This window comes from Diabrotica undecimpunctata, chromosome 2 (assembly GCF_040954645.1).
Source record: "Diabrotica undecimpunctata isolate CICGRU chromosome 2, icDiaUnde3, whole genome shotgun sequence".
NCBI classification, from domain to species: domain Eukaryota; kingdom Metazoa; phylum Arthropoda; class Insecta; order Coleoptera; family Chrysomelidae; genus Diabrotica; species Diabrotica undecimpunctata.
In genome coordinates this window covers 44,499,390-44,643,568 of record NC_092804.1, presented here as the reverse complement: position 1 = coordinate 44,643,568, position 144,179 = coordinate 44,499,390, and the positions used below count along the sequence as shown (strand labels likewise).

The 144,179-nt window shown below is 33.6% G+C and overlaps 1 protein-coding gene across 1 annotated transcript; it reads right to left on the bottom strand.

Moving 5' to 3' along the window:
- Positions 1-51,139: 51,139 nt before the first annotated feature.
- On the bottom strand, positions 51,140-138,059 carry Wnt6 (Wnt oncogene analog 6). The gene is made up of 4 exons (XM_072521321.1): positions 137,690-138,059; positions 67,191-67,411; positions 59,051-59,349; positions 51,140-51,713 (listed from the first exon to the last, which is right to left on the bottom strand). Exons 1-4 carry the CDS (start codon positions 137,761-137,763, stop codon positions 51,252-51,254), a joined length of 1,056 nt encoding a protein of 351 aa, XP_072377422.1. The 5' UTR covers positions 137,764-138,059; the 3' UTR covers positions 51,140-51,251.
- Positions 138,060-144,179: the final 6,120 nt, after the last annotated feature.

The following is a 144,179-nucleotide window of genomic DNA, read 5'->3' as shown; positions in this document are numbered from 1 at the left end:
AAATAACAGGAAAAAGGTCCATAGGAAGAAGACGAAACTCCTGGCTAAAGAATCTACGGGAATGTGGTATAGCTGTAGCAGCAACGAATTGTTTCGGTCAGCAGTTTCGAAAATGAAAAGTTTAGCTTTACAAAATATTGTAATTTCAATAATCTTTAAAAATAATAAATGCATAAACTAATAAAAGATGCATTTGCTTCACGTTACCTCTTGTTAGAGTTTTGGATCCAGAGACGACACAGGCATTCCTGTTCTTTCTGACTGAGACAATTTTGTTGAAAATCCTTAGCATCAGCATCACAGAAGAAGTAAACAAAATTCAATTATATTATTTTTTTATAGTCTTAACCTGATATAATTACTTCAACACCTTATTAAATTATTTTGATTTATTATTTTTTGTTTATTTTTTTAAAGTTCGTGTAAAAATTATAATACTTTATGAAAAAATATGCAAAGATTACTCTTTAAGATGCTAGCTCCTATAGAAGAATTTAATTAAATTAACTTAAGGAACTTATTACAATTATATCTCAATTTATGAAAGTAGGTCAGAAAGTGTTATTAAGGAATAAATAAAACTCATTATTAAGGTAGTTGTTTGTTTTCATTTGATTGAGAGTAGATTCAAAGTATTTTCAGAATTTGTAATACAGAATGTTTTAAAATTTTTATACTCATAATTTTGGTAATTTTGTTTATAAAATTTTGTTTCCTTCTTTGTCTTTTTTTTTCAATTTTTTAGAAGCTTTAAAGAAAAAAAATCGGTGACGCCCTTTTGACATCATTTAATATTTCTGGTTTAGCTTTATTAGCTATTATATTTTATTCTTTTCTTTGCTTTCTCTTTAATTGTACTTTAGTTTGTGCAAGAAATGAAATATCCAAAGAACCACACCCACATCTCTTTCGATTCTGAGCAACGCGGCCTCGTCATTTTGTATGCCTCATACATCTCCAGCGTTTATTTGCTACAAACTAAATCAAATATTTGATTTATCCATTGGATACCAATATCTGCACCTGAATATCCTATGAAACGGAATTAATAGTACAAAGAAGATCGTTAAACAACAAGAGTCTCACAAATGGGGAGGACAAAAGTCGATACATACAGCTGTCATACCATATGCAAAGAGGTTTGAAGACAAGACCATAATAGATCCATCAATATATGCGCAGAGATAAATAAGCACGTCAACTTGTTACAAGCTGTTTCAAACCAAAAACCTATGCAGTATACAATGCTAACAATTCATTGGTAATAGGATATAGACAACATTGATGAAAATGATAGCACAACGTTAAGCTCCTGGTGTAGATGCAATTAAAACATCTTAAGTGTTATAAAGTATGGGGAAGACTAGTTTAAAAGTCGTATGGTACTTACGTCAACTCATACGGACAACACTTATCTGACTTACTGACTGGACTCACTGGACTACTGAGAACTCAGTGCAACTCTCAGTCTTAAACGATGCTAACTTATCTTTATTACGGCAGCATAAAGAAGTACTGGGCACTCTGCTTAGGGAGTATTAAAGTAAAGACAATACGTCTAAAGGCAATGGCCCTAGAATAAAAACCTAGGTGAGCGTTTAATTTTCAAGGTATAGTATAATAAACAAGATAATGCAACCAGAAAAATTCTGAGCTATAGATATTTGGTGTGAAACGAATTGAGATGAAAATATTATTAGAAGATCTACAGGGATGGAGAGTGTTCAGGGAATTAAAGGAATTAAAGGGCGCATTTGTTTTTAATTTTAAACTACGGTCTGAAATCGATTGCGCTTTCAACTGTTTTGTGATCTCGCCAGTCGTCCACGAGGCGATCCGGCTGAAACTGGTTTCCAATCAATCAATCAGTTATAGTCAGATAATATAATTGAATCGCTTATTTGGGAAACCCTATTATGATAATTTTATTAAAATCATCATACATTAGTAACCCATTTACAGCAGGGGTGTGATTTGGCGATGTATTAGAGAAACACCATAAGTTCATGACTAAAGGCGTTTTTCCTTTCAGTCAAGTTCAATCTTGTGTTATGATGTTGTGAATGCACTTGGAGAAATATGTGTAGTGAATAACAGTGATGGGCTAAACTGTAATTCTGCAATCACGGGTATAACTGTGACCGTGATTTTTTATTCATTGTGATTTTTACCTGTGATTGTGATTTAACAGAGCAACGAAATAGTCGTATGTTAAACTCAGAATAGAAAGTGTTGCCATTATGGACCATCATAAAATTCTACACGTGCTATTATTTCGGTATATCCGATATGGTCAGATATTTTACTTGCATGTGTTTTTTTAAATGAGATGTGCTCGTTTTATAAGACAACTTTGCCTTACAAATATTGCGTGACGCATAATTATCATCCACTTGTTACACAAATTCAATAAACTGAAACTCTAAGTCTAAATACCCTTTTTTATTTTCTTTAAATAATATTTGTTTACGTACTCATATTACACTAAACTAGCGATGTTCATATTCCTCCCAAGATAATACGATATTTTCTTTGCTTTTTCATTCCTCGTTAGAAAGAGACTTCACAATACCGTCGACTACCTCTCTCTCGTTTCTTGTTATCCTGTTACACGTCTCTCATTTCACAACTTTGCGACTGAGACGAGAACGTGATATATCACATTTTAGCGATCAAGAACTACAGACATAGAATAAGACCGAAATCACAGTCACAGTATATTTTGTTGTTATTCACAGGTCGTGATTGTTATTTTCTAATCACAGCTGTTAAATCATAGGGTAGTGATAATCTCTAGTGAATACAGTAGTCCTTTTCTAGTGAATACAGTAGTTATAATATTGTGCATTACTTATTTCTATTATATCTTGACAAAAATCTTTTAAAATGAGTGAATGCGACAGTGATCGAAAAAAGATAGGATTAAAAAGACCCTACGAATATAAAAATGAAGTAATACAACGAGCTAAACTCAAAGCAAACGAATACGTCAATTGGAATGGGGAGAACGTTTCTGCAATTCCTTCTTCATCCTCAAAAGATAACAAGTAAGTTGATAATTTGTTACTTTTCTAATAAAAAGTTTTCTTTGAAATACATTTTTTGTTGACTGATCGATGTAAATTTGTTAGTACTTAGTTTTTAACTGCAGGAAAGAGTGCTTTTTATTGATTAGTACCGACGAAAAATTGCAGATTTTCCAACGATTTAGGGACCAGACTTCAAAAAATGAGCACAATCGTTACTTGCAAAGCCTAATTTTCACAACTGAAGTTAAGCAACGACGTAAGAGAAAAGTACTTGATGAGTCTTCAAAATCTAATAAAAGTAGTAGCTATGCATACTCCATATCAACCCCTATTAGAAAAATCACCGATTGTAAATTAGCCGTCTGTTTTCTTCATGGAGTACTTTTAAGTGCAGGAAAATCACCAATCGAGAAAATTACCTTTTAAAAGTAAAACATATTAAGTCGTATCCCACAAAGTTAGCTCACTATACTAGCAAGGAAAATCATTATTTAAATAAGAAATTAAAAATAACCCTTATGTAGAAAATGTTTGAAAAATTTCCGGAATATGCCACTGTTAAGTATTCATACTACAGAAAAGTTTTAAAAGAAGACTTTAAATTATCATTTGGAAGACATGTCATGTTGTGTGTGTGAGGAACTTGCAATGAAAATAAATAGTATGCCTTTGAACAATAATGCGAAGAGAGTTGCAGCCGCCGAGAAAATGATTCATCTACGGCGAGCTAAAAAAATTTGTTCAAGAAATGGCTAAATGTTAAATGAAAATTTGGCCATTTTTAACTCAAATGAAATTTTTTAAAGAAATGGCCGAGTCCAACGAGTAATTTTTATAGATTTTATTCAGAACCTCCAACTGCCACAAATTCCGGTGCAAGAGCTTTTCTATCTTTAAAAGGTAACAGTGAACGGTTTTTGTATTCACAATAATAAAACAGGAAAAGCAACGTTTTTCCTGTATTATGAGGGTAACGGTACGAAGGGACCAAATGAAGTTTACTCATTTCTCATGAAGTATGTTATAGAGAAGATGCCGTTGGAGAAATATCTTCATTTTTTCTCTGGCGGTTGTGGAGCGCTAAATAAAAGCCTCACTGTGTTAAGGTTCCTATTAGGAGTCATTCCTTCCTACCCTGTGATAGGGATTTTGCGGTAATTAAAAGAAAAATTAGAAGAGTAGACCGTATATATACCATCGAAGAATATGAAGAGCAGATAAAAATTTTATGTAAAAATAACCGCTTTAATGCGGTGTTGGTCAACGCTGAAGATGTAACTGATTACAAAAGTTGGTGGCCAGAGTATTACAAAAACCATGTTATTCAAGAAATCCAGTGGCAAAACTGTTCCAACGAATCAGAAGGTTCAACTTAAAATAAGCCAATTCATGCTTTTTCACCACTCCTACGAGAATACTTTTCGTTTTTTTTATTGTAATAATATTTTTTGTACTTTTTAATATTAATTTATTTGAGAAACCCCATTAGTCTATTAAGTTTGGGTTTACAAAGAGCTTATTCTCAATCTTTTTTTTTTGGGAGAGAAAAAGTCAAAAAAACAGTATATAAATGGAATTGGGTCAGTTTCTAACATGTAGAAATCTTCGTGCTTTCCTCATACCGTTTTTTCTTGTTTTACGAAAGTTTGTTTTGTGACTTGTGGAGTTTCTTAAATAAGCGATTTAATTTATGATTATTTAAATGGATTCAGACCAAATAGGGCCATCATTGGCAATATATTCATATTAAAAACGATTAAAAAAAAGCTTAGGAATACGACATAGATACAGACTTTAAACAAGCTTTTAATAGTGTGAAAACTAACACTAGGTATCTAAAAAGTATATCAGCCTCATAAGAATGAGGTGGCAGAAGTTAAAAGCCGCAGTAAGAGTAGATGGAGATTTAACTCCCTTATTTGGTATCAACCTGGAAGCTATACAGGGAAATGCACGTGTAGCTATCATTAGCAGAAGCAAGCAACGATTAATGGAAGTGTTTAGTGAAATTGATCTCGAAGCACGAAAAAAGCAGCTCTAAATTAGGTAAAACAAAATCAAGTACATGACAGTCAAAAGAACACCTAACAATGAAAATAATATTGTAATAGACAAATATCATCTAAAGTGTAAATGCCTTTACATATTTGGGTACCTACAGAAATCCATCAAAGGAATTCCGTAAGCAGCGAAATTAATGCATGTACAATTGCCAGTGGGAATCGTACATACTAAGCTAATAAAAGATTGATGACATTTAAATTATTCGACAAAAGCACCAAAATGACTATTAACCATCTCCAGGGTGTGTTTATGATGTCAATAGAAGAATAAGAGGAAGTCAAAAACGTCATAAGTGGCATTCATGAACAATTTTTAGACGTTTGAATTAAAAAAAAAAACAGGAAGTAAACAAAAAAATTGATATAGAAAATAAATGTAAAATTTTGATACTAATTTGTTTTAAACACGTACGAAGAACAATATTTTAAATATCCTGTTTAATAAAATAGTTGCGACGACCATGAGTAAAACCTGCTTTGATTGCTCCTGCTAACATTATCTCCGGCCAGTTTTGTTAACTCATTTATTACTAATTGAGTGGAACAAAAAGAAAACGCATTTGGATTTAATGCCATTAAAGCTATCAGTGTGTTATCCTTATGTGGCTTTTTTGTTTTGCCTAAATAGCCCTCAGGATCTATCGGAAAGGTTAACGAGGTTTTTATAAATATCGCTTAAGTTTCGTTTCTTACAAACATATATATTTTATTGATATGGACAAGAACTGAAATCGTTAAAGGCGGAAATAGGATGGAACGTAAGTTTTTTGTACCGAGTGTATTATCCTGAATTTTTTATCCTACAGCTTTGTTCCCATTAACGAGGTTAATAACAAATATCGCTTTAGTTTAACACATTCAGCCCCGGTGTTATAATTTTTTTCTTGTTCATTGGCCAGCATTTTTATTGTTAATAAAACCGAAGTCGTGGATGCCTTTCCGCATTTCTGATTCATTAAAAATTTTTGACAATCGAGTTATGGCACAGAATTTTTGAGGCATCACATCGATGTCTCACTGTCCGAGCAGTATAAATTTGTTTGTCTGAACAGCGTGGAATTAACGTGATGTCTCAAACTTGTTGATTCTTGTACAAAACGATCAAAGTATTTGACGTTATATTCTGAGTCATTCACTGTTCGGTGCTTTTTGCGTACGGTTATTGTATGAGTGTACAATAAAATATTAGATTACATGAATTTTTTCGATGGGTTCCTACGAAAAAGTATGGAAAAGACTTATAAGTTTACGCGAAGGGCTATTGTCAGATGAAGACGTAGAAGTGGATCACTTATATGGAAATTCTGATTCATGCCCTATGCCCAGTGACACAGAAACCTCGGATTCTTACGAAGATATTCCTAGGAAACTGAGAAAATTACTTGGCATCAGTGAAGTACGGGACGAACAAAATCTTGCAGAGTCAGGGCTTAGCAAAATACCAAAAATAGCGTTACGAGCCATTAAAGACAAGATAAGTTTTACTAAAGTTTTTATGTTCATTTTGGAAATTCATTCGTTTGATTTACGTTTGATTTATTAGAAATAGCTGGTTAATTAATTGAGGCCGTAAAAATGAAATGAAATGTATATGAGGTTAAATAAGAAAAAATTGAATTGCATAACTCATAAATTATTATCGGCATAAAAAAAACACACTTACCCCTTTTGAATGTTGCAGGTGTCAGGTAAGAAGGGCGGCATCGAAATTTTCCGCGTACGTAACCGTTACAGTAAAAAAGTCTTCGATGTCTTGACGGCGGGAAGAAGTTCTTATCCCGTTGAGAACTGGGATTCCCTTGAATAGGCTGATCGTTTAAAATGTACAAAATCGCGTTCGCGCCCCTTTTGAGAGAAACGATAAATTTGATGTCTCGGGAAGTTAATCTTTAAAAAGCTGTAACTCAAACGTTTTTGTGGTACATTAATGACTTTTCTACGTGTGGGTAATTCGTAGACAATTGGTTCTCAGGTTTGACAAAAACTATTCTAGAGTCTGGATCTGGAAAAAAAGTCCATCTCTCTCAAACTTAGAAGCAACAAAAAGAGGAAAATAAGAACAATTCAATAACTAAAAAATAAAAAGCCCTCAAAACTAACTATGACTAGCAAACATGTAAAACGAATATTTAGAGAAACTAACAAGTAAAAACGTTCAGCTCCGTCTCTTTTTTTAAGGAAAAACAGTGGGCCACTGAGATGTATTTGTGTAAACTAATTAATTTTTAAGGTACACTTTAAAAAGTCATTTATAATAAATATGGGTACAAAAAAAAATTAATTTTGTCACAAAAAAGAACTCACCGCGTGAGTCGCGTTGGTGGCCACAGGGCAGAAAATGTGTCGGTTGAACTTAAAAAAAAAATAATAATTTGATTGAGAAAAGATATAATTATGAACCTAGATAACTAACATAAGTAATTATTTAATGGTAACAACATCAAGAAAACAAATTAATTACCTAATTTTCAATTTCTTCATGAAAACATCTAAAACAATTTTCTAAGCACAATCCCGGTTGTTCAGGGCACTCCGCACAATAAAACAATGAGTCCTTTCTTTCTTTTTTAGTTTGCCAGCAATATTTACATCGTCGTTGTTTTGTAATACCATTAGCTGATTTAGGGGAATGAGATGGCAAACGAAACGTCAAATTTTTCTTGACTTGAGGGATTTTTGGGTTTGGCCCCAAAAGGCTATCAATCACGGACAATCAAAAGTCGTACAATGACATTTTTGTATTAGAATTATTATAGAAATAGTATGCGTTGATTAGCATAATTTGAAAAATATGTATGCCTATTTTTTTGTACCACCTCATAGTTTTGTGTTCGCAACTATAATAATTTAACATCTGGTCACCTAAGTCAATGCCACCTTGGTTTTTGTTATATTCAGCGACCAAACGGGGTTTTTCTTTATCAATTCCTTTCTTAGATATTGTTGGAACCATTTCATGGCCAAATTCGAAAGAGATCATTAAAATATCTCGCTGATCTTTTCATTTACACACACATATCCCTTTATTATTGTAAGCACTTACCAGTCCATTTTGTTTTAATTTTCGAGAAACAACTTCGTGTGGATTTTCCGCTCTTCTTGTTCTCAATGTTTCTGTAAGATAAGTTTTAACCGAAAGTAGTTTTGGACACAATGGAACACTATTATAAAAATTATCCATATATAAGGAGTGACCAACATTTAGTTTCGAATCCATCAAATTTAGCACTACTTTTTCCATATGATTACGTCCTCCAACTACGGGATCGCTAGCTCCACTATAAACTAATATGCGTTGAATCATCCTGGTACATTTTGCCAAAGTATACAGTTTGACACCATATTTGTGTCGTTTGCCCTTCAGAAATTGACGAAAACTAAGTCTTCCTCTCCATAAAATCATAGATTCCTCCAGGGCTAATTTTCTTTCTGGATAATAAAGATTTTCCATTTTATTATTTAAAAAATCTAACAATGGAGATATCTTGGCAAGTCTGGACTGGTTATTGTCACTATTATGGTTGAAATGAATGGCACGCAAAATTAACATAAAGCGATTTTGACTCATATATTGTCCAAACACTGGAATACTGAATAAATGATTTTTCTTCCAATAATAATTCATACGATTAATTTTTATGGTTCCCATGTGAAACAATAACACAAGAAAAATTTTAAATTCTTCTACAGTTATATCCTTCCAAGCTGCAATTCTACTTTTCTCAGATTTACTTAGAGAAAGAATATCAACGGCAGATAAATTGCTATTTTGAATAATCAGGTCATAGAATAATTCACATGCCAATAAATTGAAGTAATCAATAGGATTGCTGCCACCCATATATTAATTTTTAATCCTGGTATTGCTGTAAATGGTAGCATTGTAGGATGTTGAACCTCTGAAGACCATTCAATAATATTTTAAGACTCATCATAACCCCCATCATCTTCAGATTCTTCTTGTACATTGGGATCGTCTGTCCGATCATCTTCATCACAATATAAATCTTCATCACTTGCGTCACTACCGTCATGTGAATCTTCTAATATATGTAATAATTCATCATCTGAGATTGGCTGAGAAGTTTCCCACCTACCTCGTTTAGAAGTCGAAGGTTGGCAATATTCATCACTCATTTTAAAAATAATTTAAAATTGAAGTATTTAGCAAAACACGTGCAATGACTCACAGTAAAACCAAAAAACATCCAACACCGAAGGCGTAGAAAATATTACTGAATGCATAGCAAAATAAACCGATGGGATTGGATTATGATAATACAACAAATTATTGGAAATGCAATATAATCTAAATACGTCTGGTGATTCTTTCAAAGCTTATCGATGCTTTTACTTTTATTACTTTACAACCTTTTATTACAGCTAATTTTGTCGTTTTCGAGCACGTCTAGCTTGAATATTTGAAAAGTAAGCAATGAAATTGATGGTTTCATATTATCATCCAATTTATCAATGGGACAGAAGATATTTGTTATAATACTTTGTGAAAAATTCGCCTAGATAACATTCATACATTGTCATATACTCAGAATAAAGTTTAACATCAAAATTCGAAAACCAAACACAAACTCCAGTATATGCCAGTGTTTTCAAGCGGCCAGCAGATATTTGTTGTAATTCGTCATGCAGGAGAAGGACATGCTATACTTTTTACTTTATTACAAAACTCAACGTACAATAAACCCAGGTCGTGAGTTGTAATTAAAATTACGAAAAGCCGGCTGTAATACTGTACTCACTATTGTTTATTCTACGTAAAAAGTGCTAATAAACATGTTTGTTCAAATTTGTCTCAGCTATATTTCTTATTTGAAGTATGTTTTTCAATGGCTACCGGGCTACCCAGAGAAAGCACAGGGTTAGCAGCGGTAAACTTTTTTGCATTTTTTTTGGGGTCCCAAAATTGACATTCTCGACAAAATTTTGCTTGTTCGTATGATTTTTAAAGGTCAAATCTCTGACGACTGGACTAACGTAATTCAATGCAGATCTATTTTGAGTCACTTCCGCCACGGGTTTGAAGTTTCCCGGAACTGGCCTTCGTGTAGAGACAATAGCAGACAGAAACTTCATATTTTTTTAAATAATTTTAAATGTAGACTAAGATAAAATAAACCATTACAAGAGCCAATAAAAATTAGATTCTCGCAACTTATTAATTGAGTATAAATCTTTTAACTTTTAAACAAACTCATACCATTGCTTTTCTTTAAAAGGCATTATTTCGAGTTTTGACAACATTGTGACAATAGCTTTGTTTAATGGTTCCAAATTTAGATCGGAAGTTGTTACGTATACTCCAGTCGTCAGAGACGAAAATGCCACTGAACCTCTAAAAATCTCACGAACAAGCTGAATTTTGCTGAGAATATCAATTTTAAAATCCCAAAAGAGATGCAAAAAAATTTTTTACTTCAAACAGCCGGACTTCCCCCTAAAACCCTTCTTTTAAAATGGATAAATGAAAAACATCGATTTATCAAGAATCTGTAAAACGTAGAAAAAATGTTTCAAACCAAACATGTAGCTGAGATAATTTTGTATTAATAAACATTGTATAAAATGAATCGTTCTCTCAGAAACAACGCTTGAAGCGACCGGTGATTTTGACTGTTTGAATTTAAAGATGACATTCAAAATCTCCGGTTACTCCAAGCTTTGTTTCTGAAAGAATAGTTTATTCTACACAAAAAGTTGTGTAGAATACAGTTAATAAACATTTTTGTTCAAAATCATCTCAACTACGTTTCTTGTTTGAAACAATTTGTTCTATGGCATACAGATGCTGGGAACATCGATGTTTTCCGCCTCTTCCTGCGAGAGGGGGTTTAGTGGGAATCCCGGAGGTAGGAGTGACAAACTTTTTTGCATCTTTTTTGGGGTCCCAAAATTGATATTCTCATCAAAATTGAGCTTGTTCGTCTAGTTTTTAATCTCTGACGACTGGACTAGTAAAAAATATCCTTTTTTCTATCTCAAGCACGATCTTATCAATATTATTCCCATTCATTGTTATTCATTCCCAATCATTAGATTATTAAGATGACGTAGATGTTTTGTAGAATATAAATTTCACTTTCCCGCTTTCAGCTAAATTATTTGTGATTTTGCTCTTTTTGCTGCTTCAGGTTTCTAATAATGTATTTGTAATTCGGAAAAAGTTTTAAAATCTAGGTAGACGACATTATTAAAATTATGTATAAAATGTATCAGTAGTCTTCTGTTTTGACCTCTGTTATAGTCGATTTAGTTTGTACAACTTGTGTATATACAATATGAGCATTCACCAAGGCACTACCAAACAATAATTCTGTTGCTCATTTCCTGTACCATTTATTCCCTCATCTCAAGAAATGTGAATACGCTTTTTTCTGATCTCAGAGATCAACAAAGATTTTGAATCATTGTAATCAACAATCATTTTGGGCTTTTCAATTTGTTTGCCCTTATGTAGACATTTCAACATTTCATCTCCGTGCTTTATACTTATCATTAAGACATCACATTTTGTCACAAAATTTTAACATTACAATTTTTTGGATTTTTTTAGTTTTGTCTGGACAATCTCGCGTCAGTTTATTTTTCTATTTGGCCGAACGCTGTCAACAAGGTGAGTTGTACGGCTGAGCAGTGTTTGAGCAAGGGTGACGCTCGTATAATATTTGGAATTTATTTTTCAACTTGGAAGTATCAACTTTGCTCCATAATAAATCTGAACTCTCCTCTTCATCTTCTGTGACAAGATCAAATGCAAAAATTACACTTTCTATTGACTGTTGTACGAGGTCATCTTAAAAAGATATTAGGTATGACTTTCCAGAATGAACATTTAATTTAGAACGTTTAGTAAAACTTACCTCATTTCCAACGGTTCGTTACACTATTTTTGGTACTTCACTGATGCCATGCAATTTTTTCAGTTTCCTAGGAATTTCTTCGGAATAATCCAAGGTTTCTGTGTCACTGGATATATATTCATCTGATGATCCAGAATTTGCATATGGGTCGTCCACTCCTACGTCTTCATCTGACATAAGCTCTTTGTATAAACTTACAAATCTTTTCTGTTCTTTTTCGTAGGAACCCTTTGTAAAAATTGATGTAATCTAATATTTTATTGTACACTCATACAATAACCATACGCAAAGAGCACCGAACAATGAATAACTAAGAATATATCGTCCGATAATGCGATCGCTTCATACAATATTCAACAAGTTTGAGGCATTATATAAATGCCACGCTGTTCATACAAACAAATTTATAGTGCTCAGACAGCGAGGCATAGATGTGATTCCTCAAAAATTTTGAGCAATAACTCGACTGTCAAATTTTGCATGTACATTTTGGAAATGCATACAAAAAAAATTCTGGCTGATGGATAAAAAAAAAAATATATAACACCGTGGCTGAACGTGTTAAGAATACAGAATGGAAATAGGTAGAAGCGGATTATGTTTACCGTAAATCAGATTGACGATCAGGTTAGTGCTGATGATTATTAGTATCTAAACGTCAGATATATTCCTATTTCCTATAAATAGATCGACGCACAAATTAAAATTATATCGTTAATTAAAACTAACCATAACACTACCATACTGTATACATATAATTTCCTACTAAATGCAAAATTAAATAGAAATATTCAGATTTTAAACAAATCTAGCTAGAATTTATAGATTGGCACAATTTAAAAATGCCCATTTTTCAAATTATTTAAAAGTGTCTCAAATGATGGTATAAATAAATCACTAAGAGGCGGCAATCAGTTGCAACTATATTATTTTGTTGGCAAAAAGTGTTTTCTCAGGTAGGGAATTTCATCAGTGATGGTGAAGAAGAAAAAGGCCGCGAAGGATGTTCGGCTGAAGGTGTCAGAGATAGAGATGTTGGGTGTTCGGCCGAGCAATTAGAACGCCTTTTGCAATGGCCTAATGATAGGTCACGCTCAGGGCTGCTTGGGGCATCACGCGCACCGGACCACCCAGACCTCATCATCCGGCCCCTGTATATTCGCTCCCAGCCAGCTTGATCTCTTTCAAGGCCGGCACCAGATTTTTTACCGAAGGCTGTGTGAACTTTTAAATTAAAAATTTCTTTATTAATATCCGTGGCGTGTACCAAATACTTGCAGCGATCAATAGCTAGCGTAAGAAACAATATCATAAAACTTGAAGAGAAATGTATCAATTGCGTCATTAAAAAATTGATCGCTTGGTGTTATTATTTTTAGTTTGGTTCATATTTTTTGTTTTTTTTATATTTTTTAAAACTTATACCGATAATAGAAACAAAAAATCTAATAACAAATCATCAATTTGAGTTTTAAAATAAGCATTCGTAGTTCGTAGTTAAGATATCATAAACAAATAAATTTTTAGAGAATAAGTAAGCTTGTTCTAATATGTTTTTAAATGTAGCCTAAGATTTTTGCCACGTCTAAGATGTAGCTAAACTGTTTTTGGAATATAAAAATCATACATTTCGGATAGACATTTTAGAATTAAATAAGAAGAGTTGCAGAAAAAATTTAGCAGAGTTAAAGCTCAAAAGGTGCAAGGCACTAACATTTTAAAGTTAGATTAAAAAATGGCTACTACCTTCGCAGACAACGCAGCTATTCTAGCAGTAGGATATATTTGTGAACAAGCGGCTCAACAGTTAGAGAAGTCATTAAATCCATTTCTGGCGAATTAAACAAACGAAATCTGTTTATATTAAGTTTGCAAATAAAATAAAAAATAAACCAGTTAGAAAAAAATTATTCCAATAGTCCAATAGGTAACATCACAAAGTATTTGAGCATAACTGTAGACAAAAATTGCATTGGAAACTCTACGTAAAAAAAAGAGATTTAAATTGTCCATTTATAATAAATTACCAGTCCAAAACAAATACCATAATGGAGAAGTAAAAATCGACATAGAGAGTATTGCAGAGATATGGAAAAATTACTGCTCAGAATTATACAAAGGCACTTCAAAAGATGCATTAGTCTCAGAACACAAGAAACATGCAATTTGAGAGGCAGAACCAATCATTTTACGAGAGCAGTAGAGAAAACTCTCAAACAACTAAGAAACAAATCTCAAAATCGTTTGGGAAGATCTAAAAATATTGCGAGTGAAACTTTGTCCATAATAAACGATCTTTGAAATAAACCTAAAACAGCTCAAACAGTTTTTCTTCCAAACCCTGAAAATCTAAATGAATACGTTGTTAATGTGAGTAAAAATATAACATCAACTAGTATTTTGCCACAACAAAGTCCTATTTTCTATCTCCCTAATTCAAAAAAGGTCTTTCATTTTTTCATTCATTTTTTATAAGATCCCAATAAAATATAAATCTTCCAAAAATGTCTTGGAAGTCCTGGTCTCATTAATTAATTGTTCCTTTGAAAAGGATATAGTTCCAGAGTGCCTAAATCATTATTATTCCTCTTTATAAGGGTGGTAAAAAATCGAATGTCTGCAACTATAGACCTATTGCCTTACTACCGGTCTTATCCAGAATTATTGAGAGACTTATAAAAGCCCCACTTATGTACTTTCTCATTGAAAACAACATTTTATTACAAAGTCAGTTCGGCTTTCTATCCAATAAATGTAGCAGTGATGTATGTTTTCTGTACTACATGAAAAAAGTAAACCATGAATACCTAAATTACTTTGGCTACATAGCTAAAAGAACGTAGACCATGAAAGAATTGGTAGTAGAAGGAAAGCCAGAAACCGAAGATGAAGAGGAAGATCTCCAACACGATGGGCAGACCAAGTGAAGACTAAAGTAGAAAAATCTCTACATGTAGCCATCCATATGGCACAGTACCCCAACCAGTAGAGGCAGTAAGCTAATAATATTTAGAGTGTCACCAAGCCCTGCGAAGAAGTCAAGGAATGAAAAGGAGGAGGAGAAAACAAATACTAAGACTGGTGTTGATTAATGATAATTAATTCTTAGGTTCATCAAAAGTTTGTAACTTAGATGTCATTAAGAAATTTAAGAATATATTTTTAAATATTATGGTAGATGCTCCTTGGTATATAAACAGTGATCTTAATCAAGATCTGGACATGATGAGTCTGTATAAAATAATTGTAAATTGTAATCTAAAGCAGAGCCTTTAGAACCGTGTGAATATTAAGTTATTCCTGATTAATGAAATCTTGACACAGGAGAATATTGACACTTGACACATAAAAAGAAGATGTACAATTAGAAAACTCTTCGAATTGCTTTAACATCATAAATATAATGGGCTCCTAGTTTTGAGAAATCATTGGTAAATTAAATTAAAGATCAGTGGCTATTGATCATTGGAGATAAATCTGTATTTAAACCAGAGGACACGAGAAGTATCATACGAAGAAAAGAAACACTTTAAAAATGGAATAAAACTCTCATCCCGAATACGAACATTCCAACAGCTTATAAGGAACTGACTATAAGCATAAAGAGTATAAAGGACCACAGGACACGTGTAAATAAGGTATAACCAATTAAAAACCTGCGGACCAAAATCATGATAATTAACATGGTATAGGGGCTGCGGCAAGTCATTATCTGTTGATTTGTTGAAGATTTGTTAACTGCGTATAACACGCACCACATATACACAAACACACACACACACACAATATATACAATCAGCAACTGGACAGATAGATATACCACAACTGACTCATCGTATGGTGAGCTTTGTGTTAACAGCACAAACTAACAGCTAACGAATAAGTGTAACAGCATCATGCCCAGGGAATGCATGGCACAGAGGCCAGAGTGTCACTTATCCGATGCCCCAGAGAGTTGGTGAGAGATTACACCCTTGGTATAGTACCTATTAGGGCATTGTTGTCCCAGACAGCGTTTCGTCAAAAACCATGGGAATAAAATTAACATGAGACAAAAAGAGATCGCACAGAGGTTTCATAAATTATTACTCCTCTTTATTTCCTAATCTCTGTTGGTTCTTTTCCGTTTTCGATAAAACTCCTGTATATAATTCTTTTCTACTTCAAGTAATTCTTGTCTATTGGTTGTTTCTTTTCTGGGTTTTTTTACCTTTTGTCAGTTGTTTTTTTCTCAAGATCTTCAAACCTGCACATAACAAACAGTCATCTATTGTCCTCATGATTTTTCTGTTATTTTAATTATACATATATATATATATATATATATATATATATATACATATTTGTGTGTGTATATGGATATTTTTAACATATCTTTAACTTTTTTATTTGATTCTGCATTACTATTACAATAATTTCCAAGCAATTCCGTAACTACGTCCTTGTTTTTCATCATTACCTTATATTATACAGATATTATTGATGCAGGAACCACCTGGAGATAGACGCTGACTTGCAGATGCTCGATCTTCTCGATCTTGTCATTCGCTTTTTATATAAATCTATGACGAATTCTTCACTGCGGGATGACGTTGTTGATGTTGAACTAAAAACAAAATGGAATTGTAACTACACCCGTTGAATTTCTCGTGATTTTTAACTCATGATTTTCACAGTGGCGTAGTAATGAGGAAATCAAAAGTAGAGACAAAACATGCATTTCGATCGTCAATCAAAGTTATTGGATACACATTTCATAAGCAGTTGCTTTTAGGTTGGCGTCCTCAGGGGACAGAAGCGTTATAGTTGAAAATTCCTAAGTTGATTTGTCGTGATCTTTATAATTTACTCAAATAATTAAATTCGTTGCTTAGGTCTGTCAAATAGTAAAAGATGTAACAAAACTGATGTAATATAAAGATATTAAGTCAAATTTTTACCTATATAAAAAAACTGCAAAGCACCATTTGCTGTTGTTTAAATACACTAGCTGCAGTTCCGAGGCATAATGATTTGATGACTCCAGCAAAACTCTGCATTGAACACTGACACGCCACTGCATTTTCTTCTTAATTATCTCTTGAGCATTATTCTAGAACACTTTTAATAATTAATAAAACCATAAAGATGAAAATGAGCCTTATCGCTAAAGCTCGTTTGATTTGAATAGATAAAGCCTGTACTTAGGAATGGCAAACAAAGCTCGTAATACACTGTACAGAGCTTCTGGAATTGTTCAAATCGTCATCATGGTGCTAAAATAAAGTTCCTCAATCGCATCAATACTCTCACTACCCGGTTCAATGTTATATATCAAACAAATTGTCAAAAGAAGACCAGAATATCTAATGTTCGTTTGACTTTAATCCAGGTTGTTGATTTTTTTGATTATTATCTTTAGAGTTATGAAGTAAACTCACTATTTCGATCATATTTTATAAGAAAAGTGCTATCTCATAATAAAGAAACGTTGCTGTAGTATTCTATTATTAATTCATCCCAATTGTAAAGTATATTTCTGTCACAAATTCTCGTCACAATCTTTCGTGAATTTTGACTGTCATTACTTCCATTTACCCTGTAGCATTTTTATTTTCTTTCGTATGTATTGAAATCACCCTATATGTATTAAAACACCGAAGAATATTTTTAATGTATTTCTATTTCCTATCGTATACGTTAAAACACCGAAAAAGTAATTTCAATCCTTTTGCATCGCTGGAGTTGATAATAAACACATTTTAAAGTTTATTTATATATCACAGATGCGTATTTCTTCGGTATTTTAGCAGCTTTAGGATATTTTACGCGTCAAATAAACAGAAATATTTCGATATATGCTTTGTTTCGAGTCCGGATTTTTTTAAAATTCGAAATGGCTTTCGTAAAGAAAAAAGACGCGGCGTGGGTGTTCTGCAGAAACCGGCAAATTTGTTTGTAAAAAAGTGAATTATACTCGAATGTAATGTGTCAATTTTTGTCAGAGTAATCACTGTTTTGTTTTCGTGCAGTATCGCATCTGAGGGATTTGTAAGACGGCATTCCAAACAAGTTTAAAAGATACCCACATGGTTCCAAGCAAAAGCTTGAGTTTTTAAGAAGCCAAGTTTCGAAGATTGCGTCGAGATAATCCAATGCCCAGCTTCCATCCTCATTTTGTTTTGCCCAAGTCATTTCAGACTATTTTCGCAGTTTGTGAGACGCATTTGTTTGTGTTGCAGTATATTTTGAGTTCAGTTTCAACCCCATATTAGCATTTAGTGAAAATCAGGTACTTTTCTTTGTTAATTTTTTTAAAAAGTAAAAATAGACATTTTCCATCAATAATTGCTTTCAGGACAAGTTAAGAAATTGTAATAAGTAAAATTATAAATATTAGGGAGTGGCTAACTGTCATATTAATTATCCTTATAAAGTTTTAAAATTTAGTATTGACATATGACAGCTAGCATTGTTTTCTTGACATTTGGTACATACCTAACCATAAATTTTAAATTCGTTTTGTTTTATTTTTAAAAAGGTTAACCGCTATGCATAGTTCCATTTAAAAAAATATTTTTTATTTGTAATAGTTTATTTCCGCTACAAACTGTCGCCCATTACTAATTTAAGTTCCTTATAGTGTCCCCAACGTCTAGATTTGTAAACCGATAGCAGCATTGTAACTCGTTTTTGTATTTTATTATTATTATTTATATTTGTAACTGTTTGTGGTGAGACAACAATAAATGTGTAATTTTTTCCCTAAACCAAGTTATTATTTCCCTTTAAAAAGTTTCTAACCCCATTTTGTATTTTTTTAGGAAAGAACAGTTTACCTTTCCACCCAGCAGGAAGATTCTTGTAAGCGGCGCCCATTTTAAATAGCTTAAGAACCTTCTTGTGTTGTTTGTCCAGGAGATCCATGTAAGTACTCCTTTTGATTAACTTTTTGTAGTTACCCAATTCCAGTCCCCTTGTTATTCACTTATCTAAGACCCAGCTTTCCAAACAAACCAAGAGCAGTCGGTCGTTCGAAAACGTTTCGGTTTGTTTTGCTTACTCTATCTCTAGCCCCGTAATTTCTGTCCCCAATTTTTAAACCCCTATAGTAATACCCTATGTGGTAGGCAAAATAGCCGTCACAACCCATAAACTATTTGTTCAGAGATATCTTATAAACTTTTTTTATTCTTATGCTGCAATCTTAAGAATAGGTTGGTAACAATTTCAGCGAAGTAATTTTTATCTTGTGCATCTCGAAACAGTCAATGTAGGTCCAAATCAGTCCAATTTCTCATGGCAAAATAATAATTTGTCAATATTGTCAATAATGTCAATGTCATTATTTATCTTTATTATTTTAAGTCATACTTGTCTTTAATAATTTTAATTTGTTAGTCGATGACTGAAATAATATACCTAAAAAGAATAGCAGTATGGATTCCACGCGAGTTTCTATGTATATATTTTAGAAAAAATGTCACTATAGTGTAAAAAGGTAATGAATGTAAACAGGATGAATTGAAGATTAATAAAACAATAACAACAAAATCTACAACATTTCATACAACATGTTCAACAAGATCCCATACTAAATCATTTATGCCATTACCTTTTACTTCAAGACATCGTACATCAGATTTTTAAATAGCTACCATAAAGTAAAACGACTGGTTTACTTTATCAGAAGAATTGGAGCTAAAGTACAAACTATCTTCTCAAGTTAAAGTAATAACTACGATTGGCTAAAACACGCAATACTATGGGGTCTGAAAAGTCACCTCCTTTACAAAGAAAAACATGTTTTTCCAAAAAATTGTTTTATTTTCTCGATAAAGTCTCCTATTAGCTCAATACAACGATTCCAGCGGTTTTTAACTTCTTTATGTCTTCTGAATAATACCATTCTAGAAGATTTGCAAACTAGGTGTTTGTTTCGTCAACTATCTCTTCGTTCGAGCTAAATTTTTAATTACCAACCATCTCTTCAGATTTAGGAACTTGTAATAATCGATGTGAGCAATAATAGAATAAGCTGGATGAAAAAGATATATAAAGCCCAGCTTATGAATTTTTGCCATCGTTATAACGCTCTTGTGACCCGGTGCATTATCTTGGAGAAACAACACTTTTTTCTTCTGTGTCATAGAGTTCCTACTTTAATTTGTCCAATGATACACAGTATTATTAGCTGTTGATGGTTTTACCTTTCTTAGGATAGTCAATTAACATTATGCCTTTGAAATTTCAAAATACAGTAGCCACAACCTTTCCACCCATTGAGCCACTCTTGGCCACTTCGGAGCACTCTTGGCTACTTCGAAGCGTTCAATTTGTTCTCTGGTGTGTAGTAATGGATATAGGTTTTATCACCGGTTACCTATTAATGCCAAAAGTCCTACGGATTGCTCTTCATAAATTTCAAACACTCTTTGAGAATGTTGTCACATCATATATTGATGGTCAAAAAAAAGGACAAATATTTTTTAAATATTTATTTATGAAAGTATACATTATAATATTTTTATTATTTGATAACATTAAAATTAAATTTTTAACGACATTTTTGTCAAAAAATTAATAATGAATGACTACTCCTTGATTTTTCTACAAACTCAGTTACTCTATGCTGCATTGATCGAATGAAGTGGTCGGAATATTGTCATATTGCGGAATACTTATCCACATTCTTTTTATGTAATACCACAGGTCTCCTATGTTTGCTGGAGAACGTGACAATCGATTTAGGTTTCGACCTACCATATCCCACATATATTCGATGGGTGATAAATCAGCAGATCTTGATGGCCGCTCCAAAGTCTCTGTACCAGATTCTTTTATGAGCTCCATGAATTCACGGGCAATATGAGGTCTTGCGTTATCCTGTTAAAACATTTGCATTTAATAATATATATAATTTAATAAGAACTGGAGGTGATCTGCTTTCCAAACATATAGCACCTTATACCATAATGCTTGATTGTCTTGATGTATAACGTTCAATAGCCAAGTCTATATTTCGTTTCTCACCTCAAAAACATCTTACTCTTACGCGCTCATCAGAGTCACCCAAACACAACCTAGATTCATTACTGAAGCAGACAAAGTTCCATTTCCATTCCAGTATTGCCAAGCTTTGCACCATTCTAAGCGTCGGACCTCATTATGTGCTGTCAAAGGTAACACCAAACGCAGAAGCTCTTAGTTCTACTCCAAGTAATTTTTAATTAACTGTTATTCTTGAGATTCTTCCTCTAGCTGCACCTAAATCATCTCTTACTTGAAGTACATTATCTCTTTTATTTCTGAGAGCAAGAAGTATAAGATGGCGCAAATCAGGGCCTTATTGGACCACCTTCTTTACAACATTGTTGGATTAGCTTAAACTCTTGGTGAAATTTCCTATTAACCAAAACCGGCCTCTTTTATTCCTACAATGCGTCCTTTTTCGAAGTCGCTCAAATGACTAAATTGCTGAAGACCAAGAACTCTTGGCATTTTAAATTTTTTGGGTAAAACAAGAACATTCCGAAATGACTAAAAATTACAAATACACTAAAGGTAAATATATATAAATAAACTTTTTTATCTTTTTTGTTTTTGCGAAAAAAAAAATTCAGTTGAAGAAAAGATAGCAAGATAAAAACTGTATCACATATATTTTAGATAAACGAGGCACCCATTCGCAGAATAATTTTTTTATATTTAAAACTTCGTTCAAAATATGACTACTGCGCTCTTTAATAATTCTGAATAATTCTTGTGACCTCTGCCAATTCACGCACCTTCACTTTACGATCAGCTAAAACCATTTCATCGACTTTCTTCATATTTTCCGGTGTAACTTAATGTGCATACACATAGGACCGTCACAAAATTCACGAACTTAAAATTTGAAAGTGTATTATTCTAAAGGAGCCTTAGTCTCAGAATATTTATCTTGTTTTCCTTTTGCTTGTTTGGCTGTTTTATTTTGTAAATAATAATTTTTAATGAAAGATCGAACATTGTTTTTCTCCATATGCGTCATTTTTCCAAACAAGTAAACTAATTTTTTTTAAGATCGCTAAGTCGGCGACTTATCAGGTTACGTGATGTAAACTAAATTCCAAAAAATTGCGTTCAAAAATTAACCAAGATATGGCAATAGAAACAATCTTTATTCAATAGATTACCAAAAATTGTTTGGGTCGCCGAATTTTAATTCATATTCTATCAAGATCTCAACTTTCTTTTTGTGTTATTTTCTGATGTTTGAGTTTTACTGCATCTGTTATCTGTAATGATATGTATCTTTCTAGCTCATGACATCAAGAACTCGGCAAACCCTACAGCAACAAAAACAAATAAAATAAAGAAATCAATTAAAATACCAGAAAATGCATTAAAACATATAGTCAGCTAGTCAAAGAGGCTGAAAAATAACTCGAGCGATTATCACACGGAACTTGGATCTGATTTTTATTTAAAATGAATTATAGCCAATTAAGGCCAGTTTATGTTCAACTTAATACTAATTTGTTAAACAAGACAAGAGTTAATGCACCTTTAAGAGGTTCACTGACAATCGTTAACATTCAGGGAATTTAAATCGAAATAAGCTGTTTTCAAATTCATTGAATATCATCAATTGAGTCGACCTGACCAAAGATCGATTCTTCTTAAATTGATCACCTACCTTTTTTTAAGAAATTATTTTAAAGAAACTTATGAGATTTTTTCTTTATGAGCCTCTTTCTTTATGTATTAATTCGATGTCACATTGACTGGCGAAATTTTGTAATATAACTTTGTAGGGGTCCCATAAACCACAATATTTGAAAATCAATCATATACCGAGTGGTATAGGTTTGTAAAAAAATACCAAGTTAGGCTGCTATCAGTCCATCGAACAAACTAAAGTTAGATCCGGATACATATTCTGGATACATATACATATCCGGAACTTTTATAATCTCTCTTTTTAGTTGAGTTTTATCATACGATTTTTTGCTTATTTTTCTTTAATTCTGTGCAATTTACGTTATATATCATAATCCCTATAGGATAATACTCAATAAGATATTTTTTTACCATTTGCCGGGCTCGGTCTTTATGTAATTATTTAAATATTAAACTTTCTACATTAGCCATTAAAACTAGTCGTCCAACAGTTTACGCAAGATTAAAACCGTTGATTTCATTTTTCAGTTTATGATTGCCTTTAAAGCTCATATCTATAAACAACAATTATATTATAGAACGCATCCTGTGTACCTTCACGTTTGTGTCTTGTATTATAAAAGGAACAAGTATCTGTTTTCATTAACTTGCCATGACAAATATATTATTATTGCCATTACAATGTGCACGGAACATCGCATATAAGGTATAAGCAAAGTATATACATTAGAAAGTTCGTGTTATTCTGAATTTATAGATTTTATTGATTACATCGGAGACTTTGAGTATAAAATTATGGTATTAAAAGAGAAGTTAACAATAATTTATAATAATATTATTAAGAAGAAGTACAAAGAGCTCAGACTGTTAGTAGGACAATTATTAATCAAAAGAATACAGTCGAATCGACGCCGAAGAACAGGAACATTTTAGCATTACAGTCCTCTCTCTCTATAACGATATGCAAGGGACCGGGAATTTTAATCGTTATAAGGAGAGATCGTTATACAGAGAGAGACAAAATTCGGTACTGTAATATTAATAATACTATACTAAATAACCTATTTTAATTTAAGAAATTTATCAAAACGAATATAAATGAATTAACACTGTATTGTACACAACATAGATTTATTAAAGAATAATATAAGCAATACAGTATAAAAAAAATAACTGTACAATTAAAACATATGTACTGTACAATAACAAAATAATATCATATAATATGCTACTGTAAAATTTATTTAGCCTACATTACCAAAAAAGTCTCAGCATAAATCACTCAAAAGCACTCATATCATCTTCCTGGTGGATGAAGAATCGATGCAGTACTTTCGCCGCATCTAATGCCTGCTGAGGGGTCGGAGCTGGTTTTGGCTCTGCTTTCACTTCCGGATCACTGTTTTTTCTACACGAATTGCTTGTAGGATGTCCTCGTCAAAAAGTCCAGGTGTTGTAGCTAGATTTTCATCAACTTCTTCAAAATCTGTTAGCTCTTCTGGTCCGTTGGTGATAGTAAGTTCAAACTGTCTGGCCCAAACATCTAATGGCAGGTCATCTTCACCATCAGTCAATCCTTGATCTTCCAGCCATCCTGCAAGTTTGACGGAATGTTTTATTGTATTGCTCGTCACCTCGCCCCAAGATTTACTAATCATTAGGATGGCGTCAAGAATGTTAGTTTAAGATCGTTATTGTTGTTAATAAATTCCATCAAAAGTCTTCTCTGTAATGGCTTTTCAAACTCTTGATGACACTTTGGTCCATGGGCTGAAGGACACTCGTTGTGTTTGCTGGCAGAAAACAAAGTTCAATGTTTTGAAGGTCGCACAGTACATAATGAGCAGGACAATTATTGTCTACAAGGAGAAGAATTTTTTTCCCTTTAAACTCGATATCCCACTTTCTTATCGCTTCTTCAAAAATTTCCGAAGTCACCACGCACTCTTGTTTGCTTTATAGGCCACCGGTAGATTTTTTGTTTTTTAAACAACGTGGGTTTTTCCTTAAAGAAAATATAATGCGTTCCTTAGAGAGCTTTCCACCAACGCACTTTTCCGATTTAAATTTTTAAGTTCTGTTTGTTATCATTTTAAAAAACAGTCCAGTCTCATCAGCATTGAAAATGTCGTCGTCTGACGCATATCGTGCCTTCAGTCCAGGCCACACGTTTTCTAGCCAATCATCCGTTACGTTTGTATTAACATCGCGAGCCTCTCCGCTGATTTGCCCGTAGTTGATCTTGTGCCGCAGCTTCCACTTGCTCAGCCAACCCTCAGATGCCTTGAAATACTAAATTCCAAGCTCAGTTGCAAAAAACCCAAGCTTTTGTGCTAACCACATACCCGGAAAGTGGAATATGGTTCATACGCTGCTACTGGAACCACTGAAGCATAGCATGATCTAAATCTTTGTGCTGAGGTTTCCGCAACTTCTTCCTGCTACCGCCCTCCATCCTCGCTTCAAGCCATTTTTTCTGTCCTTCCATATCGTAGCCATAGTTAAGTGAGACAGCCCCGTACAGCGAACGACATCCGATTGCTTTTCACCTTTCTCTATTACTCGAGTTATCGATAACTTTTCCTCCCCGAGAACACTTTACGCTTTTTCAAAAACATGTTGACTGTTAACACACTGGGACACAACTTAAACTGGGAATGAAAAGTCGTCAATAGATGACAACATCTGTGCGATAACAGTTAGGCACGCCACCCGAACAATAAAAGCGAGTCACTTAACCCTCTGATAAGAATGAGTAGAATGGGTGGCCGCATTCCTTAAGCGCAAAACAAAACAACTGCTGGACAATGACCTTGTCACTTGTGACTCAGGTAGTCTGAACTTTAAACACAATAACACATTTGTCATCGACTATTGAACGCTGAAAAGTCATCGCTATAAAGAGAGAATGATATCGGTATAGAGAAAGAATTAATACATTGTCCTTATGACGATCCAACCAACGTTTACTATTTTCATCGTTATAGAGAAATTATCGTTATATGGGAATCGTTATAAAGAGAGACTACTGCTTACAAATTTTATATTATTAAAATAATAATATATATATATATATATATATATATATATATATATATATATATATATATATATATACAGTAGACTCCCTCTATAACGAGAACTGAAATGGCAGACTAATTACCTCGTTATAAGCGGATCTCGTTATATCCAACAACAATAATACTGTGCATAAATATGAATATGTAGTTTTCTAAAACATTAAGTTTCTATAGTGAAGCCATTCGGAGCAATATAAGATGCTAATATGGCGTTTTTGAAAAAAAGTTGTTTACTTTTATTGTCAATGAAATACATTAAAACAAAAAACAGTTGTTTACTTTTATTGTCAATGATATACGTTAAAACAAAAAATCTGTATTCTGTAAATCTGTATAAAGCGTATTTTAAGAATAACATAAACTAGGGCGTCTGCAATTGGAAGAAGTCTGTCATTTTTGACTGCTTTAAATTGTCCAGTATTCTATCTATCATATTTTCTAAAGATGTGAAACAGTTTTATGCTTCTTCATTTGCGTTTTTTCTTTGGATAAAGTTTCTGACAACCTTTAAAACACTTTCCACATCTTGTCTATTAGGACCTATATTATTAGGTGTGAATGGTCAACCCCCTACAATAACACTTGTGAATCATAAATTGTAAATTTCCGACTAAGAATCATAAATTGTAAGAAGTTTATTGCGAACGTCAGTTAAAAAGGGTATTTATTTATAGCTACGGTTGGGCCAAAACGTAAAAAAACACGTTTTTCAATCTTATTCTCTCTCGTTATAAGCAAATTTACCTCGCTATAGAGGGTTATAGTTTAATAGAAATTTCACGTTACATCTAATGTACCTCGTTATAAGCGAAAACTCGTAATAACCGTGTTCGTTATAGAGGGAGTATACTGTGTATATATATATATATATATATATATATATATATATATATATATATATATATATATATATATATATATATATAATGTGGAAACTAGTAAGTCCTTTTGGAACCTTTTTTAAAGGGGGGGGGGGAGTAGGGTTTATTTTCAATATTTTAAACATATTTTTGGGATTTTTTTAAAAATTGTTTATTATAAATTTATTTATAACATTGGTACATTATAGTATAACATTTTAAGAGTATTGTCTAAAATTCGGTACAAAAATATTAAAAATTAAGGAAATGACAGCTAATTTTCTAAGATAAAAAAAGTTACTTTGCGGTGTTCATCGTATCTTATAACTGGATCATCTGTTAACAAAAAACAGATATGGAGATATTATTCATTTTATTGTTTTTTCAAATTTAAGAAATAAAAAAAGACTATTGTTCTTAATTTTCGAAATTTTTTTGTTAAAATTTGAGGAATTTAATGTTGTACAATTAATTATAACAACCAAATGGACAATATCTCGACGTTGCAATCTAGTAATTTATCTATAAAAGAAGTGTGCAAAATATGACAGAGATCGATCAAGTAATTTTTGGGATACAGTGAACACTGACGAAAAAATTTATTCCAAGAAAAACACGTTTAAAAAAAAAGATAATTTTGTTATACTCACACAGTATCGTCTATTCTAGGCCCATATAGCGACGTGCTTCCTGATAAAATATCTAGAGCATCATTTTGCTCCTGCTTTCGACGAAGTCTGCCTTTTTGGTTGCATCGGCAGCCATTTTATCCGCCCTAGTAATTCGATTGTTATCGAAGATTGTGTCGAAGAGTTGTACTATCGGATAAAAAAAATTTGGAAAGCATTTAAAAAGTGCAAAATAAAACCCCACCGCCTTCCGCTTAAGTCTCGGACAAATTAATTGTTGATTTAAAAAGTACATCTTTGAAATTAATATTTGGATGTACAAGATGATTCTCTTATTTTTAGCGTAAGTATTTGTTGTATGTATTGACACAGTTCCTAATTACATAAAACTCGTGAAGGATATGTATGAGGGAGCGTACACTAAACGGCATAACGGAAAATGGAACACTAGATCAAGAAATTGCATACAGGATACATGTTATTTGGTTCAACTGGAAGCAAATTAGCGGGGTATTTTGTGATCGAAAAATCGGGGAAAGGATAAGATGACAGGTATATGAGAGTGTGAGGAGATCTGCGTTAGTGTACGGCGGTGAAGTGCGGCCTGTAAAGAAGATACAGGAAAAAAAGATTGAGGTAACTGAAATAAAAATGTTACGGTGGATGTTGGGTAAGATTAGCAGGGACAGGATTAGAAACATCTTGATTAGGGAAAGAGCTAGGGTAACTTTAGTCTCAAAAATGATGGAAGAATGGATAGAGGAAAACCGAGAAGAAGGTGAAAGGACGGCGTGGCAAAGAACTTGAAAGAGAAAGGGTTAGGTGAAGAAAACCCAATGGACAGAAAAGAGTGGCCACGAAGAGTTAGGAGCAGCGACCCATGAAAAGGGGAAAAGCTGAGAAAGAAGAAGACTGTTTTACTGGCTAAATCGGAAGAACATCCAGATATACTAATGAATGTCTTGACGGAATCGAGTGCCACAATGGGACTAGAGATAAACTTTTTCACGAATAACCCAAAAACTTTTAAGTACCGAAAAACATATTAAGCTGAACCAGGGTAAGTGTAATTCTGAGGCAAGTGTAACCTATGGGCTTATTTGACTATTATAAATGCATTACAGTGGTGACATCTACAAAACAGTAGTGGCACTATATTAGCTGTGTTTCTGTAATTTGAAAGGTTAACTGTAACTATTGGTTTCCAAGATAACCATAATTAGTTATTGTCTTATTGTCTAGTATCTGGACAGTGGGTTCATAGTTCGAGGTGTGAAGTTTTAGTTTAATTAGGTATACTTAGTCATTTATGTTTGTTGGAGTTTAAAAATTTGGTAAGTAGTACAATTTTATTCTTTGTTTTTAATTCTAGCATCAAATTTAAAATTACTTATGTTTTGATGTAGGTTACACTTACCCTTAAAAATAATTTGGTGAAAGTGTAACCGGTTGCATAGGGGAAAGTGTAAACCTGCATGTTATAGGTACCTCAGAGGAAGAAGGTTAATTTTTTGTAATATTGAGTAAGTACTTAATAAACCGTACCTACTGCCTCTAAGGTAAATCATCAGAAACAAATTTTAGGCTGTACAATTTGTTTCTAATGGTTTACTCATTTTCAGGTCACTGTTCTACTTCAAAATGGTTCGCAATTACGTAAAGAAAGGGCGACAGCCATTGTATTCAGCTGATACTTTAAAGGTGGCTGTAGAAGAGGTCAAAATTGGAAGACTTATCTTATATAGAGCAGCAAAAGTATATTCGATACCCAAAGCAACACCTTTTGCTCATGTAAACGGCACCCAAGGAGCGAAAAGTCAAACACAAGAAAGACCCACCGTACTTTCTCTAGTTGTTGAAAAATGAATTGCAGACGGAATTAGAAAAATGGCCCAATGGGGGTTTAGATTATCCAAAAAGGAGAGGCTTGAGTTGATTGGAAAATATGTTAGTTAAAATAACATACGTATACCATTTCGTGACGGCGTTCCTGGAGATGATTTTTTTAATCGGTTCAAAAAAGTTCATAAACTTTCCTTGAAAACAGCGCAAAGTGTTGAAGCTGCAAGAAAAAAAAGTGTCGATCCTTTCTCCATCAACGAGTATTTTAAGTTGCTCAAACGTGTTTTTGATAATCTCAGTCGTAGTCAAATATGGAATCTTGATGAAACAAATTTTTGTCTGGATCCGAGTAAGACCAAAGTGGTAGCACCGACCGGATTTCCTACTCATCGAGCAACAGCAAGGCCCGGGAAAGAAAACATCACTCTTTTAATGGCGTGTAATGCAGATGGACAAAAAGCTCCTCCATTAATCGTTTTTCGTGGAAAACATGTTTGGGATTCGCAGATGGCTTCTAGCGATCATGAATTTACAGGAATAACCTACACTGTAACAAAAAATAGCTGGATGGAGTTAGAGACCATTAGAAATTATTTTAAAAGAAGTTTTTTAAAATTTATTGGAGATTAACGACCTACGTTATTGATTTATGATGGACATAGTTCACATATCGATCTTCAACTTGTTTAAAAAGCAAGTGAACAAAATGTTATTATTCTAAAGCTTCTGCCACATTCAAATCACGTTTTGCAGCCTTTGAATCTTTGCGTATTTAGATCCTTAAAAGAAAGATGGGATCAACAGCTCGTGAAGTGGCAAAGGCAAAATTATGACAAAAAACTTCCAAAACGTGTCTTTTTCGCTATGATATGTAAGATATGGACTGAAACCGAACACACTATCATAATAAATGGCTTTAAAAAATAGTCCCGTTTAATGACCAAATTATCCACAAGGATTTATTTGAGTCTCAAATTTATCAGCGGTGGATAAATCAATGCGGAGAAGTCGAATACAATCAATCAGACATGGTGAACCTTCCTGTTCGAACTGCCAGTACCCCAACTACAATAATTGACGATAAAAAGCGAAGCTTAGCAGAGATACCATAATCATTAAGCCCAAATACGCAAAACCATGTTCATGTGGAGCAAACACATGAAATAATTGAGTCATCAGTATCAGTTAACAGCACACAAAATGATGTTGAACCATAAACCATACAAGAAAATTCATTCGGCTTAAGAAGTTTTAAAGATATATTATTGGAAACTATTAAACAAAAACCTTCAACTAGTATGAAAAGAAAACGTATCTGTTTTGGAGCAGAGGTAATTACTTCAATTGAGGCAATAAATAGATTGAAACAAAATGTAAAGGCCAAGAAAAATAAAAAACAAAACATCAAACCAGTTTATACATCCAAAGGTAGATAAAAGCCAAAGTCATGCAAGCCAATAATTGAAGAATCAGAAGAAGAGCTAGATAAATTCTGAAATCTTGAAAATAAACTTGAGTCACAAGAACAAGAGAATTATTTCATGGAGTCGGTAAATAGAAACATTTCAGCTATAAACGCTGGACACTGGGTGCTTGTTATGATTGCCAGTAAAAAAACTATCATATACTGTGTTGGTCAGGTTGTAGATGGGATTCCGATTGAATATGGGTCATATAGTATAAAATGACCAAGGAAAGCTTCCAAAACTATTTCAACCTTTAGGTGGCCACTAGTAGATGATATTGAGGATTTCGCAGAAAGTGACATCATTTTCATGTTTACCCGAACCTACTTGTGGTAGGAATAATCAGTTAACGTTTGCAGTAGGTTTTGATACCTATGAACTGTTAGAATAATTTCTCGTTAAATTTTTTTCTATCCTCATTTTTTTTTAGTTAAAGTTATGTATCCATATTATGTAATAATTATTTAGTAGTTAGTCGCTTTTGATTCAATAAAATGCTTCGATACACGTATTTTTGAGTTTGATTTATCTAGCGAAATTTTAAGGAGCACTTCAAATAACTTGATTACAGCCAAAGGGTTCACGTTATATTTTTTTTTGTTATTTTTTATTTGTTAAGAAGACACTTGCGATTTATTTTCACTTACCCTGACTATTATATTGCATTCTATAACCTAGAAAACATTAGTAGTTTACATTTGCCCCAGAATACGGGGAAGTGTAAACCAATGGACTTATATTCGATTTTGTTTTATTAAATAATTATTAAAAATAAATGATAGGCCTAAGATTAATACGCTAAAGATATTCTAAGAAATAAAGCCAAACTTCTGGAGAACAAAGCCACGGAAAAATTCTCAATAATTGACGACAATACGCCCATCCAACAAGTACGTTTAAAAGAACTCCGAAGTGAGCTAGAAACTCGCAAAAATAACAGTGAACATGATTTAACTATTAAATACATCAATGGCACTCAAAGAATCGCGAAATTTCGTTTATAATTTTTCTACCGACAAATTTAATGACTGGCTATTTCTATATATTAATTTAGATTCACTTTCCGCTAAGTTTGACGAATTTCGCAAACTTCTTTTATCCAGAACTCCTTACCCCCTAGTTGGAAATTAGCTTCCGTTACCCCTATTTTTAAAAAAGGCAACAAACTCGATCCCAACAATTATCGTCCTATTAGCTTGCTGTCAGTAGTTGCCAAAGTTATGGAAGCCATTATCTCCGAGGAGATGACCAAATTCCTTCTCCAGGAACATGTTATTCCAACACAACAACATGGATTTGTCTCTGGTCGCTCTACTCTAACCAATCTCTTACATTGTGTTAACGACTGGACATCATCCCTTAACAGTTCGCAGCCGGTCGACGTTGTTTATCTAGATTTCTCTAAAGCCTTTGACCGTGTACCTAAGCGCAGACTTCTATATAAGCTAGAACATTTCGGAGTTCGCGGTACTTTACTTCGTTGGATAGATGACTTTCTGACTCGATATTATTCAGATATTATCGAAAGTTAGAGTTAGCAAATCTTTCTCACAGGACAGGTTAGTGGAAAGTGGAGTGCCTCAGGGTTCCGTCCTTGGACCTCTGCTGTTTACGGTTTACACCAGCGATGTTCCTTATTATGTCTCAAGTAAAATATCGTTCTACGCTGATGACACAAAAATGTATGCCAATCCAATCACAAACCAGCTAAACCTCCAAATGGACTTGGACTCTATTTTAACTTGGTGTTCTCAGTGGTTACTACCCTTAAACGCCGAAAAATGTGTAGTGTTTCGAATTGGTAAAAATAACCCACTTGTGCCGTACTTTGTTAACGGGTAACCATTAGATTCAGTATTTTCGTATAACGATCTTGGTGTTATCATAAACAGTAGCCTAACTTGGTCCGACCATATTACCTCTATTTGTAAACGTGCGAACTCCAGACTGTATCTTATTCGGAGGTGTTTTTCGAGAGTTTCAATGCAATCATTCTGTAAACTTTACACTCTGTACGTAAGACCCATACTTGAATACGCTGGACCAACGTGGTATCCTGATCTGGTTCGAGACAAGACTATGTTGGAAAACGTCCAAAGAAAAGCCACCCAAATTTCTTTGGGACCGAAAAGACCTTCTTATGCAGAAAGACTTAGTATGGCTAACCTAACTTCCTTTGAACTTCGCCAACAACGTGGAGACTTAATTACAACTTTTAAAATATTCAAATTCAATTTTGGAAATCTCGATGAAATTTTTATCATTAATCAAGATGAACGCCTCAGAGGTCATCAGTTCAAACTGAAGAAAGAAAATTTTTCTACAAGATCAAGGCAGAACTTTTTACCAAATAGAGTTTTTGAGTGCTGGAATAACCTTAACGATAACATTGTCTCTGCTACCTCTACCAATTCGTTCAAAAACAGACTTGACCGTTTTACATTATAGTTAAAATATTGTTTTTCTTTTAAACCAAAAATTGTAATTTGATTTCTTTTATTTGTAATTTTTGTTTTTTACTAGTAGGTTATTAATGAAATTTCTTTGTTTTTGGGCATAATAGGGACTTAGTTCCTCTGCCCTCGCTTATGTATAATAGTAATAATATTATTTTCGTAGTTTACATATTATGTATTATGATTAAACCACAAATTATGTTTGTAAAAAAAGGAAATCGATTCGTTTAAAATTTTAGTCTACAGCTTTACTGTTACACTATGTAGAGAAATTATATGTCACATTTACCCCGGTTCACCTTATCGATAAAACTGTTAATTGATTGCAAGTTTTATAGTGACCCGGGCTGGATTATATAAATTTTTGTCTTTAAATCATCATCACCATTCTGGCTTTACAATTTAAATCATGTTAACATTTTTTTCGACTGAGCAATAATCACTTATACAGAGTTTACATAACCAAGCGTGTATATCAACGCAAACCTGTATAATGAAATTTTGAACAAGCTTCATCAAGTAATAAAACAGAAACATCCAGGAAAGTTCCAACGTAATTCTTTTTCTGGACGACACTGCTCGGTCTCATGTTTTCAAACTAGTGAACATCTACAACGAAACAAATGGAGGATAGTAGAGCATTCATCCTATAGTCCCAATTTATTGCCTTGCGATTTTTACATCTTTGGGTCGTTTTCAGTCAGAAGAAGAGGTAAAAATTTTCGTAAAAGAATTATTTGAGCAATTCGAATTATTCTAGTTGCCATCTAAAACCCATTCAGAGACGTTGTTTCAGAGCTTCAGTAGCTCATTGGTTTCCAACTTTCAGAGAGTAGTTATATTGATACACATTGGCGTCCACCGTTTCTGATGGGTCGTTCGGTGGTTACATCCTCTGCCATGTCAATTATTTTTCTTTGCATAGTATTATTAGAAAGAGGTAATGTTTTCATTTTTGCATACTCTTTTTCACCTATTATTATGTACACCATCTCAAAAGCTGCAGGAAGAATCAAGTCTTAAGAACTTGTACGTAGCTTAATGGTTGATGATGCAAAATCGTTTGTTGATTGTGGAGAGACCTTAGCTTTCTTTCAGAAAATTTTACTGGCTTTTCTTCTTGGTGTGAACGTTTGATATTAAAATTCCTAAGAAATTTCAAGGGTTTCATACTTTCTTTGGACAAAACTTCTCGATATCAGTAACAATCTTCCAATGAGGACAATAACCAGTTAACGAACAAGTAAAGTTGCTCATATAAAGCAAGAAGAAAATATTTTAATAATGTAACTTAGACATTTTGGTCCTGTTTTTCATGCTTTGTTTGACATTTCTTTTTTTTTATATACACAAGTACTAATATACTGCTTTTTCATTCATCTATTTGACTTTTTGTTTATTTTTTAAGTGCTAGAGCAACTTACTAGTTTATTATCTTTGAGGTGATCGTTGCGGTTACTGTGTTAGTTAGTTCAACTGGTTTTCTTTAACGTTCTTTTATTTAATAAAGTGTAAAAGTGCTTTTCACAGTGTCTTAAGCCAGAATATTAATACTATATATAATAGAATTTATTGTTAATGTCTAGCTTTATTATTAAAAACTTCAACTATTGCGAAATAGTTTGCAAATATCTCAATTGTCGGTGTAAGCGTGAAATATTATTTAGCATTTATACTCTTAGATTTTTATTATACGTGCTGTGATTTTACTTAAAGATACATTTTTTACATATATTACTAAGCCATTTTCTTGTGGCATCTTATTGCTATTTACTGTTTTTGTTTATAATAAGACACAATAAGCCAAATTGTGGCTTATTCCCAACAAAAATAGTAAATTGTATAAAATGCACATACTATAAAATCTATACATTTTAAAAACAGTTAACATGTATTTCTCGACTCGAACAGTCTCAACAGTCTCGAGACCACTTTTGCTGTTGTGACCTAAATAAAATACCCCTGGGTGTTAATGGTCTAGCCCAGAGAGAATCTCATGATTCAAAATTTAGTATTTTTAATCAATCGGCTGTTGATTCAGGTTGCGTGATCATCTCGAACGGGACGGGCAGCAAATTTATGTAGTGGACCCATGAAGATGTCTTAACTGCCCCCCAGGATGCAGTCCAGTTTGGGTGGTCTTAGAAAATGCAAAAGGTTATCATTTACATTATGCAAGGCAGTTTTATAATTATCACTTAGTTTGTCAACTCTTTGACTTATGTAATGACTGTGTGTATTATTAGACCAGTTTAGTAATCAGTGCTCGAACAAAAAAGTGTCATCGGTACTGCAAAACAATTAGGCTTAAGTAATAACAAGACTCCATTTGGTCAAACATTCTATTCTACCTGTAAAAAACTATAAAAATGATAATGATGTAATTAACCTAGAAAACATACATTTTTAGAGTTTGAACAATAGGCAGCCTTGTAGTCCGTTAATCGGAATAAAAAATGTCGTCAATATATTCTCGTATATAGGTACATATTTTTATTTGAATAATTAGTATTTTTAACATTTCTACCCATTAGATATATTTATTTATTTGATTGATACTGACTTAAAGCAAGCGTTGTGAAAGCTGTAGGTAAAAATTTTTGAATATTTAAAAGATTATATTGCCTGAAATTTAACATTTTTTTGATATCATTGTTATTACATTTATTATTGATTGTTTATTTTAATAAAGAGCAATATATTACTAATAAATTATGGTACTCCAGTCGTCAGAGACGAAAATGCTACTGAACCTCTAAAAATCATACGAACAAGCTGAATTTTGCCTAGAATATTAATTTTGGGACCCCAAAAAAGATGCAAAAAAGTTTACCATTTTCACCCCTGGGCTTAGGAAATAGCAAGATCTAAATTCATCAAAATGAGAAAGCTCTTAAGCAACCGCCACCTAAGCGTTAACCTCCGATGGCGCGGCACGAAATGCTACGTACTCTCTACGCTACTTTACGGAGTTGAAGGGTGGACGTTATAAGCAGCAACTGTAAAAAAGTTAGCGGCTCTAGAAATGTGGCTGTATCGACGCATACTGAGAATACCTTGGACAGACAGAGTGACCAACACAGAGGTATTAAGACGAATGAGCAAAGAGGTGGAATTGTTAAAAACTGTTAAAAGAAGAAAAGCGTCATACCCGGGTCATGTGATAAGTACAGTCTGCTACAGTTTATCGTGGAAGGCAAGATTAAAGGTAGAAACAGTTTGGGCAGAAAGAAGAAATCCTGGCTGAGAAACTTGAGAGAATGGTTTCAAATACCAAAAGCTGCGAACATAATACATGCGCCACACAAAACAGAGAAACCTATCGTTTGATGGTCGCCAACCTTCGGTAGAAGACGGCACATAAAGAAGAAAAGAACCCCTGGGCTTCCCCCTAAAACCTCCCTCGCAGGGGGTTCAAAACGCAAAAAAAACGCAAAACGTTTTAACAACAAATGTGAGGCATTGACATATGCTTAAAAATCGTTGGATTTAAACTTTCACACAACAAACGATCTAAAACATTTAAAACTTTTTTTTCAAATATACTAGTACGTTTTGCAAAAGAACAAAACTACTGCAATAATCTACACCCAAAACAGTCTTTTTAAATTCATATTCCGTGACATGTGATCGTTTGTAATGTAAAACATTAAATTCTGCGTTTTTTATTCATATTTCAAATGCCTCATATTTGTTACAACTCAAAATTAAAATTTCATGTCATAGTTTTTAAAGATTGATCTCTAAAAATGAAAGGTTTACAACAACTGGTCAATGTAATTTAATGTAATTTATTTGTTCGACGATAATAGGTTTAATAAAATTGAAGTTGTGGAGTAAAAGTATTGATTTATTGACAGTTACTGGTAATAACACAATATGATGTTCGTTAGGTAACTACTTATGGTTGACTGTTGTAGACTGCGCCCACATGAGCTCAAATCCCCAGTTTATAATCTCACAAATATTTCATACCTAAGCACAAAGGTTATTGCTTCCTATCATACCATACTAACTTTGCTTACACTACAATTTAATCTAAGCCTTAATTGCGATACTTAGGAAGTTCAATTAGAAAATATATTCATCATCATAAGTGGCTCGACAATTCGTTGTTGATCTTGGCCTGCTCACAAAAAAGTCGCCACTATTGTCGATTCCTGGCAATTTCCCTCCATCTTCTAACCCCTAGAATCTGTAGAAAATATATTATTCGGCAATTTATTTAGTTGTAGGTAAATGAACTAATTATTAAAATATTACTCGATATCAATTTCACAATGTCACTTATACACGGTGAAACTATAATAGATTAAGAAGTTAAGAATAATGTGAGATTACAAATTAAGGGGTTAATTTGTGATTGAACAACACCTTTATAAAAACTGATTTTTTTTTTCTAGGCAAAATACAAAAACTGCGTACAAAAGCTGCACTCTTTGCCTTTAAAACGAATCTTGATTTTTGTCGATAGGGCATTTGCATCAAAAGATATCGAATTTTTACCGTCCAGCTGATACAAATTTTATTGAACATTGATTTCGCGCGGAACTGACATGCAAAATCCACACTCGCTTCAAGCGTTGTTTCTAAGAGAACGGTTCATTCTACACAAAAAATGCTTATAAACAATTTTGTTTAAAATTATCTCAGCTACATTTTTTATTTAAAACATTTTCTTCTACGATGTACATATTCTTGGTAAATCGATTTTTCCACGTTTTTCCCCCTCTGCGAGGGACGTTTTAGGGGGTTTTAGGGGGAAATTCGGGGGTAAAACTGGTAAACTTTTTGCATCTTTGTTGGGGTCCCAAAATTAATATTCTCTGCAAAATTCAGCTTGTTCGTATGATTTTTAGGGGTCAACTCTCTGACGACTGGACTGTGGAGGTATATTCGAAAGAAATTTGTAATAAAAGTAATTGGTTACCAAAAAAATCAGTTTTATTTAAGAACCGTTTTAAAAGAGCCATGAAATTTTATCGTATGTTTAAGTTTAAAGACACTTAACCTACATTAAAGTATAAACTTCTGATGTATGATGTATTTTCATTAAGATTTATCAAAAATATCCAAACGGATTAAACATGATATCCGGATTAATGATCATTTACACAAACGGATTAAATAGGATATAAAGTGATATCCTACAACATCGACCCCGTGTTACCCTATTTTTAACGTTTAGTATGTTTTTCATCTAATCTAAGGGTTGTTATACTTAGATATGTAGCTAGTTTTAACTACTCTCAAGCTCAAGATGTAAGTATTTACCACATGCTTATTAGTTTAATATTCAAAATTTGACGTATTTGTCGTAATCATTTTAATGTGGAAATACTTCTATGTTTCACTGATGATGGTCTGACTGGACCGAAAACGTTTTGAAGTTAATTTTAATCCGTTTGGATAATGTTTATAAATTTTAATAAAAATATACCATCATAAATCAGAACTTTTTACTTCAATGCAAGTTTTTTGAAACTATGATATACAGACAATCACTGAGATTTTCCCTTTGCTTTAGAGACATTATTTTAGGAACAATTGTGTATTTCTTATTACTCACACTGATTATAAAGACAAATATTTCTAAAGTGATCATCAACTTTCATTTATCTGCCATATGTAATAATTCTATAGCCACTGATTAAATAAAGATTTTTTCTCTGGAAGAAGTTTTTTTATATCGGTCTTAAGGTGGTCAACTGTTTTATTGAAAATATTCCTTTAACTCTTATAGAAGTTCTCAAGACTGCTATATATAAGTTCTTTGCCAAAATGCGACGAACCTTTTATTTTGTCTTGATATACGTAGGACTCTAGTCTCAAGGCGACATCGAAACTTCCCACAGCAACAGTAAGATCTGCCGAAGCTATCCTAGTATTCTGAATTTTCGCTTGTAGGGATCTGATTGGGGTTATTTTTACCTAGTTGGTAACCTATTTGGGACAGAGACAGAAACCGCCTCTATGGTCGTTTTCTTTATATTTTTATTTGTATGTAGAATCACCCAATTTTGAGTCTTCTTCTGGGCAGTTCTTTTTCCTTTTGTCTCCGTGTTTATTTTAGTGTCACGGATTGGGACGAAATGCTGTCAGGCATAGAAGTATGCTAATAGCATACCAAGCCTATAGCATCCAGACATAGTCAGCTCTCTGAGGCATCGGTTAAGTAAAACTTCTCTGGTTGAGCATGGTGTAGATGTGACTGTGTGTATCTGTATTTTGTAAATCTATCTTTTTTGTATTTTTTTATGTGTATGTCATATACAATCAACAAATCTACAGTTCATGACATAGCTGCAGCTTCCGTTATGTTGTCAGTCAATCTGCAGGTGTTGACGTGGTTATATCTTGTTCATATCCATCTAATTGTCTTGCATATCTAAAAGTGATTCCTTATTTACATTAAGACAAGATATCTCGAGGATTACTTTTGTTCTAGGAGATTTTACCGCTAAAGTAGGCAAGGAAATATGCGATAACACTGTCGGAGACTATGAACTGCAAATAAAAAATAAAAGAGGCGGTACCTTAGTTCAGTGTTGCCAAGAAGAGGAAATGTTTGTTTCTAATATGTTGTTCGAGCTACCCCCAAGGCACTTTTACACATGAGGATCTCCATAAGATACAGTAGATTACCCAATTAGAAACCAAATTGGCTATATCCTAGCACCACAAAGATACAGGAATAGCCTTAGGAATGTAAAAAATTGCCGTGGAGCAGATAATAGAACTTGAAAGTTCTACACCGTATGAGCAGAGAACGTAAGCTCATTGAAATCAGAACAAGCTGAAAATTGCGTATCTCATACATGTAATGAAAGACAACAGATACGATTTTCTACAGCTCATAATCGAGGGTAATATTTAGAGCAAACGTGGATCAGGACGAAGACGGTTCTCCTCGCTTAAAAAATCAATTGGACAGGCTTGGGCTCAAATAATTGTTGAGAAAGATCCAAAACAGAGAATTATTTGACAAAATTATTGCCGATCTTCAATAGGAGAAGGCACTGGAAGAAGAAGTATGTCCAATCTAGAATTTGCGCAACCAAAACGACAAAAGATACAGAAAAATCATGAAGAATTCGAATTTGCATTAAAAGTTATGAGACGCAAACTTAAAGAGCTAGATAGTTTTAGAAAAAAATAATAAAAAAAGAAAGATTAAAGAATATTTTTAGTGGAAAAAAAAATCACGTCTACGTGAAAATGTCAAAAATAAGCTACATATTTCGATTCAATAATTTTCCGTCCTTTTAGCATTTTTGTTTTGATATCTTTATTTTCCCTTTCCTAGAAATGATTTTTTCCTAAAATACATTTAAGTTTTTCGGTCAAATAATTTATTTATTTATTTGATTGGTATATTCAGATTACACAAAGATAAAAATGGCTGGCATATTGTGATGACTGAAATCTCGGTTTTCATTGCTACCTTGGACTGGTCTAGAATGATATTCATGAAATTCAACTTTTATAGCTATTGGGTATTAAGAGCTTCAACTTCGTTTATGGTTAATAACTTTTATGAGAAAATTATTATCGATTCCTGTTTGATAGGTGCAGGTAAATTTGCTCCCGTGAACTAAAAGATCAAACCTTTCAATAAATGTGTATACTTAGAGTTTGGAATTACATGTTATTTCAAAATATTTACATATTTTATTAAAGAAATATTTGGGAGTCACAAATAGGTTTTATATGTTTAAAACTATGGTGGCCATGATATTCGAACATTCACAATAATTTGTAGCACTATATCTTTTGTTGGTACTATATTATTTGACTACTTTACATTACGCGTATTTAAATATTATGCTTATACTGGATTAAGCCACAATTATTGGTAGTAATGAAAAGTAAACAAATTTTTCTGGAACAACGAGTACATACTGCAATGGAAATATGCATTAATAATCATAAAAAAGACATAAAACAAAAAAGAAAAGTCAAAGAAGCACTCCTCATCCTACTTAATCTACATCAGCAGAATATAGCAGGCTTTAGTGGCAATACTAACAAAGAAGTCAACAACAAGAATATACCAACAATAGCGGAGTAATAGGAAGTCGAAAAACATCACCTTCAGTCTTATACACAATACATATGCAACACACAATACACAAACACAAATTAACGTTGTACAACTTACGTTGCACAACCACAATTATTAAGATACATAAAACATATAACACAAAACACACAAAACAGTCAGAATTTGATATTCCTAAGACAAAAACACCGGCTTCAGATTTTTTCAGCCAAATACATGCTATTGCTTACAAAATGAAAACCAAGTATATCAATTTTGAAATGTCAATTTACATTTTTGTAAAATTCTTTGGAATAATCTTCTTGAGAACGATTTCCGGAGCGGAGGTCGAAACATCAAATATTAGTACCTAAAAATGTAATTTTAGGTACTAATATGGTTTATGGGCTTAGTCCCATAAAAAGATAACTTTTAAATCAGACATGCCACAAGAAAATAGGTCGAAAACTTTATTAATTACACGTATTGTTCAGTCTAGGGTTAAATATTCTTTTATTAGTCCAGATATCCTGTAATTTTTCATGTTACCACCGAATTACATAAAAATTTAGATTTAAGTTCTACTTACCCTCCACTTCACTTTTGGACTTTTGCCGTTGGTTGTTTTTAGGGGTGAAAACTTCCCCTTTTAGAAAAAAATAGTATAATAGTAAATTAAAGCAAGAAAATAATTCAAATCATCTTGTAAAGAAGTGAATGAGTGTGACTTAACATTAAACATATGTTAGGATTTTATTACAGTTTATTTCCTAAATCTCATTCCCTTTAAAGACATTGTAACAGCAAAATCTTAACCATTTTTTGTCTTATAGAAAAACAAAAAAAATTGTTTAAAAAGAAAACCTGTATTTTTTTACTTTTCAAGATTTTTCGTATCACTAATACTTTGAAGTTATTTTAAAAAAAAAAGGCATTTTTTCAAAAGTTCATAACATTTTCTTTTACTGTAAAACCAGATTTTTTCAAAAATAAGCACTCTAAACCGGTTAAACTTACGGATCATATAAACAATACATAAATAAAGCAAATTGTAAAGCGGTAAGGCTTAATTTTATTAGGGGTGCTAATTAGGGAGTGATTTTTGCGATATTTTTATCAAAAAAGGGACCAACTTTATTTTGAGCTTATCTCGCTTAGTTTTGATGCTAGAAACTTAAAAATAAACAGAAATAAAGCTTTTTTAAACACTTTAAAAAAGTTTTGATGAGTTTTCCCCGAAAATTGCTTCATTTTTTGGTTATTTCACGTTGAAATATTCGATTTGGAATTTGACATATGAGGCATATAGTTTCAAAGTGTACAATCTCCATTTCCTGAATATTCAGTAATCGAAAAAAAAAAAACGAATAACCTATTTCATACGAACAATTAATTTAATTTATCTTCTCTATTACGTTTATATGATAACTACAAGTTAATATACAAATTTTTTTCCTTAAACTTTTCAAAAATAACTAAGTAATTCTAGAAAAATATTTAGATATTGTATTTTACGAAAATATCAAATGGAGTTTGTTTACATTGAAAGTAACTTACGAACATTATTTATTTAACTTATTTATTTTATTGGGATAATACAACCATTAGTCAAAAAAAATTCGCAAAGGAAATAAAATAATGGAGTGAGATAACAAACAATTGGAAAGTAACACTTTCAATTATTGAAAAGTATTTAATTAAATGGAAAGTCTATCGTCTTCTTCGACATTCTCACACAACGTTTCATCGTCGACGGTTTCATTTTTTGGTGCTTGTCTTCTCGATTGTCTTCGATGATGATGAATTTGTAAAACTTAAACGAGGATCATTTTTCCAGTCCTCTTTAAAATGACAACATAATAAATTACTCACATTAATTAAATGTTATTAGTTTTTTTTCTTATTGTTTTTCCCACACCAACATCCGTCTTATAAGCTAACTCGCCCGGACTAACACTGTGCCTTGAGAACTTGTAGTTAAAATAATCCGGTTTTTTATTTAGAAAGCAAAATGCCATTGTCCTGGAGCCTTAATGTGCTTGTTTTTGTGTGCAATGTGTTTCATTTTTCCAGGCATATATTTCGAGTGCTTCTCCAACCCTATGAACAGTACTGTACTTTGAAAACATCTCCAAATATTCATGTGGTTTTAGAATTATTTCTTTTTTTTTTAATCTCCTTTTCGATATTCCCAAAAACCTGGTCTGGAGGCATGAAAGAATGCCCTCTCACTGGGAATACTACTTCAATTTACCTGATTTTATCTTGTCTATAAAACCAATAACAAAACATAGATGTAAGTGTCGTATTTTTGTTTTGGCCTTCGCATCTATCACACATGAGCTTGATAGTATGAATATCGTCTCCAAAATCAGCCGATTTAAGAATGTAATAAATGCAGGAGGTAACCTCGTTCGAATCATTTTTGTACTCGTTTTCGGTCTAACAGAAAGAAGTGACAATAGATGGATGGATTGAAACTTCTTTTTAAAGTTCCTGTCACGGGAAAATTCTACATATAAAATTGATGTGAATAATAGGCCTGTTGATCCGGAATTTTAGGCAAAACTTGATTTTTCTACGTTTTTACACCTTTATCGTGTTCTCTTAAAAGGCTATAAAATGCTTTGGACCTCAATGTATGTACACTTTTTTAGATGAATAAGTCTTACGTAGAATAATTCTCAGTAGAATTGTTGTTTTTCCGAAGAAAAAATAGAAATCGACCTTATTTTTATCATAACTACTTTATTTTATATGCTTGAGTGTTCTACAAAGTCGTCAGTCTATAAAGTATTTAAAAATATATATTACGAATTTTTCCAGTAAAATTGATCAGTTATGCTAACTTATTGTTGAGTTTTTAAAATTTTTCGTTAAATATAAATTGTCACCTTCAAAGATTTATATCTGGGTTTGTATTGGCTTACAGCAAAAGTAAATAAGAAAAATAAAATCAGTCCCTTTGATTTTGTATAAGCTAAATTTATTCAATTAACAGATTTTTTGATAAAATGTAAAGTTTTTGAATTGATCATGAAAAATCGATTAAAAACATAAAAAAACTTGAAATTTTTAATCACGAATAAGTCCAAAAGTATTGATTTTTCGAAAAAACTCTATAAAACATTTTTTGCCTAGAATATATTTTATTATTATATTTTTTATCGATTCTTGAGATCCTTTTCAATGTAGAGTTTCCAACTCTCCAGTTGGGATGAATTCCACCCCCAACACGTTAGAACTCATAGGTCAAGTGGAATGTTGGTTTAGTGTCCTATCAAATTGAACCTAACCTAACCTACCTCCCAAGATAAAAACACTCTTCAGCACAGGGTAGATTTGCTTGTTAAGGTATTCCCTACTTACTGTTAAAGTTTAAAGAAAATCGATGGAATTCCGAGTTAAAAACCTTGGTACACTGGATTTTCTCTCTACTAGTAATAAAACCGGCGAGTATTTTATGGGGGGCTAACATTCTTGGGGCTGTGGATTCTAAATGATTATTGTCGTTCTACTATTTTTCGGTCAATATGCCTGGCGAAACTAAATTGTGGCGGGTTCAAGGACGTCGTCATAGGACTTAATATCACAATTATTAATTTTGATAGATAAACTTATCAGTTCAATAGACTGAGACCTCGGCGAAGTTTTCGGACTTAGCGTAAGGAGGTATAAACTTTTACGAGGTATGATGCAGGTGATGGTTTTTTTCAAAGAACGTTATTGTTTGGTTTATACGATTCGTCCCGCCAGCACATGACAAGGAGGGGCCTATACCTTCTTATTAATTTCTCTTAATAATCGTTAAGTTATCTGGGCGCCCTTCCTTATCGGACCCCTTTTCGTGCACTGGTGATTTTATGATTGATTATCGGACCCCTTTTAAAATAATGCTTTTGTTTTTCTCACTACTTTTAAGGTAGTGATCCTGGGCTAAGGGACTACTTTGTTGAGCGCCAATTGTTGGCAGGATATCTAAACTTTCATATGCTTTTAAAATACAGTTGAGGCTTTGAAAGTGACTGACACCTGTACACGGTATCTTTCGCGCCATTGTCTTCATGCGTGGAGTTCCAACTACAAAGCTACTCGATACAGCGGATCGAGTGGCTTTGTTTCGGAACTAAGAATCGCTCGCATTGATATCTCTTGAATAGGGAATGTTGTGAAAAGCGCCTCCTTTGGCTGCCACGGGTTATCGCGAGCTATCATCTCGCTTATACCGTTAGGGTACGGACATACCGAAGATACATGGATGTGCGCGGTAGAGGTCGCGGTCGCGGTCGAGGTTTACATCGATGACGGGCAGAACATACCTTCGTTTTAGTGTTCTTTGCGGTTTCTGAGCTGACTGACATGTGTTTCGGAAAAGTTAGCTTTTTTACATTATAAAATTATGTACATGAGCAACAGTAGTGATGATAGTGAATGCATGTCTTCAAGTGAAAAGAAGTTAAAGAGCTTAAGGAACACCACTTGGACAGATTTTATGCTTATATGAGAAAGAGTCTGAAATCATTTCAGTATATTTATCATATCATATGTATCTCTGGCGAATGTCACGTGGTTTAAAAACCACCAATAGACTTGTAATTTAGCATACGATCAACGTAAAACATTCTTGGTATGTGCGATCTCATAAGAAAATGACGGTTTTTTTGACATCGACCGCGACCTCCATCGCACACATCCATGTATATTCAGAATGTTCGTACTCTTACTGTATATCTTCGGACCAGATCGAACTTTGTCGAACGAACTAAGAATCCTTTACATCGGCAATTACTTTATTTTCACAAAAGCTTTCCAGAATCACAGTTATTTGCGTCAAATCCGACAGAGGAGGATTTGTCAGGGAAAGAGCAATGCTGATCATATAGCTAATGTTGCCAGATTAGTAGATGTTGGATCTAAGTATCAAACAATTGTAGCAATCAATTGAACCCCAAAAAAAGGTGGAATAAAATTAAACATCATGAGCGTAAAAATAACGTTGACAATGCCATGGAGTATGTTTTTCTTTACTTACATGAAAGCAGTAAATAGCGCCAAATTCCTAATGACAGGGTTAATAAAATCGGTAAAAAGAAATCATATTTAATGACAAAAACATTAATTTTGAACTTTGACGGTACACTCTTGGGACAATTTTTATTTTGGTGTAAACGAAACGAGGGTAATCATGTTTTTTCTGTGAAATTTCAAAAAGGAAATGAGCGAAATATGAATGAATCTTTAAATTGTAAAAATATCGCGAATTAAATTCACTGTAGAATCTGTTTAAAACCACCTACAAATCTTTTTAAAAAACCAAAGTAAAGGCATTTTTTATACTTTTAAAATATTGCTTTTGTTTTTCTTTTCATTCTCAATCTACAGGGTGAGTTTTAAGTATGGAACGTCTTAATTATCTCGGAAAGAGCTCGCAAGATTTTTATAAATTTTATTGTGTCTTGTGAATCGGTCCATATTATGGTGATATTTACATTGTTGTCAGATCTTTAGTTTTTCTGAAAATCTAATAAACACTCTAATTTGAAACGGATTATCTTATATATTTGTTGTTTTTGAAGACCTTAAGAAATACTGATTATATTTTTTGTGTAATATTGCCTGTACATAAATGTCATAATTTCCGAGTTATTGCTACATTTACATTATCTTCGCCGAACTAAGAATAATACATTTAAATGGATATGACCCTTTACAATAACAACTTTGACATTTTGATAAATTAGTATTGTTGGTGTCTACTAGTATTTAAAGTAACCATCATCATCTTTGGCTCTACAACCCTGTGTGGATCTTGGAATGTTCAAGAATTAGTCTCCATTCCCCCCTATCTTTCGCCCTGGCTTTCCAATTTCTGCCCCCTAGATTCCTCAAGTTATCTTCGACTTGAGTTTTAAATCTAGATCTTGGCCTGCCTCTCTTCCTGGTTCTTACTGGCTCTTGATATAATATCTGTCTTTGGGGGTCTCCAGTGTCTATTCTTTCAAGGTGTCCTAGTCACCTTAGTCTATTAATTTTAATAGACTGGACGATGTTGCATTTTTCATAGCATGGATACAACTCAAAATTGTAGCGCCTGCGCCGTATCCCACTATCTTGCACTTCTCCGTATATGTGCCTAAGTATTCTTCGTTCAAAGCGGCCTAACAGGTCTTCGTCGCTTTTTACCATAGTCCATGTCTCTGACGCGTATGTCAGGACAAGTTTAATAAGAGTTTCATATATTAGTATCTTGGTTTTTTTGCTAATTATGTGTGATGTTAAGAGCTGCTTTAGTCCAAGGTAAGCTCTGTTGGCCAGGTATATTCTTCTCTTAATTTCTACGCTTACTAAGTTGCTGTTATTTAGTTGTGTTCCAAGATATATAAACTCCGAGACCTCTTCGAATGTGTGTGCTTCTGTCACCAGATCTTGTGGTGCCGCTATTTGTGTGCTCTTCGTGACCTTCATGTATTTTGTTTTGGATACGTTGACCTGCAGTCCCATTATCTTCGTGGCTTTTTCTAATGTTTCAAAAGCCTGTATCAAGTCTCTTTTTGTTTGTGTTACTATGTCAATGTCGTCTGCGTAGGCCAATATCTGTACACTTCTATTGATGATCGTACCTCTGGTTGTTATGCCCGATTTCTCTATGGCTCTTTGTAGCGCGATGTTAACCAATAGGCACGATAGACTGTCTCCCTGGCGTAATGTATGTGTTTGAAAAGACCTTGACACTCTGTTTTGTACCTTGACTTTGCACTCAACTTTCGAAAGAGTTGCCTTTACCAATGTTATTAGATGCGACGGAATATCTAGTTCTGCCATGGCAATATAAAGTGAGCTTCTGTCTACACTGTCATAAGCGCTGTTAAAATCTATGAAGAGGTGGTGAGTATCGATTACATATTCATATGTCTTTTTAAGGTTTGTCTGAGAAGGAAAATCTGATCAATTGTTGACATTTCTTTTCGGAATCCACCTTGGTATTTGCCTGTTTTTTTCCTCAGTATATACTAGTAAACGATCATTAAGTATATATGCCTGTACTTTGTAAGCCGTATTTAAAAGGGTATGCCTTGATAGTTGTCACATATTAGTGGATCCCCTTTCTTGTGAAAAGGTATTATAATACCTACATTCCAACTGTCTAGGAGTTTTCCTTCTCTCCAAATGGATGCAACAATTTTTAATATGTATTTTTTTAGCGCGTTTGCTCCATACTTGAACAGCTCAGGAGGTATACCATCTTCTCCAAGGGATTTGTTGTTTTTTAACCTTTTGTATTACCTTGGCAATATGTGGTCATTTATGTCCGTCACTTCTCGGTTGTCTATATTTAATTTCTCAGCAAAATTCTCCGCCCATCTCTCCACTATTTGATCCGACTCATTGATAATTTCGGCTTCCTTACTTTCTATTATGGTTATTCTAGATTTAAATTCTTTTCTGTTATGGTTCATATTTTTATAAAATTTTCGCGCTTCGCTTTGTGAATTGAGCCTTTCTAGTTCTTGTAGCTGGTTTTCTAAATGTCGTCATCGGCGAATTTAGTTTCTGAGTCCGTGAAAACTCTGATATAAGAGGTGGGTTGGTTTGTGGAGCGGGCAAATATGCGAACTCTTTTAGTGAATAGAAATTTGTTTTCGGATAAGTTATCCTCGATGATTTTTTGGGATAAGTTTTTGTCGACGGCGGCAATGACCAGATAAAAGAGATTATTCAAATTAAACAAGTTTATATTTATATAAATGTCTTACTTTTCCTTTCACGAAGATAATGTAGCAATAACTTCGAAATTATTGCATTAAATATACTACATGAAAAATAATCAATATTTCTTAAGGACTTAAATTAAGTTAATTAGATTTTCAGACAAAAGAACGATCTGACAACAATGTAAATACCACCATAATATCCATTACATCACAAGACCCCTACCAAAATTTCTAAAAATCGTGCAAGCTATTTCCGAGATAATTAAGGGGTTCCATACTTAAAACTCTTAAGTTAGTTAATAAAAAGTTATTCGCATAAAAATTATCACTGTAATGATTTTAAATGTCTCTCTTTATTATACAGAAAAAATTTAATTTTGTAAAAGGTAAAAAACTTTGGAAAATGTTTAAGAAATAAACATTTTTCTTAAGATTGCAACTCTTCTCGATCATGTATCTCTTCAGTATATTATGTAAGAAAAGACATCATTCGCTCTTACATAGTACCTCTGAAAATGTCTCTTAGTCTAGGAACGCCAATAGGCAATCTTTCTCGATTGATCGCGATGCTCAAACTCCCAAACGTTCTTAATGTTTTTTCAGTCGTATCGCTCACACATCTACTCAGCTTTCTTATAATACTCAGTCAAAATAAAGCTTCTATCAGTTTGTTCAAACCTACTTTAGAATTGATAAACTTTCTAGACTCTTATACAGCCACTTGTCTCTTTTCTTTTTCAGTAAAAACTGATGTATTGTTGGCTACCGTTTTAGTGACAGTTTATACTAAATATGGCAGGCACGTGCATGCCAGAGCGCTCCTAGATAATGGGAGTCAACATTCATTCATATCTAGTGATTTGGATAAGAAGTTAAACCTCACCCCTTATTTTAAACAATTAGAGTTCCATTAACCATATCCGAAAACCCCTCTCTCTCTCTCAAAACTTCTTTTGTTGTACTCGATAGTATAATCTGCAGGCTTCCTAAAGCTACCCTAGATAGAAGTAAAATAAATGTTCCACATAATCTCATTCTCGAAGATCTCTCATACTCTGTTCCGGGTAAAATTGATTTGCTTCCAACTGGTGACATCTATTATTGACTGATGGATTCATACGTTTAGAAAACATCTTCATTCTTCAGATTACCCTCTTAGCTTATGTTATTTTTGGTACACTTCCCCTTTATCGGAGTTCAAACTTGACTATTTCTCAGTCAAATGTTTCCCTCTTTGTTTAGTTTGAATCCGAGGAGAATAATTTAGACAAATTAATGCAAGTTATAGTTTATTCGTCTTCCGGGTTTGGACCGTGTCATTTCTGAGTGACCCAAAAGTGGGTTCATCTCGACGTTTCGCTACAATTGTATGTAGCTTCTTCAGGAGAACAAAAAGAAAAAGAAAACAAAAGACAGGAAGATGGGTAGTTAGCAACGGTAACTCAGTTACTCAACGTAACCAGAGGCGAATACTAACTACCAAGATGGGCATATGGTCACAGTAACTCAACTACTTAACGCAGCCAGAGGTGAAAACCAAATGCCAGGACAGGGATTCACGTCCAACAGCTCAGAACACTAACGCGTCGAGAGGCGGGGAGTGAATCCGACGATATACTCTATAATAACCCATATTATTTCTAAGAGCCCCTTCTTTTATTCCAGGAAAATCCGCGAATCTCTAGAGATCCGAAAAAATCCACATAATATCAATCGAGAGGAAGGATACTACTTGTCTTCCATCTGGAATCTCAGTCTAGAGCCGCCGTCCGGTCCCGCTACCACGATGCAGCCACATGATTGGCCAGCACGCGCTTCTTGACGTTCGCGCCACGGAGTGTGCCGATACGTCCCGACACGACAGGTCACCGCGACTATAAATAGAGCGGTAGCGGAGTAATCGTCGGATTCACTCCCTGCCTCTCGACGCGTTAGTGTTCTGAGCTGTTGGACGTGAATCCCTGTCCTGGCATTTGGTTTTCACCTCTGGCTGCGTTAAGTAGTTGAGTTACTGTGACCATATGCCCATCTTGGTAGTTAGTATTCGCCTCTGGTTGCGTTGAGTAACTGAGTTACCGTTGCTAACTACCCATCTTCCTGTCTTTTGTTTTCTTTTTCTTTTTGTTCTCCTGAAGAAGCTACATACAATTGTAGCGAAACGTCGAGATGAACCCACTTTTGGGTCACTCACAAATGACACGGTCCAAACCCGGAAGACGAATAAACTATAATTCTGACTCTGGCCGTGGAAGCCTACGATCTCATTTGATGCAAGTTGTTTAAGTGTGGTAGTTTTTCTAATTCACAGAATTTCTTATTCAACTCATTTTAATTTTTTTTAGATTTTATTTTTTTTTATATTTTTTTCTGTCACTTATTTAGTAGTAATTTTCATTTTTTTGGTGAACTTTGTTGAGTTAGGGAAAATAAGACAGTAAGTAGTTTATAATAATAATTTACTAAATACAAAGCTACCTAAAATGTTACAAACAAATTTTGCTGGTTAAACTCACTAAACTTATTATTAAACAGTCGCAACTCGGAATTTCTCTCACAAACAAGTATTCACTCTCTTCGTTACCTTACAAGTATCACACTGAACTTCACAGCAATATCTAAAAGTACAGTTACAATTAACTTTTACTTCTTCCGTGTGCGTCGCATAGCCTCTTCCGCAGCACAGTATTCCACAGCCTTCTTCTCCTTGAGAAGTATCGTTGCATACTCTTCCCTGCGTTCCAAATGAACCCAGCGTGTTGTTGGGAATACAGAAAGAGGGAGATTCCTCCGAGTAAACCAAGTCTCCTCGACCTGGTGGCTTAATCGTCTCTCCTTTGGGCATGAAACTTTGGCCGTCGTTGCCGGCTATTACTTTTGCCGCTCCATCAAATCGTTCCTTGAGTCTGTTACCCACTTCTCGAAATGACGGCATTCTTCTAGTGCAGGTCTTCAGCGTGCAGGAGCCTGAGAGACCGTGGCATTTGCAGACGGTTACCATGTTGTTTTTGACAGCCTGAAACAAAGCAAAAATCGGTTTTAGTAAACTTTAAAAAGAAGTGGCAAAATAATTAACAAAACCTATATAACATAATTATTACAAGTAAAAAATATTGTGGTACATGATTATATTTTATACAGAAGAAATATTGGGTATCACTAATTATATATAAGTGCTATACAAATTAGTCTTAGGCACGGGCGTAGCCAAGTTTTAGTTTCAGGAGAAAGGGGGGTTAAGAAAATAAAACGAATAAAATTACATAAGTAACTTTTATATTCATGAGAAAAAAATTAAAGATGTAAAAAATAGATACAGAAAAGAATTTCCTGGTAGAAATTAAGGGAGCCCTTTTTTGGGAACAGTGGAACAGTATACGCTAAATAAAAACAATAAAGTTCTATTATATATAGGTACGTATTACATAGATATTCTTCTGTTTTTCTATTTAAATATATCCACTAATTCATTCGCATCAATTTTTATCCCATAGTGAAAGATTATCTAAGCTGTTAAGTCTGTTTTTATTCGTTGTGTTGCACAAGTAGTTTTTAAGTCTTCTAAGGCTCGAAAAAGTCTTTTCTAGAGTAGCAGTGAAAACAGATATGATAGCCAATATTTGCTACAATGTGTAAATATTTGGATATAGTTTTCGGTCGCATTTATTCCAAAGCTGATTTCAAAGCTGATTTTGAAAAGGTGACAGTGATAGCCGCTTTCCGCACTTTAAGTTCTGCTTTGACGAGAGATGTACTTTTTTCGGACAGTACCATCAAATACAAACAAAATCTCTTTAATTTTCTTTAATTTTCAATTCAATTACATCAAAGAGTGTCAATACATATCAGAAAGGATTGTAAGAGCAAATATATGAATGGAGAAGGAAGACTTGAACATCATTGGAGTATACGATCCAAAAAAAAACAAGCCTCAAACAACAAGGGAAGCGTTTTATGACCAATTACAACAAGTAGCAGATCAAGTCTGAGGGAAGATGATAATATTGGGGGATTTTAACGTTCGAATAGGCAATAAAGTAATACCCGGAATTACGCAAAAACATAACGAGAATGTTAAAAACGAAACTGAAGAACTAATAATAAACTTATGCATGAATAACGAACTTAGAATAAACAACACATTTTTTAAACATAAAGATCAACACAAATATGTTTAATAACAGCCGTGGACAAAGATCTATGATAGATTATGTTATAACCAACAGAGATATATGTACATATATCAAAAATAATGGACGTAAGATACCTTAGCTCAGCAGATGTAGGTAGCGATCATAGCCTTATATTATCTAAAATAAGAAGCATCCTGAAATACTCCACACCCAAGAGAGCGGCGCCAACACAAACAAAAATCAAAGTCGAAGGACTAAATACGAAATACTTATACGGAAAAATAATATCAGAGAAAATCTCTGCAAATAACATATTAGAAAACGATACTATCGAGGAAAGCTGAAAAAACCTCAAAAAAAACATAATTCATGCAGCAACAGAATCACCTGAAGAGAGGAAAGTAACGAAAACTAACATATCACAAAAGAAAACACTATGGTTTAGAGAGAAAATGATGAAAAAATGCGAAGAAAAGAAGAAAGCCTTTTTACAAAACAGAACACAGCAAACACAACAGGCATATAACCACTATAAACGAGTCAGAAATGCAACGAATACCCAAGTTAGACAAATAAAAAGGGAACATTGGCAGAGCCTCTCAAAACAGATGGAACACGACTTCTACAATACACAGAAAGAAATATGAAGAATGATCAGAGAACAAAGAAAAGAGTTGAATGAACTAATAAAAACGAAACACATTCAAAAGGAAATATGGGTAGACTACTTTCGATCCCTTTTCGCTAAAGGTGACGAAAATGAACCACCAATACAAGAGGTGACGACAAACGAAGAAATAAATATTGAGGGAGAAGAGTTAAAGGAAGCATTAAGAAAATTAAAAGCGAGAAAATCACCAGGAGAGGACAGAATACCGAACGAACTCCCAAAGTACGGAGGACTAGATCTGACCAAACAACTATTAAAACTAATCCAAAATATAATAGAACAAAACAGAATTCCTCAAGAATAGAGATCAAGCATCCTAATACGTCTCTTCAAAAAGGAGGACAAATCGGTCCCAGAAAGTTCTTCTTCTTTTGGTGCTACTCCTATGGGAGATTGGAAATCATCAAGGCTATTCTGACCTTGTTTACAGCTGACCTAAAGAGTTCATTAGTGGTACAGCCAAACCACTTTCTCAAATTACGCAACCATGACATTCTTCTACGGCCTGGATTCCGTTTTCCTTCTATTTTTCCTTGCATTGTATTTTGAAGTAATGCGTATTTATGTCCTCTCATTAGGTGACCCAAATATTCGAGTTTTCTTCGTTTGATCGTTGACAAAATTTCTGGGTCTTTTCCTATCCTTCGCATTACTTCAAAGTTTGTAACTCTTTCGACCCAACTTATCTTCAGCATTCGATGGTAGCACCACATCTCGAAACTTTCAATATTTTTTATATTGTTCTGCTTGAGAGTCCAGGCCTCTACACCGTATAATAGTGTGTTGAATACGTAGCCCCTTAGCATTCTTAATCGGAGAGTGATGCTTATATCTCTGTTGCAGAAGAATTTCCTCATCTTTATGAAAGTGGCCCTGGCAATTTCGATACGTCTTTTTATTTCATTGTTTTGTTTTCCAGTTTCTTTTATTGAAGTACCTAAGTATTTGTAACTTGATACTTTTCCAATTTGAATGCCGTTTATACTCATATGTGTTGGTTGTGTCATGTTCTTACTGAAGACCATATACTTCGTTTTTTTGATATTGATACTTATGCCATAATTGTTGCAGGCAATGTTTATATTTGTAATTAATCGTTGTAATTCTTCTACTGTTCTTGCGACTAGTACAGTGTCGTCTGCATATCGAATATTATTTACAACCTCTCCATTGATTACGATTCCTTCGTTTGCTTGCAAAAGGGTTTCCTGACAGATGCTTTCACTATAAACATTAAATAGCAGCGATGACAAAATGCATCCCTGTCGTACTCCTCTACGTATTTCTATTGCTTGTGATATCTCATTTTCTATTTTGATGTTAGCTTTCTGATTTCAATATAGATTGAGAATTATTCGCAGATCTTTATTATCTATGTCCTTTCTTCCAAGAATGCCTCTTAGCTTATCATGGCGTACTCTGTCAAACGCTTTTTCAAAATCGATAAAACATAGCTTCTCGAGTACCTAATCCCTTTCTGAACCCCATCAGTGTATCACTAATATCTGAATCCAACTTTTGATAAACTCGGTTGTGGATGACTTTTAGAAATATCTTTAGTAGATGGCTCATTAAAGATATTACAGAGGAATTAATTTATTAAATACAACACTAAAATTAACAACCAAAGTGACAACAAATAAGCTGAATGAAATTAAAATACTAGCAGAAGAACAACAAGGTTTTAGGTCTGGAAAATCATGCACCGACGTTATATTTATAATGAGGCAATTGCAAGAGAAATAATTAGAATACAACAAACCGGCATATCTATGTTCCGTGGAATTTAAGAAGGCATTTGATTGGGTCAAATTAAAGGACGTTATCCACTTAATTATTAACTCTGTACGCAAGAGACATACCTTTAGGAATAATCGAAATAATCAAAAATATCTACCAAAACAACAAAATAAAAGTAAAAATAGAAGAAGAACTTCTTCTTCTTATGGTGCCCTGCCCAATTACTGGATGTTGGCGACAATTCTGTCATACTCCTCTCGGTCTTGGGAAGAAGAACTAACCGACCCTATTGAAGCTGGCAATGGAATAATACAGGGAGATTTCCTGAGTCCTCTATTGTTCGACTTTATTGTGGATGAAATAATACAAAGAGTAAGAACTAAAAAATATACCAAATGGGAGAAAAACAACTTGAAATGATCTGCTATACAGACGACGCAATACTACTCTCTCAAAGTGAAGACGATTTACAACGTATGCTGCACTAATTAACCGCCAAAAAATTTAACATGTTAATTTCCCCAAAAAACACAAAATGCATAGTTGCAACAGCAAATTTACTAAGATGTAAATTGGAGTAGGAAGGTCAGATAATAGAACAAGGGGTGCAGTTTAGATATATGGGCATTACATTATCTAGCTATGGAAAGCTCGAAACAGAAGTGGAAGATAAAGTAAATAGAACAAACATAGCCACAGGCTGCTTGAATGAAACGATATGGAGAAATAAAAATATCGGGAAAGAAGTGAAAGAAATTTACAAAACAGTTATTAGACCAATAATGACATACGCGGCAGAAACAAGATCTAATATAGAGAGGTTAAAGAGGATGTTAGAAACAGCAGAGATGAAAACACTTTAAAAAATTGATGGTAAGACACTATGGGACAGAGCTAGAAGTACATATATACGACGTAGATGCAAGGTGGAGAACATCAAGGACTAAGTAAGAAACAAATGAGTAGAATGGAACGATTATTTAAGCGGAATGACAACAAATAGAGTAGTAAAGACGGCAAGAAACGGTTCCCCAATAGGAAGACGATCAGTAGGAAGACTACGAGAACGATGGATTGACAACTTACTGGAGGCATATTGAAAAACAGACAGACTTATGTCTACATAGAAAGAAGATGAAAAAAAAAGAAGAAGAAAAGAAGAAGAATTTTTAATTCACAGCCGGCAGCAAAATTTAAAAGTAACACCACAAAATTTGACCAGATGGTGCCTTCAACGGATCTTTCGACGATACGTGTCATAAGCAGTATACCACCATTTTCTTCGAGCAGCACATTTGCTTCTTTATAGAGATGAATCTACTCTTCGTCAACTTTATGTCTCAGAAGTTACAAAGCATTAATAACATCATCCACATGGCTGAATGCTGTTATAAGGTTTGTGTTAACTGCCTGCAGTGGCTTTCATAGCGACAATATAGCTTATGACTTTGTAGACGAATTGTAAAAAAAATAAGAAATCTGTTTCCGTTGGTGAATGGTTTTATAAATTTTATGAAAAAAGTTTTTGTGAAGTCTCCGTTGAGGATGCAAATATACAAAGATAGAATGCACGTGTCTATTTAATGCCTAATCTAGTAATTGCAAGATGGGGAACATGGCTCGCAACAGTTTTTTATTTAAACACTGCAATGAAATAGAATTAAGTAGTAATGTAAGAATTTGATAATGATATTTCCTAAGTCATTCGAGAAGAAAAAATATTAACAAATCTGAAATTGAAACAGGAACTCGCATATATCAAATGCAATTATAAAGTAATAGTTACAAAATTAAACTTATTAGAAAGGAAGCAGAAATCACAGAGGAAGATATAAACAAAGCACTAAATAAAGCCAAAAACAATAAAGCACCAGGACCAGAGAACATAAAAATGGAACTGCTGAAATATGGAGGCGTAAGGATAGTATCCTTTATACGAATGTTGTTCAATAAAATCGAAACAGGAGAGAAGATTCCCGATGAGTGGAATTTATCATACATATCCTCCATTTTCAAAAAAAGGTGACAAAAGGTCACCAAATAACTACAGATGGATCAGTGTAATGCCTTCAATAGCAATAATCTTTTCATCAGTTACCAAAAAAAAAACTAAAACAACACATGGACCATTATAGCGAAGAACAAGCCGGATTCCGAAAAGCCAGATCATGCTTAGATAATATATTCATTATGAGACAAGTGAATGAAAAGAACAAAGAAAAAAAACATTAAAACACATATGACATCGACTTAGAGAAAGCATACGATAGCGTGCCCAGGAAACAACTATGGGAAGCAATGAGAAGAATGCGCGTTAGAGAGAAATGGGTGAATATAACACAAAGACTGTATAAAGAAACACAAGTGCAAATAAAGTTAGGTAATGAAATAACAAAAATAATCACCGCAACAAAAGGCCTCAAACAGGGATGTGGTCTCTCACCTACACTTTTTAACATATATATAGATCAGGCTTTGAAAAGATGGTATAGAAAATGCGGAACAATGGGCATACCAGTACAAGAGAATATATTACATTCACTACTTTTTGCAGATGATCAAGTCATTTTTGCACAAGACAGGGAGGATATGGAATATATGATAAGGAAATTAAAGGAAAAATATGAACTTTGGGGACTTAAAGATAAATATGTGCAAGACCGAATACTTATGTATTGGACCCGAGGTTGCAGATTTGAACTTAAGTTTAGAAGAAGAGACTATTAAGAGTTGTAAGGCTTTTAAGTATTTAGGGTCAATGATTATCCGAGATGGTACTTGTATGAAAGATATAGAAATAAAAATAGCACGGGGAAAACAAGCCACAAGAGCACTTCATTGAGTGATATGGAACAACACTCTAACTAAAGAAAACAAAAAGAGGATCTTTCAAAGCATAGTGATGAATATTACCCTATATGGAGCGGAAGTATGGCCAATGACAACAACAATACGAAATAAAATAAGAACAGTTGAACTGGACTTTGTGAGAAGATGTCTACCAATCACAAGAGCGGATAGAATAAGAACGGAGGAAATATGGTACAGAATGGAAGTAAAATGCTCGATTACAAAAAAGTTGGAAAACAGAGCCCTGCAGTGGTACGGGCATGTACAAAGAATGCCAGAGCATAGGTAGCCGAAAAGAATATTAAACTGGGACCCGCCGGAAAGAAGACGGAGAGGAAGACCTGCTACAAGATGGAAAACATACGTGGAAAATGCTATGATAGATAGAGACCTCAGAGAAGGTGACTGGGAGAATGAAGTGCCGTGGAGGACGAAAACGGCGAACTCATAATGGAAAAAGCCGAAGAAGAAGAAGAACAAGAAGAAGAGAAAGACAAAAGATAAATTTATGTGAGTCTGCAAAATTGGTAAATAATTTAATATTAAAAATTAAATCAGCACCTAACAAGAACGAACCGTTTTATTTTTTATCTAATATTGCTAAAAGTTTTGAATGGGACATTTTGTGAGGAATTACAAATTGGGCCAGATTTATTATTCGCCCTAAAATATGATCTAAATAAATCTGTCGAAGTAGAATGTGCATTTTCAATTTACAAATTAATTTTAAGTAATCAAAGACAGAAAGATTTTAAGACAAAAATATTAAAAAGCGTTTAGTTATAGCTATTAATGATAATATTTTAAATAAGTAAGATGTTTAATTATTAATTAATAATTATTTAGTTATTACTTTATTATGACACCAATGCTATGTTGTGTAAATATATTTGTGTTAAGTTAATATTAACAAAATTGCCTAAATCACCTATATATTAAAAAATTAAGCGAAAAACTCACCAACCGTCCCGCTACATAATTATGTAATTTCACTAATGTTTTCATATCACTACTTCTTCTTCTGTATCTGGTATCCAAGAAATCTTTGGATTTCTTCATCCCGTATTCTATGTTCTCCCCACAACCATCCCACTCCCAGTCCCCTTCGGGCAACGGTGGATTCTTCCTTCGATTATTTTTCCTCCGTTTTCTTTTTGAACAGGAACAACCAATTTGCTCCCCTCTCGTACAGGCCCTTGTTACTTGAAAGGTGATACCTGCTGCGATAATGGCGTTCACAAAACCAGTTTCCCTAGTATCTGTAACAACAAAACATTTCGTGAAATAGAATTAAGTAGTTTTTAAATACAGAATCGCACATTAATTAAAAAACAATTACATAAAGAGAGCACGGATTAATAATTTTTGGGTAATACAGAGAATTCCTAGCAGATTAGAAAAGGTGTAGTGAATGAATAACCAAACCAAAAGGAAGTAACAAAAGAAAAACACAATTAGTGAAGTAGAATAGGTACAATTTTTGGTTAAATACTATTTTTTCTCCGAATAATTTTATATTGTATTAATTAAAATTATTATTTGTAAAAATTAATCCTCAGACAGAAAAGCAAAACGATATTCATTCTGACCTTACAAACAATTAAGTAAGTACATACACGTTTAAACTAATATACAATTTCATCATCATCATCATATAACGGGGGTCCTACGGCGATTGCCGCTTTCCGCATTTCAGCCTTCATCTTTTCCTATCTCTCCAATCTCCCTCTTCTAAGCCTCTAGATTGCATTGTTTTTGTAATTTCTCTTCTCCAGGAATTTGGCGGTCTTCTCCTTTTCCTTCTTTCTGGCGGAACATACATTAAGGCTTTCTTTGGCCCCCGCTCCTCCTCCATTCTCATCACGTGACCATACCATTGTAATTGCCTTCCTTGTATTCTATCTGAAATTATCTCTAATTAATCTCTAATTTAATAATCTCTAATTCCTGTACGGTTTCGTATTTCCTCATTCCTGTTTCTTTCCATTCTCGATACTCGACATGACCTTCTAAGATAATCCATTTCCACAACGTCTACTTTATCTCGTTCATTCTTTGTCATAGTCCAACATTCGGCACCATATCTGGTAATTGGTCCTACAATTGCTCTGTATACGCAAAGTTTGGTATGCATCTTTATTTTATTAGACCACAGTAATGAATTCAATATTCGGATGCATTTTTTCGCTTGGGTTATTCGGTTTTGTACATCTATCTTAACTCTGCCATCTGCTGATATGATGCTTCCTAGATATTTATACTGGTTGCAGCCTTTTATGACTGCGTTTTCAAGCCTCAGATCTGTGGTATTTCCTCAAATTTTTAAATATTCTGTTTTGCTTATGTTTACAGTAAGCCCACATTTGGCATATTCCTTAAATAATTTTCGATTCATATAATTTATATCTTCCTCATCGGTTGCAACCACCACCTGATCATCTGCAAACAACAATGTATACAGAGTTTCTTGTCCCACTTCGATGCCCATAAATCTACATTTATTTCTTCAATTCCTCGATGCTTCTTGGACGTATATTGTAAAGAGTGTCGGTGACAAATAGCATCCTTGCTTTAGGCCTTTAGTGACTTTAAATTCATTTGAGGTTCTGGTTCCAATTTTTACACAACTAACTGCATTTTCGTACAATTTATATATCGCTCGGATATACGTCGAATCCAATCCGGACCTTTCGAGGACCTCAAACATTTTCTTTAACGGGACACTATCATATGCTTTCTCAAGGTCTATAAATACCAAAGGGTCTCTCTACATCTTTCGACACGCTTTTCAATTATTTGTCGTAGGATAAATATATTATCAAGGCAGGATCTCCCGGTGCGAAAGCCGCTTTGTTCTTTAATATCTTGTATCTGTCTTTTAACCCTCTTCTTTAATATTCTGCCCTACAACCGGCCTACAGAGCTCGTCACACTAATACCTCTATAATTGGAATAGTCTTTTTTATTCCCTCTCTTATATATGGAGCTTATATAAGATTTATTCCAATCTTTAGGAATTTCCTGGTCTCCACACATACATTTATTGAAAAGGTCTACTATTAATTCTAAAAGTGCAGTCGGCCCATATTTAACCAGCTCTATGGGAATGTCTCCAGGCCCTCCGGCTTTTCCGTTTTTAACCTCTAGCTAACCTCTTTTTAAGGTTTCCGTCAATTCGGATAATCTTATTATAGGGATTTCCTGTCTTTCGTCTCTGTTGTCTATTAATTCCCTTATCTTTTCCCATCTGTACTCTACTCTATCCTCTTATTATTTTATTATTATTATATTATATTATATCCTCTTATATACTATTTAATTATTATAAATATTTATTTATTTATACATTAGTACTAAATTAAATGTTGCCTTCATAATTATTAGTGACTTCATTGGGCCTGTCTCGCACAGCAACGTTTTTCAAAAGAAGATTTTATATTACAAATAGCCACTCCCAGTTTATTTTCTATATCCAATCGAGGCCTATATTTTGTTTTTAAAGGAGGCACCGCAAAAAATCCGGCTTTGCAAAGGTAGGATGTTGAAAATAATATACGAAATGCTCTTGTTTTCAGTGGAGAAAAAGCATCATCTACACCCGCCCAAAATTCAAAGTTTAGTACTAAATTCTCTACGTCTTACTACTTAAGTCTAAAGATTTATTCTTTTAGAGTTGAGAGGCCCTCGGGAGTAAAACGAAATAAATCCCTAAACCACTTGTAACTTTCTACCAATTTGTCGTCAGCAAGAAAATATTTTAAATTCTGTGTCAATACAGCTAAATGACTCTATATTGCCACAAAAACAACTTTCAAATACAGTTCTTCTTCCTTTTATTTTTTTGAGATACTCGTTTACATTTGCAAACATTTCTAGTTTTTTTTTGCTTCACATTTTTGCTCCACAGTTCCAACTTTCTACAAAAATCACTAACTTTATCACTGGTATCCGATATATTATGTGTATTTGCTCCTTGAAGTTGTGGATTCAAATTATTTAATTTCTCCATGTCTATCATATATATCAATAGGTCTACCAAGTAACTCAATTTCATTAAAAATAAAGCATCTCGAAACTTTTCGGTTTTCGGGTTATTTTTCTGGTCTAGAAAAGTAGCAATTTCCACTTTAAACTCATAAGTACGTTGTAAAAATTTCCCAGGCGATAACCAATATTTGTCCCGCAATAAAATTCACCAACATTCAAGCCCACATGTATGTACTGAAACTGAAACAAATCAACTAAACACCACTCTACAAAACCATCAAAGAACATATGCAAACGTGACAGCACATCAAACTTACCACGATTCAGAACCTAAAACTAATATGGAACAACAACTATGTATTAACATTCCTAGTTCGAGTTCAAAAACATGTTCTCGCAACTCATGAGTCAAAATAGTATGATATTAAACTTACTAACACAAGTCATTAACCAAAAAAATTCTTAAACATACTTAGAGTTACCACATGGAACGCCTAGTGGCCTGCTAAACTATAAGCAAGAAGTAATTACTTTTTTAAACTTGAAAAAAATTGACGTTCTGCTTATTTTAAAAACTCCCGCAGCTATCCGCAGCTGCATATCACATCATGTATTGCCGAAATATGCAACAGAAAAAATACAAACAGCAATCGTTCAAGTAACTGCAACGCCATGGCACTTTAACATATCTGCAATGTATAGCCCACCTCGTCACGCAATCTCCACAGATGAATACAAAGCCTTCTTCCAATTACTTGGCAGCAAATTTGTAGCCGGGGAGACTGGAATGCGAAACACATACACTGGGGCTCAAGACTCACAACAACAAAAGGCCGTAATCTTTTATAAGCAATAACCGACAACAACTATGATTGCCACACCAACGGAATTGTACTGTCCGAGTGACCCCAGAAAACTTCCAGATCTGCTGGACTACTACATAAGCCAAGGAGTGTCCAGAATCAGCTATAATAATAGAATCCAGCTATTTGACTTACGTCAAAAAAACACCAACTGGGCAGATTTTCAATCCTAGCTAGAAGAAAACACCAATGTTAATCTACTGATCAAATCTACACATGACATAGATACAGCAGCTCAATACTTCACCACATTTGTGCAAAAAGCGGCATGGCAATCTACACCACGAACAGAATGCAAACCAACACATACCACAAATGTTCCCCTGCACATTCGCGAACTCATTGCTGAAAAACGTCTTGCGAGGAGAACCTGGCAAAGATCTAGAAACAACATAGATCTACGTATATTTAATAGACTACGTAGGCAACTTTGAGTAGCCATCAAAGCCGCAAACAACGAAACCTTCAAACATTACATTACAAACCATACATCAAATGACCAGACGTTATGGAAGGCGACTAAAAAGCATAAGAAACCATACACAACTATTCCTCCCATCCGTAAACCAAATGGCGAATGGGCTTGTTCCAACAAAGGAAAAGAGGACGTCTTTGCTGAACATCTTACAAAAGTATTTCAAACAGAGCCAGCAGACTCTGATGAAGAAGTGGAAGAACTAATTAGCGCAGCATGTCAAATATTCCTCCGAATTAAAAGTTTTACTCCTATAGAAGCCAGGAAAGAAATAAACAAACTCAACTCACGAAAGGCCCCAGGTTATGATTTAATCTCGACACAAGTACTAAAACAACTTCCTTGCAAGGTCATTACTTTGCTAACAGTTATATTTAACCGCATACTAAGCTTATCATACTTTCCAAAAATATGGAAACTTGCTGAAGTCATTATGATCCTCAAGCTAGGAAAAGAGCCCAATGAAGTAACATCTTGTCGGCCTATTAGCCTACTCCCAACCGTAAGCAAAGTTTTTGAAAGATTGCTGCTACATAGGATATACGCAGATAATGAATTCCTAACATTACTTCCAAAACATCAGTTTGGTTTTCGGGAAAGTCACTCCACACCCAACAAGTTCATCGAATCATAAATGAAATATTAAAAATCTTAAAGAAAAGAAATACTGCAACGCTGTATTTCTACACATCTCACAAGCGTTTGACAAAGTCTCGCACAGAGGTCTGCTTTACAAAGCAAACATAGCACTATCCAGTAACTATTTCCTTTTACTTAAATCCTGCATATCAAATAGATATTTCTCTGTAAAATTCAAAGACCGACAATCCAACCTCTGCCCTATCAACTCCTGAGTCCCGTAGGGTAGTGTTCTAGGGCCTTTGCTTTTCTCACTCTACACAGCCGATATAACAGAGACTAATAATACTACAATCGCTTCTTTTGCTGACGACGTAGCAATACTAGCTGTAAATGAAGATCACATACAAGCCTTACAAAACTTGCAACATCATCTGAACATACTCAGTGATTGGTATGCGAAATGGAGAATAAAAGTAAATAAAACAAAATCAACTCAAATAACATTTACCAACCGTCACAACATATGCCCACCTGTAAGTATGGAAAATGTAAGAATACCAACAGTAACAGACGCTAGATATCTTGGCCTCCATCTTGACCAATGTCTCACATGGAAAAAACATATCCAGACCAAAAGAAGGCAACTCGACTTAAAATTCCGGCAAATGTATTGGCTTCTTGGACGTAAATCAAAACTTAACGTCCAAAACAAAATTATTCTATACAAAGCCATACTCAAACCTATCTGGTTCTACGAACTACATAGTGGATGCACCATGGTACGTAGGTAATCAAACACTTCAAACACAAGAAGACTAGATAGAAGCTGGCCCCAAGGCCTACTTCAAAACTGAACCAAAATAGAATAAGGTGAGACATCATTGGATGTCTCTCCTTCACGCGCAAAACCTGTAACACATTTACTTAATACTCTGTAATGATGTAGATAGTAACTAAACATAATTATAAAAAAACAAATAAACAAAAATTTTTGTTATTTATTTAACTCATATACATGCCATGCAACCGGAATATAATTCCTTCTCTACGCATGCGCGACACTTTTAACAAAATGATTAGTTATTATGAGATGGCCGATTGCATTTTATAGCTGACAACTTATTTTAGTTCGATTTATTAAAAAACGTGGCCATTTAATTTATTCACAATTTTTAAGAAATTTATATTAATAGAGATACAGAAGAAGATTTATTAATTTCAAAGAAGATTGACAGCAAAGACTTAATAATATTAACCAACTAACAGGGCAATGTAACCATTTCAAAAATTTTCTGATTCCATTGATAGTATAATAATTGTTTTCATCAAGTCAGTATATGATGTACTAGCATACCGGAAATTAAAATCGAAAGTTCTTAAACATCATTCTATGTTTGTAAGAAATTTCTTTAGATATAATTTAAAAGGACAGAAGCAAGTTGCTTAAAAGGTGCAAAAGTAACATACTGTTCAAATTAAAATTCTAGAATGTTAGTCCTGCAAAGAATCTCCTGTAGTGTTACGTTTTTCCGTAGATGATATCGACGATATCCTTGAAAAAGCTTATAGCGTTTTAAACATCGATTCCATGCAATCTAAACTGCGAATCAGTGTGTCTTCGGACACTCCATCCGGCTACTTGAGGTGCCTCTCAGTGTCTCAATCAGATCAATTGAACAGACAAGGAAAAATGTCATCGAGTCCGAGCGATAGCGATCTTTCGTCTATCCTGGTATATCACATTTGCAATTATTATACGTCGTAACAAGAACTGGTGCATTGGTGATATTTTCTCTCGGTCTGTTCAGGATATGCTGAATAGTTAGATTACGATCTGACTATACGACGATGTCGAGTTAAAAATGCTGCACTTTTTGCATTAATAAATTCCTTCTTTTTAATTCTTTTTTCGGCAGTGAATAAACCTGTTGTCGACGAAACGTTAAATGGTATAAATAAACCAAGTCACAAATATATCATTGTTTTAATTCAGTGGGATGTATGAAACAAAATCGATGACGCGCTATGGTGCTTTTTGTAATATAACTTCACTTTTATGAACATAATTATGAAATATACGGGGTTTACGTTTACTGTCCAAAATTCAAAAAGACGTTTTTATTTATTTTAAAATATCTTTAAGGTAATCTGTAATCTTCGAATATACATTAACTTTATTACCGCTCATCAATCGTTTTAGATCATTTTGACTTTAAGATACTTATCCAAAGCTTCTTTGATATTTTCTGCGACTATATTTTAGTATTACATTTTGACAACGATGATTGTCGATTGTAGATGAGAGAATTATGTTGGCGTAGAAAGATTGTATATTGACACCTTATATGTGGTTATACTGTTCTGAGAATATTTGAGATTTCTAAATAGGATTAGTTAAGTTTTAGCTGGATTGAGAGCTACTCTCCATTTATTGCACCAGTTCACTATGGAGTCGAGCTGTGCTTGTGCCTTTTCGAATACAGAGCGTTCTCTACAGTATCCTTGTAGAAGTCCTGCAGAGAGGAGGGCCGTGTTTTCGTCACTTTTTTGTGCACATAAATTCATGTTTCTTCAACGAGAAGTTACTATTAAATTTTTACATATATCTGTTAAATAAATTTTTTGTGATACATGGTATACAGCCAACTAGAAAAATTTAGTTTCCTTGTGGATTTTAAAGAAATATACTTATGCTATGCGCCATAAGTTTCCGAAATAACTTGTCATGGAACCAAACCATTAGAAAAGATAACAAAATAAGAATAATATACGACAGTTTATGGTCTATGGCAGGGAGATATGAGAAAAGCCAAGCACACCGTCAAAAGATACAGAAATGGACATCTGGAATAGGTCGGCAGGGATATCTAGAAGACAAAGAGCAACAAAGGATAAAAAATAATCGAAATTAAAGAAACTATCACAGATAATATAAAAAACAAACAGTTGGTGTGGTATAGATTTGTAAAGTGCATGGACAAAAGCATAACCCCAAAACAAATCCTGGAACAAATATCAGAAGGAAAAAGAAGACCAGGGAAACAAGGAATAAGCTGGACGTAAGGAATTGATAAATATGTGAGAAAAAGAGGACTGGAAGACGAGTTATAAAATGACTGATCGAGATGAAGATTTAAAATCGGAAAACATCCAGAAATGTTTTAAATGTATATATAATAATATCAAAACTTACCCATTAACATAACTTTTTTTATGCTTCTTCTTGCGGACGTACAGTTCCATCTTCTATACCTAAACTGGTATTGGCATTCAGTTTGACCAAGAGCTATACCCTTGGCTATCTGATTTAACAATCCTGGTTTATTGTGACAGATATCTGCCATTTTTCCGCGTGCCCATCTTGCTCTCTTACAGGTTTGGTTTGGATCCATTACCAAATGACTGCCAACAGCCCTGAAATAAAAATAACATTTCTAAATTTGTGTAACAATATTCTAAACCAGAATTACTCCTAGTTCCAACTATCTGAATGTTATACTTGGTTATCTGAAACTTATACTGTAAATGCGTTTACTGTTAGTATTATAGACACTATAGAAACATTATATCCGTGGTTTGTAGGTTGAGTCTGGAATTTCCGGAATCTGAAATCTTTTTTCTCCCTGACGTTTCATCTATAACTATGCCAGACATTCAACGGTCTATAAACCTCGACTATAATGTACAGACAAAACACAGGTCGGGAAAGTCTTCTTCTTCTTCTGCTTCTAGTGCTGATTATACTAATGATAAATATTGTATATAACCATTGCAAATTGGTCTCTATCTTCTGCTTGTCTTAAAAGTGTCTGTGTGTTTAACCCGATCTAGTCGCGAAAAAAGAATACAGACTGCATATTGCAGACATGGAATGAATGAGATTCATGAGATTTTTTTTTTATTAGTAGATTGGAAAAAAATATAAAACAATAAAAAGACTGTATTAAGTTTAGAGGACGGATGATGACGATGATGTAAAACTCCAGTACTCTTCACCAATAGTTTTTGTTATTTCTTATACTAGTTGATGAATTTTTGTATTTAGTAGTTAGGCGATCGTAATTACCTTTATATTTAATAATGTAAGCAGAAAACATTTCCTGATATACGGTGCAAGCGTCTAATGATTTACGGTGTTCTCGGTTTAAAGTTAGTTTTCATTATAAATATCGTAATAAACAGTTATTTCTCATTAAAAGCACACTTAAATTTACATATATCGCTGTATATGTTTGGCTTTTAATTTGTATTTAGCTTTTTAATAAATAAGTAATGAATAAGCAATAAACATTTAGTCACACTTACTTTTACACCTTAAGTGAATGACGAATGCCTTTATATAAGTTAATTACTGTTTTACATGAAGTAATAATTATGCAGAATGTCTCAAAATGAATGCCATGATTTTATTAATTTACTTTAATAATATATATTAATAATATTTGATTATTTATTCATATTAAAACCTTCCTTTTTTCTTATAGACTAAAATAGATTAGTATAATGTGAAAACTCGTGGCTGAAAGACCCGATGAGATGGTTTGACCACTCATCCACAGAAATCTTTCGTGCAGCAGTTTCCAAAGCTACAATTGCCATTTGGATCGCCAACCTTCGAAAGGAGACGGCACAATAAGAAGAAGAATGTAAGACCTAATGTCACACGGGGAGAGTATAAGAGGAAGTAGAGGAGTAGAGGAACTAACAAGAAGTATAGCAGGAAAAAAAATTAATCGTTGCTGGGGATCTGAATGCAAAATCTATTTTATGGGGGCGCTAAGGGCGCCAACAACTGTAAAGAGAACTTCGCCAGTGGAAAAAGTCAGACATACGTACATTTTGTTTAAAATAAGAGGAAACGTAAAAATCAAAGCAGGGAGGCATCTTAAAATATCTTGGCTCAAAGAGAAAATCCAAGGGATAAGGGTTGCTTAGCGAGTGCTTCACATATAGATATATCAACCATTGCGAAAAGTAACTCCATGAACCCTATGGTGGGAGTGCCGCAGGGCTGAGCCACTGCTTTGGCATGTTCTGTACAATGAGATTTTGGAAACCGACCTGAGCATTGTGGTACAGGTAATAGCATATGCGGATGCTTATACTTGATGGTGCTTGTGGAGTACCAAGAAAACTGGTCAATCAAGCAAAGAGGATACCAAGGCCTTAATAAAGTGAAAACGTGGATGAAAAAGCAGGGGCCTCCTTCTGACGGTTGAGAGAAGTGAAGCTATGATCCTCACGGGTCCAGGGCAGAGACTAAATAGTTTTTGTCTTGGAGAGGGAAAGGATCTGAAATGCCAAAAAAGTTAAATTTTTGGGAAGTGCAAATACCATAATACAGGTAGCAATAAGGGGAAAGTGAAGACAAACCATACTTAAGGCAATTGTTAGAAATTAAAAAATATTAGAGAGGAATCTGCAGCCAAGATAAGAGAGAAAGAGATATAGATAAATAGAGAGAGAGACAAAGAGGAGGAGAGAGAAAGCTATTGTGTAGGTGATGTATCGATCTGGAGAGGTCTTAGCCCATGAGTAGTCCGGATGAGGTTCTAAAGTTCATCCTAGACATAAGCGTTTAGCACACGACACAATAAAATTTTATAAAAACTTCTTAAAAATATTTCTTGCAGAAATAAATTATAATCACAAGAATATACTACTCAGAAAACTTTAAAAATAATGAGTCAAATTGGAGGGGGATTATATTGACAACAAAAACCAAACTAAATTGAGCTATTAACACTGCCCAGTCAACACTTATTTTCAACTAGATAATGATTTTTACAATTTATTTATTCAGCGTATGGCTCAATACATGGAGTAAATACAGTAATAATTGTAAAAAACGTAAGTACATAATTTAAAAATACAAACATAAGATTATATAAAAACGAGCATAGACAAAATACAGATAAAATACAAGATAATACAAACAGATAAGGTTATATCTATAAGTCAAGTTGAGCTATCCATTCAAGGCTTGCAGGCGTAGTTTTGAAAAAGTCTTTTGGGTCCCCTCGATATACCCTCAATTCACATGTCTCGACTATGTGTTGGATGGTTTGATCTGGAGCTCCACAGTCGCAGCTGGAGGTAGGCTGTTTTCCCCATTTATGTAGGTTGTTGCGCATACTGCATGTCCTGTTCTAATTCAGTTTAGGCTCTTCCATATGTTTCGTGGCTGGTCGAAGCCATTAGGCTTTTGGACTGGGTCAGTAAGGTTGGATACTTCAGGTGGGGCTTCCTCAGTTCACAGCGTGCGTCATCTGGAGGTAACATTGAAATCATTTGCTGTTAGCTGTTGGGCTGTTCTTATGGGTGGTTTTCTGGATGGGAGTCGGTTTGCTGCTAAACTCGGGATGTCTTCATGGATTGGTAGTTGCAAGTTGCTATTTACTTTCGAATACTCCGTTATCAAGGCCTTTTGTATTCGTAGAATCGGCGAAGAAATATGGCTAAGGATCGAAAGCCAATATGGTGGAGTAGTCTTTATGCAGCCGCTAATCATTCTCATTGCTATATTAAGCTGCGTATCAACTATTTTCACACGACGACTATTTAGCCAGACCGGTGCACAGTACTCTGCCACAGAATAAACCAAACTTAGCACAGATGTTTGTAGTGTGTCCGCAGATGCGGCCCCGTTGGTACCAAAAAGATTTTGGATAAGGTTATTTCTACTACTTATTTTTTGTGCAGTTATTTGTAGATGTTTTTTAAACGAGAGAGTCCTGTCCAAGGTAACCCCTAGATATTTTGGGTAGGGTTGGTAGGGTAGTACTACATTTCTCATTTTGACCTCTAATTTTTGGTTTGCCTGTTTGTTATTGAGGTGAGAACAGCTTACCTAGTTTTATTTAAGTTGGGTATTAGGCGCCATTTTGTGAAATATTCATATAGTTTGTTGAGGTCGTTTGTCAGCACGTTTTGAGTAATTTCAAACTGTTTGTGTTGTACTGACTGCTATTGCTAGGTCCTCAGCGTAGCCAAACTTTCTTTCATCAGTGTCAGGTAGGTCCGGTATATATAAGTTGAAAAGCATCGGAGCAAGGACTGATCCTTGGGGTAGTCCATTATTTAATTTCCTCTGTTTGCTTATGTCATTACAGTGGATTAATTGGAAGTATCGATCAGAGAGCATGTTGTTTATTAGTTGCAATATTCTTTGGCATGAGATTAGTTTGGTTAGTTTATAGAGGAGTCCTTTTTTCCATACTGTGTAATAGGCAGCTGTCAAATCCACAAAGACTACAGCCGTCTTTTGTTGCTTTTGGAAGCCTGCTTTTATATGCGTAGTTAGATTTAGGACCTGATCTGCGCAGCTTCGATTAGGTATGAAACCTGCTTGTTCGAGTGGGATATTTTCAAGAATTTGTGGGCCTATTCGGTTTAGGATAAGTCGTTCCAGCAGTTTATAGCTGCAACTGAGAAGTGCTATGATTTTTACAAACAAGATTTTAAAATAACCATGGAATCATCCTTATCTTCATTATTTAGTTGGTAGGCATGTAGCTATAAGTGTATTTGTGAGCACTACTCCTTTGGAAGGACTACCTTCGAATTTCCACCTCGTTTCCATAAAAACAAATACAAGGAGAATGTTTAAAGGAGACTTAATCTAAAGACTGCAGCACAGGAGGCACTAAATCTCAGACAGATTTTTTGAGACTCCCAAGTGACTCCAAAAACATATCAAAGTTGATATAATGTACCAGAATTATGGAATGGGTACTATAAATAACTTGAAATTAAGAATTAATTGGCTGATCTTTAACAGATTTATAAAATACAGGCTACGGACAAAATGTAGTTTGGTTGTGGAACCCAACATTGGTAGTCAGGTATTGATCCTTTTTCCTCAAGTAATAGATTAATTTTTTTTAAACGGATTTTCTTAAAAACGACTTGTATGAGCAACAACTTAGGGATCTTTACTAGTTTTTTGTGTAACTATAATTTTCGTCACTTTCCACTGCAAATGAAACTAATGCAAGCTTAGGATAACGTTGATGAAGGTCATAGTAAATAACATGTAATAAGTGAGTTAGTTTACCCGTTATAAGGAGTTGATTTATTTCCTTAACCTTAACCCATTAGTGCGCAGCGTTACGATTATGTAACGGCAAAGTGATGCCATCTAAATACATTCTCTATCACCTTCTTCTTCTTCTGGTTCCTATCCGTTTCGGATGTTGGAAATCATATTGGCAATCATGACCTTGCTCGCTGCGGCTCGAAACAGCTCCGTTGAGGTTTTCTTAAACCATGTTCTTAAATTCCGCAGCCATGATATTCTCCTTCTACCGGGTCCTCGCTTACCTTTGACTTTACCTTGCAATATAGACTGCAGCAGGGAGTAACGGTGCTGATTTCTCATAACGTGTCCCAGATATTGCTCTATCACCTACGTCGCAAATTTTCAGTTGAAAACAGGTCAGTTCTTGTCAGAAGGTACTAGAGTTTACATCGTTGTAAATGTGCGATTTTATTAGAACTTTGTTTTGAACCTGTGCCTGGATAAAATATAACGAAAGAAATAAAGCTTTAAATAATGGACTTCGTTGATACAGTAAGTATATAAATTTTATTTTGAACAATAAAGTTAATATTAGAAAACAAATAGTATAAGAAAATATAAATACATATTTTTTGTGTAAAAAAACTTTGATATTTTTTCCAATAAAAAAGTTGTTCGGTTAGGAAATTGACGCTCCTTTCACACACTAAGAATTTGAACGTGCGGTGGTTTGAACGCACGATGACATTCCAATAGTGACTTAAGCAATAGCGTACCTTTCACATTACACGGCGGTTGAGACGTTCGGTGAAATAGCCGTGTGCAGGCCGTCCACTGCCACTACAAACAGACGGCGCCGTATCGTGCTTACGACCCTAGTAGTATACGTGAGTTAATGCATCCTTTTACATGATACGGCCATTCAGTCGCACGAAGGTACCTTGCTGGGTTGTTTGGTATATTTTTTATTTACACTTTGCGGCTGTTTAAAGTAGGTGATGAATATGAATATGATGTCAGAAAATTGATAGTGGAATATTAATAACATTGATTGAAACGAGACCCGTTCTTTGGGACAAAACAATAGAAATATATAAAGATAGAAACTTGACGAGAAATGCTTGGAATGATGTGTGTAGTACACTTTACAGTGAATTTGAGGAACTAGGTGATAATGAAAAAAACGCATTTGGTAAGTACAGTAAAATTATTTATATTTCTGATAACAACACTTAAAATTCCATATTATAACAAATTTTATTTTACGTAGTTGCAATTAACGTTGAATATAAACCTAAATATTAAAAATTACACACAAAAGCGAAACATTCTGTAAATGCTATAGTCTATAATATGGTCCACTAAAGGTAATATTGTAGTAATATGTAGGTTTTAGATAAATGGTATTTTACCCATTTGCCAAGGAAGGCTTCCAACGCTTGACATAAAATACTGGCACAGAATGTGTCGTACGTTGTTAGCTGCCAGACCTCCTCGTGTTGTAGGATCGGTAGGAATGTCTTCAAGTCCAACGATCGATGTATTACCTTCAACCAAGTATCCGTCTCCGTCCCTAACTTAGTTATTGGAATACTCGCCATTTATTACTAAGTATACCGAAAGCACATTAAACATATCTTCTGGCTCGGGACCACCGGTAGTTATATACTTTCTTCTCAACTGTTTATTTTCACCTTTTTTTTTAGGTAAGAAGTAATTCGACCATGGACTCACATTAGAGATTCCTTTGCTAAATCGTTAAAAAAGACAAAAGAAGATAAGTCAACCGGTTCTTCGGCAAAGAGACAACGGACATATGTATACCACGATTCATTACTATTTTTATAGAAACTGTATATGGAAAGAGAGACTTCTGACAGTTTCACTGGCGATGAAAATGGAGGAGGTATTGAAATTGAAGAAGTTGAACTAATGAAAAGACAAAATATTGAACGTGAATCTAGCACTTCAATTTTTAAAAAACCGACGGCAACCAGGCGGCGCAAACAAATGGATTAACTAGAGTTAAAAATTTGAAAGGCATTGGAACCGAAAGCCCCTGAAAAACCTGGCCCGAACATGGCATTTTTTTAAAGTTTGCTACCCCATTTGAGCAAGTTTAGTGGAGAAGAAATACTTGAGATCCAGATGGCGGTTCTTTAAACCATATCAAATATAAATAACAAAAAAAGGATCACTGGCCATCCTCTACAATCCAATGTAGACACTAACTACTGGCGTTCCCATTCCAGTTACTCTTCGTATTCACAACCATCCTTTCACAACCATTCCTTTTCACAACATCAAGTCCAACAATATTTTCAACCAACAAACATTACACCTCAACCGTATAATCAACACAGAAACTAACATTAATTTTCTCCATTTCCTCCAGTACTATCTAGCACCCTTACAACGAATCAGCCCCTTACGAATACCCCCTCACAACATGTACCACTCGCTCACTGCTCGACATCCTCTCAGCAACATTCACACACTTATTTAGCTTCAGATAACGAATATCATGCAAGTTCACTGTGTTTTGGATCTAAAGCTGAAGCAACAAGCTCACCGATGTCAACGCCTTCGTCCCCATATAGTGTCGATTTTTCAAAATAAATAAACAAATAATTAGTCTTTCATATATTTTTATATTATACATAGTTATGTTTTATGTTTATGTTGCATAATATAGTTATGTATTTATTTTCGTTATGGTCATTTCTTTTTTTCATTTATGGTGATTTTTTTGTGCCTTTTATAAGTCCAATAATTTAATAAATAAATAATTAAATAATTTTAATAATTTTCGATATAACTGTTTCATTTTCACATTAAAACCATTGAAACACCACTAATTACAATCAACTTATTTTAAAACATCTAACATTTACCTTAAAGTAACAGCCAACATTTCCACTGGTTGAATACAGTTTCTCATTTTTGTATTTTGACGCTGAATGACTTCTTTCAGTCGACCATGTAGTTCGTCAAATGATGAAATTGACATACGAAAATAATTGAAAAATTTTAATTCATCTTTCTTTAAATCTTCAAATAATGTGATAAACATCCCAACATCGATCTTTTTGCGTTAATAGGATGGATCCATTGAATTTGGTCCCTCTTATTTCTCTTTTATTTCTCTTTTTTCGACGATAGAGTAACCACAATGTTATAATTTGATTTCGCTCCATATCTACACTACACCTTTTATTTTACGAAATTATATTTAGTGTTATAAGGTAAACGACTTGGTTAAAACTGAAGTACGGCAGCAGTGACGCCTTGTGTGAAAGCACAATCAATTCTGAACGTGCGTCAAAACTACCGAACGTCAAAACCACCGAACGTTCAAATTCTTAGTGTGTGAAAGGAGCGTTAGGTACATATTTCTAACGATAGTGTGTAATGTAGGCATATTTTCCAATTATTTTGTACCAATATATCATATGTTTGGTTTTGCATGGTAACATGGTTTTTTAGTAACATTTTTCAAAGTATTAGTATACAGAGTGTTTATGGTACTTTTTTCACAGGCCTTGCTTTTCTTGTAGGCCTTGCCACCTGATAGATAAGGATTCCGGAGGTGAGGACGAGGGCGGAGATTTCGACAATTTAAGCAAACGTCAGCTATTTACGAATGCAGAAATTATAAGTGATGATGGAATTATACTAGGAGTAGAAATTCCTATTCAACAGTCAGAATCGACAGAAAGTAACATTTCTTTGGCAAATGATATCGATATTATACCTGCTCATATGGTATATCTAAAAGTTTCTGAATTCCGGGATTAGGTTTCGGGAGATTTCACATATAACGAGAAACAATTTCCTGAGTCAGATTATTCACTGTTCGAAAACAAATCAGTTGTTAATATATTCGAAATGTTCAAACCAATATGCTACTTTCAAGAACCTACCAGACCCAGGAGTCTCGCCAGAGGAAATGAAATGTTTCATTGCTATATTGATTCTTAGTGGTTATAATAATCTTCCCAGCAACCGTATGTATTGGGAGCAAAGACTTGACACTAGAAACGAACTTATATATAATGCTATGAGACGCAACAGATTTGAGCAAATTTTGAGGCTTATTCACTTGAATTCTAACGGAAATATTGATAAGGGTGATAAGCTCTCGAAAATACGGCCATTTATAAATAAAGGAAAGAACAGATTCAGAAAGTATTTTGTCCCTGAAAAAGATCTGGCTTTCGACCAAAGTATGGTCAAATTTTACGGTAAACATAGATGCAAGCAATTTTTAAGGGCCAAACCCATAAGATTTGGTTATAAAGTCTGGTGCCTAAATACAGTGATGGGCTATTTGATTGATTTCAAGATATATCAAGGAAAATCTGTAACTCCTGATATTGACATAGAAAGAAACTTTGCAAAGGCGTTAGCACCACTGGTGAAAATGATAGAAGAACTACCTGATAATCTAAAATCTTTTCCATTCTTATTTTACTTTGACAATGTATTTACTACCTTCAGTTTATTGTCTTATTTAGGTTTGAAAAGATACGAAGGCACCGGGACTATAAGTGAAAACCGTTTACCTAGGAGCTGTCCTTTATTAGCTAAAAAATATATTAAGAAAAGAGAAAGGGGATACTATAAAAGTACTATTAGTAAAACGGATGCTGTACTAGTTCATAACTAAGTGGGTCGATAATTCCGTAGTTTGCATTGCTTCAAATAGATATGGCATCAATCCGATAACAAATGTTAGACGTTATTCGTAAAAGGAAAAAACACATACAAGTTAGCAGACCAGCTGTACTTGCAGAGTATAACAAAAAAAATGGGTGGTACTGATCGAATGGATCAGAACTTGGACAGTACAGGATTCAAATTAGAAACAGAAAATGGTACTGGGCATTGTTTACATGACTTCTCGATGTTCCAGTCAATAACGCGTGGTGTTTGTATCGAAAATCAAACAACTCTCAGATGTCCCAAATAGGATTTCGAAGGGTTATCATGCAAGTTTATTTGAAGAAATATTCGTCATCTCCCAAAGGCACTGGCAGGACTCCATCTTCTAATGCGCAAAGAGTATCAGATAAAATAAGATATGATAGGATGGAACACCTAGTGAATAAAATTCCAAACAACAAACGAGGTTGTTTTGGAAGATTTTGCAAAAGTTCAACACGCACGATGTGTAAAAAATATAACTTAGGTTTCTGTACTGATTGTTTCGTTACCTATCACACAAACTAAAATGTTTAAATTCCTTTATCATTATTTTCAGTTTTTAAATAAATAGAACTATTTACAGATATATTTTGTATTTTTTGCACCCATTGGCTCCTTAGCGTTGCATATGTAGCATCATATACTAAGTGATTTATAAATCCAAATGCGTAAATTCATTTATTTTTATGTTTTTTTAATAAAACTGCCCCCAAAAAAATATTAGCATCACGTTAAAAACTGCGAAAAAATAATCTGGGCCCTAATGGGTTAATATGGGTTATTGGAGACTGATTTAGTATTATCGTGCGTCAAACAAAACATAAATCAGTTCCTCGTTAAAACTTTTAAATCCAATAATGCTTTGAAAAATTGCCCGAGTACTGTTGCGAGATGTTTTTCCAACATTTCGACTTTTTTCTGTCAGGTATGGACCATTCACTTTTATGGCTTTTTAGAGGAGGTAAGTCTTCTTGTGGACTATTTTTTCTTTACTTTTCTTCTTGAGATTAGTTCAGAATGTGAATAAAAGCATCCTAGAAAAATAACTTTAATCTTTTGTCAAATACCACATAAAAATGAATAAGTAAGTTTGTTAAAACCTCATGAAAAATATGTCATGACATGTTTCATGTCAATAAGACGTAATAATAAAGTAAGTAAGGTTATTGTGTTAACTACAGTAAGGTGAAGAATCAAGTAAGATCGATTATGGTCTGTACTATTTCAGTTTTCTCTAATCAAATTATTTAACTTAATACATATTGCTTATTCAACCAATTCACACCCCTTTATTTGTTTTTTCCAAACTAATACTGTATCGTCGTGAAAAAAACTGAATGCAAACAAACAAACGAAATGTAACCCGCATAAAAACCCAATTACGCATTAATCGCAGGTGGCGACAACGCTAGACGTGAGAAAATAAACCCTCCTGCCGAAAAATATTTATTAGTCCAAAATTATTTACTGTCAAGCTATTTTCCTTCTCAGTGTTGACTGAGTGATGTTTTTGTAAAGCTGCCAGGCGAAATAAATAGCGGCTGACATGACTTTCTGTACACACAAAATCAGTTTAGGCTGTTGTTACGTGAACTACGTTGAACAGATCCAAGCTGAACGCTGAGAAATGATTTGATGACAGCTGAGAAATAATACAGGAATATTTATATATGAATGCCACCTTGATGTATAAATGGATTCTAACGCGGAAGTAAATAAAGTACTAAATAGATAGAAGTGTAATTAATGATTTGGTGTTTATATTTAAAGATGTCCTGTCTCTATTTTGCAATATTTGCTATTAACCAATAAAGATACGAAAGTGTAACATTTTAATATTCAAATTATTTTGTTGCAATTATACCATTTTATTATACCTTTTATTGTACTACATTTATTTATTTTACTATAAAACTAACGCATCAATAACAAATAATAAGCGAGTTTTTGTTCCTAAACCTGTGTATATAGGGTGTTTCATTAAGAATTTTCTATACGGTTCTAACGGTCAACGGTCCGATTTTGAAACCGTTCCGTTAGCCGTTTTTCAGTGTCTTTCAGGTTCGTATGAATATTTGTTCACGCACCTGCAACCAATCCGTTGCTTAACACTCGTCATCGTCTACGTATCTGGTCCCCCTTGGCAAGACGTTCGTGGGACCGGTGCACTGGTGCAGTAAACCACTTTAGTTTATGTAAGTGTGTTGACCGCGTTGGACGAGCATTCGTTGTTTCAATAATTTTTTTCTTTGTTGCGTATAAAATTTGGATTTTGATATGGAGATTTTAATAAATGCTGTCGAAAATTGACCTGTGTTGTAAAATAAAACCGGGGAAAGCTATAAAAATTTTTGCAGCTCAATTTTGCTACACGGAGACTTCAAGTCATTATCGGACAAGGAAAAAAACAAGGTAAATAAACATTTATTAATAAAGTAACGTGTTTAAAATATCTTAAATATACTGATTTTGCCATGGCAATTTCCCTTCTGGTGACATGAAATAATCAATTTATTTCGAATATTATTGGCTGTTAAATTTCTTCTTACCACATTTGATTGGAGTACTTCCGCAGGGCAGAATCGGAGCCACCAGTAGTATTTAAATCACTTGCTATGTTATTAATAATTCCTTCTTTTTTGTGGATGGAATTTTTAAATAAACAGCAAGTCTTTACTATATCGATCGCTAAATCCGTCAATACATTCAGTAGTCGTTGAACAATTCGTCAATTATCCAAATGCGAATGCAACATACCTTCTTGCTCTTGTCAAGCGATAGTTAAATGTTCTTTTTACATCAATAAGGTGATAACCACCAAAAGAGCGAAGTAAATGTTCATGTAATGCAAATGCATTGTCGGCACGAACTCATAGGACAGTTCACACTTAATTTCCAATTTGTTGGTAGATTGAGGTATATTCAATGTTTTGTTTATTAAACTTTTCCAAAACTCCGCTTTCTTAAATACGGCCATCTGCCACGGCCATCAGCACAATTGAAAAGTAAAAACATTGATCCACTTTTTTCTGGCTTTATAACTCGTCCTGTGTGCTTGCCGTCTATCGCTCCTAAGCAGGAGGAAAATTCGATGTAGTTTCAAAATTCCTAGCTGTCATTGATCAGTCCTCCTCTGATGGCATTTTCATATACGTCTGACAACACTCCGAAAATGTTGTTTTACATACTTTTTAAACAATGTAGCTTACAGTTCTAATTTAATTTTCATTCTAAATGTATATTGAAGGTATGTGAATAAACATACTGATGCCAAGTATCTGTAATATATGAATATATAAAGAATTTTGGTCATCGATGTTTTCTTTTTTAGGCAAAGTAGTTACAAAGAAGTGGAACAACGCAAGAGATAACTGGATGCGATGTGCGAAGTAACTGAAAGAGATGAAATCGGGTTCAGAAGCAAAATCTACCTCAAAATATGAATTTTTTTCAGTCTTCAGTCTTCAGTGATCTACTGAACCCTCCGAAAAACCACCTGTCAGATATGACTCTGCTGTACAAAAAAAGAGGAAGAAGACAGAAACTACAGATGAAATTTTGGTAACAGAGATACACAAGATGCTGGATTCTTCAAATCGTGAAGACAGCAGTCCAGTCATGTGTTTCGTCTGGAGAATTGCACCTACTGTTGACAAATTTAGTGATGCGGAATTAATAAATTTTCAATTCGAGGTAATTTCATCCCTAAGAAACATACAACAAAGAAATATACTTATGGCGTAGCATATGACATGGCCCCAAAACTACCAGCCACAGCCCCAGAATTATTAGTTCCAGAACTTTAAAAGGAGTACGTCATATCAAACACAAGCATGTCTTTCAACACAAGAGAAACCCCACAACATTTGAGCCATATCAGAGTACACCCTTAACTTCAACTGCAAATTTTACTCAAGTGAGTAAAATTTGCAGTTTTATTTATTTACAAACACCAGCAGCATAATCATCTCCTCCATTTGCAAAACAAACTTTAATATCAGACCAGTATCCCGTTAGCCAAAGCGACGTAGATTTCGATTTTGCAAAATCAGCCTCATTTTACCAATAATTTTTGTTTTGTATATAGATTGTATATTTTTAAATGATAAAGTATCTAACGAGTTTGTAAGAAGTTTTTTATTCTGTTATACTAATAACATAATTCAGACATACCTTAAAGCATTGATTATAAACCACACCCACATATAAATCCACTTGGACTGGAATCAAAGACAGTAACTGGGTAGATAAAGGAATAAATGTTAATGGAAGAAAACTGACTCATTTGAGATACGCTGATGACATTGTAATATTCGCTACAAGTTTCGAAGAACTATAGACCATGATGACGCAACTATTTTAAGCTTCGGAAAAAGTAGGTCTTAAGATGAACTTGAAAAAAACAATAATAATATTTGAAAACCAGAATTTACGTTCAGTGTATCCTGCCTATATTCACGTACGGTTCAAAGACGTGGACACTCACCAAGTCTAATATGGATAAAATAGTAAAAGCACAAAGAGCGATGGAAAGATCAATGCTCAAGGTGAGACTTATAGACAAAAAACAAACAAATGGATTAGAAGCAAAACCAAAGTAAAATACGCAAAAGAACATGCTGCCAAATTAAAATGGAGCTTCGCAGGACACAATGCCCGACTAAAGGATAAAAGATGGAACCACGAAATACAACAATGTAGACAGTGGTTAGTAAAAAGAAGCAGAGGAAGACCACAAATGAGATGGGCAGATGACATTAAGAAGATCGGAGGACACAACTGGAAGCAAGTGGCGCAAAATAGAAAACACTGGATTGATTTGGGGGAGACCTATGTCCAAAGTTGGATTAGTTAAGGCTGAAGAAGAAGAAGATGGCACTCCACTATATTTTTCCTTGGTGGTGCGAAATTATTTCTATCAATCAGGTTCCTCATAGATGGATTGGGCGAGTAAGTGAGTTTCCATGGCCTGCTGAGAGTCCTGATTTTACTCCACTAGATTTTTATTTTTCAGGATATATGAAGACACTTGTGTATGCTCAATAATTAATATTCGACAAGAATTATGACAACAAATAGAGAATGCCGCAAATAAAAACATATACAATAAACATATTTCTGAAGGTTAGGTGAAATTTTTCTAATAGAATTCAAAAATGTATTGAAGTGAATGGAGGCCACTTTGAAAATTTACTTAATTGATTTATTGTTGTATTGTATAATAAAAATCATAGTTTTGATTTTTTATGAACTAAAACGTTAATATGAAAAAATTATTTGAAATGGAATTTACTGAATCTACTGACTTGTATAACTTTATTGACATAGTTATGACTCGTATGAAATGGATGTTAGTAATAAAATAAGATTATGTATTTTAAACATTAGGTAGGTGTAAACGCAAATAACTTGAAAACTACTTACTCTATCGCATTGAGATAAAAGTATGATATTAACATAAAAAGTAACGAAGAATCAAAAACATGCTGAAATAATTAGATATTACGACAGTGGCGTAGATTGTGAGGAGGAAAAAGGAAGTATCTATCCCTACAGCACGCCTCTGGCAACAGTGGAAAACTACCTTTTAACAGTAGTTTAAGTCACAAAAGTATCGTAACATATGTCAACAGTTTTTCAAGTTTGAACACAAAATTTTGGAAGGTGTTAAAAAAATGGGCTAATGCCCTTTTTAAAATATTTGTAATAAAACACTCTGTATCTCGGTAAGTAGGAATATTTTATTAAGTGTTTTAGGTTAAATCCTTACATTTTGTGCCAATGTTTCTCCAGTTACTGTATACACAATCTTAATGAAACGGTGTTCAACTTTTGTGACAAAATCCGTTATATCTGTTATTATAGGAGATGTCAAGAAAGTTATTTACAAAAATAGGAGGTAGATGTAAGCTTTGCTTTTTAAAATTAACTAGCGGACCAACTCGACATCGAGTTTTTTAAATGAAATTTTTATTTTGCGAGAAAAATTAAGAGATCAATACAAACAATATAAGCAAGAATATACATAACATTCATCAATAATAATGCAAGTAAAAAGTGTATTAAATATCACGAAATATTTCGTCGAAAACAATGTTTTTTGTTACAATGTTATCATTTAGCAGTTAATTTTGCATGCTGCGTTTCGGGTCACTTCCGGTGTCGGATCGCAACCGGAAGTACATATTTAGATTCATTTATATTTAAATGGGAATAAGCCACAATTAAAGGTCAAAATACGTTTATTGACGTTTCAATTTCCACTTCGGAAATCGTTCTCAAAATACAAACATTAGTAAATTGTATTTTGAGATTTCCGAAGTGGAAATTGAAACGTCAATAAACGTATTTTAACCTTTAATTGTGGCTTATTCCCATTTAAATATAAATTAATTTAAAATGCCAGAAGAAAATAGCTTCAGAACAATATTTAGATTCGTCTCGACGAGACCTTTCGATCCATATATACATTGTGGGGTCTAAAACTTAAAGTAAATTTTAACTTCCGGTCATCTCAAAACCGGAAGTGAATTTTCCTTCCGGAACCAGAAAGAAAAGGGCTTAGTGTTTTAGTATATAAGATTACAAATATATAGGGTCTTTCATAATGGCGTTTTTAAATAAAACACCCTATATTTTATTTTATTTTAAATTTAAAATCTCATTTACTTCCTCGTTACAATAATACAAATTTGCTTTGTATTATATGAGGTATTTAAAAAGGTATGTTCAAATTTCAATGACAATCTTAACCCTATATAATTGGAAAGGGATCAAAAGCAACCATCTGTTGTACCCATAGTTGTTAAATCTTCTTCTTCTTTTAATCTATCCAAAATAGTCGCAAATAAAATCAAAATCAAAATAAAATTTGTTAACAGCCAATATTATTATTGTTTTCGTTTCTTAAGCGATATTTTCATAACCTTTTTACATATAAATCAACTTTAAATGAAAAATAACCGACAACGTTGCAAAACAAGCAATTGAGAAACCAATTTCATTGTCAATGTCTACTTGTCACCACCTCGATGTCAAACAATATTTTAAAAAGAAAATAATGAACAAATGGCAGGAAACATGAGATGTCTCAAATCTAACCTTAGATCCATAAAACAAACCGTCCTATCATGGAGGCTACCTATAAAAAGAAGAGATCAAGTTATCATCTCTAGACTACGATTCATCAATCAGCCAATCCCGTCCACTGCTGGACATAGGCCTCCCTCAGTTCTTTCCAGTGTTCTCTACACTGGGCCACTTGTAGCCAGTTTCCCGCTACTCTTTTTATGTCGTCGGTCCATCTAGTCGGTGGTCGTCCTCGGCTTCTTTTATAATTTCTGGGCCTCCATTCCATAATTCGTCTTGTCCATCGTCCATCTTGTGTTCTGGCTAAGTGTCCTGCCCAGTTCCACTTAAGTCTCGTGGTTCTTTCGATGACGTCTTGAACTCCTGATCTTTGCCTGATTTGTCGGTTTGTTATGTGGTCTCGGAGGCTCACATTCAGCATTGCACGTTCCATGGCTCGTTGTGTAACTCTTAGTTTATTCGCAGATTTCTGCGTGAGTGTTAAAGTCTCTGCTCCATAAGTTTGTACAGGCAAAACACATTGGTTATAAACTTTTCGCTTGAGACACATGGGAATTGAACTTTTTAGAATATGGCTTAGTTTGCCAAATGCTGCCCATGTCAGGCCTATTCGCCTCTGTATTTCATTTGTTTGATTGTCTCTGTTTATTTTGATCTCGTGTCCCAGATATTTGTAAGTGTCTGTTTGTTGTATGGTATTATTGTCGATAGTTATATTTCCACTCATTACGAGATTTGTCATAAGTTTAGTTTTCTCAAAGTTTATCTTTAATCCTGCTCTTTCAGACAGACTTTTAAGCGAATGTAGCATAGAAACCGTATCCTGTAAGTTATCTGCGATTAATACGACATCATCTGCAAACCTCAGATGATTTAATCTTTCTCCATCTATATTGATGCCGATATCTTGCCATTGGGTGTTCTTAAATATTGACTCTAGAGCTGCCGTGAACAATTTTGGTGAAATATTGTCTCCTTGTCTTACTCCTCGACCTAAGCTGAATTTTTCTGTGTCTTCGTGTAGTCGTATACTTGATGTAGCGTTCTCGTAGATGTTTTTGATTAGTGACGTGTACCTGTAATCTATTCGGCTTTGATTTAGGGCTTCCAGTACGGTTTCAAACTCTACAGTATCAAAAGCCTTCTCGTAATCGACAAATGCAAGAACCAGTGGTATGTTGTACTCGATGCATTTTTCAATTAAGATCTTTATGGTGTGCAAATGGTCATTTGTGCCATATCCTCTCCTAAAGCCTGCCTGTTCTTTGGGCTGATAGAAATCTAGTTTAGGTGTTAGTCTCTTTGTTAAGATTTTCATAAAGAGTTTATACATATGTGTCAAGAGGCTGATGGGTCTATAATTTTCTAATTTAGTAATATCACCTTTTTTGTGTAACAAGACTATCACTGCATTGTTCCAGTCTTTAGGAATCGTACCCGCATGTAAGCATTTATTAAACAGTTCGCTTACTGATTTTAATAGAATTTCTCCTCCTGCTTTTATTGCCTCAATAACGAGTCCATCGTCATCAGGCGATCGATGGTTCTTCATTTCCTTTAAAGCTGATCTTACTTCTGACACAGTAATGGGTAAAAGTATTTCCGATCCCTGATTCATGAGAGTCTTTACTCGTGTCGGTAAATTTTCTTGTGATCTTTGGCTGGTATAGAGGTCTTTATAAAACTCTCTAGTTATTTTCAGAATGTTTTGTTTATCTGTTGTTGCCTTTCCGTCTTTATCTTCTAGCTTGTATATTTCTTTTTTACTTTGTGTGAGTTCTCTTTTCATTATCTTTAAACCTTTGTTCTTTTCTACTGTTTGAGTAATTACATTAGTATTATATCTTCTTATATCTCTTCTAATATCCGCTGAAATTCTTTTATTTAGTTTTCTATATTCTTCTTTGTTTCCCTTTTCTTTCTCGCTTAGGTTTCGTCGTATTTCCATGAGAGCTTTTGTGTCTTTGCTAATCTTTTCACTTTTGGTGTAATTTTTCTTGCAGAATTTGAGTTGTGCGTTTCTAACCGAGTCTGTAATTAATTTATTATGATCGTCGATACTTAGAGGTTTGGGATTATTACTCTGTAAAGTTTCTGCTATATTTTTTATGTACGCTTCTGGCTGATTTGGTGAATTCCAAACTATGCGTTTGCCACTGTTTATCATCTTTGCTCTTTCTTTTTGTAGGTTTATCGTTATTCTAGCTCTTACTGGTCTGTGGTCGCTTCCTACTGATAGTTTATTAAGTACAGTGACATCTTGAATAATTTGCTTTTTGTCTGTTATTATATAATCATATTCGCTCTTAGTTCTTCCATCTGGACTAACCCACGTCCATTTTCTACTCTGTTTCTTCTTAAAAAAGGTGTTAAAGACTACGATTAGGACACACAAAACCTTTGTGTTACGCGTGTGATAGTGATCTAACAGTACATCACTTATTAGTGGAGTGTCCATTGTACGCATTAAAAGATAATATGAACAGTTACCTACAACAATAAAAGACATTCTAAGTGAATATAGTGACCACAATCGTAGCATACTTTTTTTGGTTTCCTCAGGACTAATCAAAAAAATCTAATTGTATTCTTTGTTTTGTTTTTATATTTATGTTATCCGTAAAATCGACCATTGCTAATAATGTTTGTGGTTGAAGCAGTTTGAAATAAGAAAAAAAACTTAATGAACAATAATAATTGTATGAATCTATAAACCTCCAGGAAAATATATGAGGACACCTATGCTCTAAGCAATGCACCGTCCACTAACATTCATTGTCTGCTTAAAAACAACGGATGGTGAGATACCGATACATCGGCGTGTATAGGATGCCGCCGCCGGTCACTCCGTACCAAGTTGAACTGGTACTAACACCTGTAAAGATGTTTGTGGGTACTCTCAAATAACGTACCGCGCCAATGGGTACCCAGGGGACGAGGCCATAGTCTGATTGGTGACTGGCGAGAATATTAATACTTATCAGGTTGACCCGACAATCAATAACACACATATAAAGGAGTGTATGAAAATGGTTCAACAGCTGGTCTTAAACAGTTGCAGAAGTTTTGAAATGGCAACACGTTTCTGTAATAGCTATTAAACATTGAATTATTTTTAAGAGGTATCTGATACGAAATACACAATTATAACTTTTTTAGCCAAAATAATTTTCATATACATAATTGAATAACTATTTAATAATTTCAGTCTCTGCGTATTCAGTATATTATTTAAACGGCTAATATCGAAATAATTTAAATGTATATTATCGTTGTATATAACCACGATAATGAAATTTCTAGTGTGGTGTGGTGAAAATTTCTAATGAGGTACCTGTTAGTATTTATTTAGATTTTTATAAAATATTGGAAGATCGAATTAAAATTTATTACCAAGTATTTACAGTAGTTTTTACAAGTCGCTTTACACCAACAATAAATTCACGAAAAAATTAATTTACTTATTCACCCATTTCTGTGTCATTGAATTCGTGAATATTTTTTTGATTTTTGGCCTTGGTTTGGAACCTTTAAGCAAAAATTCATGAATAAGTAAGAATTTATTTGACTTTGACTAAACTTGTACTATTAAGTTATATTAACTTATATATAAAAGTTTCACTATTTTCAGTAATACCAATGATTTTATTATTGCATGTTATTTATTACTGTTTTTTCTATTATGGTTAAAAAATAATATTATTTTAGAAAGAAAATATTGATTAACGGTGGATAACAAAACATTGGTGATTTTAGTTAAGAGCTTGAACAAGAGGTAAAAATTTAGGATGTACATGTAATTAGTGGAAACTGTTGATTTTTAGACACAGAAGATAATTTCAAACAACTTAAGTAAGGACAGCATAGCTAAAGAAACAGAACAAATGGTAATTTTGGTTTTAATATAAAATATCAAGCAAATATAGCATTCAGTACATACTAAAAATTAACACGTTGAGTGCCAGATGAGACCAACGTGGTCTCGTCCGTTTCTGGGACGTAATTGCTGTATGATACCAATGTGGACTCATATGTAGCGTCGAAACATTTCGTTATATGAAGCAGCGTTGGTCTCGTTGTATTCATTTAAATCAATGGGATCTTGAAATGTATGACCTGACGGTCCAGTTGCTATATTTGGCTTTTATATACGAGACCGATCTGGCACCCTACAGCAGTATGACTTTTTTTTGTTTTAAATAAAAATCGTAATTTTTAAAGATTTCTATATTTTAAATTTATTTATTTACTTACAAAGAGGTACATGTACATAAAAATGAAACTTTACTCTACATGAAAACTTAAAATAGAGGGAACAAGGGCTTTGGTATTTTATATGTCCGTTGCGTTGTGCGCTACAAAAAAAAAACAAGATATACAGTAATGTTTTTTTACAATTAGAGCACTTCAGTGAACTTTGTGGGGTTTTTTTGAGGCCTCCTTGGAACCCGATTGTTCAGAGATCTTTCCATAACAAATAACGCAACGTCTTCTATTAGCTCGGCCAACATCTTCCAGTATATGTGAGGTTTCCCCGGACTGTTCATTATTTGGCGTAAAATTTTCACCTTCTCGCAATAGTCCTTTTACAATTTCCTGTCTACATTTGCTATTTCTTGATGAGCAGCACAAGCATTTACAAGACACGTTTCGGTTGCGAGTTCTAACGCCAGCTTTCTGTACCATTTTAATCTTCGCCTTATGGAAGTATTATAGGCTTTCACTTGATCGGATAGATCAATAAATGCCTTACATTTATTATAATCTATAACTATTTTTGGCTTCAAAATATCTTGTCCTCTTTTCTTCACTGTAACTTAGTACTTGGACACGAAACATCGCGTTTATCGCGCCATTTTTGTACCACAATTCCTTCCTTACATTCAACAGCAACCGTTTCATCCTTTTTAAGTTTTTTTTGAATAACATCTTTTGGGTTGAATTTTCGGTTTACACGTAATGTTCCTACAAGATGGGTATTTCGCTTTAATAATTCAGTTGCTAACATGCAAGAGGTATACCAATTATCCGTGTAAAGTGTGCGTCCTTTGTCTAAGAGATTGTCCATTAGATCCATGACAATTTCGGATGGAACTGACATTTGCTCATTTTTGGATTTACCACAATGTATACTAAAGTTATAACTTGAACAACTTAATGCCAAACTTATGGCGTTTGTTTTTGATATATACTGTAAAAACTTTAGCCGTCTTCTAAACGGCACTAACGTTTCATCGATACATATATTTTCTGAAAGTACAATCGAGCTCTGAAATGTAATTCTCAATTTTTCTAATATGGGTGTCAGTTTTTGCAACCTGTCGTCTGACAAAATTGCATTATTGCTGAAATGGAGCATCTTGAGTAAAAGTTGGAAATGGACATAAACCCATCCCTCCGAACAGTTTTTTATCTCATCTGAGTTTGTTTGTTTCCAGGATTTTACGCAAGAATTAGGATAATCGTTTTTCTCAATGCACTGGTCAGCATGAAAAATATTTAGAAAAATCCAAAAAAATTATTTTTGCCTATTACCATTAAGTTTGTGATATCCTCATTTACAAACAATTTGTAAAAATCGTATGGAGTTTTATTGTACATAGTTTCATACAGTTCCGTTCAAAATCCAGTACCATTTTTGTTTGCAACAAAATCAAATTTCTTCAGGTGATTGCCACTGACTGGCTCTCAGACATATGTAGCATTAGTAACTTGTTGGTCCTCGTCTTCGTCACTTGATGAGAAAACCTGCATTTGTTGAATAATAGCTTCAATGGTATCTGCTATATTGTGTTGTGGTTTATTGACTGGTTGAATAATTTCACTAGATGTCGATGCACCTAAGTTCACTTCGTGTGAATTGGCAGTGCGTTTTGAGTCACATATTTTTGTTAAAACTTTTTTCTTCTTGCAGAGCTGTTATTCTGATGAATCAGAGTCAGACTCGTTCTCTGATTCGTGTTCAAATTCATCTGATGTTCCGTCGGGTTCAAAATCGTCCACATCATCTTCGTCGGAAGAACATTCTTGCAATAACTTTTCTAAACGTTGCTGTTTTTTTTTTTTCTCAAAAATAGACATCTTTATTCACCAACAGTTCAACAACAACTGAACCGATTCGATATTATAAACAACGTTCGCGCCGTGACGTAAACCTTTGCGAGTCGAAATCTGTGAATATATTACATCAGCATGGTGTAGTGACACATTAGTTTCATATGGCCCGAAAGCAAAAATTGAAACTCAGAGGCCTCATGAGACGAACGTGTCACCATTTTTGTTAAATTGCAGGTTTTTTATTTTTTTCAATTTTTAATAGCTCAAAAAGTTATTTATGGTTATTTTCATTTAAAAATTGAGAAAAAAAATTTGGCCCCACGGAAAGATTTTTTTTTGTCCATAGTGGCACTAATGTGGTAGAAATGTTAATCAATTCATTTTGACTTTTAGAATGATGAAAGCATTTATTTATATCCAATTTGTGGACCAAATCAAAGTAAAAAAGAATGAATTATAATCCTTTAACAGCTATTTATAATATTGTTCTGAAGCTATTTTCTTGTGGCATTTTAAATTAATTACTATTTAAATGGGAATAAGCCACAATTAAAGGTTAAAATACGTTTATTGGCGTTTCAATTTAATTCACATTAAATTAATATTTAATTTTTCATTGACATTTTTATAAACTCTAAATGATATAAACGATAAAGAAGAGACAATAACATTTACCATGGAAAAGGAATATAATAACACATTACCTTTTCTGGATGTTTTAATCTCTAAGAACGATACTGGATACGAAACTCAGGTATATAGAAAACTAACACACACCAACAGATATTTAAATTTCAAATCTAATCACAATATTAATATTAAAAAGGGAATTAATAAATCCTTATACGATAGAGCCAAAATTACTTGTTCTAACGAAAATTCGTTCTTGGAGGAAAAACATTTGTTAACATCTGTTTTATTAAAAAATGATTATCCTTTATCGTTTATAACTAAGGAATTTTCAACAATCGATCGAATAGAACAAAACAACTTAGAAAGAGATCCTACAGCATATACAAGGAATAATACGAGGAACACGTTGAGATCTATTTTGTCCAAAACCAAACCTAACAATGAACAAGAAAGGACAAGGAATTGCATTTATAAAATACCTTGTGAATGCGATCAGTTTTATTTAGGTGAAACATCAAAGCCATTAAATGTTAGAATAAGTGAACATCAATCCTATATTAAAAATAGAGAATTTGATAGATCTCAAATATGTAAACATGCATGGGATAATGAACATAGGGTTCAATGGAATGATTCAAATATAGTCCTAAAAGAAACGGATGGTAAAAAGAGAAAAATCAAAGAAGCGGCTCTAATGATGCTAAATGAGACCAATTGTGTCGCGAATTCCTCGGCAGAATGTAGTAGGATGTGGTTACCCATATTGAAAGAGGAAGTTATTAAAAGGAAAATACCAGTATAGGTAAGTCAGTAACATATAGAGAATACATCATTTATGTTTTTTAAATAACAAACATATAAAATCGGAATTTGGTGTTTATTGAAGGTAAACTAAATGCACGATCAAATACTTACCATGTCATGATAGTATTATGAGGTTTTTTCCTGGTTTTTCCCTCATAATTTACTGTGGAATCACTAACAGGAGAATTTTACTGTTTACTTTTACTTTAATTTACTAATGTTTGTATTTTGAGAACGATTTACGAAGTGGAAATTGAAACGTCAATAAAAGTATTTTAACCTTTAATTGTGGCTTATTCCCATTTAAATGGTAATTAAGCTATTTATAATATATTTTCAAGATCTAGTTTAAATAAATACGTTTATTATACGGAAAAAGCAGCTTTAAAGAAATGAATACTGTAAATAAAATATAATAAAAAAATAAATAAGAAAGGAATAACATAAAAATTTAACTCCCCACCCCTTCTTTTGTATAAAATAAAGGTGATTCATCGAGATAAAAATATCCTATCACGTAAGTTAAACCAAACAATACACTTTGACAAAATTTCATTGGAATGGGTTTACTGATTTAGAATATTAGCGTGGACACACATCGTGGCACGACTTTTTTATATATTATAATGATATTAATCGCATTAACATAAATATTTAATAATGGCTGTCACATTTTAGGAAACTAAACATTGCATAAACATTAAACAAATACACAAATTACTCAGTGCTTCTTCAAGCCTTTACGTAACTCATAATTTATAACGGCCGTTTTCATTAAATAACGAAACAACAACTCGCGATAATCTCTAAATGTTACTCACCTTAATATCTGTGTGAAAAAACGTTATTATCTTGTTTTTTTTTTTAACGTAATAATCATTTTATCAAATTTTTGATAAGGACCATGCCCTACGAATACTCAAATATCATAAATCAGAACGAAGAGTTAGTTGGTGCGGAAGTTTGTTGAACGTTTGTTATGGGAACATTCACAAAATTCACATTTTGTAGTATATAGATGCGGTCAAAAAATATTTTTATTTTCTCCAGAAGATACTAGTAAAAGTATTCATCGCATGTATCGTAAAGAATTGGAAATAATTTTTAGTTGTTATCAACAGATTGAGATTTATTTTATCTGCAACTAATTCCAGCATTTACATAATAGGAAAGAACAAATGATTTTGTTTGGAAAATGTCTTGTGAATATGAAAACTTTTATTTACGTGAAGTTCAAGACCCCTCCTAAGTATTAGAATAATAAAAAAAAAACAATACAAAACAATTTACAGCTTACCAAATGATATCATTAAGAATACTTGTTTAATTCTATTAGTAATTTCTCTTCACTATGGATCTCCCAAAGGGTGTGTAGTGATTGTCGTGATGTTTTGTACAGTCCGTTTATATAGGTTTCTGTTTTTGGTTATTTCCATCAATTATTGAATTGTTTTTCGCAGATTCCTATGATGTGGTCAATTCATCTTATTGGGGATTCTCCTAGTGGTCTCCGGCCTTCTACCTTCCTTTGAATGATGGTTTTTTTCATATTGCTGATCTTTTGACATGTCCAAAATATTTTAATTCTAGATGGACTAATGATCATGAAATTTGTAACATTCTTCTCCAGCAGAACATTTCAATGGCGTCTATCTTTCTACTTTTTTATTTTTTCAATATTCAAGATTTGCATTCGTATGACAGAATATAAAGCAGTTGATCAACCTTGTTTTTAGGATATTTTCATGTTCTGGTTATTTTTCCTTTATTAAAAAGAATAGATGCCTTTGAGATGTGTATATATATATATATATATATATATATATATATATATATATATATATATATATATATATATATATATATATATAGACGAATGTTGAGAATTCCATGGATACCAAGAGTTACTAATGTTGAGGTACTTCGTCGCATGTTTAAACAAAAAGAATTACTAAGAATAATCAAAGAAAGAAAAATGCAATACTTGGGTCATGTGTTGAAAGGCGAAAAATATGAATTACTTCAAGTTATACTGGAAGGAAAAGTACAGGGCAAAAGATCCGTAGGAAAACGCCAGAACTCGTGGCTGAAAGACCTGAGGAGATGGTTCGACCGCTCATCCGCAGAAATCTTTCGCGCAGCAGTTTCCAGAACTACAATTACCATTTGGATCACCAACCTTCGAAAGGAGACGGCGTCATGAGAAGAAGGTCATTTTGCCTATATCGATGTTTGGAAGATCACATACGTTTTATCTCCTCTTGTAGTGAGTGTTCTTGTGTTTATCTTAATCATGTATGAGTGATTGTTGTGTTGCCTATCCACTATCATGATTTTTGTCTTCAATATATTTAACTTTAGATCAAATATTTGACTTTTATTTTCAACCAGTCCAGTCGTATGAGATCAATCAAGTCTTATTGGTTGTTTGTAAGAAGGAATGTGTCGTCCACAAAGACCATATTGTTTATTTTTCGGGCATTTACTAAGATGCCTTTTTTCAATCATTCAAGCGCTCTCCTCATAAATATGTTTTCGGTATATATTAGACACTTATGAACATTCTTGCCTGGCACAGTGTTATTTGAAAGTGTGATATATAGTTTTACTAAGTGATATCGTTGTAAAGTTTAGTTATAAAGGAAATATGACCTACTCCTGTACCACCTGGCAAATTTGGTATGCTCTTTTATGAGCTTTATGAGATAATGGAAATGGTTCTGTAACTGTCGTATTTATGAAAGCTGCTTGTTGTAAAACAAAAAGTTATATTAATAATAGTTGATTTTTCGTTTTCATAAAAATTGGCTTGAATCTTATGTGACAGACAGTCTTTAAGTGCCATATGAGTTGGTTCTTTTATAAAAACACATTGACGCCGCAATATCGGCGAAATGTGATTACGATTTCCGTAATTTTTACTATGTATTTTTTATGACCCATTTAAAGCTATCCATTCTGACTACGTGTCCGAATCATCTCCAATTAGTTTTTATTATGACAGTTCTGATATTTCCGTAACCCTCAGATAACGCTTTTCAGGTGGTCACGCAGAGATGCGATCCAAAAAAGGGGGTGAACAACTTGCAATCCTGTATAGCAAACATCTTGAATAAGAATAAATTATTATTATTTAGACAAAGAAATGTACTGAAATACAAAAGAGTAATTGTTAGCCGGACACATTAGAAATAGATATTTTACGTGATGTAAATGACGCTGAATGGCGTGACATAAAAAATAAAAAAAAACTAATAAGATATTTATTACAGAAAGTATATTTGTGGCACCAATTAAAAAAAAACATAAGAAATATAGGCTAAGATAAATTGTGCACATTTAATGCCGAAATAAAACTCATGGAAATCGAAAAATTACTCATCCTTAAATTCCTAAAAGAAGTAGTAGTGAAAAGACGTGTAACTAAAAGAGATTATTAATATACACGTAATTTTAGGATAACTCAAAATACAACTTATAGAGAAGCAGAAAAGAATAAATAAAAAATAATAATCATGATTAATGGCCCTGTCATGTTGACCCTTCACCATGTGAAATTGGTTAGTTTCTATCTAGGTCGTTTACCCTAAGCAACAGAATTACAATTTCAGTCGATTTTACTATGCCTGAACTGAAGGCATCTAAAGCACCGCTGGATATGCAGTCTCTCTCGTATCTTGCAAGCGTTCCAGCCGATGGGTATATGTTCTTTTCCAGTGATTTCTTGGCTGCGATCCGCATCAGTCCGACCGTGATGTTTGTGTTCCCGTCTCTATATTTCCTTATAGAGACGAGTTTGACGTCATTAGAACCCCTGCTGCCGGTATATCTCTGGACCTGTCTCAGAATTTCTTCCTTTGTGACATCTCTTCTATGTCAAATATGTCCACTTGGACCTGATAGCCCCGGACGTCTTCTACCGTGTTGTCCTCCGTACGAGCCACAACAGTTTACTTCAGACGTTTGGACGATTCTGTCCCTGCTACTTAGAGGATGAGGTCTCCGCCCCTGGTCTTTTTAGCGTTTTTTGCACTAATCCCTTCCTTCTTCATATCTACGCTACCCTTTATTTGTTTCAGCAACTCGGCGTAAGATTTTTCGCCTCCCTTCATGATCACCTTCTGCTTGCTTGTCATTTTTTCCTCTCGTTCATACTCCTCCAGCACAAGGTGGAGGTCAATACCTCTAAAGGTGACTTCAAGGAGCTTCCTGAGGTTCCTACCTCTGTAACCCCCCACTATTCTTAGGGATTCCTCTCTGGTCCCTATAATCTCTATGTTTTCACTCAATTTAGACACAATTGCCAGTAGTCTCTTGTATCCGTCCATTTCCGTCTCTTTTTTTTCTACAGGGACCACAAAAATGGTCTGACGGCTTCCTTGGTTCTCCTTCTCCTGGCACTTCCTTGTAATTGTGGTCATAGTATTGAGTAGGAAGTATTCCACTTGTCATGATCTATATGTACCTTCAGTGCATATTTCCAGTTCTGGTTTTTTCTTTATCAGGTCGTGGAAAATTTCGCCCTCACCGAAAAGTCCAGGTTTCATAACCACTTCTAAGTCGCCTGCTGCTTTATTCGCTCTTCCCGGTTTGGTAACCGTATAGTCTTCTTCCCATTCGATTTCTATGATTTTCTTTATTTTTTAAAGCCTCTTTTCTCTGAGTTCAAGACCTTTGTGATCATTTCTATCTCTATTTCCCTAATTTTTTCGGAGGAGAAAAAATCTTGCCGTCTCCTTCATCGTGATCACTTCACAGGTTTCTTTTACTAGCTCTGTTCCTTTCTCGATGCTACAGAGCGTGACTTGTCTGAAAGTGTCCTCCATGTCTTCGGTGACTCTCTGAAGTTTTTTTATTTCATTTTTAATCACGTGGTACGACGTTAGTTTCAATAAATTATTTGTAACGCTGGTAAGTTTCTCCGTTGCCCTTACCATGGGCGTTATGTCAAAGCTCTCCTCCTTCTCCCCAGGTCTTTTCTCTTCAAGTGAGGAGCTTCTTTGCAAGGTTCCTTCGTCCCGTGGAAGATCCTTCTTGGTCAGGTCCCTACCCCTGACCGGAGACATTCCAACAAATCCTCCTTTTCCGAAGATCATAATCTTCTCTTTTCTGTTTTCCTCCTCGCTGAGGACTTTCCCTTTGTTTCCTTCACTTCTGATGTACACCATATCATCGCATTTATAGCTTGTTCCAATTTGCTCCATAGTTCCTTTGTTTTCTTTTGTGTTTTTTTGCCTGATTAAGTACTTGTCAATATACTTTCCACGAGTAGGGACGAAATTATATTTTCCGGTGAGGCAGTGCTCTCTTACCCACGCTAAGGCTTGAAATACAGCGAAGGTTCGCCAGTTCTCCGAGGGCTCCGTTTGCGGCCGTCTCACGCTAGGCCATTCACCACTTAGGCAAGGATTGCCTGACACCGTGTGGTTGCGGATTATTGTCGAGGTTTTCTCCTCTGAACGGGAGTGTTGTTTTATTTATTTTATTTTAAAAATATATAAAAAATAAAAATACTATTTAAAGTTATCAAAGCTAGATATCACATTAACCATTCGTCAAAAACGGCATTTCACTTTCTTAATTTTGCCCTTCATCCATAGAGCAAACAGAGAAAGTATTCAAAGAGAAAGGTTGGAACACGCCGGCACTCGGCTACGTGATAACTGGACGATCTTCCTCAAAAGTTTAATATGTTTTAATTTATTATAACATTTTAATTCGGTATCAATACAAAACTAAGTGAAATTTGGTGTGTTTTTATCGGCCATCTAGCTCTCTTTTTAGTTAACTGACTGTTGTACATCCAGCTGTTTTGTATACTCAAATGATGAAAGAAGATTAGTATATAAGTCAAAATATTCCTAAACACCCGGTATATCTCTTCAACAAATAAGTTAATGTTGCAGTTTCATCTCCATTAATTGCCCAATTGTATGCTCAACCATATAATTTCAATGTGGTTACAACTAAAAACTGAAAATAAATTATCTAAGGGCGTGACCCATCACACTCATATAGAATTTATGATCGATTGTCTAATTTAATTTTAGGAATGCTAGTTTCTGTTCTTAAACAAAATATATGAGCAATTACTGTCCGAAATGAAACCTTTCGGAAAGAGTTATGGTGCTTTCTGTCTCTGATGATTTTCGAAAATTTAAAAAACGTAAGTCTACTAATTTAACAACAAAGTGTCGTGATTTATCGGTCACTAAATACCGACACATGTTCCTCGGACTGTAAATGGGTCAACTATCGTTTAGTTATTCTGTCAGTGGATATATAAAATTAATATATTTAAGGACTATATCTGAATATATTCTATTTTATTAGTAACAATATATAAAAAATAGTCAAAAGAAATTAATTCCAGAATTAGGGAGAATTTTTATATACGATAAAATATTTAACCAACAAATTATACATGAATACAGAGATTAAAATGCCAAAGGACTGATCTATTTTTCAAGAAAATAAAACCCAGTTTATTCATTTCGGACCTAAGAGTTTCGGACATCCCACCTACCGAAATTTTTTTTTTATTATAAATAACTGTTAATTATAGATGAATGGTCAAGAGCCATAACCTCGCCCTAGAAACAAAAATAAGGCTCCTTAAAGGTTACGTGTATTCAGTGCTTCTGTACGGAGTATAAACGTGGACATTGAAGGCGAAAACTCTATTAAAACTTCAGGCTTTTAAGCTATGGTCATACAGAAGGATCCTGAAGATACCATGGACAGACAAAGTCACCAATGAAGAAGTACTGCAGAGAATGAACACAACCGTGGATTTGGTCAACATCGTAAAGGGCTGCAAGCGGCAGTACTTGGGACATACTATGAGAAATCAAGGCAGATACGAGCTACTTCAATGCATTTTGCAAGGTAAAATTGAAGGAAAAAGGGCCTCAGAACGAAGAAGAATACCCTGGCTTGCTAACCTGAGAGCATGGTATAGAAAGACCTCAACACAGCTATTTCGTATAGCAACCAACAAAGTCATTATAGTCATAATAATCGCCAACGTTCGGAACGAACAGGCACCCTAAAGGCCGGTTTTCACGCTACGTCTTATTGTACGTTTTGTTGGATAGGACAAATCCTATACAATAAAACGTGGCATGTAAACAGCAAAACGTACGTCTTGTCGAATCGAAATGAAATCCAAGGTCAGATCGTAGAAATGATGGGAGAAGCATAGTTTTGCGAAAACTGATAAGATAAAACGTTACGTGAAAATACATGTTCAGACAAGTCGTCCGATCTTGACTTATTTGACGACTAGTTCCACTGCAGTTCGTTTCATTTTTCCCAAAAAAAGCCTAATAATGTCAAATTTGCGGTAATGCACCCACGATTTTCTCGAGGAATTTATTAAATTGTATAAAAGTTTTTAAGTAGTTATGTTTTAAAACCAAGTAGATTGCATTACAGGTTTCAGGAATTATTTGGCTTAACGCTGGTTTGGATATTATGATTGTGAACTCCAAGTCCTTGACGCTGCGTCCTGTTGTAAGATATCTGAGAGTTGCTGTGAGTCTTTCATGGGGTGTAATGGCTTTTCTCATGAGGTGTCTTATTTCAATATGTATGGTGTTACCAACTCTAGCAATTGACAATAGGCTGAGGTGTCCATTCGCAAATAATTGCGCCAGTCATCTGCCTCTTTTAGTAACGAGACGTGGGAATACTGGCTTCTTTTTAGAAGCCCAATCTCTTGACCATCTTGTCTTTTCCCTGTTCATCTCCTTTTTCCTCAGTCGTAGTATCTTTATAGTTCAAAAAATAAAAGAAAGCAGCCGTGTTTCCTCCATAATAAAAAAAAAATCATTATACAAACTTCACACAACTCAAGACTCTGAATTAGAAATGAGATAGAAAACGGAAGGAAAAACGTAGTGTGTATACACTGGACAATACGTACATTTTGTTGTACGTTTTATTTGACCCACAAAACGTACAATAAGACGTAGTGTGAAAACGGGCCTTAAGAAGAATAAATGAATAGATATACAAGTGACCTTTTTGACGACACTTCTCGATAAAATGAAACACATAACATACTACATGTGACAACCAATTAGACAAGGTCCCAGTATACTGAAATCAGATCTAGGGAAAGCAGTACAATAGTTAGGACTAAAGCGGCAGAAGTCATAGACTTGTAATACAAAAGACAGACAGATCGTTGCAATACCAGCCGTTTCCCCAGTCCGACAGAGAAATCTGACGCAAATCAGTCCCTGCATATTTTTTTAATGGGCCGTGTTTATCGACCACGTGACATTCTCATTGGTAATTTAAGTCACGTTATTGGACTAATAAAAATCCTATAGTTTTTAACAAAACACATATCCAACATCCATTAAAATTAAACGTGTGGGCAGAAAACGGAGAAGCATATCGTTGCCGAAGAACCAAAACCGCCTAAGTGACATTTTCCCCCAAATGTACTTTATGGTTCCTTTACATAGATACATTTCTTCTGCGTCATTTAACATTGATATGATGAATGACATGGTACATCAACAACATTTTAATAAAATATCCTCATAATAATAAAGTTTATTTGTAAAAATTGTACTGAAACTTAAACATGGGGTTGGGTGGTATTGTTCTTTGTAACTGACGTTACATACGTATAAAAATTCAAGTAGATAAGCGGTATTTATTTAAGTAAAATTAATAATCCAATAAAGACAAATTATAGTAGCTTAAATTTTTGTTTACATTTATGTTATATTAGTTCTTAGCAAATATCATGGACAGAACACGTCACAAACAAAGAGGTTCTGAGAAGGATGAACAAAGAAATGGAAATTTTAAATTCAATAAAAACAAAAAAATTGGAATATCTCGGACATATTACACGTGGAGAGAAATACACCTTGCTCCAACTGATCATGCAGGGAAAGATCCAAGGAAAGAGAAGCATAGGGAGGCGTAGAATGTCATGGCTGCGCAACCTGAGAGAGTGGCACGGATGTACATCAAATGAACTTTTCAGAGCAGCCGTCTCAAAAGTTCGAATAGCTATGATGATTGCCGACCTCCGCCGCGGAGATGGCACTTGAAGAAGAAGATATTATTTAGAATTGTGTTCTTCTATATATCTCACAATGCATAAACTTATTTTATGTGAGTTAATTAAAAATAAACAAATATTTTATGTTTGTTTTTATTTCAGATAATATGGACTGGGAACTAGAAGATAGTCAGCAATCTGATAAAATAGAGAATTACGATGACCTTATCTCGAATGCCAAACTAATGACTGCCTTTGACGAATATCAATCAAATATGAAGAAATGTCGTAAAAGTTCCAATATTAAGGATCATAGAGAGAAAACTCCTAAATTGCTGTTCTCCTCCAGGAGCTTCAAAATCTTCAACAGGGATCACCCTGTTCTTCTGATATGTGCCGAAAATCGAAGGTTACAGCCTGTAATAAAATTACTGAGCAGAAGAGACAAGAATTTTTTGGTTCCTTTTTGGAAAACATGGGACCAACGAAAAATATTTATTGTAAATACAGTTGAAAACACACTATCAAACGACGAGGAAGCCAAGCTGATAATTCTAGACCCCACTCATCGCTACAATATTTCCTAATTATTGATGGGACTAGAAGACAAGTTTGTTGTAAAACTTACTTAAGTATATTTGGTATTAAAAAAGGGACTGTACGCTACTGGCTTGACTTTAAAGAAAATAATGATGGTATTACTGCTAGTGATTGTATACTTCTGATGTTATTTTTTTAAAATCTACAGAGACTGCTGCAAAGCGGCACACAAAGGACAAACAAAGAGCCTCAAAAGGTGAAGTACATGTGTTTACTCAAGATCTTCAAGCCACTAAATTAGCTCCGATGACCCAAGCCAGCGCATTTTATTATAAAAAAAGTTTACATAAATTTACTATGTATAACCTACACACTCACGACGCGGTTTTTTACTGGTTCGACGAAACAGCCACAGAATTGGTATCCTCTTCATTTGCTTCTTGCATTATACATAATTTGGAAAACGCTTTGCAAGAAAAACAGTTACCAGTTTTTCTTTGGTCAGATGGCTGTAACTATTAAAACAGAAATACAGTTTGATCTAACGCACTGCTACACTTCAGTAAAGAATGGAATAATTACTATCGACCAAAATGTTTGACCAACGGACATACGCAGATGGAATGTGATTCCGTTCATGGCGCAATTGAAGCAAAATTAAAAATTAAAAAAAGAATATTTCTCTTCCCGGTCAGTATTCTGATATTACAAAAGAGACCCGATGTAAACCATTTCCCCATAGAAGTTACTATCTGGACTATAAGTTTTTTAAAGATTATTCTCAGAAATTTTTTTTCATTTATGACTCCATAAGACCAGGTAGATCAGCTGGTGATATTAAGGTGATAAAATATGGTAACGGAGAAATAACTGTAAAAACGAATTTTGATGACTATTTTGACTATTCTGCTTTACCAAGAAGACCAAAAAAAAACGGGTGTGGCAGTCCAGTTGGACTGCCGGTGAAAGTTACACTTCTATACACGCATTCGCCGTTACAAATTTATTTGTGAGTCAATCTGCACAATCATTACATATGTAATTTTATAGGTAAGACATAGCAGAAAGAGAAACAGAATTAATAACAACTTACTAACAATGAAGGATTGAATCAATATTTTGATGAAAATGTATATTTTTATTTTCATATATGTATGAAAGGAGTTGAATGCAAAATTTTTTACACATACTCTGCAGTAAAATTCATTGTTTATTTTGTTATTAATATAATAATACAATACAAATTAAACTGCAATATTCATAAGTATTTAAAAATGACAATAATATACATAAAAAAATACACTACAATACAGTGCAACATAATTCCATATATAATAATAGAAAACAAATTAAAATGCAATATCCATAAGTATTTAAAAATTAAAAATGAAATTTAATAAATAATACAAAACATATCACATAAATAATAATATTAATAAATATTTTATTATATGTATAATATTATATGTATATATATCTTTATATAATATGTATAATATTAAATTATATATACAAAAGGAACATTTTTATATTCGAGAGAGGAAGAGAGAGAAAATATATCTTCTGCCTCTCTCTTACTCATTATCTTACATATGTAATGGTTTCACAGATTCACTCCCATACAAATTTCCAACGTGGAGCGCGCGTATAGAAGTATAACTTCAAAAAAATCATTCATGATAATTCACTCGCGAATGCTCCCCATTTAAACCGAAATAGAAGCGAAAGTTGACATGGAACAACCTTCAAAAATTAAAACTTGTTTTGACGTATGATTGTCATTCGTATTACGATCAGCTGCCACATGATCAAAAGAATAGTTATAAAAAATCTTTTTCATTATTAATGTTATTTTCTGTTTAACAAATAAATACCTCCTTAATTTTGTAAGATGTTTATTTATTATGTAGGACACAAAACCACCTATCTTACTTTTCTATAAATTTATAATACAAAATACCGCCTAAGTAACAAAACAAATTGCAATTATGTAATTTCGCTAAAATAATGATATACCCTTTTAAACAATCACGAACTTAATATTATTTAGGTCAAAATTGTGTTATTTTATTGATAACTTTTCTAATTAATTAGTTTTTACTGGCTACTGAAAATTTACCTTTTTGGCGCTTAGACGGTTTTGGTTCTTCAACGACGATATCTAGAATTATTAGAGGACACAGTTAATAGCATTTTAACAGATAATCGAAAATAATAGCAGTTATTCGGAAGTTGATTTATAATAAAAGTCTTGTATAATACCAGTGAAATGCTTTAAAATGTTCGTAGTTATTTCGAACAGCGACTTTATAATTATATGGATGTTACAGGATATAATTTTAAAAAGTTAATTAAAGAATTATAGCTTTTTTATTTAACATTTTAATATATTTATAATCTGTAATATAATATAATTACAATTACAAGTAAATTGTTTGACAATATTTAAGAATATAAATATTATTATAAAAAAAAATTGCACATTGACAATTTCCTGTGTATTCTCCACGTATATCTTAAAGGTTGGTTGGGCTTCTGCTTCTAGATTCTATTGTGCTTCTGCGACTAGTTTATACTTAACAGGTGGGTTGGCGTCTTTCCTTTGAGCCTTCGTCCGATTGGGCGTGCAATTAAATTTTGAGCAAGATTATTTGGATAGTCTGTTAGTCTCCGATCATATTACTGGCAGAGTTTAATGACATCTTCGTTGCGCTGCGACCGTCTAGTTTTGAACGTACAATGGAGCATTAGTTATTATTCAAAGCACTTTCGATTGGAATCATTCAAGAATGTCAATACTGGATCTACCTGTTGTTCTCGGTAGCTGAATTACATAGCTCCAAATGGGTTTCAAAATAACATAATATGGTAAAATTTTGTTGTCGATTGACGTTTTTGACTTCCGGCTTATTAACCAATATAGTTTGCTGAGTTTAAGGTCCAGCTGTTTTTGTTTGTTAAATATATGTTTTCTCTATGTTAACCTGCGATCCAAATGCATTCCAAAGCATTTTATGTCGTCTGTCTGTGGCAGAGGTTGATAGTTATACAATACTGAAGGGCAGTTTTCCTTGCGGTTTTCAAATGTTACCTGCGCAGATTTTTTCACGTTATTTCGTAGATGCCACATTTTGTGCCAAGTTTATATTTTATTTAGGTTAGCCTGTACTGTGTGTGATACTACGGCTGGGTTTTCATGAGACGAGATTACTGCTGTATCATCTGCATAAGTTGCTGTTGTGACTTCTGATGATGTAGGTAAATCCAAATTATAGCTGATGAGTAAACTGTTTTGAACTGTGAATTTATTAATTTAAAATTTAGTTCATTTTATTTATCATCATCATCATCACTAGTGGCATTACAACTCTTCGTGAGTCTTAGTCGTGTTTTCTATTGGCTTTCACGTTTCTCGGTCCTCTGGCACTATTTCCCATTGTCTTACTCCAATTTTCTTCAGATCCTTTCTGACTGCATCTTTTTTTTTTTCTAGGTCGTCCTACAAACCTTTTCCCATCTGGTCTTTCCCAAAACAAATTTTTATAAGACAATTGTTGTCGTTGCCACGTTACGTTTCATTTTAACGTTTCCTATTAACGTTGCAAATTACGTTTTAATGTGTTTTTTTGACGTGACGAGAAACATTTTAAATGGACCCTAGGAAAAATAGGTTTAGTTTTAGAAAAAAAAAGAGCTGTAACAATTTTAATAAATTAATACTTATTCACAAGAATAGAGCTATTATAATAAAGAACAAAATCATGGAATGCTGAATTTTCCAGCGAAATACATGATGTGCCACACATGGTATATTCCCTATTTAAAATTAAAGGTTTGTGATACTGGTAGAGGGGAAGTTGACAAATGACAGATATCTGTATCGTTACAAAATGTCCGCTTTGGGATAAAAATCGACCTGCTTTACCACTTTCCCAAAATTCAATGGATATTGCCAAATATCAGGATTCTTTTTAGTGGCCAAGCATTTATATCAGGACTGTTCAGCGACGACAGGAATAATAAAATTTAACTCTTTCAAGATTGTGTTGACGGTCCAGAAATCATAAAATCTGAAGTAAAATATGCTTAAAAAAATTCTAAAACTAAAAAGCTGTTGGCTCAAATAAAACTCCGACTAAGTTGTTAAAACTGGAAGTCGAAGAAAATATAAAAATAATAAAAACTTTTTAATATAAAATTAATAAAACGTTTAAAATACTGGGGTGATTATCCCAAACTGGCCTTGATTTAAATTTATCGCAATCACTTAAAAATGCAAAACAAAAAAATTATGCTAAGAATAATAATATCAAGTAGTTAGCCTACTTAAGTTTTTTTGGACTCTTAAGATTTTCTTAAGAATACTTCACAGCATAATTAGATGCACATACGAATTGATCATGATGATGATCGTCGTATTTGCAAATTGAAAAATCTGTTATATTAAAGGTCAAAAGTCGTTAGTTGTCATCCACCTATTAACAAATTTTGAAGTGGTCTGGAGGTTAAACTACCTCGAATCTCTCATTACAAAAAATGAGGATGTTTGTCTTAAGAACAGGAAACCTGGGAAAACTAGTAAATGGTAAAATGAAAGGAAAACGGATGCGAGGAAGGTCTCTCACACGCGAGGTGGATCAAGTTTATGGAATTACTGACCATGGTCTAACCGAAGCTTCCCTAGCAACCCAAGACAGAGAAGCATCAAGAACTATGACCCAAAAAAGAGAGACATGTTGCTATATTCTTCCGAGAGTCAATAAAAGAAAAACTGACAAATAAATATTGAGCCACGGGAAATCGTCAAACTACATATAAAAGAGACTTGCTGGCTTCTATCAAAAGTACGGAGACTTTTCGGTGAAGTTTTAGAAATGACTCACGATCAAGTAGGACAAGCGGCGTCTTACCTAATTTCAGTAGAACAGAATTTGATACCCGCAGTTGTGTCAGACGTCTTTTAGCGATAGATATTTTTGGAGATTTTACTTTATATAAAATCGTTAAAAGTTGAAAAGTTAAAAGTTATTTATGTAATATTGTTTATCTAATATAAAATACTAAAAAGTAAAGTAGATAAAATATTATGACTTACATCACTGAGCCTTAAAACTACGATTACTAAGAATAGATTCTATTACCATTAGAACTAAAGTAATGTATTCGAATGCAATATAGGTCGTGAAACTACGTCATTCTTAATGGCTATAATAATTATGTACACGAAAGCTTTAGTGTCGGCGAACTTTGACTAATTTACTGGTAAGGATTATTATGACTCTTGTGGTCAAGATCAACGAATGGAAGGTTAAACTTAAATGCTCCTTTCCAAAAATTATTGCCTTTATTTACCGCGTATTTTCATATTTACTGTTTTTAATCCTGAGGATTGTTTAATAACCAAAAATAGTGGTTTTTATTATTTAAGGAGCTATCAAGAATGAAAGTTAATGTCGCTGTAATTACTAAAACAAAGAAGAAAGATAGAGGAAATAAGATAATTGGAATCGACAAGGAAAATAAATTTTCTGTAGTCGGTTGTATACCATATATCACAAAAACTTTAATTAAACAATCACCAGGTAGCAATACTGCTACCTGAAATAAGAATTGCCACTTTAATTAAGACTAATATACAGATTGAATTTTGACTTCGGTTAAAGCAAATGTGGTTTCATACTTACTACGTATGCATATGTGAAACCACTAAATCTATTGTTAAAAGCCCTTTAAATGTTACTAAATTGGTTTTATATCACATTGTTGATAATAATTTTATAAGATCTTAAAGTTTTTTTTATATATTAACTTCGGAAACGTAAAACTTTGAGCTGGGGTTGCTGGCCCTACGACGTCGTCTGTATAGGGACCTTAGGTAGTAACTGATCAAAATGTCATTCTAGAACGTATCCATGACTAAAACAGTCAATGTAACCGGAGTGTGTTTTTTTTTTTCGACTATATAACAATGTGCATAATTGAATATGTTAATATGAATTATGTAATATGTTGTTTCATTAATTTATAATACTTATTCTAGGTAGTAGCACTGATGATGAAATATTAATTCTGGGAACGTTCTGGGATGTAGTCCGAAAGAGTTCTTTTAAATAAATATACCTCTTTATAAAGGATTTTTGATTAAAATTTTTAAAATAATTAGTCATAAACTTTATAGTCGAATAAGTAAGAACAAAAGACCGAAGAGAATATACACAGCTATACAAACTGGATACAATGAAAGAATAATAACGTTAGAACTTAACAAAAATTACAGAGAAGTTGTTATTATCAGAGTATACGCAGCTTACGATAGCGCAGAAAAACGAAAGACGAATGATGAAAAACTGCCACGAGTTCCAAGAAACATAAATACCAGAAAAGAAAAACTCATTTTAGGAGAGCTTAATGCACTATTAAGAAAAGCCAAGAACACTAGAGTCAAGATGTATATTTTCATTATCCTCGTCTCGACTTCAGTGTTTGCAAGCTTTCCGGGGATAAATAAGCTGCGTACGTTCCAGGTGGCAACGCGTACTATCCTGTCATATATTTGGATTCTCTATCCACTTATTTGGACCTCAACATTAGTTGACGGGTGGATTCTTTAACCCTCTCCCCACTCAGGGGTGCACCGGATTTTGGTCATTTTGTTTGTTTCCTTCTGCCAATAGGATTGGTGGAAAATATGATAAGCTCATTTTTCCGTTGCCTTTAATATCGCAGTACCACAACCATTTAAAGTTATCATCATCATCACGTAGCGCTACAACCCTGGGTTGGTCTTGGCTGACTGTACAACTTTTTTCCAATTTGTTCGGTCTTCCATCAACCTAGGGTCAAATGGAATGTTCATTTTCCGGAGATCTGCTTGGATGTTATCTCTCCATCGCATTCTGGGACGTCCGAGTGGACTTTTGCCTATGGTAATCTTCTCCCATACCAGTTTTACAAGTCTTGGCACTATTATGTTTTCCTTCCATCGTTATGCAGTCTGTGCACGTGGCCTGCCCATCTTAGGCGCTGTGATTTAATTTCTTGGACAATATCGTTGTCATTGAAGAGTGCTTTTAATTCGATATTGGTTCTGATCTTATACTGGTTTGTGGTAATGTCATGGTGAGGTCCGAAAATTTTTCGTATTTTTCGTTCAAAGCGTCTGAGCTTTTCTTCGTTTGCTTTGGTCATGGTCCACGTTTCGCATCCCTATGTTATTACAGATCTGACGATGGATTTATAGATTTTTATCTTTAAACTTCTTGTAAGATTTTTTGATTTTATGAGCTTATCCAGTGCCAATAGACAACGGTTTGCAGATTGGATTCAGTCTTTTATTTCTTCAGTAACATCGTTGTCAGCTGTGAGTATGGCCCCCAGATACTTAAAACGTTGTATTCTTTCGAAATTAAAGGTGTTGACCGTCACATTTTGTCCTACTCTGTCTCTTCGTGTCTTCTATTTATACACATATATTTCGTTTTCTCTTCATTAATCTTTATCCCTACTTCACTTATTGCTTCTTCCACCTTGTTGAAGATGTCTTTCGTGGATAGGATGGAGTCTCCAACGAGGTCTATGTCATCTGCATATGCGAGTATTAGCTTGGGACCTTGAACCGATAGCAATTCTGTTTTTATTTCGGCCGACCTCATAGCTTTCTCTAATACCAGGTTAAAAAGTAGTGGAGATAACGCATCACCCTGTTTGAGTCCACTGTTAATTTCAAAGCTGCCAGACAGTTTATTATTTACACGTACTTTAGATATTCCACCCTCCATATAGACTTTGGTCATCCGAATGAGTTTCTTTGGTATTGAGAACTCCGCCATGGCATTTCATACTTGGCTTCTTTCTACGCTAACATATGCCTGTCGAAAATCTATGACAAGATTGTGTATGGGTCTGTTATACTCCCATCCCTTTGCTAGAAGTAGTTGAATAGTTGGTCTATTGTTGATCTGTTTGTCCTAAAACCGGCTTGATATTCGCCCAGGACATTTTCAGCATAAGGGATTAGTCTACTAAGAATGATGTTTGAGAGGGTTTTATATACCGTGCTTAGGAGTGAAATTCCTCTATAATTCGCGCATTTTGTTTTGTCACCTTTTTTGTGGATGGGCACTATTATGTTTTTCTTCCATCGTTATGGTATCCTTCCTTCTATCCATATGTGCGTTATTAGCTGGTGGATTTGGCGATGTAGTGCGTCTCCCCCATATTTCAGAAGTTCTGCTGGTATCTCGTCCATACCCGGCGCTTTGTGATTTTTCAGCTTATTTAAGGCCTTTTGGATTTCTTCAAAGGAGAGATTTTTGACGGCCATGTCCGCTGTGATATAGATCCTTCTTTGTGCTGTTCTTCCTGTATGATGTTTAGAAGGTCTAAATTTTACAATACACACAGAGGTCTTAATTGACGTCGATTGTACAAAAATACAAATATGTATTAAAATTCTGAGAATGTGCGTACTGCCAATTTCTTATGTTTCTTCGATATTATCTTGCCTTCCGCTTGTTCCAAAAAGGAGTAATCAAATTAGGGAGGAGAGTATGGTAGAAAGCAAGCAAGCAACTAGAGACCTAGATAAGAGAAGTGCGTGCTCCGAAAGTGTCGTCAGCCTTACAGTGGCCATCCCACTTTTGGAGTAGGTATGGTACGTGCGACAGTCAACTGCGTACAAGTACGAGAGAGTGGTTTTAGTTGGTAGGCAGGATAACAGAAAAACATCCTTTTGCAGGACCTCCTTCTAGGGGAAATGGGCTCGGATATACTCCTCTACACTGAATCCAACACAGGCCAGCCATTCCTAGGGACAGGTTAACCAGGCACGGTTTTTAAAAATTTAGAAATTAAAAAAAAAGATATTCAGACCACTATCTTTTTTTAAGTGGGACATTGGCCAGTAAATTTATTAGATCATAATCGTAGTTTAAATTCCTCTTGCTATTTTTCATTACATTTTGATGTATTGTTGACTTTACACAAGAAGTGTTAATTTGACGTTTTAGTTTCACTTATCACTTTCACTTCGAAGTGAAACTAAAACGTCAAAATAAACTTATTTTAAAGTAAAAATAAAATTTAAAAAAAAATAGAAAATTGTATTAAGATCATCATCATTGGTGCTACAGCCCTATAAAAAAGCCTCAACCTTTCCAAGTCTATTACGCCAGTCAGTTCTATCCATTGCCAGTTTGCTGCGCCTATTTTTCTACCATCCTAATCTACCTACCCCTACCCTACCAAGGGGTAGGCCCCTACCCTAAGTAGGGGTAAAGGTTGTGACATACGGATTCCTCTAGGAAGGTTGTTCTGCTGTGATCTTGCCAGATGTCCTGCCCATTTTAGTCTTCCTATTTTTATAAGGGATACTACGTCTTTACCACCAAATATATGTTTATATCTGTGATATATCTCGGAGGTTTTCATCTGTTTTGGAAATGGTCCATGTCTCCGACCCATATGTCAACACTGGTTGTATAAGGATTTTGTATATAGTTATTTTTGTTTTTTGGCTTAAGTTTCTGCTTCTTATATGTGTACTTATTCCAAAATGGCATTGGTTTGCTAGGATTATTCTTCGCTTGATTTCTTCCGTCATGGCGTTCTCCTTGGTGATCAGGGAGCCTAAGTATGTGAATTTGTCTACCACTTCAAAGGTAGAGTTATCAACCGTGAATTGGTGGCCGATGTTTTTGGCTCTATTGTTGGGTGTTGATACCATTATCTTAGTTTTCTCCTCATTTACTTGCAGGCCCATATTTTTTGAGGCGTTTGACAAGGTGGTATACATTTCTTCTAGCTTGCGTGTTGTGCGGGCAACTAGGTCAACATCATCTGCATATGCCAAAATTTGGGATGATTTATTAAAAATGATTCCTCTGTTGTCTATTTGAGCATCCCTGACCGTCTTTTTTAGAGCTATGTGGAAATAAAACATGCCAGCGCATCTCCCTGTCGCAGCCCAACATGCGTTTCAAATGCCTGTGATTGTTCGCCCTGTATTTCGACTTTGCAAAACAACTTTACGCATTGTAGCCTTAACCAATCTTATCAGATTCAATCAGTTTATCAGGGATAAGGAATTCATACATGGCTTCATACAATTTATTTCTTAGGACACTATCATAGGCCGATTTAAAATCTACGAAAAGATGGTATGTGTCGATATTGAATTTATTGGTTTTTTCCAGTATTTGCATTAGCACAAAGATTTGGTCTGTTGTTGATCGACCATGCCTAAAACCACTTTGATGTTCGCCAAGAAACTTCTCTGAATATGCACTCAGGCGACCATATAAAATACTCGAAAATATTTTTATGCTGTATTAAGGAGGGTTATTCCCCTATAGTTTCTACATTCCAATTGATCATCCTTTTTATGTAGCGGGCAAAAGATCCCAATACACCACTCTTCCGGGATTTGTTCCTCATTCCAGGCTCTCAGTATGATTATATATATATATATATATATATATATATATATATATATATATATATATATATATATATATATATATATGATTATTCAGAGTAGCACCTCCACATTTAAGAAGTTCTGCGGGTATATCATCACTTCCTGGAGATTTATTATTTTTTAGGTGTTTTATTGCATCCCGTACTTCTTGAATTGATGAAGGCTCCAATGGTGTATTGTTGCTTGCTCCTGGGAGTGGTTGATTTGTATCTTCTACTTCGATAGTAAGTAGTTCTTTATAGTATTCCACCCACCTTTTCAATACTTCTTCTTTTGTATTGAGTATATGCCCCTCCTTATCCTTACATAGTCCGATCCTTGGTTTAAATTCTTGTCTTACTTTATTTAGATTTTTATAGAATTTTCTTGTTTGATTTTCCATTTTTAATGCCTCAAGTTTTTCCAATATTCTATTTTCATAAGTACGCTTTTTTCTCCGATGGATGTACTTCTCTTATCTTCTGAGATCTTTATATTTTTGTTCTTTTTCTCGGGTTCTTCTTTGCTGCATAAGTTAATATGCATAACTGGTTTTCTCAGGTCCACTTGGGAAGTTTTATTTCATGCTTACCAAGGAGTATCTGTATTAATATTGAGTATTTTGAAGTGATATGTTTATAGAATGTTTATACAAGATGAGTGTAAGTATAGTTTTGTTTACGTTTAATCATAATTAACACGTTGATGTATAGTATGTAATATATGCATGAGGTGATCATTTTTTACTTTCGGTTCGTAAAAAGAAAGTAAGTACTACCTTATGCACTTGTGGCATAAGTTACTATATTCATTAGTTTTAAAGAAAAATCGTTAAATAGTCTCATACCTTATCGCCCTCATTAGTTTTTCAATAAATACAATGCAGAATAATTGTCTAAATTATAAACCTCATAAAACCTATGGCCTTCCTGAAGATGCAAATAAGTGCAATACCAAATTTTATATTAAGTCTTGAAGAAAACTTTTCTATTTCTAAGCTTCAAGTTAGTACAATAACAAAATATTTCGATTGTAGCAAACTTTTCAAATAACCCGTCAAACATCTGTTGTAGTAGACGTAAAACATGAAAAGAAGGAATGTTTGAATTGGTCAAAGTTGTCTAATTTAAAAAATAAACCAAGATTGAAAGGTTGTGTGTTTAATAGCTGTTAGTTTACACCTAAGTGTTAGATAACTTATGCAAACGGTGTAGAAGAGCGATGAATATTTTAATTTTTAGGAAAGAAAAGTGTAAATTGGTCCGGAACTCATCATAAAACAAAGTATAAAAGCGTAGATGAGAAGTCAATGGAATTAAACAGTATGGAAATATATATATATAAATATATATATATATATATATATATATATATATATATATATATATATATATATATATATATATATATATATATATATATAAGAGTAAGAAAAAAAAAGTACTTGTGACTCGTTTGGAAAAAATATATAAATGTTTTTGATGGGTTGGAGTCAATAAAAGGGGCTATTTGTTAACTATTTAATATCTCGAGCTTTCAATTGTGTTTACAATTCTTATCAACAGTTGCTAAAAAAGACAAAATATCTTACAAAGTTGAACTAGAAAGAAAAACATTTTTTGTTAACTCACCAAATAAAATTAGTTTCGTTAATAAAATTGCTGCAAATACATTTCAAAAAGAATTAATACTAAAATGCCCTTATCTAATAAATTCTTCCCTGAAATTTTAATAATTTTGAAAACATTTTCTTAACAAAAATAATTGAATTCAAAAAAATCAACAAAACGCTAAAACAGTTTTGCGTTTGTAAATAAAAGACGCGAGCACTCTGATTACAGTGTATCTTGCACTGACCGTTAACCGGTGGTCGAATGAGGCTCCCTGTTGCCCTATTGGTTTACACCATGCTATTTCGCAACGTTTAGTTTCTTGTAGGGTGTGCGTACCCCGTCTTACCTCGCGGTCGCGTCCTGGCCCCCTTCCACTATTCGCTCCATGCGTGACTGACGCGACACCTACCGCCTTCATCTGACAGTTTTGGACCTACCAATTTTCAGGTTAAACATATGACATATGTTTGACATTGTTAAATACATTCGATTAATTATATTTAATTATATTTTTTCAGTTTATTTACAAAATAAATGTAGTATTAAAAACTGGGTTTCTCAAAATTCATCATAATATATTTCTTCAACCACAAACGGAAAAGAAAGGGAAAAATCTAGTACTGGCAAATCAAGTTTTTCACGTGAAAGAGCATATATTTAAAAACAGTAACAGTAAAAGTTATGATATAAAAGCTAAAGTCATCAGGCACTCTGCAGTTATCTTGAAGCCTTATAAAATATTATTTAAGGTAAATTATTTAAATTGTTCCTATTTCAATTGCATAAAAATGAAGTTATGTGATATTTACTTTTTCATATTAATAGCACGGATCCATATTTTTCTTTTCTCTAATTTATATGTAATGTTTGGGAACCTATAAAAACTACACTTACTATTTTTGCTATTATTAGCACAATTAAATACGCAATATGTATTTGCACAAATTTTTGATAAAATTTATGCGTAAAAATGTAGGTCCAATTTTGTCATATTTCGCCGCAACGCACGCTGGCATCGTTTCAAAGTACCCCTACCATGGTCACGCAGGGAGCGAATATCAAAACAAAATTGTTCATTTTCACTATTTTCAATAAACTTTAAAGGACAAAAATGTTGTTTTCTTAGTAAACTATGTTACAACTCAAAATAGCTAAAAAAGAATAATGATTTCTAAAATAAATTCAAATTGGGGTGACCCTAATTTGCGATAATTAATTTATTTTTTAAGTACCAACGATTATGTATGTCTATATTGTAAACGATACTTAGAATTAAAATTCTTGTTCTTAAAATTTGTCTTTTTATTTCTTAGCAAATAAAATTGGGCAAACGCAAATTTTCATCGGGAGTATTTGCTATTTTAAATTATAAGCACATCATATTTCTTGATTTTTAAAGTCAAATTATGACACAAACCGGTTATATATAGTAGAAAATAAGAGTATTTGTTTCTACTTCATACTCTAAGTAGTGTCATAACTTCACCTTGATATAAACAGCCAGAGTTGTGATAACAAATAAACACACGTTCAGTATTATAGTGTGTCTACTGCTTACATTCGAGTCTGTCAAACATCAACGCCACCAAATATTTTAGAAAACTCATTCACAATTACCGAACGTCTTTTTTATTTATTTTCGTCTGAATTTATATACAAAATACTCACTCACCTATGGTTATATTGAGGTCATTCTCGTATCGATATAAGAAACACTAGCTCTTTCACGTACGTCATACACTCTTAATGTTTGTTTGCTAGTTACTCATTTGGGAATTCGTTTTTGTACAATTTTGTAATAAAATTTTAACATTATATTCACAATTATTTGTCACACAATTCTTAAAAATATTTGACACATTTTCTATACGAGTATCTTACTGGTAAAGTGTTAAAGGATCGTAACTTATATATCGATATATAATTTACAAACAAGATAAACAAGATTTTAAGTTTTTTAATCAAAATGTGCAATCAAAATCGAATGGACTTTTATATAAATAGGCGCTTTTAAAACATAAATTTATATGTACAGCTGGTTTCTAAAAAAACTGATACGACTCTTAGTAAGATTTGATCATTTTGAGCAGTGTATTTGATTGGTCTGACAATATATTATATTTATTATGACAGACAAATAATAAAATAAACAACCAAAGAACAAACAATTGATTACATATATTAATTCAGAAATTGTAATAATTTTTAAGATCTAGATGTTGATATTATTTTGAATTTCTGCATTTTATAAAGAGTATATAAATGATAGTTTTTACATAAAATAGGGTTGTTAGAATTCTAAACAAAATAAAAAAAACTGGCCACTATCAGAGACAGCAAAACATTTTAACATAAACCGAAACACAGTTTTTCTATTAATAAAAAATGGATTAAACAAGAAACTTTCGAAAGAAAGCGAGGGTCTGGAAGACCAAAACTATACTAAATTTAGGTATTTAAAAATAAAATTATAATTTTGTAATATCTCCATCAGCATTGACAACAGCTTGTAGTCTTCGGTCCATCTACGTGAAAGGAACTATGAAATTGTCTTCTTCAGAGAGCTCTTTCTAAACCTGTTGCATACCGTACCACAGCTCTTCAGCATTTTGAGGTAAAAAATTATGCCGATACAACCGTTTTATAATAATACCCCATACATTCTCGATTGGGTTTAAATCCGGACTGTAGCTAGGCCATGGTAAGGTTTCGATGTTGTTATTCTGGAGCCACTGGTTTATTATATTTGCAGTGTTAACAGGACAATTATCTTGTTGGAGGATAAAATGTAATAGACAATACAACGATTGAGCGTGTGTCCTGTTATAAATATCTAGGTGCTTGGATCACAGACGATACTGATCAAACAAAAGAGATTAGATGTAGAATAGAAATCGCTAGATCAGTCTTTAATAGAATGCGCAAACTCTTTTGCAATCGTGATATCAATATAAAGTTACAAATACGAATGCTGCGGTGTTATGTCTTTTCTACCCTGTTGTATGGAGTAGAGGCTTGGACACTAAAACAGTTGACCACAAAAAACATCGAAGCTTTCGAGATGTGGTGCTATAGGCGCATTATCAGAATATCATGGATGGACTGCGTCACTATCACGCAAGTACTCCAAACTTTAGACAAAAGATGCGAAATTCTAAATGAGATAAAAACTAGAAAGATGGAATACTTGGGGCACATTGTGAGAGGTGAAAAGTACGAACTTTTAAGAAATATCATGCAGGGCAAAATTAAGGGCAAAAGAAGTGTGGGAAGAAGAAAAATATCGTGGCTTCGTAATCTACGTGAATGGTTCGGGTGTAGTTCGATTGAACTTTTTAGGCGCGCTGCTAACAAAGTCGCAGTGGCCATGATGATTTCCAATCTCCGCTAGGAGTGGCACGAGAAGAAGAAGAAGAAGGATAAAATTATTTTCTGGATACAACTGTTCTACACTGGGTACACTGGGAAACATGATGTTTTCTAGAATATTCAGATAAGTCTACCTAATAAACCTGCCATCTATACGCTATACCATTATCATTCCTCTAGATGAAATCCATCCCCATACATTGGCGCTAAAATGACCAGCTGCTCCATATCTATCAATATATAGAGGATTAAATCTGTTATTATATGGTCTATACATCCCAATTTTGCTCTTTTTAAAAGATTGGAAAATTTTCTTATCTGTAAATATTACCCTGTCCCAAAAAGCTTGACTTTGTAGCTGATAATTTAAAGCAAATATAAGTCTAGATGGCTTCTCATGCGGTGTAAGAGATTGTTTTTTTGCTGCAGTTCGGTACCTAAGACGCGTTGCTTTAATTCTGCGCCAAATTGTTGTCTTTCTTCCCGGAAACTGTGATATAGTTCTTCAGTTTTCGCATCTTCAAAATGATCATCTTCTAATCTCTCCAAAAGCGTACTATCTTTATGAGCGGTAGATATTTTTGGTCTTCCAGAACCTTGCTTTCTTTCGAGAGTTTCTTGTTCTCTCCATCTTTTATTAATAATAAAAACTGTTGTTCTGCTTACGTTAAAATGGTTCGCTACCGCAGGTAGTGACTAACCATCTTCTAATTTTGTTAAAATTCTTGCTTTTAGTTCTTTGCTAGCATGTGGACCAATTTTTTGAGGTTGAAGAGAATAAGTTGCCTGACAAATTTTAAGATTTGGCAGTGGCAGTGACAGTATGTAAATAATAAGTATTTATTCTTAAAAATACATTGCTCAATTTTCGTATCAGTTTTTTTAGGAACCAGCTGTACATGATGATTCACGCAAGCCTAACATCGTCCAAAAGCTTTATTTTTAAGGGAACACCTCGTATATTTTTATGTTTTTAAAATGTCCTAAACAACCTGATCTTAACAAATTGTATTATATTATAGGGTCCATTATGAATAATACAAGGTGAAATTTTAAAATTATGAATAATTTTCGTCAAAATACTTGGTTTAGAAACTTGATGTCTGTATTCAGCTAATTTAAAAAAATAAAAGATCATGAAATTTTATTAAAGATCATGTATTTAAAATGTTACAAATTATTAATTTATAACACAAATCAAAATTTTATGTATATTCAAAATTATAGTTTCAAAATTTCACCTTGAATTATTCATAATAGACCTTACATACTATACTTTTTTGAAATGAGATTGTTAGGTCGCTTCTAACAACATAATTTGGCATTGTGCCCATACCGTGCCAATGCTATAATCCTCCTACAGAGTTCTCTTTTTCCCCTTGTGACGTGCATAGCATTAACATAATGGTGGGATTGGTGAGAGCAATAGTCGCAGCATAAATCTCACCATTATGAGTCAGTGTGGTGGTGTTGCTGTCTGGTGATTTACTGATTGAGCATGATGTGTACTGGCGAGCTTGGACTTTGGACTCAGTTTTCGCTCAGTATAAATGTACAAGCCTTTGAAATCTGGATGTGTTGGAGAATCCTACAGGTAGGTTAGGTAGATAGAGTTTGTAACGAGATGCGGATAGAAAAGTTACGGAAATGGTCAGAAAAGTTAAAAATCGCAAACTGGAATATTTTGGCCATGTTATGCATCACAAGGTATATTATAATATACTTCATTTAATAATATAAGGCAGGGTAATCAGAGAAAGGCATCCAGCTCAAAAAATAATGTCATTGCTTGACAACCTAAGGTAATGGTTTAACATATCCTCTTGATCCCTTTTCTGAGCTGCCGTCAAAAAAATAGTATAGCTTATTTGATTCCCAACGCGCGATAATCGACCATGGCACAGGAAGAAGTAAATGGATGTACGGATGTTCCTGGGAAACAATATTAATGTTTAAACGTAAGTGAAGACGGGACAGGAAATGTGGAAGAAAATAATATGTAAACTTATACAATCAAATTATCAAACCTATTATAAGAGCAGGAGCAATTTGTGAGAAGACCTAGCATCCAAATGGGTCGGTTAAAAAATAGTTTATATCCCAATACGAAATTCACTGCTTTTATTTTATCAAATGAGAGTTAGTTGGAATACGTTGATCCATAAAGCTTTGTAAAAAAAAACATCAAGATCAGCGTTTTACAGCCAATTGCATTCTTCTTCTTAGAGTGCCATATCCCTACGGAACGTCGGCGACTACCATGCTTATAATATTTTTATATTGATCTCGGTCTTGCGCTACGTGTAGCAATTGGTCCGCTGTCAAACCTGTCCACTGCCGCAAATTCCTCAACCAAGAGAGTTTCTTCCGTCCTATCCATTTCTTTCCTTCGATTTTACCGTTGAGAATTAGCCGAAGGAACTCATATCTTGGTCTACTGATTATATGTCCAAGATATTCTAGTTTACGCCTCTTAATAATATTTAATAGAGTTCGTTGATGTCCCATTCTTCGAAGAACTTCTTCGTTTCTGGTTCTGCTAGTCCATGGAATTTTTAGTATCCTTCGATACAACCATATCTCAAACGCCTCGATTTTATTCATAATATCGGCGTTTAAAGTCCAAGTTTCACATCCATACAAAAGTACAGACCACACGTAACATCTTGTAAACTTTTCACGGATTTCCAAATTTAATGAGTTATTGGATAATAGAGGCTTGAATTTTTGAAATGAGTTTCTTGCCTGTTCAATTCTACATCGAATTTCGAAGGATAGATCTAGATTTTGGGTAATCCAACATCCAAGATATTTGAATCTCTGAACTCTCTGCAGCGGTTGTTGGTTTAATATCAGTTGGGTTGCGCCGATATCCACTTTACTGGTCACCATGTATTTATTTTTATCGATATTTATCGACAGTCCCCAATTTGTGCATTCCATGTCAACTCTATTGATTAGCTTCTGCAGATGGTCGATGTTTTCAGCTAGAATCACAGTATCGTCGGCGTACCGTATATTGTTAATTATTTCTCCTCCTATGATAATTCCTTTTTGATCTTTTAAAGCTTCCCTAAATAGATTCTCATCTAGTTGGATGCTCTGCAAGGCGGTAATTAGTCTGGTATGCTGAACGCGATCAAATGCCTTTTCAAAATCAATGAAGCACATATTACGGGTTTTCTTACCTCCCAACATCGTTGAAGGAGTGTTTGCATAGAAAATAGTGCTTCTCTAGTTCCAAGGCATCTCCGGAACACGAACTGCTCTTGACTAATTATTTCTTCGCACTTGTTGTTAATTCGATTTAGGAGAATTGCATTAAGATCTACGAAATATATTTTTAACCCTTTCCAGTCAGATGATCCTATTTGGGATCATAGCAATGTTTTCTGATTAAGCGGCAAAGGAAACTATTTATGTCGATTTGGCGAGCGATATTGCGTTAACTCACCTTCCTACTAGATGACACTGCATTAATTTATTTGACGCTAGGCACGTTTTAATGTAAATCTTTGTAGTGAAACAACGATCGTCAATTCACTGTAAATTTCAAATTATTCCAAGGGGAGTAATTGAACCAGTAATTGCACGAAAAATTTTATTTTGCTTCTTACATTATTTTTATTTGATAATTTGCATTATAGTTTGCTCATATTTACAAGATTGTTTATGTAAACATTATAAATATCAATGAATCCAAATGTAATCATTGGTCCATTGTGGAGATTTTCAAATGGCATCATTGGGAAGTCGTGTGAATTTTATTTCTGTCAATAAAATACAAAAGTACAATATACTTTTTTATTTCAGATGGATCGGGTGTTCAAAACTATCAAAACCAAACTTTCTTTTCGGGAATTGCAAAATCTGTCCCAGGAAGAGGTAGTTGGTCTTCTTGTCGACTCTGACTCTGAATTCGATGTTGATAATGAGGAAGAGACTTTGGAAGAAGAAATGATTAAAAAAACTCAAATAAAAGAATTATTGAAAAATATTGTTGAAGATAGCTTGAACACTTAAGTTACAGAGAATATGGAAGAAAAAACTGTTGAAGAAATTACAGAAGAGCCACAGCATAGAAAAACCAACTTGGACAGACAACAATTTAATTAATACAAATACAGTGGTGATCTTTCGGTTGATGAAAATATTTATACGCCTTTCCAATATTTTAAAATGTTTTATGACAATGATATTATTCAAAATTTTGCTGAGCAGACAAACTTGTATTTTGCGCAAAAAGCCAGTAAAAATATTGATACAAATGTAGCAGAGATAGAGCAGTTCTTAGGCAAACATGTATTAAGTGGAATTGTTCTTGTTCCTTCGTATATAATGTATTGGGCAGAAGAAATGAGATATAATACGATAGCTGATATCATTTCACGTTATCGTTTTGATAAACTGCGAGTATATTTTCACGTCAACGATAATTTGAAAGTCTTGTCTAGCAACAATGACAAATTATATAAAGTAAAGCCTTTCATCGAAAAAGTTCGGTAAAATATGAATAAGATAGAACTTGAGGAATTCTACAGCATCGATGAGCACATAGTAATCTAATGCAATATATAAAAAAATGTCAGACATCTGCCAAACCACATGAATTTCAAGATTTTCACGGATAGTTGGTTCACATCTTATAATCTACTTATTAGTCTGAAGGAACGGGGCTTCCTTGCTGCAGGGACTGTAAGAAGTGGGCGGCTGGTAGGTTGTCTTTTTTCAGAAGACAAAGTTCTAATGGCAAAAGGTCGTGGATCCTCTAATGTAAAAATAGACAGCAAAAAAAACATTACTGCTCTCAAATGGTATAACATTAAGTCCGTCATATTAGCATTAAAATATATAGGAAAATATCCTCTTGATAAAATGAAGAGATGGTGCAACAAGAGAAAAACCTATATAGAAATCGAACGGCCAGCAATTGTCAAAGAATATAATATTTCGATGGGGGGTGTGGATTTGCCTGACATGCTTGTGGAACTATATAGAATCAAAATAAAAAAAAAAAGATTGTATTTAAGAGTAATATTTAATCTTATTGATACATGTATTATTAACTCCTGGTTGCTGTACCGAAAACACTACAAACAAAAACAAGTGAAACACATCACCCTTTTTCAATTCAAATCTCAAGTTGGACATACGTTACTGAAAGTTTTAAAGTCCGACTCGAGAAAACGAGGACGTCCTTCTCAAGAGAATGCACCAAATAAGAGACAAGTAATGCATCCTGCACCAGTGCAAGATGTTCGATTTGATGGCGTAGTAGAACACTGGCCACTACATGATCAAAATCGCACAAGGTGCAAATTATGTATAAAGTCTTACTCTGGAATAAAATTTTCTAAGTGTAATGTTTTTTTATGTTTAAACAATAATAAAAATTGTTTTTATAGTTTTCATGTACAAAATTAAATTGTTAATATTATAAGTGCAATAATAAACGTATTTCTTATTATATTCAATTTTTTACCAGACCCCACCAACGCCAGATGATTCCAAATGGGATCAATTTTTTTTGAGTTTGAAGACTCTAGGATACAAAATTTTTACTAAAGTTATCAACAATTACTTTTTCTTGTATCGTTTCTTATAACATACATTTTTTTCAACAAAATTTATTAAAAAAAAAAAAAAAAAATTTGGACTGGAAAGAGTTAAAGGCTATAGCGGGGTAAGATGGTAAAATCTGCACTCGGCTGGATTTTTATTTGGGGTTGGGCACTTGGAAGTACATATTTAGAAACCCCTTTAGCCAAATTTTTATCTCCCCTGGGGTTCGCTTAACAAAAAATGTGTTTTTTGAAAAAAAAAAATTCTAAGCGATCCTCTGCGTTTTGACTCATCAATGAATTGGACCAGTAGTAAACTCCATGATATCTTCGATTTTGTACAAGTAAGCTAGTTTATTTTCTGATTCTCTGTTAGCAGAGGTTTTTTGGTTTATGAAAGATCATGTATTTAATTAAAACTTTCAGACCTATTATATTTTACAGATTAAGTCTTGATTTATAATTTAGGTTTGGTTTAACAAAGTCATTCTTCTCTTCATTTCACGAAGCAGATGATATTTGTCACTGCTCATAATGTGTCAAAGGTAATGAAGCTTTCGTCTTTTAATAGTTATTACAACTTCTTTTTCAGAAGTCAAAAACTTTTATTTTCTTAATATCGTTCTTATAGTGTCCACCATTCCATGCCGTAATACACCTCTGATATTACGTAGCGTCTAATAAGCCGTATCTTTAATTCTAGAATTAGCCGCATGTAAATCTTACATTGACTACCTTTTCATCTACAAACGATACCGAAATTCCATAAAATCAGTAAAATCATACACCGGAGCTGATGTGAGATCAGATCACAATCCAGTTGTCGGAAGGTTTAGAATTGATCTAAAAAAGCTTGTGGCTAAAACTAAAGTAGAGAGGATACAAGTATACCGTTTGAGAGATCCATAAAAAAAGAGCAAGTTACACTAAAAATTTAAGAAGAGCTCACCAAAATAGAAATTATTCCTACTGAAGATGCAAACAGGAAATGGCATATGTTAAAAGATGCTCTTATACGCACATGTGAGACAACACTAACACCTAAGCTGATCAAGAACAAAAATGAATGGATCACCGATGAGATTCTGGATCTCATGGAAGCAAGGAGATCCTATAAAACCAAAGACAAAAACATGTTTAATAATATACACACAGAAATAAGGAGAAAGATCAGAGATGTAAAGGAAAGATGGTATAGTGACAGATGCGAAGAGATTGAACAGTTGGTAGAGAAACATGATAACTTAAACCTTTATAAAAAAAATTAGGGAAATAACAGGCGCTAATATTAAGAAAAAATCAAACACTGCTGGATAAAAACAGAAAATAATTATAGACGTCGGTGAAAGGCTTAAAAGATGGCAGGAATATATTCAAGAGCTATTTAACGACGAACGGACTGAGATAGTACTAGAGCAGGAAAAATTCGACAACGGCCCAGACATAACAGAAGATGAGGTACTAGAGGCGATAAAACGAACAAAGAACAACAAGGTAACAGGTCCTGACGAAATACCTGTAGACATAATACGGTTAATAGAAGAACAGCAAATTGGAATATTGGTCGACTTATTCAATACAATATTCAGTACAGGAATCATTCCCAGAAATTGGCTGATGTCAAGATTCATAACACTACCAAAAAAACCAAATGCAAAAGAATGCCAAGACCACTGGATAATAAGTTTAATGAGTCATACGCTCAAAATATTTTTAAAAATTATACACCGGAGAATACACAACAAACTTGAGCAGGACATAAGTGACACACAATTTGGATTTAGAAATGCACTGGGAACGAGGGAAGCCCTGTTCGCTGTAAATGTACTTGTGCCAAGGTGCATGGATGTTTGTCAGCCAGGATATCAGCCAGTATATATGTGTTTCTTGGATTACAACAATAATAAGGTCGTCGATAAGGTCAGACATAACCGTTTTATCGAATTACTTAAAAAGAAAAAGAAAAAAAAAAGAAAAACTTAGATATGAGAGATATCAGGATCATTAGCGCTATCTATTATAATCAGATCGCTGTGGTAAAAGAGAACAACGTCTTTTCAAATGAAATACAGATTGAGAGGGGCGTCAGGCAGGGCTGTGTCCTGTCTTCGACTTTGTTCAATTTGTATTCAGAGGAAAAAATCCAGGAAGCACTAGAAGAACTAACTATGGGAATAAAAGTAAATGGCCGACCAATCAATAATATACGGTTTGCCGACGACACTTTTTATTAGCGGAATGTCTTGAGGATTTACAACAAATGGTTGACAGAATGGTAGAAGTTAGTGAAGAAAACGGACTATCACTAAACACAAAAAAGACACAATTTATGGTAATTACAAAAGCCCAGCAGCGCCAAGAAAACCTAACAATACATGGAGAACAAATTAAAAAAGTTGACAAATATAAATATCTGGGTACAATAATTAACGAAAATAATGAGTACACAGTGGATATTAAGGCAAGAATAGGACAGGCATGAAATTCTTTCAAAACAAACTGAAAAAAGTACACAGCAGCAGGGACATTTCAATTTCTTTAAAGATAAGACTTCTGAGATGCTACATTCTCAAAATAATAAAATAACAAAATAATAGGTTCTCCGTATTATTTTATGGGTTAGAGGCTTGGACATTAAAGAAAGATGTTTCGGACAGATTAGAAGCCTTCGAGTTATGGGCCTACAGAAGGATATTAAGAATAAGTTGGGTGGATAGAGTCACGAATGTCGAGTTGTTGAGAAGAATGAAAGAAGATAAAGAGTTTTTAAATACAATTAAAATCAGAAAACTGCAATATCTGCGATATGTCATGAGGGGCGAGCGTTATAACTTGTTGCAATTAATAATGCAAGGAAGAATACAGGGTAGAAGGAGTCGCGGAAGAAGACGCACCTCCTGGTTAAACAATTTGAGAGCTTGGTTTAACTGCACTTCTGCTTACCTCTTTAGAGCAGCGGTATCTTTCTTTCTTTCTTTCTTTCTCCCCTTCCTTTTACCCTAACAGGGTGTCGGATTTGGGCTAGCTATTTTAATTTCCATTTACCCACCTCTTCCATTCTTTTCTGTTTCCTGCCATTATTTTCAATTCCTCGAGTGATTTTTGTTTAAGTTTTCCCGCCTCTACTACTTGCTGTATCCATTTTTTTCTTGGTCTGCCTCTTTTTCTTTTTCCGATGTTTTTTGCTTCATAAATTTTTCTTGTTATTCTATTGGATTGCATCCTCATCAGATGCCCATACCAGTTCATTTGTCTCTTTGCTATTTTGTTCATTATCGGTTCCTGGTTGGCCATTCTCCTAATAGTCTCGTTGCTTAATCTATCCCATTTTGTCTTTCCAACTATCCTTCTTAGATGTCTCATCTCCATTGCGTTTATCCTGCTCTTATGTTTTTCCAGAATTGTCCAGTTTTCACTTGCATAGAGCACAGTCGGTATCACTATTGTGTTATATATTTTTATTCTTGTTTCTGGTGCAAGTTCTCTTTTTCCCATTATTGGGGCTAACGCATAATATAACTTGTTTGATTTCTTTGCTCTATTTGTTATTTCCCAGTCTAGTTTTCCGTCATTAGTTATTATACTTCCCAGGTATTCGTAAGTTGTTACTATTTCCAATTCTGAGTTTTTACATTTTATCTTTATTTGATTATCTTCTTTATCTCCTTTGCCGCTGATTATCATTATCTTACTTTTTTCCTCGTTTATCTCCATTTTAAGTTCTTCTATTTGTTCTACCCATATATCCATTAGTTTTTGCATTTTATTCTCGGAATCTGCTATTAGTACTATGTCGTCTGCATACATTAAGGACTCTATTGTTACCGGTTGTAATCTGCGGTAACCTATTATTGTCTGTAGTTGATTAGTTCTGACTCTAGTGATTCTTATCAATTCGTTCATTACTATTATGAATAGCAAAGGGCTGAGACTATCTCCTTGATTAATACCTCTCTTCCAATTAAAGAGCAGTGGTATCAAAAGTGCGAATTGCCATGATGGTTTCTTATAGGAGATGGCACATAAAGAAGAAGAAGAAATCTTACAGCGATTCGGGTATCAGTACTGTGTCATTTGCAAATCTCATATTGTTCATTGAGCTTCTGTTCATTTTAATGCTAGAATTCTGACTATCCAAGGCTCATTTTAAAATGTCTGCCGAGTATACGTTAAAAAGAATTGGCGAAAGCACAAAACCCTGACAAACCTTTCTATTTATTTCTACACTTCCGGTTTTCTTTTCATCTATTTGTACTGCAGATCTTTGACTATAATAGAGATTGGAAATATCGTTGATATCTCTATTATCTAGGCCTTTTTTTCGGTAACAATTATATTGGATGATCATAGTAAAGTTTATCAAAGATATTCATAAATAACTAAATCTAACTCAAGACAATATTTTTAATTTACAATTCACAACTTTTTAAATTTATTTTACTTCTCCCTGGCCATTCTCGACAAATAAACATTTTTGGACAAAGATGTTTTACAAGTAGTAACTATTAACTTGTATGTCATTCATATATCAATTAATAATAATTAAATATCTATCTATTTTGTATATGGTTAGTATGGTAAATACAGATTATAGCACTAGATATATTAACCCTGCGGTGCACGGGTTGTGTCTGTCGGGCCCATTCAGTTTTTATAATATCCCTTTTCGGTCAGCCAATCTAAGTACTGTCCTGGCGGTCTTAGTACCTTTCGACTGCATGGCCATCTATAATCCCTCAGTTATTAATGTTTCTTGAAGCGATAGTGTCGATGTTATATCTGTATTCGTTCTCTCAGACCCAACCCGTTCCTTAATGTAAGTAGTTTTTTATGAAAGTACAAAACAAAATTTGCAGTGCATTGTTTTTAGAGCTTAGTAAAACAATGGATTCTTACGCGGGAAAGGTAAAACGTTTGCAATGTTTCTACAAGGAAGTTGCAACCGACGAGGGAGAAAATTATGAAGATTCAGATTCAGTCGCACAAAACTTACTGACAAATCAGAGTCTAACAATTGTCGGCACAATACGGAAAAACAAAAGGCATATCTAAACCGAATTGTTATTGAACAATAGACTGCCAAAATCAACTATGTTTGGATTTACCAAAGATATGACGATATTATCCTATATACCAAAACCAAAAAAACATGTTGGTCTTTTGTCAACCCTACACCATGATGACCAAATCGATCCGACAACGGGTGACGAAAGTAAACCTGAAGTAATAACGTTCTATAACTCTACAAAAGGTGGTGTGGACACGGTTGATCAACTTAGAGGTTCCTATACTGTCGCAAGAAATACAAAACGTTGACCCATGGTCATGTTTTATTGATTGCTTGATGTTGCTGCAATAAATGTCTTTGTGATACAGACAACTAACAAACTGGACCTAAAAACAAGCAAAAGAAGATTTTTTTTTCAAACAAAAGAACTAGGTCTTCAGTTAGTAATGGACAATATAAAAGAAAGAGCTCAATATCCTCATTTAGCACGAGATATCAGAAAGCTTGCTGCTAAACTCAGTGCTGGTGGACCAGTACAAGCACCTGCGAATTACAAAATAAAACGGGTTGTTGTGCTTTTTGTAGGGATCGTAAAACTCGATACATGTGTCACTATTGTAAAAAAAAACCTTGTATATGTTATATACAAGGTGTTTTTTAAACATCGGCCATATTCTGGTACGTAATTTCTTTTATATTTTTAGTTTTAGTATTATAATAGAAGTTCATTTTCTTTTAATGTATAGAAGTTGTCTTTAGTAGTAGTTCCAATATATGCAACGCAAACCTGTTGTTACAAAATTAAACATAAAAAATTTTTAGTTTAATTTTTGGGCTTCTCAGACCCAAACCGTTCTTACGTGTATCAAAGTATCACCCGTGAACCGAAGGGTTAAGAGAAAGACTAAAATTTAAATATGATGATCAGTTATAAACAATTTATGAGATATAAATATAAAATTTTTTTAAGAAACTCCTAAGAATTACTAGTAGGTAAGACATAAACCAAAGATGGACAAAATGAGCAGTATCGTTAATATTAGGCCGGAACATAAACCCTTATATATCAATTTATAAAATATCGTCATGCTAATACAATTAAAATAAACCTTGTTATGCAGTTATAAACGTATTACTATCGGTTTGAGAGTTACCGAGTCGTTAAAGCCTCATTGCTCTGAAAAATGATGGTTGCGATATCTTTTCAATACTCATTAATATCATACACCGATATTAAAATATTTACATTATTTATTGCACCAAAAAGTAAACTCCCCAGTTCCTACCACATACTTTTAGACGAAATTCAAACACACACTTTTTACTACTACGAAAATGTCAACACTAGACTTTATTCGCTTTATCTTTATTACCCAGATTATTTACTTCAAACAGGTACAGGATGTAATAATTTCACGAGCCACACGAATAATAATTGTATCGAGAAGTCTTGGACTTCTCGTTTGTTTCAATTATAGCAATTAACACAAAGCATAGCAAGTAGATCTAAAAAAAGTTGAAATATCATTTTTAATAAATTTAGATTATATATATTAATGTGATATCAAGAATTTTAATTTTAAAACTTACAAAAAATATATATAAAACATTATTTAAATTTTTGATTTATGATTTATATCACACCTTCCAATTTTGTTATCTCAGGTTTTACTCGTGCTTCAATATCTATACTTTACAGCTGATGGGTTAGGTCCAAAGAATAACGGAATAAAACAACATATTATGATATGAAAATAATGTAATAAAATAAACTGATTAAAATACCTCCAAAATTTATTAGCATACAATGTTTATCAAACAAAATTCGTTCTACGTACGTGAACCTTCAATAATGCATGGATAATATAATACAATTACAATCTAAAATCCAGCTTATTATTCTACATAAACAAATTAACTAATATTCAGTGTCCTTTCTAATGAAATTTTGGTATATCGATTGTACCAAGAAAAATTTGTATGAATTATCCAATTCTCTCCACAGCTCCCGTATCCCCTCTCAAAACAAATTTGATCTCCTTCGACTATCGACAACTTATTCACACGTTACTAATATGATATAATATTATTTGACCCAAAATTCTCAAATTGAATATATTATGAATGTTTCTCTCGTTGAAACGCTTCCTCTGCCTTGAGTTGTCCAATTCCTCGTTCTATGCAAAATTAAATATCAGTTCTTAGCAGCCTCCTATGTAATTGGCAATATTAAACAAGATATTGCAATTTAGTGTCTTCAATGCTCTCCTTCGAATGCACTTACCTTTCCAATGATGCCAGCCTCTTTTCCTCTCGCCAAATTTAATCTCTCGTTCCGAAATAAACAGCGATACGTAGAATACAAGTAGGAAACGTTTACTTACAAATTTGTACCAGAGCAACTACCGTCGGACACACTTACTTCATCAACTCACAACTTATTCCTTATCACTTACTACCCCTGGAGACCACCTCGAAAACCAACCATTCACTTTAAGAAACTGCAACTAACTACCTTCTCTCATCTCATCTATCCATCCATCCAACCTCTCATTATACACACCCATCTCAACACTTTCCAAATTCTCGGCCAATCAGAAATTTGCATACCACTCCCCAGATAAAATCAGAAATACCTACAAACTTTCCTAATTTATATTATTTCTACAAGGACACTTAATTTCTACTGGGTATTTACAAATTCCGAAAAACCATTTACTTATTAACTATTTTTATTGTCCTGTTCATGGCGCAAAACCCGGCTTACGGAACACTTTATGGCTTATGGGAAAAAACCATCGTTAACTGTTATTCATTGTACCCGCACTATCCACTTGTTATATTTATACAAATGATTATTTATGACTAAGATTACCTTTGTTTAATTCCAGGCAGTTCGGAGTATTTTTACTTTCTATAATCTCTGAAATATTGATTTCATCGTACATTTAATACTTTTACTCTTCAATTTTGAATACCACAACAATATATATAACGATAGAAGAAAACACTAAATGAGCTACAGCGTAAAACAAAAGATGGTATGGTAGGCGGTACAGTAGACTAGCGCGTAGCTTTATACTAGTTTTCTGTATTTTTAAAATTTACATTGTATTTTTGAAATTGAACAAAGTATTTTTATTATTTATTTATTAGTTATATTTAACAAATTATATTACATTAAAATAATTCAGTAAAATATTATGTTTTCTCCTAATGCCACCTATTAACGTATTAACAAAGCAGACATTATTTACTTCTGACAGACCTGTCAAATTCAAACGAAATATTAAGTTAATAATAAATAAAATATAAATAAATATCATTTGATAGTAAATTTAATTATATTAAAACTAAAAGTGTCATAAAAATTAATCATCCATCATGAACAGATGATTCAGTATTGTTATCAATTGGATGACATTTTTGACTTTAAATGATAAATTTTGAAAATCGTTACGAATCGAATCTATTCTTGACAGATTTTCTTTAATTTTTTACTGCTTATTTATTATTTGTATTTTGATAGTTGCTTTTGAGAGTAGTGAATTGATATAAAGAACCGATTTGGTGACACTACACGTGACGCCTTCTTGTGGCGCTCGTTCCGTGACGCTCGCCTTAGCATTTAATTATAGAGAAAAAAGTAATACAATATTAACATAGAAGCTTCATAAAAAATAACTAACAAAATACAGAGATTACTTACAATGATTTGACAATGATTTTACGCATCATTTTGTTACCTTTATTAAAAATCTTTATAAAAGTAGATTGTTTATTGCTTTTAACAACCGTCAAGAACATTTTCTTCTTCATGAAAATGTGTTTTACATATTGTGTATGTTTTAGGGGAAATAAGTACAAATGATTATTTTGAACTTGACGAACACGAAACTGATAGAATTACACTAGCGACCCATAACGGTACTCTATAATCTGTCAAATTTTGAAATCTTCAAATTAATTATTTAAAACCCTCTAACAAAACAACAAAATGGCGTATGCTGTCATTTTGTGCATAGCTTTTGCATTATATAGGTAGGTATAAATTTTTTTTAGATGCCAAAATGACACGCACTTATAAACGAACGACCGATCGGCAATCTTGAGTAGTTGTTTGAGATAAGAAAATGGGCTGGTTAGTGGCATCAAAAATATATGGCGTTCCCCAACCCCCATTGGCATGGTTTGGGCACTAATAAAACTTTGGAATCAAATTAAAAAGACCTTGATTGTTAGAAAGCTGCCTTTCCATCTGATGTAAAAAGGTAATTATTGAGGCATATAAAATTTCTTAAAATTCGTTTGTTTAGATTGACACGAGCATCAGTAAAAGAATTATCTTTTAAAAGGCCCGAGAAAAATGGTTCTACTTATAAATTTAACTTCCAAAAGCAAAAAGCATACCAAGACTGTTTGGATGGAATTCTAGACGTTATAAAGATATATCTTTGCGCAAATCAGAAGTCCAACAATTTTCTCATTTGTACGGAAGCTTGCTAGAATCTGTTGGATATAGACCGTATCGTATTTATAATGCTGATAAATCTGGACTATCTACAGTACAAAAACCTTTACAAATTTTAGCTACCACGGGAAGGAAACAAGTCGGAATTTAAACTAATGCGGAGCATGCAGTAAACACCAATGTTGTTTATTTGTTTTAACGCTGTTGAAACTTACATCGCGCCGATAATAATATTTCCGAGAAAAAATATGAAAAACATTTATTTTATTTGCTGCATATTGCATTCATCGTATACAACAACTTGACGTCTCATTTTTGGGCGTTTGAAGACCTACTATAACCAAGAAATTGCTAAATGGCTGAAGGCACATCCTGGACCTGTCGTTATGCATTTCTAGATCGGCGGCTTGTTCAACAAAATATATGGAAAGATAGCCGCGGTGCAAAATGCATGTCACGATTTTAAAACCACTGGCATCTGACCCGTGAACTCTAATATATTTCCGAATTGTATGTACGAGCCAGCTGAAACTAATTCTGGAAGACAACTCCAATGAACAGCCTTTACAGCCTGCAACAGTAATGAGCTCTGTCAAGTCTGAATAGGTTTTGACACAACTTTCACAACAAGCAGACGATTCAGTTCCTGTGACAAATATGTCTCAGGTCACTGTGACTGCTGTATTACCTCTCGTTTAGCCATGGTTTCACGATACGATATTTGAAGAAAATAATGCAGCCGAAATAACACTAGGTACTAACAGACCCACAAGCTGAAAATTCATCTCAAGTTCTAACAGCGAACTCCGATCTTAAAGTTGTTTTGACTGTTGCTGCTACCAATTAACATCCACCGTCTTCTGCTCTTGATGTGCCTATTGAGCTGCTCTCTCCGGTGCCCAAAGGATGTTTTATTAATATTCAAGTTAAATGTAAACCAACAATTTGACAAATCTCGTTGGTGTTGACTTGCACTCCTAATATGTTGGAAATAAAATTTTGAAATGAGCCCAGAGCTCCCCCAACAAAACGAAAAGTCCTCAAAAAATTAGTTTAAAAAAATAATAAAAATTAATATTTTTCTAATATTTCCTATGGCGATAAAGAGGACTCTGTGCTTGTCTTTGCTGTAACTACTTTTATTCAAGATTGAAGCCCAGAAAAGACTGGTTGCAGTGTTTACAAAGGCTTTCTTCTTCTTCTTCTTCCTTTATTGGGTAATATCCCAGGGGATAATTTGCCCAGCTAATTCAGGGGGGATATTCTTTACAAATGCTTTAGGCTCACACTTCTTGAGCCGATGTTCCAAGAAGAGTTCCATTTACAAAATATGCCAATAATTTACTCAGTATGTTATTTTGTCCATTTGCAATATGACATTTTTTCCAAAATATATGGATAAAATGCATTATGATTGATCTCAGGTATATCTTTTGTTTTTTTTTCTATAGATTTTTTACTAAAAGTGTTTATTAGTTTCGATAATTGTAAGGACCAAAGATAATTGCTGTAAGTTATGTGCTGTGAACTACAAGTATAAAATTATGATACAAAAACAAAACTATATTATGTCATTTTGTACATAATTGCCCTGTGATTGGCCACATTAGGAGCAGTCTAACTACTTTTCTATAATTATGTAGGACAAATATGCCGTAAGCAACCTATGGGGCAATCTTCCAAACGTAGTTTGTATGGTGTGTTATGCTGTTCCTTATTTCGCACTTACTGTTCATCTTCTTATCCCGGTTTATTTCATGTATTAAACTCAACAGATACTGATAAGCTATAAAATACTGACAATTATAACAACTTGTTTTTCTGTGAACTATATACAGATCACTAAACAGCTGCTATGCTGCCCTATATAAATCCACTACATTTAGGGAACGTGGCATTATTTTTTTATTTTACCATGTTTACTGGAAATTAACCACAATTTTATTTTAAAATATATTTATTTTGATGTTTCGAATTCCATTTCGAAGACCGTTCTCAAAAAATAATTTCCGAATTGGAAATTAAAACACGAACCCCACATTCTGAACTTACTAGCTGATAAGCTGCAAATTCAACAAAACGGGTAGGATTGCCTGCCTGCGGTATAACCGGTGTATTGAGTTGCCACCGTACTTTGGAGGGCGTCGGTCCCTGCTACGTAAGTTGTCGTTAAGTTTTGCTAGGGGTGCTTGCGCGATCTGAAAAGCTAAAGTTGAGTTTAAAAGTTACAGGAAGATGTACATAAAGCCAATTGGCTGCAGTATAACCAGTGTAGAACAGGGCTTTTGGTACGTGTTATGCATCTCGTTGTGTATTATCTAGACCCCTACTCTAGAAGAATAGGTTACAAAGTAGGCATTCTTGAAAAAAAAAAACTAATCAGAGGGATATACGATTTAAAAATAATAATAAGAATAGAAAAATCCAATCTATCAGTACTAGGTAGCAATATAAACGTAAACGTTGGAAAGCCAAAAAGTTTTTAAGGTAAGATACAAGAATGACAATAATGAAAAAGTGTGTCAAAGAATAAAAATCACACGAGCTTTGCCACAAAAGAATAACATTTAATAAAGAAATAAATTTGCTAATAATCTAATCCAATGGAATATTGAGGGGCCGAACATAATTCTTCATCTTCATCTTTTTTCCAAGAAAAACCTACGTCCCTGTATACGTTTCAAGACTCAAAGATTTTTGCTTGAGTTCTAGCACAGACGGACACTTAGACTTACAGACAACAACACAAAAGAAAACATCCAAATTAGTTAACTATGTAAAGATAAATATAGTAAAGATACAAATTATAATAATATATATAATAAATATATCAATTATATCTGAAAGAAGAAGTCAACAACAAGAATATATCAACAATAGCGAATTAAGAAACTCACGAGATAATCGTCTTCAATTCTACACAATACATATGCAACATACAAAACACATACACAGTACACTAAAACTCTCTTACACACAAACGCTTCTAGCACATATTAATAACACAGAACACATAGAATAATAATTAGAATTTGAAGTTTCATAGAGCAACAATCCATCCTCATATATTTTTAGACAAAGTATGGCTGTTGTATGGCCGTAAACAACTTGGGGGTTTTACTTTCTTTTCAACAAAATTCTAAATACTCTTTTTTGAGAACGATTTCCGAAGTGGAAATCGAAACGTCAATTTTTTGTAGTTAAAAATGTAATTATCATTACAACCTATTAATTTGGTTTAATTCCCTATAAACATAATATTTAAATTATTTCTAATTTTTATTTCTTTGTAGATTTTGATTGGAAGACATCCAGTATATCACATTTCACTGGTATTTTAGTATAAACCAGAACAGTTATGCAGTGCTTTTTATTTCTAAACTGTCTGATAAAGTAAGAGTGATAACAAGTTTTCATATCTTGTCACTTTTATAATACACATCATTTTCGTAAGTAGTTTGTGTTTAATATCTACTTATAAAACACCAAAATTTACAGTTATTTTATTTTAAGAAGTAATTTACTAAATTGTAAATTGTTGATACCTATTATACATAGTTGTTGGGTATTATTCACAATTTTACTTTAAAATAAGTTTATTTTGAAGTTGTGATTTCTACTTCGGAAATCATTGTCAATATTTTTGTATAGTCGTTATTAGAATGGTTATTCGAATGCTCTAAGACCTACAAGCGCTTACTGATGTAGTTGTGGAAGTCACTAAATACAAACATAATGAAATTTGTGCTTGTAATGACATCGAATTGCAACTGAAATATATTTTTTCCATTGGTAACCAACTAATTGAAAGAGTCAGGAAATACCATTATTTAGGTACTATTTTTAATAATATTGTTCACAATTCTCTTTAAATAAATATTTGAATTTAACCAGAGCACAATATTTATGATACTGAAACAATCTATGTGTAGAACTGAAAAACTGAGTACACTTGGACAATAAAGAAGAACTGTTCAAAGAAATATAACATCTTGACTGCTGCTCGATTAGCATCCATCAAAATATTATGAATTTCAGTTGTAAGACGAATAGAGAAAGATAAGTAGTAGTACTGACTATTAAGAATAGGAAACTGCTCTGCTTGTGACACATCATGAGAGGAGACACATATATATTTATTCATCATATAATTCAGGAAAAAATAAGTGGAAGAAGATAAAGATTAAATGAGAATACATTCTTGGTAAAAAATCTGCGCAAATGTTATAACACCACTGTTTAAAACAACAATCCTTAAAATACGCATAGCCTAAATGTTTAGGCCTTTTATATTCTGAAATAATTCGAACCGGATTGACTTTTTTGGTTTTTTAAATAACATCATAAGTCGAAGAAATTTGTAGATAGTTGGTAAAAAATTCAAGAGATTTTTTAATACTGACATAACTCAAAATAATTCTATAACTCATTTTACACATAACTTCAACGTCTTTACAAAAATGACAAAACTCAAAATAATGTATTATTTTTCATAAAAAGTATTGTATTATCTTATTGTGGTTTTGAGAAAGAAAAGCATGTCTCAAAATATGAAAATATTGTGCGTAATGTCGAACTAACTTTCGATTAACAATAACGCCACTTCACCATCTAACAGCCATAGACATTAACTAACATTATGAAGTTATCACATAAAAGATATATAATATTTTTAAATCTGTTCACTAACATAGTCCATTTCTCACTTTTTTTGAGACATGACGTGTTCTTCCAAGGTAGCGATATATCTTTTTTAGTTGCTTTATTTGACAAAGTCCTGCTAATTTAATTTTTTAGGAAAATAAACTTAAAAATTTAAACTATAATTATTTACAGTAGTAATAAAGCCTCTCGGCATTACAATCTGATGAAACAAAACACTCACTTCTTAAAGAGTTTCAAAAATATAGTTTCAGGTTACGTTTTCTCTTCATTTTGGTGTAGATTTCTAGACTACAATGTGATCATTATGACTATGATCTGTAGATAATGTATTAAGTACAAATTCTTGTACATACACACACACAGGCACACACACATACACACAGACACACACATACACATACAATCAGTTGTTTATATACTTATTAATAAAAATTTAAAAGCTACTCACAAAATATTATTTAACATTAAAAAGAAAAAATTATTCTAGCAATATGGCAATACAAATCAAAACTTTTACAGAACACTATTCACAAAAAAAAACATGTATTATACGCGGTAAGAAAGATACAAACTCTATAAATATTGAAACTGATATAAAAGATCTCTCGATAGACACCACCAGTTGAAAGCATTATGGTTTTTATTTAAAATTAGAACAATAATTTCATCTCTCCACATTGCGTGTAACACATCCGGTTATCAGAATATATTAGTTTATGTAAAGTTTATTATGATTTATACAACCGTCGTCGGTTGTGAAATACTTCCAATTTAACAGATCTGACCAAATCAAGATTTTTTACATTATATTGAGATTGCCCCATTTACCAGTAATATCCCCAACGTAATCTCAAGATCCTACTTAAAATAACTTTCACAGATGAGACAAAGTCCTATGCGGTTTTAGTGTAAAAACATCTATTTAAACATTATATTATTTTACCTCGGAGATACTGCAATGTCGGTCTTAGTTCTACAATTAAGAAATAAAAAGGTAATAAATCATTGCATATATCATATCACATTGCATCTACCAACACAAAGATATATAAATTTAAAAGTAGACAATGACAATTGACATGTAGAATATAAATGAATAATAGTCTACAAAATTTTCTGCTATTTGAAATTTACAGCCAAACATTTTAGAATCATTGAAGATCAATTAAACACACAAAATAATCATCAAAGAATATTCATTTATGTAAAAATAATATTTAATGTTTCATTTCAAATATAATTATTTGTTTAGTTAGGAAAAAATAAAACATTTAGATGCCAAGATAACAAACGAGACGTTTGTTAGTCATATTGAGAAGAAATGTTTAATAAATCTCCTGAATGTCAATCAAAGAATAATCTCTCGAATGCCAATCAAAGAATACGGGTATTTTTAAAACATGTAAACTAAATATTGGATATGACAGCTACATTAGAAAAAAATTATCAATGAATATTTTAATTTATAATATTTTTGGAAAAGTTAACAGGTTAACAAAGCTAACATGATTATATTATGTATGTAATCAAATTTATACGAGATTAAATTAATTTAAACTAATAAAAAATAATATATAGTTTACTGTAAACAAAAATTATTATGTACTACAGTAGATTTTAAACGAAAACTGTGATTAAAACTTACTTATCTATAAAGTATGTAGTACTTACCACCAGGAAGTCGTGTAGGGGGTGATAATGAGCAAAAGGTAGATGGAGGCAGGCACGCAGAACACAGTGTGCATATCTTCCGCGATATGCAGCAAACAATCACTTAGGACACTTAGGTGAGCCCCAACACGGTCATTCTCGTGGCGTTAGCGCAAAATAGGTGGTGGGTCGACAATCGGAGGATACTCTCTCTCAAGAGAGTTTTCGAGACGAGAAACCACTACAACACCGGGCACCGGGATCTCTTACCTGAGAAAAACACATATACGTTGTGCAGCGTGTTCGTGGACGAGATGCCGCATGCGCGAAGGTCCTTATCGAGACGCTGCACGCGGTTAGTGGTCCTGCAGGCTAGGATGCCGACGGGCTCCTCGAGGAGGGTGTCCAGCAACTAAAAGACGCGAGTCGGTAGATGCGTGGACATAAAATAAATGTAATTGCTTGTAATATGTAATCAATCCTGTTATAGTTTTTGTTTCGCTTGTTGTAGTATGTTTTAAAATATTAAAATTACGATGTCTTTTTTAATACATTCAGAATGTTATTTTGTATTTATTTGTAATCTATAATTATTCATTCTACAATAAGTTAGTGTTGTACTAACGCATTAATAAATAATATCTAAACATCGTAATTGTTCTAGAAAGAGTTGTGTTTATAATTTAAATTTAGTCCATTTCGGAAAGTCATGTTGAATGGTTTCAGAAAATTCATTCATTCATACATTTAGCGTATACTTGTCTTTTCACTTCTCGTTTGGTTATCATCATCATTTGATCTATCACGTCCACTGCTGGTCATAGGCCTTCCTCAGTATTTTTCAATATATAAACTGAGCCGCTTATAGCCAGTTTTAGGCTACTCTTTTCACGTCGTCAGTTCATCTCTTTGGCTCTCGGTTTCTTTTATAGTTTCTGTCTTATCGTGTCCACCTTCCATCATGTGTTTTTGTTAAGTGCCCTATCCAGTTCCATTTTAGCATCACGATTCTTTCGATGACGCCTGATCTTTGCATAATTTGTTGGTTTATTCTTGGAGGCTCACGCAAATCATTACGAGTTGGTTCTATGGCTCGTTCTGTAACTTAAAACACAATGGTTATATGGTTATAAACCGTTCGCTTAAAACACAAGGAAATTGAAAAAATATGGCTTAGTTTGTCAAATGCTGCACGTGTCAAGCCTATTCCTTTTTTGTATTTCATGTGTTTAATTATCTCTGCTTATTTTGATCGCGTGTTCCAGATATTTGTGTCTGGTTGGTATTATTGTCAATAGTTATATTGAGATTAGTCATAAAATTAGTTTTCTCAACATTTGTCTTTAATCCTGCTCTTTCATATGATTTAATATTTCTCCATCTTCGAGTGTTCTTAAAAATTGACTCTAAAGCTGCTGTGTATAATTTTGGTAAAATATTGTCCGCTTGTCTTACTCCTCGACCTAAGTTGAATTTTTTGTGTTTTTATGTAGTCGCATTTTTCATGTAGCGTTCTTATAAATCTTGTCTTTTCTTTCAGTAGTTTTTAGTAAATGTTGTTCCGATCCATAGGCTTGTTTTCCGATCCGTGTTTTAGAATTTAGATGGTGTCCGCCTGTGTAGTTGTTTCAAGTATTTGAGATACATATCTGCAACATGAATTTTAAGAAGAAAATAGGAGAAAACGTTACCATAAGACATTAATTCTTCAGCGTTTAAAAAAATTTGTATTTTTTGATTATCCACTCTTGTAATATTCTGGTTACACTTTGGTCTTCTCTGTCTTCTCCATCGTGCAATATCCTCAATGTTACAGGTATTTTTTTTAATTTGTTATTTGGTATTTTGTGTGTCAGTGATTTACCAGGTATTGAGGATTCTCGTTTCAAACTTTTTAAGTATTGTTTTTGTTGCTATTACGTTTGTCCTTAATTTTTGTATTTGTTTTATAACTTTGTTCAAGTTGAATTGTAGTTGACTGAAGCTATCTTCCTATTGCAATCTTCAGTTGAGTTAAATCTACTTTCACTATTTATTTATTAATTTTGATTTTTTTAATGATCTTTACACTTTGCTTTGCATGTTTTTTCCTTTGGTAATTTTAACACATCTTCAAGCCTAACACAATCAAAGACTTTAGCCAGATTTAGCCTTACGTATTTTTCATTTATCTTATTGGCGAATATTTTTGTTAGCAGTTCAAAAAGTTATGTTAAGCAAGATGATCGGATAATGGCTTATCGAATTTCCAGTTCTTCCTTTTTTATATATTGGTATTGTTATGTGCGTACTCCACCAGTGTATTAAAAGCTCGTTTGGTATGCCATCGGATCCTTGGTCTTTCCTGTCTTCAATTGACAACTTTCATACTCAGTTCTGCTTTTGTGACTTCTACTATCTGACTTCACCACCATGTTCTGCTTTTTCTTTGGCTTCTATGAGCACAATAATATCTCTTATGTTTCCATTTGTTTAGATTTTTATATTTTTTATTGGGATTTTTTTCCATTCAAAGAAGTTATAAACTTTTCAATAAGCTCCATAAAGGTTGTGTTTCATCTCCTTGGTCTTATATTATGTTTTTATACTTTTTAGTTAGAATTTATGTAGTTTTTTGCATCTTTTTATTGTTGGTATGTGTATCGGTATTAGATCATTTGTTTGATATTTTTGTTGCGCTCAAGTCAATTTTACTGACTTCTACATGTTCTTTTGCGGCTTTTATTAAATTGGTTACATTGTAATTTTTACGGCTCTAATATGTAGACCTCTCGTCTACATATCCTTCTTTTGTTTAGAGATTAGGATCCTGTTACTAATTTGTAAGAAGAGTAATTAATAAAAGGTATTATAGATTTTAATAGTATCGACAAAAATATAAGTACAGATAGTTGCGGTTTATATAAATATAATATTTTGATTTCTACTGGTGAACTGGCCATTTTTCCTGGCCTACTTTTCAAAATCAGATCAAGATCGAAATTTATTCTAAGAGGAACAAAACGTCAGAAACATAATATCGAAAAAATAAATAAAAAGAAATTTAAGTAATACGCATTATTCAGATATTAATACGTTTTATTCGTTCGTAAAGGTAATGGTTACAGAATGGGGATCAAAGAAATCCAAATATTATGTTATACAGACGACGCCGCATTAATCGCCGAGACAGAGACAAGCTCCAAAGACACACACATCTTCAGTACAACAGCCAAGAAATACAGTGTGATAATATCAGCGGAAAAAACCAAATGTATGACAACATCTAAATGCCCAACTAGTTACGGAGATGTTGAAGAAGTACGACAACAAAGCTTAAAAGCAAGTAAAGCGGCGGAAATCTCCTAATGACACAATCTGAAAGAACAAACAGCTAAGACAAGACACAAAAACAAGAATTTATAAAGCAGCTATTAGACCTATATTAACATACAAGAGACGAGACGACTACTAGGAACAACAGAAATGAAGATACTCCGACGAATATCAGGGAAAAGTCTGTTGGAGAGGGAGAGAAGCGAAAACATAAGAATAGCATGTAATATAGAAGAAGTAAATGGATAGGTGACAAAACGGAAACAGGAGTGGAACGAACACATTAGTAGAATGGACGAAGAAGTATTGGCAGACCGAGAAAAAGATAGTGCGATAATTTAAACAATTTAGAAGGCTAATATTGAAGAAGAAACAGGCTTTAAAGCCTACATACAAGAAGGAAGTAGAAGAAGAAGAAGCGTTATTCAGATAAATTACAGATAAAATACAAGAACCAATCACAGGAAACAATTTGGGCTTTTAGGGGTCCATTACATAATCTTTGTTATTTTCTCCCAACTATTGCTGCTTCCTTTTAATAAAATTACACGCATAGTAAGTCAGACATACTCTATCGTCGGTCGTTTTGATAATAGATATTAAAAAAAAGCAATATTTTAAATTCTTGATTACTACAGGATGCAGAAACCACAGCTTAAAATATTTTGAACTTTGATCAAATAAAGGCAGATATCGAGCACAGTTTTATTAATTAAATCTTGCCCAAGTACTTTCGCTCACTAGAACATCTTCATGGGCATTTCGTCAATAATTGACGATTATGTAACTGACAATTATTGACGAAATGCCCCTGAAGAGGCTCTAGTGAACGAAAGTACTTGGGCAAGATTTAATTAATAAAACTGTGCTCGATATCTGCCTTTATTTTATCAAAGTTCATTTATTCGAGCATTCAACCTTATATCAATTTAAAATATTTTGCACTAGACTATATCGTTATTCTAAATACCTCTTTATTTTCCATAAATTCATTTCTTTTTGGTCAAACTTCTGTAAAGAGTTTTGTTTGAGACCAGATCTTTGACATATATCTATACCAATAAAGCCCTAGTTGAATAAAAGGAACGATTCTTACAAAGAATAATTCATATGTATAAACAAATTTAACTCCGCAAAGAAAACAAAGGCGCGCAAACTAACAGTAAATGTAGTTTTTTGGAGACCTAAGCTGCAGACTCCGTAGCAAAGAACCTCAAATAGTCAATCATATCTTATATGAGTGGGATGCTCCAGATCGCAGACAGAAAACACTTTAGACTGCTAATTGGCTCCAAAAAATATGGTACCAATCCACTAGATCTGTACAGGCTAGTACAGGGTTCCAGAACTCTGGAATGGTTATCATGAGTAAATTAAAGATGCACAAAAAACCAATCGGCTGCAGTACGACTGATTTATGACAGACAACTTCCGAAATCTTCTTTTTGGTCTTCAGCCTTCTACCTTTTCTTCTACTACCAATAGTTCCATAGTCCCAGTTCTTCTGGCATTGAGGTATGTTCGATTCACTTGTTTTAATAGCCTGTCTTTAATATTAAGCTCTTCCAGAATTGGCAGGTTGATTTTGTATTTTTCTAGGATACACGTAAAAATCTTCTGTAGACCCACATTTCGAAGGCTTCGATCTTACTTGTATCTATTTTGTATCTAAAAATAAGAGCATTAAATAACCTGAGCTGATTGTAAAAACACAATTATAAGCCGGTCCAGGATCATTTCTTGTGCGCCTTATCTTGGTACTGCCGTTCGCTGCTGCCTTTCGTCAGGAATATTTAACGACCTTCTGGTCGAGGTGTCAAAAGGAAAGTGTGTATGGAGATTAGATGGAATACAGGATTGGGATCTGCTTTCTTAGGAGGGAAGCGTAGGAGAGAAACAGTAGCTGGCGTTGGGCCAGAGTTGCCAAACCCTGAAGTAGTCTGTCCATTACTCATGACTGTAAGATAGTACTACCCGCTACTCCAATACTGACATATGGATGTGAATCTTGGACCCTATGACAAGGGAAAAGAAGAAAGATAGATGCTACTGAAATGTTCTGTTGAAGATGAATGTTATGAATTTTACGCACGGACCAACCAGAGGACAAATAATTCAATTTTAAATAGTCAGCAAACGGCTCTTCAGCAAAGTCCACCTCCAACAATTAAAATACGTTGGACATGTTATAAAAGCAGACATAGAAAACATGGGAAGACTTAGAAGGTAAAAGGCTGACGATCACAAGGAAGATCTCCAACAAGATGGATCGACCAAATTACAGGAATATGAAAAGAACCTATGCATGAGTAAAAAAAAATGATCAGAGACAAAGATCTTTGGTAACGGACAAGACACGACATCACGATGACCAATACACTCCCTCAGGGGGTCAAGAATAAGTCAAGGTTAAGTCATTGTTCTTCGGCTATGTCTGGGAATTGAAAGTTCTTTAAGCATTTATATATTATGAATAAAATATGATCTAGCAATTTATAAAATTTATATCAACTAGGACAAGCAAGAGTTTCACGAAACAACCATTACAATACCAAGTATATTTGCTAATTGAGGTAAGTAATATTGGTAAAATAGATTGACTTATTTTAACTGCATTTAGTAGTTCTAATGAAGATAGATAACCCTAAACAGATGCTGACTGCAAAACCTGAATATGAGATAGGCATACTGTTACAAAATATCATTATAGATTTGCTCAACAGTATTAGGATATAGTTAAGAAAAAAAAAATATTAAAAAATTCTGAAAATATAATAATTCTGAATTTGTATTAAAAAATGAGTATCATAACAAAATATAGTGTTTTTAATTATATTCAAGATTTTTGTAACGATAAATTAAAACAACCATTAGAATTAATATGCGTTTCTGGATTATTTCAAATTATTTTACCATAAATATTATATCAGGAAAAATATACAAAAAACTACCGCCTTTATTAATAATTGTTTTAAAAAAAATTTTATTGTCATATTGTAAGGTATCTTTATTAAACTATTAAAATCTCCGTCGGTACATACAAAAAAGAAAAGGAAAACAAAATCCACAACTCGGGAGGTCACATTCTTTCCCGCTTTCAGATCCCATTCAACAAAAATCAATTACGCCTAAATACAGATAAACTCAAGACGTACTTAACGCTCACTAAAAACGACAACACTCGAGCCCAGTAAAC

Excerpts from the sequence above, each read along its gene's own strand:
- Wnt6 (XM_072521321.1), bottom strand. The coding sequence starts at position 137,763 with ATGCACACTGTGTTCTGCGTGCCTGCCTCCATCTACCTTTTGCTCATT. Across the intron at positions 67,412-137,689 it reads CCCTACACGACTTCCTGGTG|GGCTGTTGGCAGTCATTTGG; the intron begins GTAAGTACTACA and ends TTTTTATTTCAG. Across the intron at positions 59,350-67,190 it reads AAAAAAAGTTATGTTAATGG|ATACTAGGGAAACTGGTTTT; the intron begins GTAAGTTTTGAT and ends TTGTTGTTACAG.